Source organism: Notechis scutatus, chromosome 2 (genome assembly GCF_049901735.1).
Source record: "Notechis scutatus isolate UNSWTSFEM ecotype Mainland chromosome 2, rNotScu1.2, whole genome shotgun sequence".
NCBI classification, from domain to species: Eukaryota; Metazoa; Chordata; class Lepidosauria; order Squamata; family Elapidae; genus Notechis; species Notechis scutatus.
In genome coordinates this window covers 115,211,794-115,355,972 of record NC_142010.1, presented here as the reverse complement: position 1 = coordinate 115,355,972, position 144,179 = coordinate 115,211,794, and the positions used below count along the sequence as shown (strand labels likewise).

At 39.2% G+C, this 144,179-nt stretch overlaps 7 protein-coding genes across 14 annotated transcripts; 2 read left to right on the top strand and 5 right to left on the bottom strand.

Annotated features, from left to right (window-relative positions):
* Positions 1-23,043: 23,043 nt before the first annotated feature.
* ARHGDIA (Rho GDP dissociation inhibitor alpha) lies at positions 23,044-40,023 on the bottom strand. 2 transcript variants are annotated; one of them, XM_026667318.2, is made up of 6 exons: positions 39,930-40,023; positions 27,770-27,980; positions 26,739-26,822; positions 25,926-26,002; positions 25,731-25,794; positions 23,044-24,607 (listed from the first exon to the last, which is right to left on the bottom strand). In XM_026667318.2, exons 2-6 carry the CDS (start codon positions 27,957-27,959, stop codon positions 24,408-24,410), a joined length of 615 nt encoding a protein of 204 aa, XP_026523103.1. In that variant the 5' UTR covers positions 27,960-27,980; positions 39,930-40,023; the 3' UTR covers positions 23,044-24,407. The 2 variants fall into 2 exon arrangements, with proteins under 2 accessions (XP_026523103.1, XP_087810088.1); XM_087953962.1 differs by having other exon boundaries at positions 39,937-40,023.
* Positions 40,024-42,359: 2,336 nt separating this feature from the next.
* Positions 42,360-47,517, bottom strand: ALYREF (Aly/REF export factor). The gene is made up of 6 exons (XM_026667321.2): positions 47,241-47,517; positions 46,847-46,978; positions 45,517-45,664; positions 45,123-45,186; positions 44,020-44,191; positions 42,360-43,124 (listed from the first exon to the last, which is right to left on the bottom strand). The coding sequence occupies exons 1-6, from the start codon at positions 47,472-47,474 to the stop codon at positions 43,110-43,112; spliced, it is 765 nt and encodes a 254-aa protein (XP_026523106.1). The 5' UTR covers positions 47,475-47,517; the 3' UTR covers positions 42,360-43,109.
* Positions 47,518-47,545: 28 nt separating this feature from the next.
* ANAPC11 (anaphase promoting complex subunit 11) lies at positions 47,546-50,410 on the top strand. Of its 3 annotated transcripts, none has more exons than XM_026667323.2 (3): positions 47,546-47,665; positions 49,529-49,667; positions 49,749-50,410. In XM_026667323.2, the coding sequence occupies exons 2-3, from the start codon at positions 49,559-49,561 to the stop codon at positions 49,892-49,894; spliced, it is 255 nt and encodes an 84-aa protein (XP_026523108.1). In that variant the 5' UTR covers positions 47,546-47,665; positions 49,529-49,558; the 3' UTR covers positions 49,895-50,410. The 3 variants fall into 3 exon arrangements, with proteins under 3 accessions (XP_026523108.1, XP_087810090.1, XP_026523109.1); XM_087953964.1 differs by having other exon boundaries at positions 47,557-47,692; XM_026667324.2 differs by lacking the exon at positions 47,546-47,665 and adding an exon at positions 47,780-47,891.
* Positions 50,411-51,817: 1,407 nt separating this feature from the next.
* NPB (neuropeptide B) lies at positions 51,818-55,108 on the top strand. Its single transcript, XM_026667322.2, has 2 exons — positions 51,818-53,764; positions 54,809-55,108. The coding sequence occupies exons 1-2, from the start codon at positions 53,495-53,497 to the stop codon at positions 54,935-54,937; spliced, it is 399 nt and encodes a 132-aa protein (XP_026523107.1). The 5' UTR covers positions 51,818-53,494; the 3' UTR covers positions 54,938-55,108.
* A 16,822-nt stretch (positions 55,109-71,930) lies between these two features.
* PCYT2 (phosphate cytidylyltransferase 2, ethanolamine) lies at positions 71,931-98,611 on the bottom strand. Of its 2 annotated transcripts, none has more exons than XM_026667325.2 (13): positions 98,442-98,611; positions 92,071-92,159; positions 84,609-84,770; positions 84,128-84,194; positions 83,493-83,577; positions 82,275-82,319; positions 80,590-80,728; positions 79,635-79,717; positions 79,451-79,528; positions 77,386-77,451; positions 75,124-75,189; positions 74,202-74,290; positions 71,931-73,091 (listed from the first exon to the last, which is right to left on the bottom strand). In XM_026667325.2, the coding sequence occupies exons 1-13, from the start codon at positions 98,519-98,521 to the stop codon at positions 72,971-72,973; spliced, it is 1,170 nt and encodes a 389-aa protein (XP_026523110.1). In that variant the 5' UTR covers positions 98,522-98,611; the 3' UTR covers positions 71,931-72,970. The 2 variants fall into 2 exon arrangements, with proteins under 2 accessions (XP_026523110.1, XP_087810087.1); XM_087953961.1 differs by lacking the exon at positions 98,442-98,611 and adding an exon at positions 98,169-98,253.
* A 909-nt stretch (positions 98,612-99,520) lies between these two features.
* On the bottom strand, positions 99,521-116,406 carry SIRT7 (sirtuin 7). 2 transcript variants are annotated; one of them, XM_087953960.1, is made up of 12 exons: positions 116,356-116,406; positions 115,358-115,454; positions 114,082-114,362; positions 113,839-113,976; positions 110,452-110,556; positions 107,760-107,830; positions 107,604-107,676; positions 105,782-105,880; positions 105,462-105,698; positions 101,070-101,150; positions 100,250-100,356; positions 99,521-99,989 (listed from the first exon to the last, which is right to left on the bottom strand). In XM_087953960.1, the coding sequence occupies exons 3-12, from the start codon at positions 114,175-114,177 to the stop codon at positions 99,788-99,790; spliced, it is 1,209 nt and encodes a 402-aa protein (XP_087810086.1). In that variant the 5' UTR covers positions 114,178-114,362; positions 115,358-115,454; positions 116,356-116,406; the 3' UTR covers positions 99,521-99,787. The 2 variants fall into 2 exon arrangements, with proteins under 2 accessions (XP_087810086.1, XP_026523111.1); XM_026667326.2 differs by lacking the exons at positions 115,358-115,454; positions 116,356-116,406 and having other exon boundaries at positions 114,082-114,625.
* A 133-nt stretch (positions 116,407-116,539) lies between these two features.
* On the bottom strand, positions 116,540-130,032 carry MAFG (MAF bZIP transcription factor G). 3 transcript variants are annotated; one of them, XM_026667327.2, is made up of 3 exons: positions 129,913-130,032; positions 123,273-123,334; positions 116,540-123,192 (listed from the first exon to the last, which is right to left on the bottom strand). In XM_026667327.2, exons 2-3 carry the CDS (start codon positions 123,306-123,308, stop codon positions 122,740-122,742), a joined length of 489 nt encoding a protein of 162 aa, XP_026523112.1. In that variant the 5' UTR covers positions 123,309-123,334; positions 129,913-130,032; the 3' UTR covers positions 116,540-122,739. The 3 variants fall into 3 exon arrangements, with proteins under 3 accessions (XP_026523112.1, XP_026523113.1, XP_087810089.1); XM_026667328.2 differs by having other exon boundaries at positions 129,094-130,025; XM_087953963.1 differs by lacking the exon at positions 129,913-130,032 and adding an exon at positions 128,977-128,997.
* Between the last annotated feature and the right edge of the window lie 14,147 nt (positions 130,033-144,179).

The following is a 144,179-nucleotide window of genomic DNA, read 5'->3' as shown; positions in this document are numbered from 1 at the left end:
ATAGGAACAATATTGCTAGCCTTTTATTAAAGAAGTGATTAAAACCATTCTAAATCAAAATTGCTTGAGTCTTTAACACTGAACTAGTAAGTGAAGCATACAAAACTATAGAGAGTGAAAGTGGAAATTTTAATGGCCTTATGAACTCAGGAAATGAGTTCTACTCTATTGAAGAATCTATTTTAGTGTGCTAAAAGTTTCGAGTGATATTTTTAAAAATTTTTGCTTAACCATAAAAGAAATATGTGCTGTAGGACATCACTGCATAAATGCCCTACTAGTCTGGTTGTACCTATGGGAAGTAAAGTAACCATTTAGTTTGGTGCCTCTCAATTATTATTGGGTTTAATAATTGGAACAGAAATAAATAAAGACACTGTAATTGTCACCAAAAATGAGGATTTATTGGGGTTGGCATTTGGGTTTTACTTCTGTGATATGTACAGTATGTACCTCTCAATATTATTGGGTTAAAATTATGATGAGGATTCTTTTTCCCCAAAATACTAAGTTATATTAAGTTTTCAAGGGTTTGAAAAACTATCAAGGACAGGCACATCATTGATTTTGTAGATATTTTGTAAATAATGTTAGCTGGGTAATTAATTCCTATTGATTAACATATTTTTATTTTTGTTGCTAAAACAACAGCAGCCCTAACACCATAAAATATGTAATAATTCCAAATAGTTTCATTTTGTACTGTGGATTACATATCTATGCTTTTTAAAAGTAAAAATATTTATAAAATATATACAAATATTTTATAGTAATTAGAAAAATATATTACTTAAGATTATTGAAGTAGAATTGTATAGTTGAAACATCATTTTGTCAGGTTTGAGAATTGTTGTTCAATTAAAAAAAAGATATGTTAAGATGGGAGAAGCTATAACATATATATGGATGGCAACATAAAAGAAACAATTTAATATAAAGTATTACAAGATCAAAGGTAGGAGAATGATAGGGGTTACCCTAATGTAGAATAGAATCAAAATTAGAATTCTTTATTGGCCAAGTGTGATTAGACAAACAAGGAATCTGTTTCCAGTGCAGAAGCTCTCAGTGTATATGAAAAGCTACAGAATCACCATCATCCAAATAAGAGGTGTGAGTAAAGAAGATAATAAGGATAAATGATAATACTGCAGCCATGCTACATAGGTAATTACTGTATACATAATCAGCACTGTGAGAATAGGTGTTTAGCCAATTGATGGTATGAGGGAAAAAGTGGGTGTTATGGAGAAGTAGAAGGCTTTTGGAATTGGAAAGACATGATTTGAGATTTGGGTGGCATGGTTACTTTGGCATGATAAAATCAAAGTTAATAGAGGATTTTGATGGCAAGCAAACATAGTTACCAATGGTTTTCTTATTTACTTTTATCAAAAGATTTAAAATAGACAAAAGAGTTTATGGTACTGAACATTGTATGACTGATTTGGATAAACACAATTGCTAAAATGTATGAACTGTTACTGTATTGACATTTGAAACAAGAAGAACAAGTGAATTTATAATAAAGTGAGTTACATTTTTTGGTTATAATTATATAGATCAATATGTGATTGAAAGGACTGAAACGTACACTTTTATTTTTAAATATTTTTATAAAATCACGTACTGTTGGTATATGACATTTGAAAAATTATCTAAAATGTATAAAGGCACTTCAAATTTATGTTGGCTATGTGAACCACAAGAAAGATCATTTTATCATGTTTGGGAGAATGTATACAAAGCTGCAAAATTTTTGGTTCAAACATATGCACTGATACAGAGGATTTTAAAGATTAAGATACAATTGAGACCAGAATTTTTCTTCTTGGGATATTTAGAAAAAAAAAACATGGAACTTTATTTCGTATATGATGATTACAGCAAGATTACTGTATGCCCAAAGATAGAAAGATCTGGCAATAAGTACAATGATTAGTGAAGATGATACCAGTAGAACTGGTTGAGATAGCCAAATTGACTTTTCTGATTTAGAAAAAAGACAATATGTTTATACAACATAGAATGCATAACTTAGGGTTTTGATGATTAAACAGGATAAATTACAGAGAGTTATGATGTAACTTTACAAAAAGAAGTAAATTTATACTTACAACTACCTTTAAGAATTATCGGAAGCTACATCAAATCATTTTCTTATTTTTATATTTTACTTTCTTGCACTTTTAACTCTCTTTGATTTCTTTTTTCTTCCTTACTCTACATTAGTTTGTATTCATTTTGCCTTTATTTTTTAACTTTCACTACAGGTAGTCTTTGACTTATAATAGCTCATTTAGTGACTATTCAAAGTTACAACAGCATTGAAAAAGTGACATGACCATTTATGACACTTATGAATCCCATGGTGACATGATCAAAATTCAGTAGCTTGGTAACTGACTCATATTTTTGACTGTTGCAGTGTCATAGGGTTACGTGATCATCTTTTGCAACTTTCTGACAAGGAAAGTCAATGCAGAAGCCAGATTCACTTAACAACTATGTTACTAACTGCCGTAATTCATTTAACAACTGTGACAAGAAAGGTTGTAAAATGAGCAAAACTCAACAACTGCCTTGCTTTGCCACAGACATTTGGGCTCAAGTCAAGGACTACTTGTATTATATGTAGAGAGAATTGCTGCTTGATGTTCATTGACAAAATCGATGGAATAAGAGAAAAATATTACATTTGTAAACAGAAGCATTGCAATAAGATATATTTGCATAATATAGCACATCACTGCATTATAAGATCTGAATAACAAGTTTTTAAGGAGCTACTACATAATATCTTTGCTATTCCCATTAAAATAGTATTGTGTTAAATTTGGCAGTTCATGTACCATATTAAAAAGGCTGGAAGGATCTGGAATATTTTCACTATGATTTTTATAACTGGAGTATCAGTAACTAACCACAGGAGTATGAAAGATTTGCTGGAAGACCCTCTACTTACTAAATCTTCTGGATCTTCTCGTGTGCCTTTATAATAGCAATAGCACACTTGGACTTATATATCACTTTACAGGGCTTTACAGGCCTCTCTAAGTGGTTTATAGTGTCAACATTTTGCTCCATAGTAGTAGCTAGCAATAGAATACCTTTCCTCTCGTGTTTACTGTACTCAACATTGGCTAGTTTTAGGCATTAAGTGAAAACAATGCTTTTTCTCAGAACGCATACTTAACAGAGTGGAGATGGAGTTTTGCATCAACTGATTGCAAAATCCATTAAACGTTCTAGTAACTTGTGATTATAATAACTCTGAGCATATTTTATGAGAATTTATGAACTACTGTTCCAAATATACTGATCAAACACAAATCTTTTGCCTAGCCATATGGCCCCGTAAGCATTGAGATAAATTAATCCTGTTCACATCAGCTAAACTAAGTGAAAGTTAAATAAAGGCTCTGATGAATTGTAGAGCAAGTTTTGCTGTCAAGTGAATTAGAATTAAATGTGCTGGCTTTGAATTGCATGATAAATTCCTCCAATGCTCTAATGTTTTTCTTATATGATCCACAGATATAAGTGCAGTTTCTGGAACTGAACTATTCTGTTCCATTTTATTCTAGTCCATTTCTTATGTATACAGCAATGGTAAAAGTACAGGGGGAAACCTGTTAGGCTTGGTACTATAGTATAGAATACATCATCACAAACAGTAAAGTCACCAGATGCCCTTTCTGTAGATAACAGGCAAAAGGAATTCGGCTCAAAGTCCTTCTCAGGCTAGGCCACAACAGATCAGCTAACAGAACTTTAGCAACTACCCTTCTGATTTTGCTTTATATTGAAGTTAGGGCAAACCCTGGCTTAAAAGTTACTAATTAACAAGAAAAGTAGTGTCTGAGCCTCAAAATGTCAGTGTAACAATATGAATGAGGTTAGAGTGTAATTAAGAATATCATCACAACTGACATTTAGAAGAGAGAGGGTGGGGGGACAAGGTGTGACCCGCTAAGCAGCTGCTGGTGCTCCAGCCCTATTGACCTGGGCTTCAAGATTTCATGTTTAATTAGGAACTTGCTTCATTTGGAGCTTGTTTAGACTGCTGCTCATGATAAGATAAATGTGCAAGTTGTTTTACTGTGCTGTACTTCAATACGTTCCCCCAGTATTAGGAATATTATTCAGCTTCAAGAAGTTAATCAGAATTTTTCTTTGGAGCAGACCAATATCTATTGATCAGCAAGCATTTGCAATGCAAACATGTTCTCCTTCCAAGAATGCCACCATTTCCAGCACTGTTTTTCCTGGGTTGTGAAAATCTAAACCAGTTGTTCCTAAAACTATTACTTCCTCCTTTCTGGGTAGACGTGCTCAAACTTGTTAGGTTAGAACTTGGGAGTTGGAGAGAGAAAAACATGTCAGAAAAATCTGACTTGGCTCCCTGCAATTGGTTAAAATATCCTTCCCTTTTCTTAGGTCTGGGTTGCAACACAAAAGGAGGAAGAAAATTGGATTTCCTGGCTTAATTGCTCCTGGAATCAAGCAGATCCCATAAAAGGAAGCCCAGAATAGATCAGGTTGGCTGGTCAGCCTAGCCCTAGCTGAAGGGACATTGCTTCCTTAAACTTTCTTTGGGTAGCTCCTTCCTCACTTTTTTTTTTGCTATTTGCAAAAAAATAATAATCTTGTACTTATCCCTTTAAAGGTTAATTCCCAACAGCCTAGGTTTTTTTTTTATTCACACGTTTCCATTTCAGATTGTGTTCTGCTGTTTCAGCTTCATTTTAAGACAGGAATCATACACAAAGAGGAAGTGGAAACCAGCTGGTCATCACAAAGCTGCTTAATTACTGTCAAATAAGCTTGTCCCCTAGCAAACTGAGGTTTTCCTCAATTTTCTCATTTAGTACAGCTGGTTAGGTAAATAGAGGATCCATGGTTCATGCCAGATGTGAATGAATATATTGTTAGGCCTCCTATATCTGGGCTGCAAATGTGGGGTGTTTGCATTTGTGTGACCATGAGTTAACAGAAAAGAGGGAAGTGTTTTATGTATCTTTTTGCTGACATTTAGCTGTCATCCAGATTTTTCTAGTCAAAAAATAATAGTGTAGATATTCACACTGTGAATCCTAAGATGGAGAACAGAGACTATCCCCACACGGTAATATATAATCTATGGTTAACTGAATCATTGCTTAACTATTTTTAAATTGCCTCAGTTCATAAAACACAAATGTATTTTTATTTGCACCCCACTTTTATTATTTTTATTCTCCAACAATAACCCTATGAGGTAAGTTGGTCTGAGAGAATGACTGGCAAAAGGTATCCAACTGGCTTTCATGACTAAGGGGGGGATGACATGAACTCAAGATCTCTCTCTATATATGTTAAGTTTGGAGAATAATGGAGACCAAACATCTGACCAGTGACTTCAACTCTTTAATAATAGTAAATAGAATAGAACAGAGCAAAGCTATGGGCAGCAGTAGCCCCTTTTATAGGGTTGGCTGCTACCCTATTAACCAATACTAAGTGCATCAAGTTCAAACTAATAACCAATAAGAAGTGTCCTAAGCCTGGCCAATCAGGGGCTTGTTATGAACCAATCCTTGTTCGTTGTTTAAGGACCAATCAAATGTGCAGGCTTCCAAAACCTGCTTTGCATTTAGGCTTAGTAATTTTTATTCATTCACAACACCCCTCCCCCTTGGGTTCCGTTTGAGGGGAGCTGTAACAAAATTTTCAAGGTAGACAGGCCGTTTGGTCTGTCTGGATGATTTCCGTGGCTCCACCGGTTTTGTTCTCAAGTCCGGTTCCGGTGGAGCGTTTGGATGATCTTTATTAAGTTCCGTTTCGCTGCACGGGGATTCCGTGCTGCTTCCGTTGTTGTTGTCTCCGCCAATCAGTGTTTCTTCGGGGTTTCGCAGTTCGGTTTCCCCGTGTTCAAGTCCCATGGAAAAGTCAACTCCCTCCCGCTTCAATCCCGGTACTTCGCTGGGCCGTAGGTTTTCCGTTGGCCTGCTATCCGTCATATCGAAGTCAATTTCCTCGATATTTCCTCCCCCCTCAGTTGGTGAACCCGGGGAGCCATGGGCGCTGGGTAGTAATCTCGAACGGAGTTGGTCTATGTGGCGTTTCCACACCCTCCCATCGTCTGTTAGCAGGCGGTAAGATTTAGGCCCAGTGAGGTGGGTAACGGTTGCGGGTATCCATAAAGGGTCGCCGGAGAAGTTTTTTGCAAAGATTAAATCGCCTACCTTAAATTCCTGGCATTTGTTGCTGGAGCCGAAAGGCTTTTCGGGTGCGTATGCGGGGTGGAGCCGGTCGAGGTGCGATCGTAGTTTCCGCCCCATAAGAAGTTCGGTGGGCGTTTTGTTGGTAACGCTGTGGGGCGTGATGTGCTGCAACAATAAAATTCGATTGATTTTCTCATCGATGTTTCCGTATTCCATTTTGTGGAGGGTCTTTTTTACAAACTGTACCATGCGTTCTGCACGCCCGTTCGCCGCAGGGTGCGCGGGCGAGGTTAGCGCATGGCGGATGCCCCGGTCAGCAAGATATTGTTCAAATGGTAATGCTGTGAACTGTGGGCTGTTATCCGAGACAAGGACGTCCGGAAAACCATGTGTGGCAAATAACCTGTTTAATTTGTTGATAACTGAGTCCGTTGTAGTTGTGCTCATTCGATGGATCTCGAGCCAATTTGAATAGGCATCGACTGTAATAAGGAAAGTGTACCCTTTTGTCAATATGGATACGGGACCATGGTCCTCTCGGAGTTTCCCATTCGGTTGGGCTTGCTTTAGGTGGGGCGTTGCTGACGTCTTGGCAACGTTGACAAGTAGCGACCCAGGCCTCGATTCTTTTGTCGATTTCCGGCCACCAGGCGTAGCTCCGTGCGAGTGCTTTCATCCGCACGATGCCCGGATGTCCGTCGTGCAATACCGCTAACACAGTTCGTTGCAGTTTGCTCGGGATTACGACTCTATCGCCCCACAAAATGCAGCCCTTTTGAGAAAACAGTTCGGTTTGGCGTGCTTTAAAGGGCGCCCATTCAGGTGATATTTGTTCTATTGGCCTACCACGCTCAACCCAGCGTAGGAGGTGTTGCAGGACCGGATCTCGTTTTGTTTCGAGGGCAATGTCTCTCGCCGTTAATGGCGGCGCGTGTAGAGTCTCAATTTGCAACGTTGTGATGGTTGGGGCTGGATCTTCAACCGATTCTGGAAGCGGTGTTCTGCTCAATGCATCAGCGTGGAGAATTGATTTCCCGGCGGTGTTGCAAGGTGTAGTTGTGCGCCGCCAAGAATTCAGACCAGCGGGTCATTCTGGGGGACAATATATACGGGGTTGGTTTATTTCCCGCAATAATCCCCAGTAGTGGTTTATGATCAGTAATTATTGTAAACGCACGCCCATACACATATTCATGAAACCTTTTAACTGCCGCCACAATAGCTAAAGCTTCTTTATCCAGCTGACTATAATTTCTTTCAGCTTTAGCTAAAGTTCGTGAAAAAAATGCGATGGGAGCTTCTGCTCCGTTCGGTATCGTGGGCCAGGATTGCTCCAACCCCAAAGGTGAGCGTCACAAGTAATAGTTAACGGCAGAGTCTCGTTGTACTGCATAAGTACAGAATCAGAAGTTAGCAATTTCTTTACTTGTTGGAAGCGTTTTGTTCACGTTGTCCCCAAACCCACGTTGCTTTTTGTCTAAGAGTCTATGTAATGGTTCAGCTACGGTTGCTTTATTGGGTAAAAAGACGTTATAAAAATTGATAAGTCCAAGGAACGCCTGTAGATCTGCCTTGTTCCTTGGAGTGGGGGCCTTCTTAATTGCCTTTAATTTGTCCTCAGTGGGATGGATTCCTTGACTGTCCAGGAGGTATCCCAAAAACTCCATCCTTTCGGTACATAACTGGCATTTATTTTTTTTAACTTTGAGGCCTGTGTTTTGGAACCTTTGTAAAACTATGCGGAGTCGTTTTTCTAGAATGTCTCTGTTCGGGCGGCGATGAGCACATCGTCGAAATACGGTACGACCCCTCTTATTTCTTGTAACAGCCTTTCCATTAAGCTCTGAAAAATTCCTGGAGCGACGCTCACCCGAACTGGAGCCGGTTGCATTTAAATGCGCCCCTATGCATGATGATAGTTTGCGCCTCCGCGGTGGCCGGATCTACAGGCAATTGTTGATATGCCTGTGCTAGGTCTAGTTTAGCGAAAACTTTCCCGCCGCCCAGGGAATGGAGCAGGTGTTGCACTACCGGCACTGGATACGCACTTTGCTGAAGTGCGTGGTTTAGAGTGGCCCGGTAGTCTCCGCAAATTCTCAGTGACCCATCAGGCTTGATAGGCGTCACTATTGGGGTTTCCCATCGGGCGTGGTCGGTGGGTTCCAGCACGCCCTGTTCTATTAGCTTATCGAGTTGTTCATCGATTTTAGGTTTCAGGGCGAATGGCACCCGGCGCGGCTTAAGGCGGATGGGTGCTACCTCGGGTTCAAGTTAAATGAGATCGGGGTCCCCTTGTACTTGCCTAGTCCGTTCGCAAAAACGTCTTGGAATTCTTGCACGAGGGCTTCCTCCCAATCGTTGCTCTCGGCACGGTGGACTCCGGCTACAGTGATTCCAAGTGGTCTGAACCATTGAAGGCCTAAAAGACTAGGCCGGTCACGGTCCACGACAGTCAGTGGCAGTGCGACGGTGCGGTCCTTGAATGAGACCTGGAATCGGCGGGACCCGACAACGGGAATTCGGTTACCCTGGTAATCTTTGAGGATAACCCTTTGAGGTTTTAGGTCTTGGCGGCGAATCGTCGGAATGAGCTGTTGAAGCGTCTTCCAGGACACCATCGAGAGGGATGATCCTGAGTCCACCTCCATTACACAAGGTGTGTTTTCGATAGCGACCTCTACTCGGATTTTCCCGGCATCAAGGGATGTAGCGTGGCCTATGGTAATTGTTTGGTGGGTCTCTTCCCGCCTGGTTTCTTCCTGCCTGGTGGAAGTGGTGGACGGTTTGTTTCTGTAGGAGTGGCTTCCCCATTGGTGATTCAGTTTGTTTCGGGGTGTGCCGAAGAATTCTGAAGACTGGCATTCGGCCTGTCGGGGTTTGGAGTTTTGTTTGCTTCTGCAAACCTTTGCGATGTGACCTCTTCCCGCAAACGCGGCAGAGTGCGTCGAGGAATTTGCAGCTGGATCAGGGGTGATTCGCCCCACATCCTGCACAAGGTCGAGATGAGGGTTGTGTGAACTGGTCTCGCTCCGTTCAGAGTCGGTTGACCTCTTCCTCATCGCTTTCTGATGGGGATTCTAGGTCTTCGTGGTGAGTCGATACCGGGTGTCTTTCTGAGCGAGGCGAGGTATCTTTGGCGAGTTGACGTAGCGGTGCGTTGGTGCGGCGCATTCGGGCTGCCGACTTTTTGGTCGCCTCCGCTGCAGTGGCTTCTTTAAGGGCATCGGTGAGGCTGATGTCCCCCTTAGCCATAATTTTGCTCTGGATCGTGCCGTCTTCTAGGCCCAGAACCAGGCGGTCTCGGAGGGCTTCTTCTAAATCAGAGAATCCGCAGAGGCCTCCAAGGTTGCGGAGGTCTGCGATGTAGTTGGCAAGGCTTTCGCCTTTCCGTTGGTCCCTCTGGTAATATTCGTGTCTTCTGACTAAGGTTGGCACGGTGGGCGCGTAGTGAGCCCGTAGCAAAGGCTTGAGGATGTCCCAGTCCATCGCTTTTACTTCGGCTGGCTTGGCAAGTGATTTTGCCATTTTAAACACGGTAGGCCCGCAATGGGTTAGAAATATAGCTCTTTTTTTGCTGGTTGTAGCGTCTTTCAAATTGTTGGTCTCCAGAAACATCTGGAACCGATCCATGTATGACTCCCAGTCTTCGGTTTCTGGGTCGAATGGAGCGGGTGGTACGGCACCGCTGGTCATGTTGCCGTTGATGGTGCGTGTTCGACCACGTGCTCTGTTGGTTGCTCTGTAACTCAGTCAGCTCTTCGGTCTCCGAATCCCATCCTCGTCGCCAGTGTTAAGTTTGGAGAATAATGGAGACCAGACATCTGACCAGTGACTTCAACTCTTTAATAATAGTAAATAGAATAGAACAGAGCAAAGCTATGGGCAGCAGTAGCCCCTTTTATAGGGTTGGCTGCTACCCTATTAACCAATACTAAGTGCATCAAGTTCAAACTAATAACCAATAAGAAGTGTCCTAAGCCTGGCCAATCAGGGGCTTGTTATGAACCAATCCTTGTTCGTTGTTTAAGGACCAATCAAATGTGCAGGCTTCCAAAACCTGCTTTGCATTTAGGCTTAGTAATTTTTATTAATTCACAACAATATATATATAGAATTTCCGTAGCAAAGTAATGTGGCAACGTAACATGACTGCATTGCTTAGTGATAGCAATCCCGGAGTCCCCATTGCCTTCATTAAGTGAGGACCTCACATGATTGGGGCTTGCAAGTTCCTGCTAACTCACAAGCAAAATCAGTGGAGAATTGGACAGGAAATTGCAAGTCCTGATCACACCAAGCCATTCTTTAGGTGTCTTGCACAAGCAGGCCAATGTGGGTATGAACGCTATGGAATATATTCAGACAAGGAAAGGAGATACTGTGGCACAGCACAAGTGGGAGTTGCTTGCCTACCTGGGGCCCACATTCATTGTGCTGCTCAGGGGCTCCTCAGGAGAAAAAGTGGCAGAAGCAGGAGCAACTTATCAGAGTGATCTTTCCTGCTGGCTTCCCCACTGACTGAAAGCTGGTAGGGAAGGTTACAAATAATAATCACTTGACTGTGGGACACAGCAGCCATTGTTAGTGCAAGCTGGTTGCTAAGCACGCAAATTGCAATCACGGGCACTACCATGGCTACAACTGCAAGGGTTGTTCATAAACCCTCTTCACTGGGTGCCATTGTAATATTGAACGGTTGGGTGCACAGTATGTGCAGCTAAGTCACAAATTAACCAAACACATTAAAGCAATGTGTGAAACCAGCCATTTCCTGACCTAGAAATTTATCTACATTTCTTAGGCTTGATATGTCAAAACTAACAGGTGAAGTTTTTCCCATCCATTCCTGTTTTCCTCCTGCCAAGAAAAATACACATATAGAATAGAAAATAATATTTGTAGCTCAGGGTTGAACTGTGGAGTCCTTGGTGCTATCTGAGGGTGGTGGCTTTCTTGTAGACATTTCGTTACCCAAACTAGGTAAACAACTTCAGTGATAGTAGGGAGTGAGTTTGCTCTCATTTTTATATCTATTGGCTTGCCCTGTCAGTGCTGGTGGTAGTGCTCTTGGAAGTTCTTTGGTTGGGGTGTTTACTTTTAGCTTGTCTAACTTGTTAGCTCCTTGTTTGGAGTTTTCTTTACTTCTTAGTTATTGATCTAGTGTTAATCTTCATATTAATCTCAGCTCATCTGACTGTTGATTGCTGGTGAGGAGGTATTGTGGTCTTTTTGTTTCCTTTTTGGCTTTTTGATTGTCTCTTTTGAATGATACATAGATGTTATTTATCTCTATGTGCCGGTTGACAGCTGATTTGTTTTGAGCTTCCAAAAAAATCTCTAGCATTTTTGGACTTGCCTAATATAGTTTCCCAGTTGAAACTCTGGTTAAGTCTGTTCATGTATTGTGAAATTAGGGAATTTTTATCATGTCTTCTGATTGTTAGCTAGTGTTCATTCATAGATGAGCTCTGCTAATCTTCTACCTTCATCCTACAAAGTGGCTGTTAGTCCTTATGGTGTAGATAAGTCCTGTTTTTTTTTCCTTCTGGGGTATTTTGATTTACCTAGGATATTTTGAAGGGCTTTAGTTGGTTTGTGTGCTATGGTGATGCTGTGTGGTTGTAATAGTCTGTTAGTGATTTCTGAGACATTTTGGATGTATGGCAGTGTTACCCTTTTCACCACTTATGTATGTTGGTTGTGCTATAGGGGTCAGGCACTTTTTGGTAAAGTTGCATGAGACATTTTGGATGTCTTATATACCCATCGGTTTCCTTTTTCTGATGTTAACAACAACGTGATTCACTTAACAACTGTGATGATTTTCTTAATAACTGTGGCAAAAAGGGTAATAAAATCAGGTATGACTCGACAACTGTCTTACTTAGCAACAGAAATTCTGGTCCCAAATGTGGTCATAAATCAAGGATTACCTGTAAAGTGGTTGAATAACAGAATAACAGAGTTGGAAGGGATCTTGGAGGTCTTCTAGTCCAACCCCCTGCTCATGCAGGAGATCCTATACCATTTCTGACAAATGGTTGTCCAGTCTGTTCTTAAAAGCCTCCAGTGATGGAGCACCCACTGGAGGCAAGTTATTCCATTGGTCGATTGCTCTCACTGTTGGGAAATTTCTCCTTAATTCTAGGTTGCTTCTCTCCTTGGTTAGTTTCCATCCATCCATGTCTTGCCTTCAGGTGCTTTGGAAAATAGGTTGACCCCCTCTTCTTTGTGGCAGCCCCTCAAATTTTGGAACACTGCTATGATATCACCCCTAGTCCTTCTTTTCACTAGACTAGCCATGCCCAGTTCCTGCAACTGTTATTCATGTGTTTAATCCTTAATCATATTTGTTGCTCTTCTCTGTACTCTTTCCAAAGTCTCAACATCTTTTAATAATGGGGTGACCAAAACTGGATGCAGTACTCCAAGTGTGGTCTTACTTGTTTGTACATGCTCCAAAGTATGTACACGTACACAGCTCAGTTTAATGGGACTTACTCTCAATTAATTGTGCATGACTGCTTGATGCAGATTGATGCAACTTTGTGCTTTAACCAAAAAAAAAAAAGCACAACCAGCATTACTGCTTTGGTAAATCTCCTCTGCCATCTCTTGGTTAGACTAGGATATTGTACCAACTTGGTAATTGCAGAGAAGCATAAAGAAATTGTAGGTACAGCAGCTGAATCAAATCTGAGGTGTCTGCACAGAGCAGTTAGTTTAATGTTTTCTCTACTACCAACCCTATTTATTTTGAACTTTTGGGTCTACACTTGGGTCTACATCAGGACACCTTTCAAAAATAAATAATAAATTTTTTTTAATGAAATATAATAAAAATTATATTTCCTCATCTGGTTTTAGAGCAGGGGTGTCAAACTCGATTTCACTGAGGGCTGCATCAGGATTGTGTTTGATCTCGGGAGGACCGGGATGTGTGTGGCCAGATCAACATCACTCGTGGATACTTGTGGTGACCCAAGCGCTCTGCTAGCGAAAACGGGCTCCCAGTCTTTTGCCAGTGAAAACAGACTTGAGAGGGCTACCTGTGGTGGTCCCAAGCTCCATTTTTGTTGGCAGAGGCACCATGGGGCCGGTCCTTCATTGTTTCCAGGATAGCACTACGGGCCAGATCTAAGCACCCTGCAGGCCGGATCTAGCCCACGGACCTTGAGTTTGACACCCCTGTTTTAGAGGATAAAGCCAAAACAACCCAATACAGGCCTTAGGCCAAAACAAGTTCACACTATGAAGTGCTCTCTTACCTGCAGAACCTGTTCATCATTGTACCAGGAAGAATCGTGGAGTTGGAGGGGTCCTTTCTACATGTTAAATACAATACTGTAACAGATAGTTAATAAGGATTTGAAGATTAGTGTATTATTTCGGCTAACCTGTTGACTTTTTTCTTTTTTTATGTATATATTATAATGAGATGATGGATCAATTTCATTATCAAATAGAGATCCCCTGAGCTTGGAATATTTGTTTATTTAATATAGTATTTTTATTAAATCTGGATGGAAAAGCTTATAATTTGTAAACCAGTCATGTAAAGAGGAAAAAAATGTGTTGGTGTTCTTAGTTTTTTTTTTCTTTCTCAGCATCCAGCCACAGTAGATTCTATATGTTTAATATTAAATTTATTTGATATTTAGGGTTTTTTCCCTACATATTTCCCCAGTTGTGGGATTCAATTTTTTTACTACTGGTTCTGTGGACATGGCTTGGTGGGCGTGGCAGGGGAAGGATACTGTAAAATCTCCAGTCTGATAGATAGATGATAGATAGATAGATAGATAGATAGATAGATAGATAGATAGATAGATAGATAGATAGATAGATAATGAGAGAGAGAGACTAATCCGATTTCCTTCAGTTCTCTCAACCTGCAATATGTGAATTCTTGAATGGTCACTTCAAATTCCTCAACTGTTTATTTCTTGTCAGTTACTCCAGTTCAACTGCTTCCTAGTTTCCTCCTTCATGTTTTGAGTGATTTAAGTTTTCTGCAAGGCTTGCCAAGGGTTGGATCTCTCCCAATTGCCCCAGGGTTTGATTCCCAATTGATGTCAGGACAGTTGAAATCCCTCATTATCACGGGGGCATTTTATTCCTTGCTCTGTTTCTGATTTGTGAAGGTTGCATCGATTTCTATATCCATTGCAAGGTTTGGCAACATATAGTACAGACTCACAATAGTGTCAATGTTATTTCTTTTTCATGTAATATTCAGCCAGATGCTTTCAGCAGGGTTTTTACCCATGAGGTCATGAATTTCTGTTGAAGTGCAGTCATTTTCAATGTACTGTATAATGTGATTCCCCTCTTCCCTTACGTTCAAGTCTGTTTCTTTTAAACAAATTATATCTTTCAAGTACTATATTCCAATGATGAGCTCCATCCCACCAAGTTTCTGAAATAGCAATAAAATCAAATTTGCCCTCTTCCCATACTATGACTGTTCATTCCCTATACTCTGTGCTTTGGGGTACAAACGTCACAGCCCTTTAATAGTGCTCTTAGGTTTCCCTGCTAAATCTCCTAGAACACTCCTGATCATCTCTTCCCTTTTACCATTCCCTTTCTTCTTGTAAGGTTTATTTTCTTCAGGCTTACATTTCAATGTGGTTCTGAGAACTGATCTTCGTCTGCCTCCAGATAATCTGAGAAAAACGTCTTCCAAAGACATTTTTCAGAGTCTGGTTAAATCCACCCTGCCTATCCATTGCCAGAAGCCCTTCTTATAGATGGTGCAGACCAACATTCAGGAATCCAAAATTTCTTGACAACACACTCCCTCTATAGTTGGTTACCTCCATCATCCCTTATTCCTTTCGGCTGTGAGTCAGTTTGAAGTATGGACAAAAATGCCACCTTTACCCCTAAATCTTTTGCATTGCTGCTTAGGTCCTCGTGATCTCACGATATTATCTCTGATCACTCTCTGGCAGTGTCATCTGTTCTAACAGCAGGAGAAAGAATCAGTGGGTTTTATTGGCTAGGTTAGTCTCTCTGTCACATCCTGGATTCTAGCATCTGGAAAACAGCATACTTTTTAAAAACATAGCAGGAAGAAGGTAATTTGTTATTAACATTCTGTAGAAAGCCAGCGTGACTAACATTATTAGCATTCCTGGAAAGTCCATTTGGTCTAGTGGTTAAGGCACTAGGTTAGAAACCAGGAGGTTGTGGGTTTTAGTCCCATTTTATGTATGAAACTGTGCAGGGTGACTTTGGGCTAGTCACTCTCTTTCAGCCCACGATGTCAGGCTTGAGTGACAAACTGGTTAGTCAGTTCTTGACACAACCAATGGATCAACACTTCAATTGATCCAAAACAAAAAGCGGATCCTGCATTTGTGGAAAATTGCTAGGAAGAAAATAAAAACAATTACATAGTGCATAATCTAGCACAGATTAGCTCTTATTAAACTCTTTATCTTTTAGGTAACTTTAACAACTTGCTAAAAGAATGCAAATGACCAGCTGTCTGCAAGGAGTATAAATTCTTCAATTCCCCACCATCCAGTCAGAGCTTCTTGGATAAGAAGCAAAATGTCTTCAAAGAAAAGCCAGAAAGTCCAGTTGCCTCTTGAAAAAGCATCTTTGGGACAACCATGACCTGGATGACTGAGAATTTCTATAGATACCTTTGTTGTTTACAGTGAGATGCCAGGCCCAAAAACAAGAATGACGTGATAATTTTTCCAATATGAGTTTTTGATTATTTCATCCCTTCAGACCAAAACTTGCCAGACTGAGCACTCACTATTATCTGCATCTACAATATCTATAATATATTCTGTGAACTATTAGGTAGGAGCTGTCTTCTTCCTCTATCTCTCACACATAATATCTGGGCTAAGTTGCCTCTTATTCCTCTGGAGTCCACCCCCCTCCCCCCCGGGGATCTATCCTCACTTCATTTCATCATATGAGAACAGAAATTGTACTAATGCAGGAAAATGTGTTAGAATAAAGTTCATAAGTTACAGCAGGAATCAATAGTGGGATTCAAATGTTTTTACTACCAGTTCTGTGGGCGTGGCTTGGTGGGCGTAGCAGGGGAAGGATACTGTAAAATCTCCCGTCAGAGGTGGTATTTGCCGGTTCTGTGAACTACTCAAAATTTCCACTACCGGTTCTCCAGAACTGGTCAGAACCAGCTGAATACCACCTCTGGCAGGAATGCAACCTAGGTAGACAGGTGGGCTCCTGCAGCAGTGAGAGAAGCAACCTTCTTGTTCAACAGGTCAAAGCCTAAAAAGGTTATCTTGTATATCTTTCTACCAAGTCTTTCCTTGGAGATCATGCTTACAGTTTGGAAATGCGAGAAACTGTCCACCACAGGTGATTCTATGTCCAATAGGAGACATAATTATTATGTCTCCTATTGGGCATAGAATTACTATATTGCAGAACTTTACTTGCAGTGCTGGTGTTTGCTCTTAATTGGGGTGGAGCATTAAGGTTAGGCAAAGTCCTGAGGGTATCTTGTATACACAATTTCTCTACAGATTAGCAACAAGGAGGAGCAGTTGGCACTCTTGTGGCTTTTCTTAACCCTTTTAAGACTATGGCTGTGAGCCAAGGAATGAAGGAAATTTCAATTAGACTTTGTATTTTACCTAATGTAATACTCCTAACGATTTTCCAAATTTCTTGAGTAAATTTAGAAGATGGGAATCTGGAAAAAAAACAACCTCCCACTTGCACAATACCAAATTCTTATCCTTTAGCACCAGAATTAAACATTCAGAGAGAAATGGACAAATGTTATCAATGTATCCAAGTTGTAGCATTACGAAATTGGAAAAAATTATGCTTTTGACCAGACTATTGATAATTTGATGTAAATCTTTTTTAGATATAAACTAAACATTTTTTATATATAAACATGATTAGAACTCATGGTTTCCCAGTTTTTACCACCACATGAAAATGTGGTGGTAAAAACTGGGAAACCATGAGTTCTAGTCCTGCCTAAGATACAAAGCCCACTGGGTGACCATTGGCAAGTCGTTCTTTCATAGTCCTAGGAAGCGGGCAATGACAAATCACTTTTGAAAATCTCACTAAGAAAACTGCAGGACCTTGTCCAGGCAGTTGCCAGGAGTTAATGCTGACTCAAAGGCCACACACACACGCACAATCTTAATTTTGGGTTTCAGTCAAAAAAGTAATAATTTCTCATAGTCTTTGAGCTCTAACTCAATGCACTTTTTTTCTACTTTCTGAACATGATCTATCCTCAACCCCAGTCAATTCCATCAAAATTCTGCACAGGCTACAGTGCATAGTTCTCAAGAAATTATCTGTGAGAAATGAGGGGCTGGATGGGGGAATAATAGAAGGAATATTCAACTTAAACAGTCAAGAAGTGAGTCCATCGGTGGCTTGTTTCATAAACTGCAAGTCGGTCTAGGTGACAAGAAACCTGGGAAGAAAATATTTCAAACCTGATAAGTCTATATCATAATGAATTTGTTAATAAATGAGGACTGGAAATTCCTTTTTTCCAAGATGCTGTATTTGCCCTAATGCATTAAAATCATCTTACTGAAATCTATATACAGATAGTCCTCGATTTATAAGCATTCATTTAATGGTGGCCTGAAGTTGCAACAGCACCTAGAAAAGTGACTCTTGTGTCTGTTGTTCACATTTACAACCGATGCACCATCCCATAATCAAAATTTGGCCACTTGGCAGCCAACCTGGATTTAAGATGGTTGCATTGTCCCAAGGTCACGTGATCACCATTTGTGACTTCCCTGCTGGCTTCTGACAAGCAAAATCAATAGGGGAAGCCAAATTTGCCTTAACAACTGAATGATTCATTTAACAACTTCAGTGATTCATTTAGCATTCATGGCAAAAGAGGTTGTAAAATGGAACGTGACTCATTTAATAACTGGCTTCTTAGCAGTGGAAATTCTGGTCCCAATTGCCATAAGTTGAGGATTTGGCATTTTCTTGGATACTTAGGATTATTCAGTTTATGCTTCCAAGGCTGAAGATGGATCTAGAGATAAATCTCTTACCCAAAAACTCTTCTTGCCTCCCTTGACAGCTTCTAAAGGAAAATTTGGGAAATTCAACATCGAAAGAAAAAAGAAAAAGCTAAGATACAACAGTAATCGCAGATGTATAAAAGTTACTACAACTCAGTTTTTAAACAGTTTCATTCTTGATCAAACAGATTAATGGAGCTTTGAAGACGGTGCTATAACTGATCCAGAATGTAGCTACATGTGCACTTCAGGGCACCCAGTAGTTTGCTCATTTTACACCACTGTTGTGTAAGTTGCACTAGTTCCCACTCTCTTTCTGGTATAGTTTAAGTTTCTGGTATATATGTTTATTTTTCACCTTTAAAGCCCTGAATAGCATAGGCCCAGGTTATCTGCGGGACCACCTCTCCTTGAAGGTATCTGAAGAACCATCTCTCCCTGTCCCACCGAACTGGATATGTGTACTCCGGGTCCATTCCCTTAAATGTTATCATCTGGTAGGGTTCTTTGTAACAATCCTGGCCCTTTAGAACAGCTTCCCACCTGAGGGCTCCTACTTGGTTTTCTGGAAGGCTGAGTCTTCCTCCAAGTACCAGGCTAGGATGGAGATGAGTCAGTATATACAGAGTTGATGAGATATTATGGAGCTATGGTGGGAAGAGTGATGTTTCTTTTTAAGGGTGTACAGTAACTTTATAAATCTACATCAGGTACTGTAGTAGTATTAGGAAAGGTGTTGATTGGATGGAGATCTATTCGACAGAAACATTTAAGTTTATCAACAATGGAGGCTGAATTCTCATGTTTGTCTTTATTATGTACATATTTAGTTTGTTATAAGCAACTATTGATTGATATGGGAATTGATGTAACAGATTCTATTGTTGTTTATGAAGACAACCAATCAGCAATACAGATGGCTTCAAATCTTGCTGTTAAGACAAGATCAAAACACACAGATTTAAGATATTTAAATGTGAGACAATGTATGCAAAGTAAGATGATTAAGCTGGAATACTGTATGTCAGAAAATAACATTGCAGATCATTTTACAAAAGCCCAAGGCTCTGTAAAGCATAAGGCTTGCTGTGAGGATTATGGACTTAGAATGTAAGGTTGTATATATTATCCTACCCAAAGGGGAGAATGTTAGGAATGTAAGTCACCTAACAGTTGGGTTGGAAATATATAAACCAGGATAGACATTTAATAGTCTCTTTAAGGTAATGCTAAAATTGTAATTGGGTGTGGTTCCTCAAACGGCCATAAGATGGAGCCAGAAACCTGGTTTGGATGTCCTGTTGTTCAGGGGTCTCCAACCTTGGCAACTTTAAGACTTGTGGACTTCAACTCCCAGAGTTCCTCAGCCAACTTTGCTGGCTGAGGAACTCTGGGAGTTGAAGTCCACAAGTCTTAAAGTTGCCAAGGTTGGAGACCCCCTGCTTGTTGTTGCTAGTTGCTAGTTGGTCAATGTTCTGATGTTTGCTGTTTTTGGTACCTGAATTTTTTCCCTATTGGCTGTTGCTGATCGTCGTTATTCTTGGATTTGATGTAAGTCTGTTACTGAACTGTTTATGATACTGGACTTTGTTATTTGGATTATCCCTGGACTGAATACTGCCTTAACCGCGTATGACTTGGACTGTTTGTTGGACTTTGTTTAACTGTTTACTGGAAGTAAACCTACATTTTACTATACAATGTATCTGTATGTTGGTTGTGTGTTATTTCTCACCATTCTCACTATGTCTCCCTGTGTGCACTCATTCTCCTAACGGGGAATTACCTCAACAGTGTTGCTGCAATTTAATGACTTCCATGTCACTGACAGCAGCATGTTTGTAAATGAACAAAGGGAGGCAACTATGTGATTTATGAAAAATATATATATAGAAGAGAATAATTGTAGCTGAGGGTTGAACTGAGGGTCCTTAGTGTTCTCTGAGCTTGGTTGTTTTCTTGCAGACATTTCATTTCCAAACTAAGTAGCATCATCAATGCTAAAATGGAGTTGGATTTTGTCTCATTTTATATACCACGGAAAGTCTATAAGTCTGTCCATGTGTTGTGAAATGAGGGAGTTTTCATCATGTCTTCTGACTGCTAGTTGATGTTTCTGGACTAGCAGAACACATCCGACTTAACCATAGTTTCAACTGGAAATCTATGAGTATCTTAGATCAAGCTAAGTCCAAAAATATTAGAGAAATCCCGGAAGCCTGGCACTCAGGCAAATCAGCTGTCAATAGATATATAGAGATAAACGTCATCTCTACATCAACACCATACCATATCATTCAGGAGACAATAACAAAGCCTAAAAGCAAATAAAAAGACCACCCTCCTCACTAGTAATCAGCACTTAAATGAGGATTAATGCCAAGATAAATACTAGACCAACAATCGGGAAGCAAACAATACCTCAATCAAAAAGCTACCAACTCAGACAGACAGGCTAACAATAAACAACAACCCCATCAAGGAACCACCAAGAACACTCATGCCCACATTGACAGGTCAAACCACTGGTATGTAAAAATAAGAACAAATCACACTCTCTTTTAGCACTGATGATGTTACCTAGCTTGGTAGTGAAGTCTGCAAGCAAACAAGCAAGCTCAGAGACCACCAAGGACCCCACATGTGGAAAAACATTTGTCAGTGAAAGAAAAATAATAAACAAATGATAAAATAATAAGAGTGAAACTCTACATATTATTCCTCCAGCCTGCCTTTTTAAATATTTGCTAAGAACAAACATAATTGTTCCTATGCTGACCTATTCTTTGGCAAAAGGCAATATGTTCTGGCACCACTTCCGGCATGGCTCTTCAGCAGCCTCTGCTGGTTATCTTGAATACAAGAGATTCATCTTGTCCCAGAGAAGCCTTTATAGAAGTTAAAAAGATATTCACAAGTTCTCAGGAAATTGCATGTTGTAAACCCGAATGGCACAGGCAAGTCAATAGTTAAAAATGCCTGCCGCTGCAGCAGTGACTGAATCCAAAAGGCTAGAGGCCTTTTTTTGGTCGCAGTTTTGAATTTCTAATGTAAGGAAGGACCCTTTTGGAATGAATTCATTCCTGTGGAAATTCGCTAAATGAACTTTCGTACCAGGGGAATTACCTGTATTGTTCTACTCTTCACCTTTTCCTACAAATCCTTTCTTCAAAATTTTTCTTGCTTGACCTTAACACTGCCTGAGAAGGCTGGGAGATTTAAAAAAAAAACCCACTACTTTTGAGTTCTAGAATCTTATAAAATTCTAGAACCAAAACTTATAGTTGGGCAACTTCCTATATACTTACTCCTGTCACCTGGATGCTTCACTGAGAGCTTCTTAATTCTTTTTTGCCAGTAAAATAATGCATATGGTTTTTCCTATGCTATGTTAGAACAGGAATAAACTTTGCATTGTGGGCTTGGAAATTGAAGACTGCTTTGCATAACTGCCTCTAGAAAATAAACCATTAACAAGTTAGGCTTTATTACAAAATTTTATGGACCAATTCAGCATCTAGCCAAGGACTCTGTTCTCAAAATGGTGGCCCATGAAAAGAATCATCCTCTCCCAAGCTATTTTCTTAATATGCTAGTATTCATAGAAGACACCACTGTCAATGGGCATTAATGCTAAATATGATAATCAGATGCTATTTTACACATCCAAAGAGGCACTGGCAACTAGCTGGGCAAGCCAAATGCCTCTTAAGGTCATAGGCTAAGAATCAAGATAGACAAACTGTGCAAAATGAGAATAGTGCTATTATTTAGCAGCTTGGTTGTTTGCTTCTCCACGGCTACAGGCATTCTCTTCTATTGGAATCATTTAGGAAACTCAGAGGCAATGTGGCGTGTTGGCACACAATAAAATTGCTGCACCTCCCACCCTCTCATCAAAAACTTTACATGTTGCTTCCAAGCAGTAAGGAGACATAGGATGATTTCTTCTGAATGGAAAAATTCTACACCCCAGGAACAGCATTCCTGGGAACAAAAGGTAATGCTTTGGAAGTTTGCTCTTATCAGTCTCTCCATGCTAATTATAAACACCACAACCCACAGGTGTCTCCATGGGTACTGTACTGAACTACAGCTTTCAATCCCAACCACCCAATCGCATATGGCTCATTATGGAGTTGGGAGTCCAAAAACCTGGAGGCATCTTTCCCACTCCCACAGGTAGCTAAAAAGCCTTTCTTCCTCCATGAAACCTACTGTTCCCTTTACCGGCACTATCAGATTGGAAAACCAAACCTGGCAAATTCACAGTACAATATACATACAGAGTTGAAGTTTGACTAAATATAAGCAAGAGTGGGTTCCCTGTATATTTTGTTCACACAAGGCACACTCAACTACTTAAGATTAGTTTTTATCTCAATGTACAGCTAGTAACCAGAAGCCATTTTATAATGTTTATAAACCAGTGTAATCACCAGTTTGGTGCAATGAATGGGAAACTACAACTTAACATATCTTTTACTGATTGCTTTTAGTATTAATTTTTATTTATTTTGTAAATAAAATGTGTATTTTATATAACTGATTTCTATACAAATATTAATTTTTGTAGTGATTTGCAATTGTTTCTCAAAATGATGTAAATTTAGTTTAATATATTCAATTAATCAATGAAATAATAAATTGTAAATCAGTTGTATTGTTTAATTGCTGATTTTTTATTTCCCATCCACTCTTTTCTCATTTTCTTCTTCTATGTAATCATTTATTCTTTAAATGTTTTAAAATAAATCTGTAAGGCCATAATTTCATAGCAGGACTGCAAGGAATCGAAAAAGGACACAGGAAAACAATTAGTTTCATGATTTTATTTTACAGTCAGAAAAGGGGAAGCCAATGATTTCAAATCTGTTCATCCAGATATAAGATATATAGACAAATAAACTTAACAAAAATCTTCTCTAAGGAAGGCTTAGGGGAGAGGAGTTGGGGCAGAGAAGGAGCAGTGAAGTAATCACGCACACACTCACTTGGTCCCAGTTCTAGTACAACTTTGGGACTCACAATAGCCAGCTGAGCAAGGTGGTTGAGCTGGCACATACCCACCTGACAAGCAGAGAAGCAGATCTGCAGACCTTCTACTTCTGCCAGATTAATGGGATTTTGCTGGGGACAGTTGGACTGTTTGGGCACCATGAAGAAAAATAATCTAATCAAGGCAATAATAAATACTGACAGGCCAGGCACCTGATTTCAAAGGCAGACCAGACATATAAGGCATTTTCTGCTCTTGAATATTTGTCCACAATAACAAACTCTTTGTTCAGGTCAGTTGAGGTACAGCTCAGCTAGGAAAATGCCCTAAAAATCGGATGCTACCCTGGGACTTTAGTGCTCTGCACCCAGTTGGAGTGACAGAACAGAGAAATGGCAATGGTACTAGTAAATTTCTGCACCTGCCAACAGGTCACCTCTCCTTAAATCAGATGCAAGGGCTTCTCTGGACACAGGCAGCCCAGAAGGATATTATTCTGAGCCGCCCTTAAGCTCTTGAGAGACGTGAATTCAGGAGGCGGCTTATCTGCCTAGAAGATGCAAACTGGAATACATGAATGGGGCCAGGAAACATATAAAAAAGGATAAGAAGGTTGGGCCCCTCCCTGGAGGATGCATGTTAAGTTACAAACATTAAGGCATCATGGTTACAGGAAAAGTATCACAAATGGAAAGGCAACCCACATCCCCCAAAGAGAAAATGTAGGTCATGAACATGACTAAGCCTGGCAAGTGCCTGCCGCCCCAACTGTTTCCAGCCTGCATGGAATGATGACTTCTTGGCACCTTGCCCTTTGCTCAGAGATGGCAAGGGGGGGATGCGTTCTCCCAATCCTTTCCCCTACAGACAGAAATTTTGCTTGCTTCCCCTTTACCACCTGCCTGAAATGTATTGAAATGGGACAGCAGCAGACCTCTTGAACTCAAGGCCAGAGAGGGATAAGAAGCACTTCTGCCTCTACACTTGGGAGGCACAAGGCAGGTTTGGTCATTGTTATTGATTCTTGGGAAGAAATACATTACAGGGCATTGAGCCAAAAAGGTCGTCCTGGTGAGCTAAAAATGGGAAGGGGAGGTTGTCCAATGCCAGCACTTTGGTACAGGGAGGGGTTTCTACTGTAGCCACTGTCTGAACAACTCTTGGGACTTGGCATTGAGAGGGCTAATCTTTCCACTCCTTCTTGATAGTCAGGTTCCACTCCCAGGAAAGGTGGTCCGTCTTATCATCATCTGTAAATTTAGATCTGATGTTGTAAGTGCCCCGGGCCAGTAAGCCCTTAGGGGCTTCCTCCAGGGGGGTTAGGAACTCATATTCCTCAGCCCGTGGCCCGTAGCTTCCAACCATATAGTCAGTCTTGTCAACTGGAAAGAGAAAAACAGCTGTAAGGCACGAATGGCAAGAATTAAAAGAGTCACTGGAAGCTGGGCAGTGCGAGCTGTAGATACGAGATCACAATGCACTGACAGCTGTCATATAAACAAATGCTACCTAAAACAAGAGTGGCGCCAGAATTGAGCTTTATTTTTGTAGGTGCTCAAGTGTCCAGATTTCTTTCAAATCCAACTTTATTCTGAAGTTTTAATATCCATTTATGGATATGGCCCATCCATCATTCACACTTCTTCTGAATCTAATTCTTATTTGTAAGTCTACATCCATTGACATTTTGCTCTGCTATTGTGGATTCTTAATAAACTTTAAACAAGTGTTTCTGGTCCCAAAATGTGTCTTCGGGAGTTCCAATGTAGAAACATACCTCATAAAGCATAGCCATATCCAGACTGACTACTGATGTATTTAAGGTGCCCTTATTTTTGTCAATCAACAGAAAGTGAAAACGGAAGTGTTTTCCTTCTTTTTATAGTAACTATTCCATCATCTTGTTCTAATTGGGTGAAACAAATTTAGCTCAGAGAGAACAGCAGTATCAATGGATCCTCACACTGAAGAAAAGGTGTTAATGCATCTTTAATTGAAGGATCAATTGAAGAAAAACCAAAAGCCACCCAAAGTTAGTTGAGGGTTATATGTTCTTTTGCTATTCCACCTGTTTTTGGCTGCCATTCAAAAAAAATAATAATAATTTCTCCTCCAATAGGCAAGTACCAAGTTTCAACTCTACTTTGCAGCTCCTTTCCACCTAGGCTAGACAATACTCTTGGGAAGATACAAAGCCAGGGGTGGGATTCTACTAGTTCGGACCAGTTCAGCTGAACCCCTTGCTCCGAAAATCAGCTGCAGCGAACTGGTTCGCTGCGACTATCATGTGGGCCCACCCGTCCACCCCTGCGCTTTACCTACCTATATTGTCTCATCTGATTAGCGCGGCACAGTGGATTGCTACTTCTCAGTTGTGTTACTCGAGTGCTGTGCATGCGCACAAATCGTGCGATCACCAAACCGGTTGTTAAACCTGGAGAACCCCACCCCTGTACAAAGCTACTTCTCCTCCAGTACAGCATAAAGAATAGAGCAGACACTTACTTTTTACTCCTTTCCTGAATGTGTGTTGAATGTACTTGAGCCCTGAAACAATCTCCCTCTTTACCTACAATGAGCAGGAATATATAAAATCAATACACACTTTTGGCCAAATGCTTTCCCTCAAAATTATATGCTGAATTATTCACAGACTGACCATTCTGACAGGCATCACAATAATTCAAAAAGAGAACTTACCTGAAAAGAGATTTTTATCCGGTACTCTACACCTTCCTTCAGCACAAATGCCTGCTTCTTGAAACTCTCCAAATCACCTGAAAGGATAAAATAGGAATTATTTCTCCCAAAAGATGCAAATGTGACAAACAACCTGTGCAGTCACTTCTATGTGCGATATTAGCTTTAAAGCCTGGCTGTAATCACCATGGAAGTGAACCTTTTAAGTTCACAGGCACCAATATGAAAGACAGGAAACTAAATAGAAAGCATTGAATAGAATAGAAATCGAAACGTGCAACAAAGCAAGACATTTGTCTCGATTATATTTATTTGCAGCAACACTTTTTGTCCTCACAAAGGTGGCACTGGAAAGTTAGATGGCATCCTGATGTTCTTGTGGGAACTGCATTGGCTGCTGATTTGCTTCCAGGTGCAATTCAAGGTGCTGGTTCTAACCTTCAATGACCTACATGGCTTGGGACCAGGTTATCTGAAGGACCATTTTTTCCCAATGAAAGTGGGGAGGCAGGGAATGCTACGGGTCCCCCCTGCAAAGGTGGTCTTACTGGCAGGACCAAAAAGAAGAGCCTTAGCTTGGGCTTTACAGACTAGATAAAATGTGATTTCAAGAAGAATAGCCACTCTTATTGGCTTTTTGTACTGCAACAGACTAAGCAACTTGGGGCATTCTCATGATTTATCAATTTATTGAAACACCAGACTAAAGTTTGTTTTATACATGTTATGAAGTTATCCAGAAAATTGTACTTCATAAATATATCTGCCTTTTAAGATCTCCCAAATATTCTTTTTTTTATCCAACCCATTTACCTCTCAGATTCAACTCCAAGGGACCAGGAGCAGTTGCACAAACCAAAGTCAGTTTTGTTACCACCACATTTGGACTAGAAGGGTCTGCAATGGAAGAGAAAATATATCTCAGATAAAACATCAAACTTTCTCGGCCTTCATTGCAACAGAAGTGTATGCCTAGAAACTCTGGTCCTCTTTTAAGAGCTTTCTAGCCCACCACACTGCAACTACAAATGCTTATGCAAATCTCCCCCAGTCTGATACTTTCCAGATGTTTGAAGGCTTATTAATCATGTTTTCTTAGCCTGACAACACTGGTCTTAGGATTTCGCAATGCAACTGGTAAATGCCAGCCTTTCAGAACTTTTCCAGTCATCTGGCAAAGCATATGGAAGAGATGGAGATAAGAATGACAGAAAAACAAGGGTGCCAACTTGCAGAAAGAGCAGAGCAACAGAAAATGTCTCACTCATTTCATACTGCAGCAGAGTGACAGCCCACAGTAGAAAAACAGATTGCTGATCTTAACCGGGCACTCTGAAACCTTCCTGGAGTCATAAATGATCTCGTCCATTTGCTACGCTCTCTGAAATGGACAGGGCTTTCTCAGCCAGCAGAACGGACACGACCCACAGGGCTAACTCTTTCTTCTAAGAATTGTTGCAAGATCATATAAAATGAGGGCTTCATGCAGCCCACAAGTTTGAAACCACTAGCAAGCCAGTTTCCTTGATTGTGGCTTATTATACAACCTCAATTTCCTGAGTTCACCACAGCATATAAATTATGGTTTGCTAGGTTCACATAATTTGATGTGCTACATACCATATTGGAGTTAAGAGTAATATATGTACCCAAGGATATGAAGGAGCAAAAAAGTATCCAATACTTGGCAGAGGCCAGCTGGATTCCATATCCCCAGATGATGAGGGTAAAAAAATAGCCTTTATGGAACATTCTGGTTTCTGAGGCTGTCAAGCGTCCAAAGCTGTCCCTTTTAGTGCTGACACACATTCCTCAATGAAAGAACGTGTCTTCCAGGAACTCACCAGCAGTGATGGTAACATTTCCCAGTAGGGCTTCCTTATATTTGCGTAGACTTTCATCATCCTTGTCCAGCTCCTGAATTTCCTGGATGCTCTTTTGGGCTGGGGGCTTGTAGTTGACAGAGTGCTCATCTTCCTCATTTTCAATTGCAATCTGGGCCAGCTGCTCATGGGTAGGCTCTTGCTCAGCCATCTCTGCAACTATGTCCTATGTCTGAGGAATGTACACAGGGACATTAGTAAATACCTTGGAGGCAGCAAAAGTTTTGTTTCTCACCTGGACCAATATTGGCTTAAAAACGTTTTTAAAAACTGGCCTCGCTCTTTGGCTTAAATAGTCAAGATTCAGATTCCTTTTTGGGGAAGCAGAAAACAGTAGATTCCTACCTGAAGCACAGCCTTCAAGAGAAAGAGCATAGCATTTGCACTTTGCCCTCCAGGAATAAGACTTTCATGTAGGATACAGATTCTGCCCTTCAAAGGAAGCTCAATTAAGCAATGTCTACTGCTGTCTTCTAGCCTCCAATGTAATACAGGTAGTCCTCAACTTACAACAGTTCCTTTAGTGACTGTTCGAAATTACAACGGCACTAAAAAAAAGTGATTTCACACTTACCATTGCAGCATCCCCATCATCACACGATGAAAATTCAGATGCTGGACAACTGGTTCATATTTATGACGGTTATAGTGTCCAGGGGTCATGTGATCCCCCTTCTTGCAACCTTCTGACAAGCAAAGTCAACAGGGAAGCCAGATTCACTTAACAATAATGAAAGAATGTGTCTTCCTGTAACCCACCGGCAGTAATGGCAATGTTTCCCAGTAGCTCCCATGTCGCTAATTTAATAACTGTGGTGATTTGCTTAACAACTGGGGCAAGAAAGGTCATAAAATGGGGCAAAACAAATGTTACCTTAGCAACATAAAATTTTGGGCTCAACTGTGGTTGCAAGTAGAGAACTACCTGTAAATTTCTGGCAAATAGTATCCCATGTAATTTGATCACCCCACAAAACTGCAAAGTCACAAGCTGCCTCTTTGGGGAGGGGGGACATGCCCAATGCAGTCAATTGCAGAATGCCAAGACCAGCTTAAATAGCTCTTTCATTGGGGGGCAGTAAATAAATTTCCAAGAACTTTCTAAACAATTAATAAAAAACAATGAAGCAGAAGGCAAAAGTAACCATAGATAGTGCGTATAATCTGATCAAATTATTTCACACATTCTCAAGTCTCCTGTTAACTACATAAAACATGCAAGAGTAGCTTTCACTACTTCCTTTTGCATCTCTTTCTCAGACTCCATCTGACAAATATGCAAAGATCAGAAAAAGAAAGTTGTGCCATCATTTATTTAGCAGATACTGGAACGCAGTCAACGATTAATTTGCATTTGTGACACAACTGAACTGCCCAGATGTGAGTCTGCTTTTCCTAAAGTACACACTTATTTGTACTGCACAGTAAAGAGAGCAAGATGAGGAAGGGCGGACCCGTAAGTTGAAATGCTAAAACAATTCTTTTAAATTAGGGAGAAGCAACTTTTCCACTCTTATGAGCAAAGGTAAAATTTTGACAGCTAGTTATGTGTGATTCCACAAAATGGCTGCCATGAGGAACTTGTCTGTTCACAATATGGCTGCCAGAGCATTTATGGAAGTCCCTAAATACCAAAGTATTAGGCAACTTAGTGAAGGTACACTTCATTATCATCTTCCCCCTCCAAAATGTTATCAACTCTACTTATTTGAATCCTATTCTTCCTCAAACGGGGAGGCATACTTCAAACATAGCACAACATTGTACTTACAATATCCATTTTTATCTCTCAAGAGTGCTTAGGGAGCTTATTTGGGACCAGAAGCATTTTTGTAAGTAAAGCAGTATGCCAACTTGCATTTTTAAAAAGCAGAAAAACAGTTTGTTTGTTTTTTGAGAATGTCAAAACAGAAGGGCTCCATTCCTGTATTCATAGGAACAGGGACAGTAAACTACAAAGTCAGTGAACCAATGCATTTAAGATTTTAACATATTACAATTCTCAGCCAAAAATGTTCACACTGAGAAGTCTGAGAACAATGGGAAGAAGGCCAAAGGACACATCCTCAGGAATGCAGTTGCAAACTGATGAGGAGCAGCTCTCCAAGGTTTCAGGTGATAAACTGGAGAAGTTAAGGACTGAATGTAGGACTTCCAGTACAAAATGCATGCTATATTAGAACTACAATCCATAGATGTGCTTCTGTATGTAAAGCTCTGGTGTCTGGCACTTATCCCAGTCCTGGAAACATCAGAAAGCCAGACTAGCCACAAATCAACCGAATTGGCTTAACACAGGAACCTCATAGGAAGAGGCAGCAATCACACATATTATACTTGAATATACAATTCAGTAAGTCTCAAATGTGACAAATGAAACAATTTACATGCAGTATGTGTAAACCTTAAAAAAAGACTTTTCTGCCCTTAATCAGGTAGAGTTTGAGATAGAAATGCACTGCACTAAGGATGAATGAGGAAATTGGACTGTTTGTTTGTTTGTTTGAAATATATTTTGAATACTTCTTTGGAACAGAAATAGCAAATGCCATTCCTGAGCACAGCCTGGAACAATTTTTAGTGAAAAGAAGAAATACATGGTATTATTCAAGTACAAAGCACTGCGTCATCTATAAACGGGAAAGTGCAATTAGCCACAAAAACCCAGATCTGTAGTTTCCACTGAAGAGCGCTTGATCTTCCTGAAAGTGGGACAGGCTGGTGACACAGAATTCAATTATCTCATCTCGCCAAAATGGGGACTTGAGTCAGCAGCACCCACACTCTCATCACATACCAGTATGCTTATCTACAATTTGGCAACTGTCTCCATATCCTTTACACCTGCTTTTTTCAAGGTGGTCCCTAGATCCCAGTTTTTCACAAACACAGCAGGCATCTTTCAAGGTTATTCCAGCCATTTATTCTTGTTAGTGTTCTCTGATAGGATTACCATATTTTTGCACTATAAGACACTCCAGACCGTAAGATGCATCTAGCTTTTGGGGAAGAAAACAAGAAAAAAAAATCTGCCTCCGCCTCCTTGCAGCAAACAGCCTGGTCAGCTTCAGCACATTATCACATACTGATTTAGCACGAGCAGCTGATTGGTGGTTGGATCGGCCTCCTGGAATACCACCGATCAGCTGTTCCAGGCTGCAGGGATTGCTGTTGCCCATCGCCACCAGTGGCTTCATGCATCCCGTTTTCGGCTTCCGTGTGTCCCATTTTCGGGCCATTCTAGGTGGCAGGGATCGTTGATGATTGGTGGTAATCCCCACCGCCTGGAACGGGCCAAACGTGGGCCATGCAGTGGCCGAAAATGGGACGCGCGGAGGCAAAAAACGGGGTGCAGTGGCCAAAAACGGAGCATGCAGAGGCCATAAACGGCCAAAGGGTGGGGGCTGGTGGGTGAGCGGGACTTCAGCAACATTCACTCTATAAGACACACTGACATTTCCACCCACTTTTTTTGGGGGGGAGTGTGTCTTATAGTGCGAAAAATACAGTAGTTATGACGTGCAAACCATATGCTGGTCACCCCTTATGAGCATCAGCCATATACCACCGAGAAGAAGAAAAAATGTTAAAATAGTTTTCTATTATAATTTAGTATTAAGCAAAAATGCTGGGAAATGTTAGGCCCTCTCACCTTTTATTTACAGGATGAGAATAGAGAACGAGGAAAATGGACAAAGGGAGGGGGTTTCTCAGACAATGGAAAGGAACAGCTTCTTTCCTGTGGGAAAGGAAGCTGGTAGATTTAAAATCACACAGGAGATGCATCTCTTTAGATTAATCATCTCAGCCAAAGTAGGTGTCCATTCCAAGGAAAAACCAAACACAGTATATTCTACTCTTGAATGCTTTTTGTATCCAAGCCAAGGAAACCCCATCTATCTTAGAGCACAGTTACCTGTAAAGAGGGTACTATGTATAGCATCTTCTAACTATTATGCAGCAAACTCTCTTTGAAACAGCAACAAGAAAGACTACATGAAAAACTAGAGAAACTATGAATTTTTAGTCAGAAACTTTGACACAGTATCAAAGAAGCATCTCTGCTATCCAAAAGGCTACTCAAAATCCTCAGCCACTCAGTCCTTGTCAAGTCTTCACCTGTATGCACGGAGCCCTGAAGAAAAGCTCCAGACAGCAGTAGCATTCATAAGGTAGAACAGCCAGCTATCAAGACTAAGGGTATGAAATGATGTTGCTGAGCCTTGCATCACTGCAAGCAGCACACCCTCCCTTCAAGTCAGGAAGTTGGCTCCTATCCCAAGGGTGAGTCCACATGCCTTTAACATTACTGAAGATTTGCTACTAGTAGTACAACTCAGCTGCTTTCCTGTCTAAGCTAGGCTGTTTCTGTTCCGTTTTCAACTCTGTGAAGGGGAAAGGAAGCCTTAAGCTGGCCAAAAGATAATGTAGTTCTTACTCCACATATACTGTACTTCGATACTCAAGCTTGTACCTCAAAATTCACTAATGCTCTTTCTCCATCAACTCTTCTAAAAGCTATCAAGGATAGCCATAGATTCTTGCAGACCCACATCTTTGTGAAAATTTCATATAATTATGAAGTATATCATATTTCATGTCACCTATCTCTGAGCCCCATCCTGGGACCCATATGCAAATTATGCTTAAAAATTACTTCATGGTGAAAATCTCACAACTTTTGAGACACCCTAAGACGGGTGTCAAACTTTGCAGTCATGTCGTCACGTGATGTATCACAACTTTTCCCCCCTTCACTAAACCAGGGTGGGCATGGCCAGTGCACGACACATCCTGCCTGCGGGCCTTGAGTTTGACACCTCTGCCCTAGGATCTTAGTATAACCCTAACAACAGAAGAAAGAACTGTTAAGACATATCAACAGCATGCAGTAAGGGTCAACACAGTAGGTGAAGTGTAAAAGGAACTAATTATAAATATGCGATGCCTTCCTAGCAGCACTATCACAAAATCAGAAATTTGGGGGGGCACATTCCTTAGGCCCAAAAGCTAAGATGTGTGACAAGCTGTTTTGATGGCCAAGTTTCCCTGACTCTCAACACAGGAGAAAGAGCCATCCTATAAGGATTTACTGCTGCTTTTATTCTAGAAACATATGGATGTTTGCAGGAACCAATACTGCTTTAATAGTATCAGGAATAAGCAGAGAGGCCCAGGGTTCTGTGCACAATGGATAAAGCAAGGCACTATGACTCCTGGGGTCAAGTACTGCCTCTTAGATCATCAGATCATAGATACCATGCCCACGTTAACAGAAGAAGGCTGTGCTAGAAATAGTTTACCAGAATATCTGAACTTCCTCCTCCTCCTCCTAACAGTTTACTATGTTCAGTGGGAAAAAAAATGCCTAGAAGGAACAAAAGCCTTTTATCTGTAATTTCCAGGTGTAGCTAAATACAGATTCATTTAAATTACATTCTCAGGTGCCCTGCCCAGAAAACTCACAAGGAGAGAGATACTAAGAAACAGCCTGGAAATGACTCCACAACTATTTTAACTTTTCATCTGTTTAAAATTAGTAAAAGTAAGTAGAGAATAAAGCTGCCTCCTCTTGTAAAATTGAAGTCCCAATATCTTTAAAGTAGTACAAATTACATACTATGGCAAGAGAAAAGAACTCAAAGAGAAGTTATATTCAATTGTTCAAGGTTTTCAAGAAGCCCTAAAATCAAACAAGCTAGGGTGTTTACACAGAAAAAGTCAGATAGGAAAACACAGTAGTTTGGATATTCCAAAATATTGTTAGCCTATTCAGTAAAGGAAATCGTTGTACTGCATCCAAGAAAAGACCAAAGTATCATGATATATGTATGCAGTAGCAGTCATATGGAGCACATCCAGTTTGCAGATATGTATCTGAGGGAAGTATATATCACAATATATGATAGTATTCTTCATACATCTGATTTCTGCATGAGAACTTGAACTACAATGAAATTGAAAAAAAGAATGATATATTTATATAGATATATATTGCTATACTTTTATTAAGCCAACAAGTTATACAATACGATTTGCAAGTCTCTGAATTCCACCCCCCACCCCCCCCAAAAAAAAAAACTTGTCAAGCAACAGGGTTTAAAAAAAACTAATTTAAAATTGAAGGAAAGGAAAAAATAAATCTGACTGGCATTAAGACAACAGATGTACCAAGATACTGTCTTATATAAGCCAATTGAGATATTTATTTATCTCAGTTGGCTTATTTAAGAGGGTATCATCTTAAATAAATGCAGAAGAGGTGATACGTTGCACAAATAACCTTTCCAAACAAATGTTTATTAAAAACCAAGATATTTTAAAGAGAAAAACTTTCACAATTATCATGAATTTACAATCCTTGTTAAAATAGTATAAATGCTAAATGCCTATACAGTAGCTTCTGATACTCGGAAGCAGAAGCCTGGCTGTCTAATGCTAGAATATGAGAGGGGACAAGAAGAAGAAAAGGATGACTGTGATAGCTTCTAGGCATACTAAGAATGTGCTTCAAATACCAATATAGACGTCTTAACAGGTCTTTTAGGAACACAAATATATATTGTCCTAAATAAAGCTACAGAAGAGCCAATTGGAAATGTGTACCCTTAAAAACTTAAAATGAAGAGGTATTTCAACATTAATACAGCTGTTAAAGATATAACCCCCAGAGGGAGGATGAAACCTCACAGCTGAAGTTGAATTAAAAAAAAATTAAAAGTGGTTTCAAATGTGGATTAGGAAGTGCAAAACAGAAGAAAATTGGCCTGCAGACCAAGAATCCTTAAAAAAGGAATGTCTGTTTTAAATGAACATCACTTTATATTCTGGCAGCAATAAATATTCTTTCGTTAATTGGAAATATTTTTATAGAGGAAAAAGATAGTGTAAAATACAGTCCTTTTAACTTTTGTCCTCAACTAATGCCCAGGATCCATTCCTTGATGACTGTGGAATGGAGAAAACTTGAGCAGCTTATTTGTAGCTTGCCCTAATCAATCTTGTTTAAAAGATTTTCTACGTATTTCAGTTCTTGCAACATGCCTCAACTCTTTGGACACTTCTGAAACAGGGGTGTCAAACTCGCGGCCCAGATGTGTCACGCGCTGGCCATGCCCACCCCCGGTTTAGCGAAGGGGGGGAAGTCACGATATGTCACGAGATGACGTGATGCCATGAGTTTGACACCCCTGCTCTAAAACAAAAGGAGAAGCTAAATGGCAGCAAACTCTCAAAAACTTTCTCTTCACAGAAAACAGAAATAGACTTAATCCGATTATAACCCTGAGAGGGAAACATTCAGTGATGTAAGACTGAGGTTTTTGCTACTAGGAAAATCTGCAACAGAGCAATTAGAAGCTTCTTACACAAATGGTTCTCAACATTCAACCATTAATTCACTTGGATTCCAGTCAATGAATTGGAAATATGACGGGAGTCTTTGGTGCTCAGCTTGGTTGTTTTCTTGCAGACATTTCATTATCCAAACTGGAAACATCAAACTGGTTCCATAATCAAATGGAAACATTGTAGTAAATATTGACAAGAATAAAAACAAGTCATTTCAGGCATTTTCTTTTATTAGAAATGCTATACTGCTAATTGCAAGTATCAGGAAGTTCTCAGACAGAAAATACTGAATACTAAAAGGTTATGAGCCACCCAGAATTGCTTAGATGAGATGTGCAAATCAAATAAATACAAAATCAAATAATACAAACAACAAAAATACAATATAAATAAAACTAACAGTGGCAATAAGAGTTCTGTGGGAATAAGAGTTGCTGGAAGAAAACAAGAATCTTTACCGAAGCAGATGAAGAAAATCACAATTGGACAATTTGACAGACCAGCTGGCACAGTGGTAGTTAATGTCGATACCATCTACTATATTGAACTAATGCAATCCCTTTCTCTCAAAGTATCTGTATCACAATTATCTGCAATCTCCTACCTAAACTATGCTAGGCTATACTGTGCTTCACATCACACACGGCAGCAACTAATGTATTCCCACAACATGACAAAATAGTAACACCATCTCCTCATTAGCATTTTTTTCCGAATCAGGAGGTTTTTTAACATTGTCATTCTTTTTTAATGAAGAATAGTTAAGTCAAGAACCAGGCTTTTGCTCCATCTTATTTATTTCTGCAGTGTTTCACCAACATCAGACTGGGCAGATGTTGGTTCCTCTAAATAAAGCACAGAATGAACAGCCTTGCCTAAAGAGTATCCAAATTAACTGAGAAGGGATGAAGATATGGTTGCTGTCTGCCTAGAAGAATGCACATACATTTCTATCCTCATTACTGCCAATCAATGAGGATGAGACAAAATACTCCTTCAGGTGCTTTGTATTCAGGCCTATACAGGGAAGGGTTTTGTTTTGTTTTCATACCTAAAATGTCAAAGGATTCATATGTACTAGTGTACAAGCAGCAGAATCTCACCCACATTCGTCATTTCTGCTACTAGTAGATCTTACAACAAATTATCACCATCATGGTAGGCAATGTGTAAAAGTACCCACTTGCCATCTTAGCTCTACACGGAAACCAGAACAGACCACATGTTCCTTAAAATGATTTTTTATTTGCACCATTATATCTGATGCTAAAAGATGACATTCTTATGGCAAAAACAACAAAAACCCTGAAATATATTACTATAATTAATTTTAATTTAGTTATCATAATGCTAAAACCAAGAACAGCTATTTATTCTTCTTCTCTTTAATGAATTTTAAATAAACATTCTTTGATAAACTTCATGAATAATAATAGATGGACTTGTTCTGCATAATATTTCAGTCTTAACCTGTATATCAGTGAATTCTAACATTACAGCCAGTTTTCTGAAAAGCTTCTGATAGTATGCCAATATGGTAATAATTGATGCCTGTAGGCTGTCAAGTTTGTCAAAAGAATTACCTAAATTTATTCATGATACTAGATAAAAAGCTCAATAATAGATTCACATAGTTACTGAACAGGTAGCAACATAACTATTACTGCTCTGGGCCCAGATAAAACTAATAGTTAAAATTTATTGGTCATTAAGCTTCCAGAAGTCTTTTTTTCTCTCCCTAAAGAACTGGAAAATTATTACTATCCTTCATTATAAAACTATTTAATAATTACCCAGTTCTAATTTCTCCCCCTTCTGGTAACGGATGTTTATTTCATATGACAAACAGAATAGGTAAAAGTAATAATTGCATTTCAGTGTTTCTGTAATAATATGAATCATCATAAACTTATTTTTTTAAAGACAGTATTTATTTATCTGACTGGAAATTACTCTGAAATATATTTATTTTAATCCTAGAAACATGAAAATATATGGGCTATGATGATATATCTTGTTCATGCCAAAGTTCCCTTTTCTTAATTTGATATTTTGGTATGTGTTGACTCAAACTAGGCTTAATCGATGTAGCCTATCTTATTTTCAGACAATTTTCTTTCAAGAGACACTATGAAAACATTCAAAATCATCAACATCTTCATAACAAAATAATACAAAATAATTATGTAGGCTTTACAGAAGCTGTTCAAAAATAAAGCAAATGTGAAAGATGAATCCAGAAAAGTTACAATTATTTATTTATTTAATTTGTATTGCTGCCTTTCGGTCATGGCGACTCGAGGTGGCTTACACAATGTAAAACCATATTTAAAACAAAAAAATAAAATTAAAAACAATAAAAACAAAAAGAATTAAATAAATTAGTAAAGTACAATAGAACAAAATTTGGAAAACATTTTTTTAAAAAAAAAACAACTCCCACCCCCCTGCCCCGAAGACAGCAGATCACACTAGCCATTTGATGGGCTCCATCCCTCTCTGGGTTCCCCAGGTCCGCTGGCAAAACCAGGTCTTCAGTGCCTTTCAGAAGAGTGTTAGAGTGGAGGCCAACCTAATCTCTGGGGGAATGATATTCCAGAGACAGGGAGCCACCACGGAGAAGGCCCTTCTTCTGGGTCCCACCAGGTGTATCTCCCTCAGCGTTGGGACCCGCAACATTCCCTGCCTCCTCACTCTAATGGGTCGGGTAGAGGTGACCGGCAAGAGACGTTCCCTCAGATAACCCGGACCCAAGCCATGAAGGGCTTTAAAGGTGATAACCAGCACCTTGAATTGCACCCGGAATCAAATCGGCAACCAATGAAGCTACTGCAGGAGAGGTGACCCATGTGCACACCGGGGTCTGCACAAAACCATTCGGGCCTCTGCATTTTGCACCAACTGGAGCTTCCGGATGCTCTTCAAGGGAAGCCCCATGTAGAGCATATTGCAATAATCAAGACGGGAAGTGACCAGGGCATGAGTGACTGTGAGTAGGGACCGTTGGTCCAGGAAAGGTGTAACTGGTGCACAACCCGCAGTTGTACAAAGGCCCTCCTGGCCACGACCGCCACCTGCTCTTTGAACAGGAGTCATGAGTCCAGGAAAACCCCTAGATTATGCACAGAATCTGTTTGGGGTAGTATTAACAATATATATCGAATCCTTTACAGCTAAATGTGTTTTATCTACTTTGAGATGTTTATAATTGTAGCAGGTAGCAACATATAAATCATATAAATGCACACACACCCTAAAATAGTCAAATTATTGGCTAACATTTTTGTCCTACTAAAGTAATAGTTTTCTTAACCCAACACCGCTTCCAGACATACTTAAATAAATAGAATCCCCATCATTTTCAGTGATGATTATTAGATGGGATGGTAAATAAAGTGCAGGATCACTGTACAGTATGATTCAGTGCTACAATGGTACAGGTAGCTCTTATTTAGTAACAATAATGGATGGATTAATTACAAAGTTTTTTATTTAGGACCTTCACAGGTCTGTAAAGGAAAGGAACTCTGAAACAAGAGAAAAATCAGTGTCACAATTTCACTTAGCCACTGTTTCACTTAACAACCAAGTTATTCCAATTGTTGTTGCTAAACAAGGACTACCAGCAATTGATGCAGATAATGAAATTCTACATGTACAGTGAGCTTGTATCAGCTATGATTACCAGTAAGATAAAAGAAATCGTATAAATGACAACCAGAACTACAAATTAACTGACTATATTTAAGGGCGGCAGGCTGTGAAATTCTAATTCACCTACTTATGTAACAGTTTTGTGTAAACCCAGAAAACTGAATTTCTTGAATAAACCACAATTAAATTAATCATGGGTGAGCATTTTGAAGAAATAAACCCACAGAGATTATCCAACGGAAGTCAGAGAAAATAATCTTTAAGAGATAAAAATGGGTACAATAGTCCCTCAATATTATTGATAGTGACCCACTCCAAGCATTTAACTAACCCATGAAATGCTAGAAGAGAAGCTATAAGTCAGGGGTCCCCAACCGCCGGTCCGCGGACCGGTACCGGTCCGCGGAACAAGTCTTACCGGGCCGCTGGTTGCTGGGCGCCGCCATCTTTTGGTAAAAAAGTGCTTCCGGTGAGCTTTTCCGGGTAGAAAGCTCACCGGAAGCACTTTTTCATCAAAAAGATGGCGGCGCGCTTCGGTGAGCTTTTCCGGGTAGAAAGCCATTTCTACCCGAAAAAGCTCACCGGAAGCGCTGGCGCCGCCATCTTTTGACGAAAAAGTGCTTCCGGTGATGTCACCGGAAGCACTTTTTCGTCAAAAAGATGGCGGCGCCCAGTTGATGCCGGTACTGGGCCGCGGCGCCCAGCTGATGCCGGTACCAGGCCGCAGCGTCAAAAAGGTTGGGGATCACTGCTATAAGTGACCCAGCAGTGAGAATGAATTGAGAGAGAAAACCGCTCCAAGAAAGTTACAGAGCCAAAGTCAATATCGGGCGGAGCGGAAGCTCAGCTGTTCACAGCGCTCTCTACAAACTGAAAGCGAGGGACATTTCGGACGGCTACCGCGAGCCACCAGACAACGGCGTTTGAAGGCACGGATCATTTACAGCGCAAGCCTGGTTTGGTTAACATGCGAATCTCCTGCAGGGAAAGTCGAGCAGAGGCAACTGCGGAGGCACCCAGGAAGGCCAATGGAACACGACCGGGGGGCGGGGGCGGGCGAAAAAAAAAACCCCGCCGGACACAGGTCCAACCCTCCACCGAAGCGAATGTAACCTACTCAGCACGTGCGTTCCCTGCGCGCTCCTGTTGCTCGACTGCCGCCGCCGGTGACGAACGCCGCCCGCCACCGCCCAGATCTACTCAGCGCGCGCACCCCCGCAACTTCCGTGTTACTGATCAAGCGTCACTTCCTTTCACGAGCAAATAGTGGGCTTTCTTTCGACTTCTCTTCGGCACCTTCCTCCCGAGACATCACTTCCCTTAAATGGGCCCAGCATTGGCTCCCTCAGCAAAGGCGGGGAAAGGGAACCCAACGCGTGAGAGACCATAGAGAATGCATGCTACGGCTAGAGCTTCCTTATGACGCCTTCTTTTTGGGTAGAGAAAGGAAGTTGGGGGGTGGGGGGGTACGAGGCAGAATCGCTCTCACCTCGCCCGGTAGCCATCTTGGCGGACTTTCGATTCCTAATGTGCAGAGGGATCCTATTGTATGTGAAGAGAGCAGGTGGTCCCCAAATAAAGGTCAAGGTCCAGGCACGCCGCCTATATAAATTGACTACTTGCTGCCGGACGTTTCACACTAGTGGGAAAGCTTTATTAACTGTTGTATCTTGACGATTCTTGACGAATGTATCTTTATACACCAAAGACAAATTCCTTGTGTGTCCAATCATACTCGGCCAATAAAGAATTCTATCCTTCGCCTAACGGTTCTTCCAAGAGCTTCAAAACTAATGCTCTTGATAGCTACCCAATCTTTTCTTCGGCACGTTAGATTGAACAAAATTAGTTACCCTTTACTCGTGTGTGTGTGTGCGTGTGTACACTAATTATTTAACCCAAAGCAGCAGTCCATTCACTTCCCAGCTTTGCTTCCTAAATTTAAGCAAAGACTACCGCAGGTCATGCAAATCCTAATATAACCAGAGAGCGATTTGTTCTCCAATATTGAGACCATAAGCCTATGAATTTTATTAGGCATTATAGAAGAGGGAGGGCCACAAAGAATATAGTGGGGTGGCCGGTTTTGCTTTAGCTCATTGCCTTGCTATAATTTTTACGAAACCCCATTGCACAATATAATATATATAATATAGTAGCAATTGAACTAAGACATGAAACCCTCCTCCCAACCATCTTGGGAGATTTGTGTGCTGTTCTGTTGTTCAGTAGCCAAATCGCCAGGCTCCCGTGGCCTTCACAGTTTCCCAGAGTTTGTCCAAATTCATGTCCATACTATATAACCATCTCGTGGTATAACTGTAATTCTTACTTATAGCAACTGAGCACTGAAATTGTCTTCATTTATTATGATAGCTGGTTAAACATTTGGTAAAGAAGTGGCAAAAATTCTAGCATACAGTATTGTATTTGCTTTCCGAATGTGGGTTCTGTACTATTCACACTATTCCCTATTAACCATTGTACAATTTCTACATGTTACATATTCTATAATCTGTTCATTCAAGGGCAGCTTTTTCATAGTTTTTCCAAATATTGATATCCTATTACAAATTCCTGAAATATGTCTTTTTCACTGCCTGAGCAAAATATCCGCAGATCAATATTAAACATGACTAACAAAAAAATTGCAATAGTATTTCAAAAACAAGAACAAAGATTAAGTTAGTTATTGAGAACTATAGTTCAATAACACTGAAGGATTTTGTTTCTCTTTACATTATGCCATAGTAAATTACCCATTTCAAGTCTATGAATTAATTTTTATAGCTTTGATATACATTAGAAGAGCTCTTGCTTAACCCAATATTTCCTACTAATCTAGTGTATCTGCACAATTATGAAAAGTGTATTGCCTCAATATACAAAACTATGAATACTCTTCAAATATATGGATGTTGATGAAATTAAGTACGAATGGTAGTGTTTCCACTTTATATTAATGCATTTGTTCACTATCTTGTCCATACCCAGTCATCTTTTAAGTGTATGGTTAACTTTTATCATTATATCTGACAGTGAATGTAAGGTATTTACATCTGAACGTTTTTCCCAAATATTGTTACACTTACGTAGTGTCATCTATTACTATTTTCCAACATCTAGCACTTACATATACTTGTTTCATTGCTATGCAGAAGTATTTTTTCTGTTAAATAATATCAAGAATCTTCCTTTGGCTGTTACTACTGCATAACTTTGGTATCCTGCTATATCCACTTTTTCAAATTATTGATGCATTCTAATTTCAGCATTAGGATATTCTGATGAAGAGGCAATGTACCAATAATTAGACAGGCATTAATGTTTTTTAGAACATGAAGATTCTAGAAAAGAGGGGTCTCTTGGTTACCCCTTAGGTATCTCACCCGCCAAAGATGAACGTTTTCACATTAGTCTGATATTTACTCTATCGCACACCAGTTAAGAAGATCTAGAAATAGTCTTAATCCGTTATATAATAATTTTAAGCATAGACCATTACAAATCTCTTTAGATTTACTTGAAATAAGAATTCAATAGGGAATTACAAGTTGAAAGACTAAATCTTTACTTGGCATGTTGGTGTCACTGAATTTTCACAGCAACTATTTTACAGTAAAAATACTGAGGTGGGACCAGCACTGAACTTTGGAATCAAGTGTTAAAATACAAAACAACTTTAACAAGAAATTTACTCCCTCCCCATGACCTCCAAAGTCAGCTTTACCAGGGAACATCATCTCCCTGAAACAGTAGTCACAATGGTGGCTTTCGCACAATTGAAGAGTTAGCACATAGAAGATGGTGGGATGCAGAATTTACAAACTCCTTCTGAAGCAGAGTGGAGGAGGGAGACCTGAGAGAACAGAATCCCTCCTCATGGGAAGGGCAATCAGCACCAACTATTTAACTGGGGGTTAGCAGGCAGTCTGCTTTCCCCTATTCTTTGCTTTTGCAGCCCCAAGGCTAGGCTCCAGCTGCAATATGAAGCAGACATTTACAGCTCTAGACACATTTCTATTTTATTATTGCCAAAGTGAAAAAGCCACTTTGGCCCAACAGGCAACCAGTAAAATTTTCCCCAAAAATAACTCGGTACAAAACAGATCCGTTTCAGAATTTAAAAAAAAGAAAGAAACCTTTACATGAGTTTAAAACCTATTTCAAAACGTAAAAGTAAAACAAATTCCATTCTTGATATTAGTAGCCACCGCTATACACCCTTTCCCTCCCACTAGGGAGCATGGAATGAGATGTCTGCAGTCTTTTCCATGCACGTGACGCATCATTAGATTTAACTGGTATCCATCTAGAAAGAAAGGAAAAGACCATTACTTGACTGTAAACAATAACTAAAAACCAAAGAAAGCAACAGGCTCAACTGATTCTTTAGTGGCAGAGATAACTCTGATATTACATACTTTGCCATGAATTATTTCAAGGCAGATTCACATTCAGGAAAAGATTTTTTCACAACGATTTTCAAATTCATTTAAAGTATTTGGAAAAGCACAATCCCCAAATTCTATATTTTCACGAGAAAGGTCATTTTAAAAGATGGAGTTCTTTTTATGTATGCATAAATATCTGAACCTATCTCAATTTAAATACAGACTTGCTGAACACATTTCATACGTGTTAATTTTCAGGGATGATCCTTCAGTAGCACTGGAGATAACTTATTATCTACACGGACATGTAATAGATCATGATTTTGATTCTATGTGTTTCACTAGTGCCATGGCCTTATAGATAATAATGTATGGTTTATGCATTTATGTGCACACATAGAAATAAAATTCTAGTTCCAAATAATATTTGAACATTATAAAATTTAGTTTACCCAATCTGACCCAAACAGAATAGCAATTTAAAAAGCAAAATACGTCTACATTCATGAAAAATGTACTTTAGAATTGCTATTATAGAACTTGATTTTCTTTTGTGGTTCAACGCATGTTCCACCATGTTAATTTCAATGAGCATAAACATGATCAGATAATCATACTAGAATCATAATTAACTAGTGTTGTCAAGACTTTCACATTAGTGGTTTTCTTAACCAGGAGCGTACAAACAACTGAAAACTAACATACCAATTAATTATTTAACATAAAAATTGCTGAAAAGTTATGGGAGCTGTACATGGCAAACCACTCATCAAGACAACATTCTGCCTCAATCTTATTTAATACATTACTTACCCTAGCATTATAAGCATCCAACTGTGCATCCAATTCTTCTGCAGAGAGCTGCTGTTTGGAACTCCTACCAGCACCTCTGCCTCTGCCTCTATTGCCACGACTGCCTCGTCTGTTGCCACCGCCAAAGCCACCTGAGCCACCACGGTTTCTTGTCATACCACCTCTACTTACACTAATATCAAAAGAGATACTGAATTAGAGGTCCTTAGTCATACATAAGCAAAAATGCAAAGTACATCAGTCTAGAAGCTAATGTAAAAGCACTATAACAGAACATGATCAACAAACCACAAAAAATCACTATCTGATGTTTTTTACAAACTGGACGCCCTTTGATTACAATTACTTTAGAAAAATACAGAATTTCTCTAGCCTCTATTTTACTTAATACTGAGTATATATATTGAGTATATATATTGAGTACTTAATACACAATAGGCCTACTTTGGTTTATGACAAAAATCAATTCACAGTATGTTGGAATCTAAACTCTGAAATAGAAAATCTTTTTGCTGGATAGCAGGGTTGCAAATGAAGTATATAATAAGATCAAATACCAATTTTGGCTATTTGAGGAATTGCAATGTAACTTATTTGAAAAATGATACAAAGTGACACTACCCCCATTTTAATTTTTTTCTGGAACCATGACTAATAAATTACCAAGAAATTTGGTCAGATCATTCTTTATAAATTTATTTTTTCACTTTTTCTAAAGTTAGACAACTAATTTAAAGGAAAACAAATCAATTATACTATAACATGCAAATATATATGTATACAAAATGGTTACACAGTATATTGAGTGAGGAATAACCACATTGTAAAGTGTTTTTCCTTTATTTTTTCCCCTTACATACAAATAACTGTGGTCAACATAACATGTTAGCTACCCTAATCTGTTGTGCAAGCTCTGTTTAAGTATTATTACATCACTTTTTAAGTTAAAAATTCAACTTCAAGTTTTCTGTATGAATACAGCAGACTCCACTACTCTCTGTAATAATAATACACAGATGCCATCACAAAATCCTGAAAACTATAGGCTACAGCATAATCTATCTTAACTAAAGAAATGAACATTAAGGTAAGTTTTTTTTAACCTCTGTATTGGTCTCCTCTGTGTATCTATCTGTGATGTAACCAGCTGAATGTTCATGGGACGTCCTAAGAATAATAAAAAGAATGTACATGATTACCAATAACAACTTAAAATAAGTCTAGCAGCAAAAATGCCAATAATGTTCAGGGAAAGATGGCTTTCCCTCTTCTAGCAGACATAGATTACTATGCTGGGCACATGGAGGAAGAATGGAGTTCTGAACACTCCTCTACCAGTCCACTACTTCATTACACTGTATTCCATGTACTTGCAACTAAAGTAGTTTCTTGTCACCTAAGGAGAATGCTTATATACAAGTAGCTGGTTTATTACCCAAACCAGATCACCTCTCAACTTTGTGTAACACCCGATATGATAAGCAAGTACATACATACCATCCAAGGGAACGCAATTGTATTGCTTCATAGCCTTCAAAGCATCAGCCTTCCTCTCAAAATGAACATCTGCAGTACCTAGACTACGTCCAGAACGATCATAGTGTACTGCTGCCTTCTTCAGTGTCCCAAATTCTGCAAAAAGCTCCTGAAAAAATGGAAAGGCAAAGTCAATGTATCTGAGAATTATAAGAGGGTCTTTTAAGTTTATCCAGAGAGCCTAGAAATGTGTAATAGAGGACAGTATATCCCTATGCATGTCATGTTAAAGTGGACTTTTTTTCTGCTTCAACTGATATTTAAAGATTAATGTTTTATCATCTCCCAATCAATCTATTTTCTATACCCGCCACCTCAATCAAGTAACTCTGGGCAACAATGCTAAAACAATTAAAACCAGTACAAAATATGTACTGGCTGAGAAAATTATAAATACAATAAATCAGTGTATTTATAGCTAATGAGGCTAATAATTTTAGAACATTAAAAACTGCTCATAATATTCATGCCAAACTTTTTCCCATTTATATCTATGTTCTTCCAAAGGAGATAAAGATGGCTTATTTTCAAAATCTATTTTGTACATGTTTCAATTCTATGAGGATGGACTAAGTTGTAATGGCTGACCTTTGTGAGCCGGACAGTCTAATGACAATCTAATATGGATTTGAACCTGAACCAGCCAATATTTGAATAGTTTCTCAACCTTGCTAACTTTGAGATATGTGGAATTCAACTCCCAGAATTCCCCAGCCAGCATCAAAATTGCCAAGGTTGAGAAACACTATTCTAATCACTACAATATATCAGTCTCCTAGCATTCTCTTTGTCCTAGGATCCCATCTAGATAGCAGTAACACTACATCAATAGTTTTTCAATGAAGAACTGAAGCTTCATCTGAATTAGATTCAAGCTATATTTTCCTAGCTTCAAGATCAAGCCAACAGATCTCTTCAACAATATGAATAGGCCATCCAGGATAAAAGTTCCATTAACAGATGAAACATTTGTACTACCAGAAAGTTCAAATGTACCTGAAAGTTGGTTTGCAATAAAGCAGCACTGCATGAAAGTTTTATAACAAAATGGCACTAAAAGCATATGCTATCACTTTCAAAATATAGCATATCAATGTTGAATATTATGGCTAATATATGTTACAGGCTGATGCTAGAATCAATTCTCTGCCATAAAAAAATCCTTTCAGGAAGACTTTAGTAAGACTAAAATGTTTTTGTCTTCAATACTAGTGTAGTATTGTCAGAAAATAAATGAAAACTGTGATAAATTTACGCACTATCCAAGACTCTTTACTAAGAGCAAACATACCTGTATGTCTGCATCCGAAACCCCAAAATCCAGATTAGACACCAGGAGCTTTCCACCCGTTTCCACGCCAGCGCCAGGGCCAAAGCAACTCTCGAACAAATCATGCTGCCACTTTTCAGGGAGTTGTTTTGGCTGTGAAGAGAACGAGTTTCAATCAGTACAGCCCGATCTTTTCTATTCGGTTCAATATTTTCATTTCCTTTCGCTTTCCAAATTTTATGATCTAAAACAAAACCTAAACACACCAAGATACTGAACCAGCCCCGCAAATCCCAACAGAGAGCGTCCCTCCCTAAAGGCGCCGGAGAATCCCGTTGCACGCTGCTTCCCCGATAACTTTAAAAGCCCGCTACTCCGTCTCGACGAGGCCTACAACTCGATGGGAGAACTTTACCCGGCTGTAGGGCGCAGGCCTGTTCCTGCCGCCTCCCCGGGACAGAGCGGCTCTGTTCCGGACGGGGCCGCCTCCGCCTGCGCGTCCAGCTCCTCCTCGCCCAGCTCCTCCTCCACCTCGACTTGTAGCTCCTCTTCCCCGGCCTCGACCACCGCCGGCTCGGCCACCTCCGCCTCGCTGACTCCTGTTCAGCTTGATAATGTCGTCCAAAGACATATCCATTTTGTCGCCCATGATGGCGGCTCCCTCCGGCTCCTGGGCCTACACTTCCGGCCGCGCTATACCGGGGACCGGAAACGGATGAGGCTGGATTTAAGAAATGGAGGGGTGGAAAGAGCGTCAGCGGACAAGCTTGGTTTCCTGAAAGAAATAAAAGGCTGCCTTCCCTTGGCCAGGCTTTATAGGAGCGGGCCCTGCAAAAAGAAGTAGGGGTGGCTAGAGGGGGCGTGGGGGTAAGGTTGGGAAGAGCTGAGTTTGGGCGCGAAGGTTGGTGCGGGGGGCGGGACGACAATAAAAGGGGAGGGGCGGTGGGTGGAGCTCTCTTTTAGCCGTTGGCTATTTTGGGGGTGGGGGGGTGGGGGAGAAAGGCGGACGGCGGTCGTAGCGGCCTCTTTATTGCTCTCACCCTTTGCGAATTTACAACTTAATTAGGTAAACCCCGGAATGAGCGTGGTCGTGCGAACTCAGCTAGTGTGTCGTGTTTTGACTTACCGATGCTTTTCTCTCAAGGAAATATTATTCAGTTTTGAAATTGCCCAGAATGTTTCATTTGACTAAATAATAGGAGAAAGCAAAGACAAAAATGAATTCTGCCCCTTTCCCCGAAGGTGGGCTTTAATTAAACAATCTTGGTTATAAGTTTGCAATACTAGAGCAAATAAAGAAAATAATATATATTATAGTGAGGCGAATTTTGAAAGTTGACTTTTCTTTGCAACGAGACAAATTCTTATTAAATTTACTAAACTTCTTTCTTCAAAGTGTGCAGAACTAATTTTATGCTAATTGTATAAGAAAAAGTGTGGTCCTTTGCTTAAAGAATTTCTAATTAAAGTTCTAGGACTATATTTTAAAGTTAAAAATAATCACTCATTTACAAGATAAAAGTGGTCTAAATAGAAATTTTCTTAAATTATCATTTTACTTTGTAGATTTGTACCACATCCTACGTTTGTTTCTTTTTTAATGTTTACAGTATAGAGTTTATATTTCAATTTTATAAGAAATTACTTTTCCATTGTGACCTAATCAATTATAGCCTATAAATTTAGTTAGTGGCTTATACTGTGTTAACTTTGTACTTTTAGTTTGAATTTTAATTAGGATTTTTGAGTTTCCTTTAGTAAATGATGTCATAACTTTATAATTAACTCACCATATAGTGAAAAACTAACCTCTATTACATTTTAGATTCCATTATTATTTTTGTTCTATGGTGATATATATATTTATTCTTATATGCATTTCATGTTTCATGGGTTATACTCTTTTCTAAAATGTTTAATACAATTTTAAAGAATTTAATACTAAAGCAACTTTATTTTTTATTCACCTATGCTAGTTTCTTAATTAAACATCCAGTTTCAAACAAAAAGAGGGGTGAACGTTAAAAGCATTTTGCAAGGTAGATTTCTTATTTTAATTTTCCCTCCAGAATACTCATAGAAGGCCTGTAGGGAATCAAGCTTCAGTTGCATCTTATTTAGCAACCTTTTAAGATATTTTTTCTCCTGCACCTATAAAAGAGGTTGGTCTTCGGTATTTGAAATGTTGTTTTATGGAATCTAAGAATTGTCTCAGAAACTTCTGCTAAGTGAGAGCCAGTCTACATCTTCTAATTTGTAAATGCAATAGACAAAAGAGACAATAAAAAAGGAAACAAAAAGACCAAAACACTTCCTCATCAGCAATCAACATCCAGATAAGCAGAGATTAATACCAGATTAGTAGCCAACAATCAAACTGTTAAACAATATCCCACTAACTAGCAAGAAGAAAAAAACTCCCACCAATACTGACAGGGCAAACCACTCTAAATAGAATTGCAAACCCTGTTTCTTCTGTCTGACACTGAAAATGTTCCCTGGCTGAGTAATGAAGCTTCTGCAAGAAAATAACCAAGGAATACCAAGTTTTAACTGTAAGCAAAAGAGATGGTACAGAACCTCTTATAAGCTATGAAGCTGTGTGTAAAATATGCTATTTTTAAACATTTTTTTTATATTTAAAGGAAATGTATAAAAAGCAACAAAAGAAGTTGCAGTTAACATTTTTCCCCTCCCCTTCAGATACTATTCTGACTTAGTAGACTGAATACAATGAAGGTGAAAATCAAGAGCTGGCATGGAGTTGCTTCCTGGCTCTGGGTTGCTAATGATGAGAACTGTGGCATTTGTCGAATGGCTTTTAACGGATGCTGCCCTGACTGTAAGTATTAATCTTAATTTTTTTTGTCCACTTCAGCTGAGTATTCCTTTGATTTTGCCCTATTAACATTTGTGTTTTCAGGTAAGGTGCCTGGAGATGATTGTCCTCTTGTGTGGGGACAGTGTTCACACTGTTTCCACATGCACTGCATACTGAAGTGGCTTAATTCTCAACAAGTTCAACAGCACTGTCCAATGTGCCGCCAGGAATGGAAGTTCAAAGAGTGACTCTAGCAAGATTTCTCCCCCAGCTTCCTTTGGATCTCATGGATTCACAAAGGTTGTTGAGATTTATCCCTTTGTGTCCCCTGAATATTATACATATGTTCTGTATTGCCAGAATTACTAATATCAGTACAGAATCAAGGAGAAGAAAACTGTTATTGTATATTACGGTATTTTCTCAATGCCATCATCTTATATACAGATGTCCCAATGTATGGTACCACACCAGCTGAGCTCTCAAAGTCTATAAAATGTGAAGAAAGTGATGACTTTGTTGGTATGAAGGCAACAAGTAAGCAAACCTCCAGTTTCAATTTTAGTAGTTAATTTAAATGAAATAGGATTATTTGTGTAAGATAGGTGTAAGATAGTTGTATTTTTATTAAGACTATTTGTTTTAAATACTGTTGTAAAATATGTACTTTCAACTTCAACGTAAAACACGCAAACCTCACTTTTTGTGATGTGTATTACTGATGCCTTGCTTTAGTATACAAATAAAAATTCTTGACTTCTTGACCCTTTGTAGTTTTAGGCTCAATTTTAACTTAATAATATGGGACTGACTTGTTCAAAACAGAGAAAACAGTTCTACTAATATAAACTTCTGATTTAGATCTAAAAGTTGACAAGGAGTCCATAGCTCAAGCACTCCAGAGGGTTACTGTCATTGCCCAGAAGATCATTGGTTGCCCTCTCCCCTCTTTGGAAAAGCTTTATAGCTCCTGCTGTCTTAAGAAAGTTCAAAATATTCTCAAAGATCCATCTCATCCTGGGAACCCTTTTATTGAACTATTACCATCTGGCAGACGGTACAGAATATTAAAACCAAGCACAAATAGGCTGAAAAACAGCTTCTATCCCAGGGCAGTAGCTCTTTTGAATTCTACTGTATAGTGCAGTGTTAGTGCGATGTTGCGGGTTTTCGGTTCAATGTGTGGAGTGTGAAGGATATGTGTTTGTGTTTATTTTCATGGTCATGATGTGCACTGAAGATGGTGTTTGATTTTGTTGTACGAGGTGCAATGACAATAAACTAAAATGTAACACATTACACTGGTATGAACATGTTGCACGTTGTGCTGGCCCTGCAAGTCTATCATATTAAACCTAATTGTGGTTATGTTGCGTTCAGAAGTCTGACAGCCCTCGGATAAAAGCTATTTTTCAGCCTATTCATTCAGCTGGTCATGGTTCTATATCTCCTGCCCAATAGGAGAGTAAAGTGCCGACCAGGATGTGAATCATACCAGGGTCTTGTAAAACACAACAGATCACTACAATTAAATATAGTTTTAAAATATGTTCTTCCTCAATGTTCCCCAAATGTTGCTTCCCTGAGCAAATTTTAATTAAAACAAAAAATGTATTTTTATACCTGCCCCTATTTTATTTCTAGCTGTAAGAGATACCTAATTTTAGTTTATCTGCTTTTCTGCTTTCTATAGGAGTTACTGCCTGGCTTCATATATTTCTATCAAGCCGTGTTTTGATTAATCACTGTTTGCTAAATAAAATTTAATTAACTAGTATTCACACAACACTACGTTTAAGTGGGGGGAATCTTATCAAGGGCTACAATTTGGAGGAGGGGCAACTAAGGGCATGTAGGAGAAAATTTGAGTTCAGATAAAGGAACAGTAGGTGTGAAGTTTTCCTGAGGCACAACACTGTTATACTACACCTTTTGATGGCTAAGCATTAACAAAAAAAGTCATGTTTCTAAGTTGATGGTTTTGTTACCGAATTGTAATGACAATCTGGAGTTTTGCAGGATAGGCATATTCACCTCTGCTAAGTCACACAATGTAAGTGTGCGTGTATGGCTTTTGAAATTTCTGCAATTTGAAATAGCTGAAAACTGGCAGAGTGATTTTTATCTTCTTCAGAGAAAGAACAATACAACTTAAAATATTCCTTATACAGTTTATTATTTATTATTTTGGACTGCTGTTGGATTCATTTTGTTATACAAAAATAGAACAGTAGGCATACCGTACACCATATCATTGATACATCGGTTGTCGCACTAAAAGTAAACTGGATTAGGATTTTTTTAGATGAGCCAGATAATGTAAGAGGGCAGCAACAAATGCTATATCTTATTTGTAGAAGAGCCATGTATAGTAGCAAAAAATCAGGAATCTGGTTTTCAACTAACAATTCTTTTAAAAGTTTTTTTTAAGGCAATTTTTTTAATGGACTGTAATGATGAAGTGAGCTGCTATTTGTGAAAGATTAAGATGCTGACTTAATAATATTTATTAGCTGATGCTACCAGGGCTCCTGATTTATATTTTCCTTAGTCAGCATTTTACTATAGCTGCAAACCATCTACCATACTTGAAAGAACAAACCTTTATTCTGTTAAAATTAAAAGCATCATTCTTGCTATTGTGTTTTAGCAAGAAACAATTGTCCAGTCCTGAATCAAGGATTGCAGTATAGGTGGTCCTTGATTTATAACTGTTTAGTGATCATTCAAAGTTACAATGGCACTGAAAAAAGTGACTTAAACCCATTTTTCTCCCTTTTACAACACTTGCAGCACCCCCATGTTCATGTGATCAAAATTCAGGTGCTTCGCAACTGGCCCATATGTATGACAGTTGCAGTGTCTCATGGTCTAGTGAACAGCTTTTATGACCTTCTGACAAACAAAATCAATGGGGAAACCAGATTCACTTAACAACCATGTTACTAAATGATTGCAATGATCCACTTAACAACCGTGGCAAGAAAGTAGTAAAATGAGGCAAAACTCACTTAACAAATTTCTCATTTAGTAATATAAAGTTAGGGCTCAATTGTGGTTGTTGAGTACTACCTGTATGCAGCGAAACAATGTAGATATTTGCATTGCAGATAAATGCTATGCTGGAAAGGGCTTGCTCGGTTAACCCCTTTTTTTGTAAAAATAGCAGATTTTAAATTGTTTACGTGTGGAGATTTGAGAAAGAAAGAAAACACAAAGACTCTGGCACATTAATCTATAGATAAAACTCAGTGGTCTGAGTCAGATTTCGTTGCAATACTGCTAAAGCTAAACAGTATTAGGGAAAGATGTGAGAGGAATATTGACCGTGTTCCCACGACCGACTGGGCCATAAACTACCCAGCTAACAAATCGTCGTGTATGATGGTTTAGTACATCTACAAGTACAGAAAAGAAAACGGCCTTCCGTGACTCACGGGGTTCAGTTAGCCACGGGGGTTTGCTGCAATTTCGGTCGTTGAGGGAGCTCGCTCGCGCTTTTCCCCCCGCCACCAGTGACCCTTCACTCTGGTCTCGTCCTCTCTCGACGGAGGAGCGAGCCCAGCGCGTCGTTGTTCGAGTCCCTTTCTTCCGTCCAAAGAGCTAAAGCAAAACCCGATCGAGAAGCCCAGCTTAGAGCCAGCCGCCCCGAAAGAGCCTCCCGCCCGGCGGAGCAGGCAGCTTCCCCGCGGAGAGACCGCCAAGTCACGTGCTAGGCGCGGCGCTCGTCTCCACCGCCCGCTTCGGGGCTTCTGAGCCGCCTGGCTGGGTCTCCTGCCTCCCCGGTGTTATAAAAGGCGGCGCCCGATGGCGACCTCCCAGCCCAGCCGTCGCAAGCCTCCCGCAGCATGAGCGGACCACCAACCCTGGCGCTGCTCTGCCTCAGCCTGGCCCTGCTGCTCAGCCCGCCCGCCGGGGCGTGGTACAAGCAGGCGGCCGGTCCCAGCTACTACTCGGTGGGCAGGGCGTCGGGGCTTCTCTCTGGCATCCGCCGTTCGCCTTACATGCGCCGCTCCGACGACAACGGCGTCGCGGACGGTAGTGCCGAGAGCGGCCCTGCCGCATCATCTCTCGCCATGCCTGAGTCGCGGCAGAACTTCGGCGGGCTGCGCAACCTGGTAAGAAGTTGCCGGGCTCCGGGAACGGGGCGGAGAGTAAACTCGGGGGAGAGGAAGGAGGATGCTTAGGGGCTCCCGTCGGTGAGGAAGGGACCGTCGAGTTGCATCTTGTCTCGCGCAGTGACTCTTTTGATGCATTTACTTTATGTTCATTGGTCTATGTTATCCCTGTACTGTATTGCATTTTATTTTATGTATTATAGCTGCTCCATTCTTAATTCGTAGTTTTCCTAATTTCAACCAAAAGTGAAAACAACATGGGTAGATTTGTGAAGATTTTCAGTCATCCAGGTCAGTCAGAACTGAAGAAACTTCTTAGATGAGAAGCGAAACATCTTCAAGGAAAAACAAAGTCCAGTTCCCTTTTGGAAAACGCACCTTTGGGATAGGAAATTGGTAGCAGTGGAAATTATGAACAAGAAGCAGAGATGGCTAAATTGATTCTTTTATCCAAAGAAAAGAATATATCTATCTTTGTTTCTATTCAGAAATTGCTTCCCGGTTTTGTGCTTGCAATGAAACAAAAAATGAAATTTTGTTTTTGTTAACTAAGATAGGCTTATTGTTATAGTAATGGCTTGTACATACTATTGTGTAAAAACAAAAAGTTGTGGTTGTAATGTTATCTTCTACTGTACAGAAGTCTGTGCCTTTTCCTTTCCTTTTCTCTCTTTATATTATATCTCTTTTCTTTTCCCTCCCCTTTTCCTTAGTTTTCACTATTTTTTTGTATTTTATTCTTTGATAAACTAATTAAAAATCTTTTTTTAAAAAAAAGGAAATTATGATCAAGAAAAAATGCTAGCTGTATTAAGCATATGTACAATTATTCATATTACGCCACCATGCAAGATGTATTTCTCCAGAAGTAAATTCAGTGCCGTTCAGTGGAATGTAAATTCAGTTACAAGCTGTTTCTCCTCTCCAAGAAACTTATTACATAAGAAGGGCATACTCCCAAGAGTCCTGGACAATAGAGAGTCAGGTGGGTGACTGCTCTTTTACTTATCTTTCCTTTCTGTCTTTTTTTTTTCTTTTCTCCAGGCAGTATGTGTGAAGGAAGTGGCTCCAGAACTGCAAAGCTGCCAGCTACTGTCTGGTCTGCCCAGCATCATTCAGTGCAAAGCGGATGTCACTGTCTCTTTGGACCCCACTGACTGTACTATCCCATAGCCTTGAGCTGGTGCCCTTCCCTATAAATTCTATGGAGGCACCTGGAGGGGGACAGGCAGGCAAGAGATGGATTTAGTCTCTGTGTCAATGGCTGTTGGATTTGCGGGTGGTGAGGAATGTGGTTTTATTTTTATTTTTTCTGCATCTGTTAATAAATGTGTTTTAAAAGGCTCCAATGACCACCTGTGTCTTGTATAATTTAAAAAAAAACACAGCAGCTGAAGGAATTCAAAGCATCTGCTGGCACATTGGGTTTCAGAAAACTGATAGGGGAAGTTCATTTGGAGGCTAAAATCCTTATGTACATTTGCCCAGTTGCCGTCTGTGCAGCTTACGCAACTTCCTAGCAAACAAATTCATAACAATCTGGCTACAGTAAAGTATCATGTTCTCTTGACTATCCCCCTTTCTCTGCCAGATACAAACACTTGAATAATAATAATAATATAGACAATAAACATAGTTTTCCCCTTGTTTGCTTAATCATTCATTTGCTGATGGATGTAGGAATGTTTGTTGGAATTTGGTAAGAGCAGGAAGTCTTTTCCCTTCTTTCTAAATAAACCCATGAAATTTAAAAACAGACCGGTAATCCCCTGCCAGGATGCAGATGTAGCTTTGATTTTAAAGGAAACACTTATTTCTATAAAGACTTCTGAATATTTTTATTGACATCAGCTGCCTGATAGGAGAACCCAATCTACATTTCTAGTGCCTGCAAACTGCAATTGTTCTCCAGGCTCTCTGACATGGAGGGGCCTTTTCCACCATACTTGTGAACTGATTATTTTCAGTGGGAGAAGCAAGTCAAATAGGGCATCCTGCAGCAAAGTGAATATTCTTTAAGGAGCTTTGATTTCCATCCTTGGTCTCCTAGTTGGAGGAAGGTGGATCTCATTCCTTCTGGTCCTACAGAATTTTATACTGTTTGGCTTCTCTTTGGAGGCACAGTGACTGTGCCACTGATTGCTAAAAGGCCTGAAAATGGTGCCTTACATTAATTATAAAGATTTTCCTAGATTCCTAATAAAGGAAGCTTACAATAGAGAAAGATTTCTACCTTTTGGCCTTGTTACTGTGAAACCTGGGGACTTAGCCTCCTACATAGACCAGACAGGAAACACAACAAGATGAACTATTTATATTTTATTATAAGGCTAACTCACTGCTCACTCCAGGTTGACTCAGCCTTCCATCCTTCCGAGGTTGGTACAATGACAACCCAGATTGTTGGGGGGCAATATGCTGACTCTATAAACTGTCTAGAAAGGGCTGTAAAACACTGTGAAGTAGTATATAAGTCTAAGTGTTATTGTTATTGCTATCTTGCAGGTCTGAAAGTACACATTTGTGCTGCCTGATTAGTTAGAGCAGATCCTTTCTAAATTTCTTTCTCTGCCCATTATTCAATTGCGGGATCTTTCCTCCCTTTTATCTGACCCTTCCTTAGGCAGCATCCTCTCCCCCCAAGGTCATTCTCACAGATAATAGACACAGGACTTAAACAGCACCTACATACTATGTAAAAGAGACAATCAACAAGCCAAAAGGGGAACAAAAAAATCAAAACATCTCCCCACCAGCAATCAACACCCAGATTAACATCAAGATTACTATCAGACTTAACAGTCAAGTGAAAAATACCTTGATTTAGCCTGATGCCTGAACTATTACACCAGAATGGCTCTTGGCTTCTTTTCTAATGACTGCAAATATAAGATGACCTCTGTCCTCAAATCAATTCACTAACCCCCTCTTCTTCTTATCTCATATGGCATTTCCAGGAAGATGACTGATGCCATTAAGAAGATTGACCAGTCCCAAAGAAACTGTAATTTGGTACTTCAGGCAAAGCACTATAATCCCCAACCAGATTCAACACAATTGCCACGAGCCTTAGTTTGGCAAGACTGTGGTAACAGAGAGGTTATGTGAATTGGAGTCCAACACCAAAAGAACCAGCTCAGGGAAAGTAGACTCCATGACAGTCCAAGGAAAAATACATGAAATATTACAATTGAGATAACAAGAGCCTCCCTTGTATGAGGACCATTAAGAGACACAGAACACGTTTTGGAGGGAAATAAGGTTTGCTCTGAACCAATCTTCCATGGCTTTTATTTTGATTAAAGTATCTTGTCCTCATTGATCACTTTGTTAATAACTCATCCAGGCTTTATATGTTTTGTAATCATATCCCCAGGTTTACTTGGACTCAGCAGAAATCTCAATCATACTGTAGCTGCCTATATAGGAAATGCTTTTTGCAATTTTCACAGTTACAGGGCAACTCCGCTCTCTGTGGGACAAAAGCAGCTGCTCCAAACACATCGGGATTTGTACAGCAAATATTTAAAGTATGATTAAGTCAACCATACTTTTAAAGAGCCGTGGTGGCGCAGTGGTTATAATGCAATATTGCAGGCTAGTTCTGCTGACTGTCTGCTGCCAACAGTTTGGCAGTTTGATTCTCACTGGTTCCAAGGTTGACTTCAGCCTTCCATCCTTCTGAGGTCGGTAAAATAAAGCCCCAGATTGTTGGGGGCAATAGGCTGACATTGAAAACTGATCAGAGTGCTGTAAAGTACTGTGAGGTAGTATATAAATCTAAGTACTATTGCTAATACGAATGAGCAATTTTTCAGATGTTTGTTAAAGGTGTCTACATTACAAATGAATTTAGTGTTTCCTATATAAAGTGGAACTGCTTGCTCTTAAAATATAGTGCCCCCTGAAATTGAAGACAAATAAACTAAATTTTCTGATTTAATCAACAGTTTTTTTTTATTATTACCATATATTGAAATAAACTAGTGAGAAGGATGAGTTCTAGTGCTTAAAGAATGCTGTCATGCAGAACCAGAAATATCTACATAATGTTTAGAAATGACAGACCTGCTCAGAGGAGTGCTATTGCCCGGAATGGAGGCCAGGAAGAAGATAAGAAAACCAAAGAGCTTTTCCTCTGACTTTTCAAAAGCAACATTCAGTAGTTAACCTAGTATTGCTTTTGAATGGAATAGAGTGAATGTCTAATGAGGGGTAAAAATTAAGTGATTGCTTAAACACCTTGAAGTAACTCTAAGAAAATCTAAGTAGTAAAACCTGTGAAGGAAGCTTCTAGCCTGGAGCTAACTTTGTTTTTCTGGGGAAAGGGGATCTTTTTCTGTGTTCTAAAGCAATGATTTGTTTAATAACAAGGGAAATGCTGCACTGAGTGGTACAGAGTAAGCTTTCAGGATGCTAGAGATACACCCCATTTTTACATTCTGAAAAGAAATCAGGACCCATGTTATAACTTTGTTTATATATCATTCCATTATGCAATGATCTATTTCCCTTTGCTATCCAACTATCCACTTATAACACTTAACAAACAAAAGGATGTGTAGTATAAACAGACCGAGTAGTACTAAGATGAATATTAGTTAGGAACATGTTATTTCTATGCCTTTGGTGATTTTTCATAATGGGGGGTTCCCCAGAAGTAAAATAGTATGCCAAGAAGAGGTTAATTATGTTCCTCCTGAAAGAAAAATCCTGAATGATTCCTAGAAAACAGCAAATAGAATCATCCTTATACTAACTATATAAACTAAAATTGTATGAATGATGGTAGAGAATGAGAACACAGTCATTTTTTGACATCAGTGTGTTTATAAATCTGTGTCTGTTGACCTTGGGACTCAATATACAAAGTAGGTGGGATTTATCAATAATATACCAAGGTTCCAAGAAATAAATATAGTTATTATTTACAAAATAGTAAATCATTTATGTAATGCTGCCAAACAAAAAACAAAAAACCCCACGGGATGCAGTTACTAGAATTTGAGCTCTGTTTAAAGATCTTTTTTTTCAAGTTAGAGCAAGAGTGGACTTCAGCTGGCTGGAGAACTCTGGGAGCTGAAGTCCACCAGTCTTAAAGTTGCCAAGTTTGGGGACCCCTGTGCTATGGTGTAGGTTCTTTCTAATCCAAACCAGATCTTAATCTCTTAATGTCAGTTACCATTTATTATTAGAGATAGCTGAAACAAATTAATAAACAGCTTCACACTGTATTGGTTTTTAATTTGATATTTTTTCACTATGAAATTCATTTTGCAAGAGCTGAAACTTAACAAGGTTCACTTAATCCTTCCCCTGTGCTCATCTATCCTTGAGATTAGCCCTCTGTCTTTGAGATTAAATTCTTATGAGGACCCTCCTAGGTAGAAATCCATCTGAAACAGCAGATGTAGCTTCTTGTAACAACACTGATATAGATAATTGCATTGGGACTGCAATGTATTCCTCCTGATCTCAAAGGATCCATGCTTATAATTTTCTAGAGACTTTTCTAGAATTATATCACATTTGCTTTTATATGTTCAAGATTTGTTCCACTGCAAGAACCATATTAGAACCATTTTAATTTGTAGATATCTAGAATGTATTAATTCCAATGTGGTAATATTGAAAGCCAGAGGGAGAATCCATCAACTGATGATTTCTTTTCAACAATCCAAAGAAATCAGATTACTGCCAGAGGCTTGCCTGCATCTTAACTAATTATTTAGCAGTTTCCAGATGAGAGATTGGTGGCCAGTTGGGAATAGGAGTTGAAGTAAGAAGGTAATGGAAGAGGATCTAATAAACCTCATTCCCTCTCTCTGAGTCCTTCTGTTTATTGTAACTGAAATGCAGAGACTGATATAAAAGAGATAACAGGGTCTTATTAGGGGGAGGTGTTCTGACCTCACTCATGAAGGGAGCCCCATCTAAAGTATAATTCAGTACTTGAAATGCTCAGGTGGGTAAATTCTTTGTATCTGAGCCAATAAAACAAATTAATAAATATAACCCCCATTGTTATTTTAGTATTTGGGATTTCACCATATACTCCCATTAATTCACCCATTGATTAAAATGGATTTTAAAAATAAGAGGGACAAAAATTATTTAGGGTGTTTCCATACCACCATAGATTCCATTTACTAATGTCTCAAAAATAGTTAGTTTGACATAATGACTAAGATGCTAGCCTAGAAAATAGGAGGCCATGAGTTATATTCCTACTTTAGGCATTAAGCCAGCTGGGTGACCTTAGGCCAGTTACTCTCTCTCAACCCTACGAAGAAGGCTATAACAAACTGAAAAATCTTGCCAAGAAAACTACGAGGAGATGCCCAGGCAGTCACCTGGAATTAAGTCTCAAAAACAGCTGAAGACCTTCGATTAAATTCCATCCTATAGATCTCACAATACCAGGAACAAGCAGCAAAAGCAATTGTCCTAGCTCAAATTGAGGTTCCTGATAAAAATTCTGCATTCCATCCTAAATCCTGGCTTCATGCTTCATGCATTTGCCTGGTATGCAAATTCAAAATCCTAGGAGTTCCTATACAGGGGAGATTAAAAGGTGTTAATCTTTCTTTGAGGCAGTTGCAACTCAGAAGTCAGGAGATGTGTGAGATAAGAATTCTTTCAAATGGGAAAAGCACCTCAAAGATGTAAGTATTTGAGTATTTAAAAGAAGGATTAGTTTTGAATATACCACATATAGGTTCTCTTCTCTAACAAACTATGTGGATCTAGAGTTGATTTTGAACTGGCCCAGGATCCTTGTATGGCAAGGCCTTTAGAACTATTAGGAAGAAGACAAGCAGGGGCTGAAATTAAAAGTTTGCTCTAGCTTCTCAGAGTTTTCAACATAGGCCCGAGAGGAACATCTTCCTTTATAATTGAATCCGCTTCCAGAGTTCATAGAAATCTCTATTCCCATAACTGCCCTGCAGAGAAGATAATTTCATTTGAGAGTTAATAATGCCCACCAAGGCAACTATTCCTTCCTTGCTGCCAGTAAAAAGCAGCAGAAAAGCAGCACACCTTAGGGAAATGTATGAAAGAGAAAAAAAATGTTTCACACTTTTCCTCCTTACAACTATCTCATCCCACTGCTCAGCTGCAAATTGGTTTGGTGTTGATAATCAGCCTCTTGTTCAGCTACTTCTGACTCTTCATGTGATGGATTAGGTCAGTAATTGCTGCTTTGAGTTTTTATAGGTCATGCCACCAGACTTGAAATTCTAGACCTAGAAAACCTAGAACTACGCCACCTTCGGTCCGATCTTAGTATATAAAATCGTACATTGCAATGTCCTACCTGTCAATGAATACTTCAGCTTCAACCATAACAACACAAGAACAAACAATAGATACAAACTCAAGGTTAATCTCACCAAACTTGTTTGCAGGAAATACGACTTCAGCAACAGAGTGGTCAATGTCTGGAATAGTCTACCTGACTGTGGTTTTTTCCCCAAACCCCAAAAACTTTAACCTTAGACTGTCTACTATTGACCTCACCCCTTTCCTAAGAGGCACACCAAAGTGCCTACAGTCTCTGTCCTATTGTTTCTTTTATTTTTCTTATATGTATCCACATATTCATAACTATGTTTTTACTTATACCTATTATCTTGTAAGCAATTGACAAACCAAATAAAAGAAAAGAAATAAAGAAATAAAATGTTAGTTATTGGTGCTAGTGCCTAGCCTTCTTGTCTATTGCCTGTTTTTTTCCAAAAACACAAGACTTCTCCAGACATTTTTGCTTGTGCACTCTGTGTCCAATATATATCTATTTAAGATTTAAATTCATGATTCAAGTGAGCTGATTTTACTTCATCTAAAAGTTACTTCATCTAGATTTGTTTTTGATGTCCAAGATACTCTCTAGGATTTTCTCCAGCACCACAACTCAGAAGCACCAATTTTTCTTCATTTAGCCGACCTGATGGTCCAGTTTTTACAGCTATATGTTATGGCTAAAGAAACTATGACCTTGACAAGATATACCTTCCTTGACACTATGATGTCTTTACTTCAATATTTTGTCTCATTTGCCATAGCTCTCTTGCAAAAAATCAGGGATTTTATTTATTCCTGTGGATAGATTTTTGAGCCCAGGAAGACAAAGTTTGCTATTCTTCCACTATTGTTTCATCTGTGATGAATTCTCACTAGCAGATTACTTTAAAAAAAAATTGATCAAATGGGCTTTTGCAGTATCATCTGTCACTTTGAACAAGATATTTTTTTAAAGCCTTCCTTGCTTCCAATCACCAAAGTGGTTTTACCAGCATAGATTAAGTTTACATTTTTTGCTGTAATGTTAATTCCAACTTTTTCCAATCCAACATTTTTCATATGTTCTGCATATAAGTTAAATGAAAAGGATGTTAGTACTGTGTATAACTTTGACACATTTGTTTCCCAATTTGAACCAATTTGTTCTTCTAAGATTTCATCACTACTGCTATAAAAAAACAATAGGTACTACACATTACTGTATTCCTCCTTTGCTACAACAATAGAGCTGAGAAAATCACCATTTACAAATAGAAGAACACAGAGCCTTTTCAGTATTATCTGCTCCTCATACTTTTGTAATGAGTTTCTATGAAAAATGTGAGCATTTTTCGGGCGGGGGGAGCTGTATGTGCAGCGGTTCAGCTGAAACTTGGAAGAAAAACTGTCAATACCTGTTAATGGAGCAGCCGTTCCTACTGGAATATTAATAAATTATGTACTTTACATTTAACCTGCATATAAATATAAATGTAAAAAATACAGGTATAATACAGTTCATTTAGTGACTGTTCAAAGTTACAACAGCACTGAAAAAAGTGACTTAAGATTGTTTTTCACAATTACAACCTTTGAAGCATCCCCATGATCATGTGATCAAAATTAGATGCTTGGTAACTGACTCATATTTATGACGGTTGCAGTGCCCCAGGGTCATGTGATCCCCTTTTGTGACCTTCTGACAAGCAAAGTCAATGGGTAAGCAGGTTCACTTAGCAACCAGGTTACTAATTTATCAACTCCAGTGATTCAATTAACAACGGTGGCAAGAAAGGTTGTAAAATGGGACAAAACTCAATTGATTAACAACAGAAATGTTGGGCTCAATTGTGGTCATAGCTGAAGGACTATCTGTATAAAAATCCATATCCTCAAAACAAATAGCTAAGCCTTTCAGAATAGGTAATCCTTGTTTAGCATGACTCATGTAGTGACCATTCAGTTATGATGGTGATGAAAAAGTAACATTCCGAGAAATTCTCACATCTATGACCTTCTCAGTTCCACCTGTTCTTTTTTGGTGGTTGACCCCAGCACCTCATTTTAAAGATCACGGCCTATCATTGCTAGGAGAAATTAAACATCCAAAGAGCCCCGCCCCCCTCATTCTTTATTTATTATAGTTATCACAAAAAAAATATTTCACTAGTTTGAATAATAACATAATGCAAGGTTTATTTTACACTGACACAGTATTCAATAAAAATAACTATATTTTTTAATGAAGCAAGTTGAAAAGGCAATTAAAAACAGGTACTATAACTAGCCAGTTTAAAGCTAGTCTTTTGAGAGTCTTTTATGGAAAATTCAGAAAAACTGAGCAAAATACAAGAGAAAAAAATAACCATTTATTCAACAATAATTAGGCCCCAATTTTACATGAATGAGGAATCCAGAACAATCTGAAAACAAATATTGTTGTAGAAGTTGAGGGCTACAGGGTGAGAAACTCCAGGGACCTGATTTATTAGAAATGTTGGGGAAAGCTAGACAAGTCCTTGCTCATGTACATGAGATTATTTTGTTAATCAAAACTGCCTAAGTACTGTTATAGTAGGGACAACACAGCTGGGGGGAATTCCATTGCTAAGGAGATGGAATATTGAGGTAATCAGGTGAGTTGTTCCTAATTAAGGATGGAATCTTGGGGTTTCTCACCTTATTATGTTGCAATTTCATTCTTAGGACTGCCCTTGGGCTGTATTGGGAAGAGGTAAATTAGGTTTCTTATTCTTTGGTTTAAATTGGATTGCAAGGAGGCCTTATCTATAGGCAAGCAGTGTCACGATAGGATTAGGTAAAGAGAGGAGCTAGGTATAACCCTGGTCATATCTGAAAGAGAGGGTTGGGCTGCAGTCTCCAGTCTGTTTTTTTACATCTGTTTTCTTCATCACAGACATATAGTTCTAAGCAAGACCCAGAAATCAAAAAGCATCTAAGAAAAAAAATAAACTGCAAACCACTTCTGTACTATTGTCCAAAAAAAATCTCATAGTTCAATCCTAAATGTTTTTACCTCTTTAAAAAAAAGGCTAGGAAAACAAAGAAGTCTTGACTGGGCATGAAAATAGTCATCAAGCTGATGCTAGTCCCACTGTTTTTCTTTCAGTTACCTACTGCCATTTCATCACTGCCTGGTTACTGTTGGTTTTTAATGACTTTTGGATTCCTTGTTTTGTGCAGACTACCAGGCACACCAGGAGACCTTGGGTAGCAATAACAAGCTTGCTTTATGTGTGATTCCATTTCCATGCTAAACAACCCCCAGACCTGACCACCTGCCTTCCAGTAGAACTGCCCCAGGATTGAAGTGTGTGAAACTGCAGGGAGTAGACATTTTTATTCAGACTCTAGTGCAGCAATGAAATACTAAGGTGTACTTATCATATTCCATCAACTTTTAGAATTGCCATAAAGGCCCAGTAAATATAAAGATCAGGGATTTAGTTCCCAAAATGTCTAGGAAAGCTGGGACAAACCTACTTGCAATCCTGGTAGAAGCTACTGGGCTAAACTGATTAATGGTCAGTCTTGATAGAAGGCAGCTTTCTAAAAACGATGCAGAGTCAGACCTCTTCATCTGTCTAGCCCACAAAAGGGGGGGTCAGGAGGAGGAAAGAGACGAACAGAAGTTTACTTAATTTGGGGTCCTCTTGAAGGGATTTTGAAGAATCCTTGAACTAGAGCGATCCAAGTTCAATTATCCACCAGGATACAAAGTTCACTAGATGACCTGGGTCAATTTTCTCTCTCAACTCAGTTTATTTCACACAATTGTTGCTTCCTGGATAAATGTGAAGCAAGTTCCATATTGATACTATCTTAATATCAGAAAAAAAGATAGACTAAATTGGTAGCCATATGTAAATTGCTCCTGAACCCCACATTTTGCCGCTAAGTGTAAACAGCCATAAATGGCACTAGATTAAGCAATTTACATATCCCTGATTGCTTTTTCACTCAGTCAATCATCTCATTAATTAAGTAAAATTACATCTGCAATGCTTTCCTCAGAGATAGATGGGCAAAAAGAACTATAATTCTCAATCATTTATCCAAGAATTCAAATTATAAATGGTTAGAAAGCAGCAGGCAGCTTCAAATGACCTTGAGGACCTTTTGATTCTGAAATAGGCAGCTGTGACCATTGCTGGTTTACTGAAGATGTTGTTCTGCCTGAGATAAAGTCATGGCATCTTGTGCTGCTTCTGAGAGCAATGACCTAGTTTGTGGAGAGGAAGAGGGCAGGCCTCTATATCACCTCTAGGCCACCTGCACACACTATACCTAACTTCACATGATACAATTGGTATCAACTGACTGAACCATGGTTACTATAAGAGGTTGTGAGAATGAGCAAGTAGTGTTTAAGGGCTTATCTCAGGAAGGCAATTCAACCCAAATGTGAGGGACATGGGGGAAATGCACTTTGAAGCACTAAGGCTGCAATTCTCTTCTTACCATTTTCAAGAGTCTGATTTTGTTGTTTCCATTATTTTGCCAGCTATGTGGAGCGTGTGAATTATTCAGTTAATCCAATTTTTAGGGAATCATGGCATAATGGTAAATTAATCTCACAGACTTAATCTCACAGACATTAGGATAAAATATGATTCATTAGTTTGCATTCAAGGTGTCATGCAGATGCAGCTATAGTGTACCACTTAAGCAATCATCTCCAAGGGACTATTAAGTTTACACTCTTTTCTCATGAAAAAATGAAACACAGGACCAGACCCATATATCCAACTTACAGTACAAACTGTTTAAATTAGCTGCTTTTCATTATTGATGATATGGTGGGACTTTTAACCAGTAACCTGTTTCTTAAAGAAAGAAGAGAGGTGTCAGTTCCCACTTCTAGACTATCTCAGGTAAGTAAGAGAAGAGGAAGAAACCCTCTGATATACTTTCAGCAGAGACAATGCTCAATACAATGGAGTATCAATTTATCCCATGTGACAGTGCTCACCTTATTCAAAGAGCACTGTCAACCTGAAAACTAGAAATGTTTGTAACTAACACTGAGAATTTCAAACTGATTTAATCAAAAATAATCAAAGCAGAAGGAGCAGGATAAAAATTTCCAGATACTTTTTGTATTAACCTGCTGGGGTAGTAATTCTGTATTTGGAAGCTATCGTTTCCCATATAGTCTATTTTTAATGCATCATAGTTACCTTCCCCTGCTCTTATTCTGTATAACTCCCATTCTATCTGACAAAAATCATTTATCTGAATCATGTTTAAATCTTTCAATAGATATAACATTAGATGCACATAAAAACTGAGAGACAGGGAGACAAAGCTCATAAATTTATTCCCAACAAATCTTTCAAGATGACCATATATCATAACCGTGGTACTCCTTTTAAAGAGCCCAGGCATTGCCATTGTACTAATAATCCCATTTATTCTTAGTGCAGTACTGGAATATTTCTGGATTCTCCGTAATAAAATTTCTGCTTTGTTACAAGAACACCAACATTCTCAGTTTAATAATTAAAATAAAGAACAAGCATTATATTGTTCATTATGTTTTTCCTTGTAAAAAAGAATATAGAAATTGAGGATGTGGGTAAGGTGTGAGGAGATGAACACTGCCACCTGCTTACTCACCCTTTGCCTCTTCTAGTTGATTACATTTCTCAGGGAATCAATGTCTCATTGGAAAATAGTTTTCTCCTTGCCCAAAAGAAGCAATAAGGCCATTACTACCTGAAGGTGGCCTTCTTTGACCAAAGAGATTCATACAATTATAGTTTGATCTCAAATGTTTCAGTTCTGAAAAGGATGATTGAGGAAACAGTAAAATAGCTCCAACTTGGATATATTTTCCCTGGACTTCTGTCTGAAATATGCATTGAAATTTGTCAGATATGATTATGGAATTTGAAAAAGAAATGAGATTCAAGAGCTACATGCACTCTAAAAGCCTCAAGTTACCTCAAATTATAGTCTGAGTATAGGTAGTCAACAGTGCCATTAAAACTGGCTGAGAATTTACTCATCACCTCACTTCTTTAGAGAATCAAGCCCAGTGGCCATTTCAGACTGAGCATAAGCTGCAAGGTAGCCCCCTTGACTAATGTTTTAGTGTGGTCTCGACACTACTGAAAGTGGCGGGTTTAACAGTTGCAAAATGTGAGGTCTATCTTTTAAAACCAGCTGCTAATCATAGAGGATAGGTAGCAGGGACAGCAAATTTTATATGAATATAGTTTTCTACCAGCCTAAGAATAAGTAGATAGCAGTTTACCCCCCTTGAACTAGGGGGTAAAATCTTAAGGTTTGTTAGCAGCTTATATAATGAGGATGGAGGTTTGTTCTCCAAACTTGTGAGTTGGTTTCCGAACATTTCGTTACCAGGCTAGACATCTTCAGCAAAATTTAGGGATGTCAGAGTAGATGTTCTGCTTATAAGGGCTTCATATGGTCAGGAGGTCTTGTGATGGAAAGGTCATGTCAAGTGAGGATCACATCAGATCAGGGTCTTGTGATGGTCTTGTAAAGGTTCAGGTGTGAGTCACGTCAGGTGAGGATCATTGTGGGAGGTGAAGTGCTGGTTGGGGGGGTAGCATGGGTTGGTTGAGGGTTGATGCTATTGCTGATTGGCTGTGTGTTTGATTTGAATTCTGAGGGGCTCATAGACTGGTTTTAGGTCGATGTGCCTATTGATGGAATTGCTTGTGGAGTGCCAGGCTTCCATAAATTGGTTAGCGTGACAGGTGGTAAAGTGACCAATGATTCTTGTATTGCTCCAATTGATTTGGTGCTGTTCAGTGTCAGTGTGGGTAGAGATTAGGGATTTGGGATTGTGTTATTTGACTGCCAGCTGGTATACCTGGATTCTGGTTTTCAATTGACATTGATGTTTGTTCCGGGTAGAACTTTTGCAATTGTTATGTTTGGATTTGTAAATTACATTGTTTCTTTCATCTTTCTGTGTCTTGTATTTGGTTCTGGATAATTCCTGGCAGAGTATGGCTATGGGTTTGTGAGCTATTGCTGTTCCTAGAGGTTGGAGAAATCTAACTGTCATTTCCAACAGCCCTTTTGTGTATGGGAGGGTTAGTTTTGCCTGGTGATTGGCTGTGTGGTGTATTGTGGTTTGGGTGCTGTGTGTCAGAATACAAAGTTTTTCGGATAGCTGTTGTGAAGAAAGACATCAAGCAGCCATTTCTCTTCTGCTTTTCTTAGTGCTGTGGTGCTGCAGTGTGTCCTGGCCCTTATGGCACTCCACAATTCCATCAAGACACATCAACCTACAACCAGCCCACAAATCCCAGAATTCAAATCAACTGCATAACCAACCAGCGATGGCACCAATCCTCAATCAACCGGTGTAATCTCCGCAACCAGCACCTCACCTCCCAATGTCCCTCACCTGACACGATCTTCCCTTCACAAGACCCATCACAAGACCTTGATCTGATGTGACCCTCACCTGAGGTGAGCTCCCTATCACAAGCCCTACTGACCACATGAAGCCCTTATAACTGAACACTGACACTCACATCCTCCAAGGTCGGAGAATGAACCTCCACCCTCATTCTACACTGGAGCTAAAAATATTTGCATCTATTGCTCAGTTTATATTATTTTGTTACAAATTAATGACATTATTGGTGCTTAGATGAATGTCTCAGGTCATTTTATAAAGAAGAGAGATTGGTTTGTCATGATGTCTTTATGAATATTTGGCTGCTAATATTGAAAATAGAACTGGGTGTGCTTTTTATGTGTAATGAGAAATAGGAACAATTTTTTCCTCAACCCTTCCTAATATGTGGCTAAGGGATATTCTTAGTAACTCTCACAAACTAATACAGCAGCTTCTATGAGGGAACAAAAATTTATGAAATAGTGGTAAGTGCATATTGATCTAAGCCCTACTCATTTTATATTTGCATCTTAAATTGTAACACTGAACCCAACATCCTGCAAATTTTGATTCACACACACTCCTTGGACATTTCTGAGCTAATCTAAATCTTGTGATACAAGACTGGTAGTGCACAAAACTGAACTCTATTGGTCAAGTTTTCACCTTTTGATAAAATAATACTTAAAGGGGCTGATCTGTTTCTCAACAATTAGTGGGATAAAATAATGAATTGGAAATCTTCAGTAATCTAGATCAGTTTTCTTTAAATTTCTGCCTTCCAGGTGCACTGGATTTGACCTCCACAATTCCCAAAAAGCACAGCTTTGGAAAGATAAATTTAGATTTGTGCCTAACATAATTATGTTTTTTAAGTGATATATGGGATTATGGACAATTTTAATAAGTGGATCCCAGAACATTTCACAGACCATTGAAAGCTTGAGAATGAACTGAAGCTATTTTGTTTTCTTAACTTAAAATCGGAGCAGTTCCTGCTTAGTGAGAAATTGATTTTTTTTTTGTCTGATGATAATATTGTTTCCAGGAAGTTTGATAAGAGTAACATGTTCCTCCCATTCCTCAACTATTTTCCTGGCCCTCAAGGTACACAACACCCATATATGCTCCATTCATATTCTGAAGCTGAATGAGCCTCATTTGCCCTTCTCATCTTAGAAAATGTGAACAGAAAGTGCAATGAAGCTGCTACTTGTCAGTTCAAGGGGAAAGACATGGGACAAGTGAAATTATATTTAGGAGCTACTCTATTTCCTCTCCAGTCTCTGAAAAGAGTGCAGCATTGGGATAAGAGAGAAACCTCAAAAAAGGCACCTGCAGACTACACGAGAAGGGGCCAGAAATTCCCCATATTTCTTTGTAGTGATAATGGAAGATTATACCTAAAACTGAGCAACAGGTGCCAAGTTCCAAAGTTTATTGAGTCGGAAAGCAGTAAACAGCTTTGACATTTGAAATTCACAAAGCATTCCCATAATTTATTACCTTATGCTCTCATTCCCCAAGGCAGAAACAACCTATCAGCAATCATCAACGTAAAAAAAAAGGACTCCTGGCACTTAGAGAGCAAGGAAATGTAAAATGCAAAAGATTTTGGGCTATAAAACAGCAATAAGGTGATGTGAGTAACTCTAGCTCTGCCAGCCACTGTTCATTGCCTCTGATTGAGGTAAACTGAACTTCCAGATTCAGACCCTGACTAGCAGAAATTAAATAAGTCTGACATTTTTAATAACAATTTCAAGCACTGGCTGCCAGGGGCAACATTTCCTATGGAAATGTGCAGCCTGAGGTAGATTTAACATTTTTGTATTGCACTATTTGCATTTAATGACAAATCCTTTCAAAAATTCTCACTGTGGTAAAAGCCTCAAGGAGTCTCATATTTCAGAAAATTTAATTCATAAATGGTAACAAGCTCAAGATTAAAAACAAACAGGAGACAGAAGGACAGAGGTTTCTGGGCAGACAAACTATTTTGTTAATTTAAAGGGAAAGAAGGGTCTAAAGAAAGGCATCCAATGTTTTGGCATGCCTGGGCCACACTGAGTGAAGAGGAATTGTCCTGGACCATATATAAAATATATAACATAGTTAACGTATATATATGTATGTATAATGTATAACAAACTTCATTAATTTTTCCTATTTTTTAAATTACAATCTTGTAGAACTACATTACTTACTCTTTAGGGCCACACGTGGCCCACGGGTTGGACATGGCTGGTGTAAAGAAAGCAGCCAATGGGTAGGATATTGGTCTAGGAAAGGAGAACAGGAGCCTGGACTGGGTCAATTCTCTTGTACAGATGGACAGCAAGAGTCTGATATTAAACAGATGGCCATGTGTCTTATTTCACAAAGGAAAAAATCCATTTAAAAGCATGTCAAACTGAAGAACTGCTAGCCAACATGATAAAGAATCAAAAGAACAGGGGTTTTGAAGTTATCTATCAATAGTATCTGGAAAACAGACTAAACAAGCTCCCAAATCTCTTGTCAATTTTTTTCTTACTAAAGGAAAATGTATTTTATTCCTATTTAAATTATACTAATTATTTGCCTCTATACATTCCTATGCATAAAACAGAATACAAACCTCTTTATGCCTTCTTTTATTGCTTTTACTGGAGCTCTAAATTTTGGGGATAATTTAGTATACGAAGTTCTGCATCATCTCTCCTTCAAAATGTCAGCTGTGAAATTCTATTAATACATAGTGTTCAACACAACAAAAATAATGTTTAATTTAATTAAAGATGTTTTCATAGCAGTTAGAGGTTATCTTGGCAAACCTGCACATAAACTCAAGAATAACTGCAGAACTTGTCCTATCAAAAGATTTTAAAAGAATAACTGCAGAACTTGTCCTATCAAAAGATTTTCAAAAAGATTTTGAATTTCCCCTCAAATGTAAGGGAATGGAGAAATAGCTAAGAAGGAATTAAATGTCTCTGTTCCTGCTGTGATCAAATGTAGTCCCTCAAGCTACATTTTAGTAAAAGAAAAAAATGTTTGAAAAATAAGTTCGATATCTTATTCCATGTAGTTCACAGCAACTGCAGATATAAAGTTTTTCTCGTGCTGTTCCCACAGTAGAACAAATTTCAGTTATTTCTGAATAATCATTATTAATATAATAAAAGGTTGCCCTTGGAAACTCCTGTCTTTACTTTATATGCTAAATATTATGTACTTTGACATATATTTTACTGCTGTCTGTTAACAGTTAACATTGTATGGAGGGGTCACCTAGTGCTATGGAGAATATATGTAAAGGTAGTATAGGGATAAACGATCATGTGTTTCCTAATAACTATGTAGAAGCATCTTACACCGCAAATGAAAGAAATTCCTCAAGCGCTGATTTGCTAAATACACCTTTGGTTGGTTAAGTTACAACTGTTTTTCTTTCAGTCCTAAATTTTAGCCTTAATTTCAGACTTCAAATGTAAATGCTAGTTATTAAGATTTTATTAATATCCATGGCTGAAAATATACAAGATAAAGATTGAAAAGAGCCTGTTTAGGTGAGAATGAAGCCCATCCTCATATATAGCTCTTCTGTGTTCCCCATCATGTGTGAGAAAGAAACTTTGGACAGTAAGCTTCATCACCAAAGCATCCAACATTAGCAGTACAGTACAAAACATTTATAAACAAGGGACAATATGCTTCCCCAGGATTAATTTGTGGTCAGTTTGGAGCTTCTGAAAATTAACTTTGGCCACAGTGAATTTTCTAACAATTATGCTGTATTTTTGTGCTATGGTAGCAATTAGTATTGCAGCTCTCCTGCTTAGCTATGGACCTTAATACTTACTTATCTGTACACAAAGTAAGGAGAGCATTATCTGAAATTAGAGAAGTCCACTGAACTCCTTCCACAATTACAATATGGAAAGATTCTGAATGCACCAGATGTAACGTAGTGTATACAATTACAGTTCTTTCTTTCCAGATACCTGGGAAATACAGTGGCAAGTTTGGCTGCATCTTGTTTCCTGGAAAAGGAACAACCTCGAATGGCAGTTAGCAACCATTGCTATTTACAAAGGACTCTGGATCCAGAAAGGATGGTTTGATATGTTTGATATGTTTGATATATTTGATATATTTGAGATATATACATACATACATACATACATACATACATACATACATACATATCTGGCAGGCACAAATTAAAGGGATATTGTGAGATGTTTAAATTTCAGAAGATGATTTGAGAGAATTCCCTAGTTCCAATAAGTCAAAAATGCCAGCAGATAAAACCCATAGAAGTTTGCTAATTTTCATCAGAATTTAAACTGGTTATTGGAAAGACATTGCTTCTCAATTAACTAGACAGCAGCATCCACCTGGCTCTTCCCTTTGGACAACTGATTTACTTAAGCCAGAAAAACTGTGACCGTAGGCCTACTTCAGCAGTGTCCTATTCTCCAGGAAAGTCTGCAGGTCCAGAAGAAGAGGATTCTGCAGCACTCTTCCCCATGCTAACTTTCTTGGTTCCTTAAATCTATCTTCTGTTGGGCTGCTTCCTCCTTTCTTTTCATGACCTCCAATACAGCCAGCTCCTTGGCTTCTTTCTTCTGATTCCGAGCTTCAAATTCCAGCCTATAATAACCAAGAGATCCATAACTGTACAGAGATTTAATTTCATTTCTCTTGTTCAAATTGCTGGGCAATTTTGATGTTCTTATGTCTGCTCTGAACTGTTTCTAAAAATTTTCTTCTACAAATCAGATGTACAGTGTTCAGAAATCAGAAAAGGGTGCTTCAGATCCACGAAAGTCCTGGGTTATACAGTGGCCTCAGGAAAAGTATGGCTCTTAAAGAAACAGTGATCAATACAAAGATAATGCCCATGCTAATCCAAAGCATAATTTCCTGTTCAAAATCCAAATACTGAGCAATTAAGTAATTTACCACGTCTTCTTCCTAATTTGTGAAAGGTATTCTAGTTGCAATATTGGTTATTTTTAAAGGAAATCAGAATATAACTAAATGGTACTTCAAGCAGCCCTGGCATTCTGTAACATATAGATTAATGTAGACCTGAAACTATAGGAAAAATTTTGAGCATTCACATGATATTGTAAAAAATATATCTTCAGAACCACAGTTATCTAACTATGAATTGAAGTGGGTAATTCATGGTTTGTGGACTGCACATGACCTCGAAAACACATTTCTGCAGCCCTCAAAATTAAGCTGCCAAATTTAGTTGAAAACTATTCAGAGGTGGCTGCGTGATCTTCTAGTGCAGGGGTGTCAAATTCACGTTGTCACTGCGGTGTCACGTGACATATTGGGACTTTCCCCCCCCTTTGCTAAACTGGGTATGGGCGTGGCCAGCATGTGACACATCAGGCCCACAAGCCATGAGTTTGACAACCTTGTTCTACTATACAAGGATTACTTTAATATACTTTAATGTGTTAGGTAACTGTTTAAAGATGCCCCAAACCCATCCCAGTGCAACGACAACTAGAAAAATATAATAATTTTCACTGAAGCTCAGTACTGAGAAATCAAAATATATCCCCATACAAAACAGAATACTTCTATGTAGGTTCTTCCTTCTTTTTTCTGTAAGTTATTATTTTATGAGTAAGATAATTGGCTTAGTGCTGGGTCATAAAAAGATAGGTCCCATGAATGAAGACTTTATAGCAGCAGAATCAAAATCCTATCATACCACACATATAATTACAAGCAGCTAACCTGTTCTTAATTATTCTTTTCACTATCAGATCAGTGGTGAGATTGTTGCCACTGTCTATCATCCGGAAAATACTACGCCTCTTGGGTTCCTGCAGATACAGAGAATAGAATGAATGGATGAATTAATGAATGAGTAATGAAAACAAAATATTTTACAGCAGAAATGAAGGGCAGGGGTCTCATTTAACATAGGCCATGGGGCTACAACTGACAGAGCAATGTTGTACATCAGTGGGTTTAGGAGGACTCTCTTGGATTTGGGTTGCATGTGTCTTATTTTTTCTTTCTTTCTTTCACTAACTACTTTAAATACTTTAGTGTAATAAGATTGGGACTGGGTTAGGGACTTCTGTCCTCACTGTGAGTTGTGTTGAGGGGGAGGCGTGCATGAAGGGAGGCTCAGCCAATCTCATTGTAAACATGTTGTACTCTGACAATAACGGTAACAATAATTTATAGGACTTGTGTCATGCTATCTCAACATGGAGGAAATTATGTCATCATTTTCAGGAACAGTGATAAGACATGATTCCAGAAAGCCTCATCCAAATCAAGAATGTTTAAGAGCTAAACATAATCTTAGTTTTTTGGTGCCACTCCTGCTTTTCAGCCATTGTCCGGAAGACAGCATTAATTCTTATCAAATAGGCTGAAAAAGTTCCACAAATGTATACATGGCAGTGCAGAAAGAAAAAGTCAATAAAACAATTAGAATTGGAGAAAGAAAGGAATTCTGCAGTTTAGCACTGCAATGAGACAATTCACAATTGGCCACAATTAGTTAAATAGACTATAAGCTATATTCTTACTGGTCATCTGACCACAGAGTTGTTTAAAAATGCTGAAAGAAATTTATTTCCCTGTCATATATTGTGAACATAGGCCCAGATAAGGGAAAATAATAGGTTTCCATCATTCTTACCTGATATGGATCTGATCCATCCTTGTCAGGTACCACCTCGGTCATCCCATGGCACACAAGATCCACCTACACAAAAAGAAAACTGTTAGCATCTTCTTTAGTCTTTCTTTGTCTGGAGGCTGATTTATCACAATATAGCAGGCACAACTCACCTATATGATACAGGCAATATGTCCCTCATTGAAGCCACTATATATTGGCAAATGCTCTAACGTGTGTAACTTCCCAACTGTCTTCCAGATGCTGTAGCCTCACCTCATATCTACTTCAAGCTATGTTCAAGTTATCAATAACCCTGTACACTATACAACCCATGACTCATTGGGTCATTGTTTCAGAGCTATTTCCTCACCTAAACAGAGAAACAGAATGACCATGGATGGGCAAAAACTATGGGAACAGGAGTGATTTCCAACCTCCTGCCCCATTGACTTTCCTAGCAGGAGGCTGGCAGGGAGTGCCGGAAATGGCAATCATGTGATTGCTGTTGACTGCAGCAGCACTGAAGCCATCATAAATTAAACCAACTAGCAGTACCTGAACACACTTGTAAGTGGATAATAAGCTTCCTAACAGACAGGAAGCAGCAGGTGAAGCTAGGCGGAATCACATCTGATACCTGTACAATTAGCACAGGGCCCCCCCCAAGGCTGTGTGCTATCTCCACTTCTCTTCTCCCTGTATACCAATGACTGCATCTCAAATGATCCATCTGTTAAAATACTGAAGTTTGCTGATGACACAACAGTGATTGGTCTCATTCGAGACAATGATGAATCTGTATACAGACAGGAGGTTATACAACGCCTCGTGGTGTAACCGGAACAATCTGGAACTGAACACACTCAAAACCATAGAAATAGTGGTAGACTTTAGAAGAAACCCTCCTATACTACCACCTCTTACAATACTAGACAACACAGTATCAACAGTAGAGACCTTCAAATTTCTAGGTTCTACTATATCACATGACCTAAAATGGACACCTAACATCAAAAACATCGTCAAAAAAGCACAACAAAGAATGTTCTTTCTGCGCCAACTCAGAAAGCTCAAACTTCCCAAGGAGCTGCTGATCCAGTTCTACAGAGGAACTATTGAGTCTGTCATCTGCACCTCTGTAACTTCTGGTTTGGTTCTGCAACCCAACAGGACAGACACAGACTTCAGAGGATAATTAGGACTGCAGAAAAAACAATTACTACCCACCTGCCTTCAATTGAGGACCTGTATACTGCACGAGTCCAAAAAAGGGCTGTGAAAATATTTACAGACCCCTCACATCTCGGACATAAACTGTTTCAACTTCTACCCTCAAAACGACACTATAGAGCACTGCATACCAGAACAACTAGACACAAGAACGGTTTTTCCCCAAAATCCATCACTCTGCTAAACAAATAATTCCCTCAACATTGTTCAAATATTACAAAGTCTGCACTACTATTACTGTTAATCTTCTCATCACTCCTTATCACCCATCCCCTCCCACTTGTGACTGTAGGACTGTAACTTTGTTGCTTGTATCCTTATGATTTATATTGACTGTTTCCTAGTATGATTTGATTGTTGATTGTACCTTATGACTATCATTAAGTGTCGTACGTTATGATTCTTGATTCTTAACGAATGTACCTTTTCTTTAGGTATACTGAGAGTATTTATACCAAGACAAATTCCTTGTGTGTCCAATCATACTTGGCCAATAAAGAATTCTATTCTATTCTATTCTATTCTATTCTATTCTATTCTATTCTATTCTATTCTATTCTATTCTATTCTATTCTATTCCATTCCATTCCATTCCATTCCATTCCATTCTCCATTCTATTATATTCCTTATTCTATTCTATTCCTTATTCTATTCTATTCTATTCTATTCTATTCTATTCTATTCTATTCTGTTCTGTTCTGTTCTGTTCTGTTCTGTTCTGTTCTTTTCTATCATAATTTTTGCTAAATTTCAATCCCATGGGAGTCATGGTTCCCAGGTGCATTCTGTAAGCCTATTTAAGGTATGTTGATTCAAAACTGTTGCCCTATGATGCATCATTTTGCCCTATTTTTCATGAACCAGACTTAAGAATTTTAGTTATATATGTGTGTGTGTGTGTGTGTGTGTGTGTGGAGAGAGAGAGAGAGAGAGAGAGAGAGAGAAAGAAAAAGAGAAAGAAAGAAAGAAAGAAAGAAAGAAAGAAAGAAAGAAAGAAAGAAAGAAAGAAAGAAAGAAAAAGAAAGAAAGAAGAAAGAAGACATCCTCACCTTGAAATGATCGAGCAGATCAGCAGTGACTGAATAGGGAGCTCCAATCACGACTTCAGAAACATACTAAAGACAAGGGGGAAAAAAGCCAGCCATAACTACACGGTCCCACACATCTATTAATTATTGTTTTAATTAGTGAATTTTAAAAAGTAAGGTTTTAGGAGACAAATGGAGCATTGAAAGATTCCATAGATAATGAGACTTACATTTGTGGCATGTGCTAATAGGGCTATAGTTCAGAGACATAGTAATTGAAATCTCTATCTTCTAAATCAGGAGTCCCTGACCTTTCCAGCTCTGTGGACCTCTGGTGGCGGAGGGGAGAGGGAATGGTTTTGTGCAAGTGAGCTGTTTGCACAAATGCAGCTTCGTGTTGTTTGCGTGGCCTGATTCCCAACAGGCTGCGTCACAGACCAGGGGTTGGGGACCCTTGTTCTACAAGTTCCACCGGAAAAGAATAGGCTCTCTTTTATAAAATGTCTAGAAAGAGCCAGTTTGGTGTAGTGGTTAAGGTATTGGCCTAGAAACCATCTGACTCTGAGTTATAATCCTGCCTTAGGCATGAAAAATCGACTGAGCAACATTGGGCAGTCACTCTTTCCCAGCCCAACCCCGCCACCCCTCATAGGGTTGTTGAAGTGGGGAAAATAGGAGGAGGATGGTGTTTTAAATATATTCACTGCTTTGAGTTATTTATAAAGTAATAAAGGATAGAAGTCTAAAAACAAACAAATAGTGACTCAGGGAAACCCCCAACGACAAAATATAGACTTTTAAGAAAATCAGGACACTGATTTCCGCATGAAAAACCAGCTGGGTATATTTGGGCTAGTCACGGTCATTCAGCCCATCTCACAAGGTTGCTGTTGTGGGAAAAATAGGAAGAGCTGAGCTGTATATGGAAAAAAGGTGGGATAAAAATCTTTTAAAAATGCTTAGGAAGCTCCTGACAAAGATACTGGCAGTCCTCAACTTGGAAGAGTGCATTGAGTGACCGTTCAAAGTTACAAAGGCACTGAAAAAAGTGACATGACCAATTTTTCACATGACTGTTACAGCATTCCCAAAGTCACATGATCAAAATCCAGACGTTTGGCAACTGACTCATATTTATGATGTCTGCAATGACCCAGGATCACCTTTTGAGACAAACAAAGTCAATGAGGAAGCCAGATTCACTTAACGGTGTTATTAACTTAACAAGTGCAGTGATTCACTTAACAAATGTGGCAAGAGAGGTCGTAAAATGGGGTAAAAGTCACTTAACAACTCTCTCACTTAGCAACAGAAATTTTGGGCTCAATTGTGGTCGTAAGTCAAGGATTATTTGTATATGCACCATTCTATTCCCCATTGTCCTATTTAAGTATTAGCTACTTAAATATCATGAACCCCACCATATCATTATTTCATTATTTGTTTTTAAAAAATTAGTGAATTTGGAAAAGTCTGAAGAACATACAGGTAGTCCTCAACTTACAACCACAATTGAGCCCAAAATTTCTGTTGCTAAATGAGAAATTTGTTCAGTGAGTTTGCCCCATTTTATGACCTTTCTTGCCACAATTGTAAAGTGAATCGCCAAAGCTGATAAGTTAGGAACGTGATTGTTATGGCTTCCCCATTCATTCTGATTTTCAAAAGGTTGCAAAAGGTGATAACAAGACCTTGGGACACAGAAATGATCATAAGTATGAGTCAGTTGCCCAGCATCTGAATTTTGATCACATGATCATGGGGATGCTACTAAGGTCATAAATGTGACAAACTGTCATAAGTCACTTTTTTCAGTGCCATTGTAACTTTGAACAGTCACTAAATGAACTGTTGTAAGTAGAGGACTACCAGTGATTTCTTTTTTCTTTTTTTTGAGAAACATTCAGTTTTTAAAAATATATTTGTTTTTACTCTACAGTTATTCCATGGAATTTAAGACAATATTCTTGGGTCACTAGATGATCAACCAAGCCAGACCTGTTTCACTGCAGGATGGTTGGCTTTATTTGCTTTAGTTTCACTTTATGTCCTAATTAGAAGAGAATGATTCTAGCCAAATACTCACTCTGCAGGCCAAAACACTGAGAGTTCGTTCATGCACATTCATTATGGGATAATTCTTGCCCTTATAGAGATTCACTTCCTGTAATTAAATTATAGCAATTACCATCAGATACTACATTCATCTCCACAGTAGATAAAAATGAGTAAATAGTTTTCCAACCAAGCCATACAGAACTGATACTCACTTGGTCAAAGTGCAGCCCAACAATTATATAAGGACGCTCTGTTATTTGGTGCACTCTCTCCAGAAAATCCACATGACCTACATCTAATGTATACATTAAGAAAGCAAAGCTCGGGCACTAAATGAAGCTAACAAGACATAAGTTATGTTCTTTCCTTTTCACAAACTTTCTATTTCTTTTCCTAGTAGCTCACAATAGTTGTAGATTACAAAACTTACAATAACTAGTCAAGGCTCATGCCCAGAAAAAGTTCTGGAATTGATTGCAGGAACTATTGGCAAATGCTTGTTGTACTGCAACCTTTAGCATCTGCAGCCTGGGTTTTTTTTTAAAGATATGCTTATATTTATAATTAATGGATATTCATCCAACATGCTCTAAAGATTGAGGGGTAAGACACAAAATAGTGGCTGAGTAAAGTAACTATTACAAAATAGTTAAGTCAGAGAGAGAGAGAGAGAGAGAGCCAGATTTATTCTGGGGGTTGGGTGGGCAGGGGAGATGAGGCAAATTCTGCTTAAGAGGATATTATTTGGGATCAGTTTTCCCACCGGAGGGCATAATACAGCTTGAAAAAAGGAGCATTCCATTTTCTTGAAGTAGGCTACAGAATATGTGTCACTTTTTCACATTACTTTCCTAGATTAAAATAAAATCCCTTATCATACAAGGTTTTTAGACAGATAATGAACATGCCTCTGTTATAATTCTTTTGAAGTTTGGACATATCACTAAGAATTCTCAGCTAAAAGTACACTTTACTATTAGATAAAGCTACATTTGCCTAAGTTCCTAACTGGAAGAACTTGATTTAGTATTTCTAAATCAAAACAACCTGAAGAACTGGTTAAGATATGAAGTATAGGCGGTTCCAAAAACAGGTATCAGGACTTTCTAATTTGCTGCAAGAAACTCTTAATTCCAATCTACCCCAAAGAAAAAAAATCTAGGATACGGAAGAGATCAAAGGCTCCTGCCACATAGATTATGGTATCTCCAGGTTGAGGCTCCTTGCCAGATGCAAATTGGATGATCTTCTGAGATGTTTGCAGAAACTGAGAAACTCCAGTCCAGGGACTATGACCTTTAGGGCACTGGAGAAAAAAAAGAAAATCTTTTAATATTTTTGCAGCTATTGGAGTTAGTTCTCTTCCAATATAATATAATAAGTGCTAGAAACTGTTTAGAGTGGAAAGGAAGATTAGCTCCACCAGGTGGCATTCTTTGGGACTGCTTCTACAACTCAGTAGAATGACTTCATGGAATGTATGCAGATTACAACTCTAGTGGCAAAGAGCAATTTAATTGTAGTAAGACATATAAATCTATACAAGTCTTCAAGGCATAATAGTAATTTCTTACATAGGGTAGCAGTTCTGTATCATAAAGAAGAAGCCAAATATAAAAGATTTTCCATGTACATCCAGATGTCCTATATAGATATTCCTTGAGACCTTTGCAAAGCTTGAAAGTAGTTACAATGGCCCCCCAAATAAACTATTACAAAACTGCTCTGAAATCCATGCTTACAAGTCTGTCCTTTTATAAGAGTCTCTAAATAAAAATGGGAAATAAAGTGATTTTTGTTTTATTCATATCTTTCACATATTGGTATCATTAAAATATTTCTATAGATTAGCAGAGGAGCAAAGGACAAAACAAGTGTTGCATCACTGCTGCATAAACTCCACTCCTTTTCAGACTGAACTTTTTTGCATGAAAGAGAGGAGGAGGAAGAGGAGGAGAGAAGGAGAAGAAGATCACAAAATAGAATGACTTGCAAATAGAATTGCAATGATTGTGGCAAAAGAAAGTCGGGGGGGGGGGGGGGGGGGGGGGCGGGGGGGGGGCGGGGGGGGGGGGGGGGGGGCCCGGGCGGGGGGGGGGGGGGGGGGGGGGGGGGGGGGGGGGGGGGGGGGGGGGGGGGGGGGGGGGGGGGGGGGGGGGGGGGGGGGGGGGGGGGGGGGGGGGGGGGGGGGGGGGGGGGGGGGGGGGGGGGGGGGGGGGGGGGGGGGGGGGGGGGGGGGGGGGGGGGGGGGGGGGGGGGGGGGGGGGGGGGGGGGGGGGGGGGGGGGCGTCGGGGTCTTTTTTTTTTTTTTTTTTTTGGGGGGGGGGGGGGTTGGGGGGGGGGGGGGTTGGTTTGGTTTTTTGGCGCCCGGGGGGGGGGGCCTTTTTGGGGGGGGGGGCGTGGGAAACATAGTACCAATTACATCTTGGGTGCAATCCTAAAACATCTGGAACCTCACTTAAACACCATAATTATTCACAAAATCGCAACCAGTTAAATGCAAAAGGCAGCTTTACTTAGAACAGCTTATATCCTGTGATAATATCCTTAATATAATCAGATAACAACATCTGCATTTCCCAGATCCTTGGGAAGGACTTGATGGATGGATAAAAATGCCAAATCCAGCCTAAACATCTGGCTGACTGTGCAATCAACCATAATAATAATCAATCTCTTTACAATTAAAAAAATGGGGAAACTGAAATAGTTTAAATGAATAAATCATCAATTTCAGATAACTCCAATCATTCTAAATTTGGAATAATTCCACTGGATTATTATATTTGATTACGCATAAACTGCATGGAGTGGAGGCACATTTGTGATGTGCCTCTGTTGTCAATTCTTACCTTTCCTAGGTTATCTGCATGCTTCCGATAATCTGTATCTTCAACCTAAAAGATAAAAGAAACATATTAATGGTAAAGAAATTTCAGTGGCCCATCCAACAAATGAAAAGAACATTTGGAATAAATTAGATACAGCAGGCCTGCCATTCCTAAATTTTGCTCAATCCCCCCGCCCCCTTGAGATCAGTGCTGATTCCTGCTGACTACATGGACAACTCCATGAAGTTTTCTTGGCAGCATTTTTAGAAGTGGGTTGCCACTGCCTTCTTTCTTAGTGCTGAGAGATAGACACCCAGCTGGCTTCTGTATTTTAGGCAGGACTAGAACTTAAGTCACCCAGGTTCTACACTAAACTGGTTCTCATTAAACATTTTATACCCATGTAAAGAAAATCCCTCAACTGAAAAAGGTACAGTTATGCAAAGCTTTAAAAGCATGCTTTCTTCTAATCACACCTTGAACTGTACAAGACAATGTGTACTTTGTCCCCATGCCTAAAAGAAAACAAAACTGCCATGTTACTTTTATTCATATCATTCCAAGCACCTTTAGGGGTACCGGAACTGCCGAATGAAGCCTGAGGAGACACAGAGTGAATTATGATGCTTCTGTACTTTAATGAGGTGAAATGTATTGACCTCATAGCATGAAATGCCTGGCTGTGTAAAGGACAGATATTTTATATACTTCTAGAAACCAGCTCAGCAATAGTTCAGAAGCACAGTATGGTCTTCCAGCTTCAACCACAGAAACAAACAGACTAAATATATTCTTAGCTCAATTGCCCATTTAGTAAACTGCCATAATTTAAGCACTATTTTATAAGTATACATAAATGCAACTGACCTAAATTAAATCCATTTGCCAAGTAAGGCAACCTCATTTCCTCTTTCCAAACCCCACACTTAACTGATGATCCACATAATAACATTTCAACAGCAAGTTATTTTCTTTCCTTCTTGGCAGCACATCTGACGCGCACTGCATCAACTTCAAATAGACTTCCCTAAACATACATTTTTACTTTGTTTTGGCATCTGCTGCCTGTATCAAACAACAATAATCATGGAATCATATTAAAGAATAATCAGAGAGCTTATAAACTTCCCCAAAATTGATTTGAGAAACTCTAAAGTATTACTACCCTCTGATCGAAAACTAGATCAGTAGTTCAGAGTACTGACCATCTTGGAATTCGCCAAGCCATTTTTCACTTACAATGTTGCTGTGATGGGCCTTGGTCATAAGCAACATCCGGCCAACCAGATCTGTAGTAGACACTCCCTGGGTGCGTTTACATTCCCTGAAACAAGACAAGATTCAAGATGGGAATTTTGCTATTCACTATTCACAATGTTAGCAAAATCCTTCTCTCTAAATCAGCTTTGCTGGCTGAGGAATTCTGGGAGTTGAAGTCCACAAGTCTTAAAGTTGCCAAGGTTGGACACCCCTGCTCTAAATCTTTTTGTTTGTCTGAGGGTATTTTGGCAGACTCGTTTTTTCCTATTTTTTAAAAAAAAATGTTTTGAGTTTTTAACAAGAAAATAACCTTCTTAATTGTTAATGATACAGAACACTAAACAGTAACCCACTATTTCCCATGTTTCCCTCCTTAACTCTTTCTGTTACTAATAATTTCCATGGTTTTTGGAATAAAGGATTTGTAATCTTCACTTATTCATCTGACATATTCATAGCTGAATAAGAGCTAAGGACAAAACCAGATCAATATAATATTAATCTAATATAATATTCAACTCTTATAGAGGAGAAGCAAGCTATGGGTGCAATGAAAAAAAAATTAACAGAGCATTTCAGGATCTCTGAGCAGAATAACATAAATAGGGATTTACCTATATCTCCCAGCTTTCTTCACCTCCTCATAAGTATCCTTGCCATCTGCAGTAAGTGTGATGTCATCTATTTAAAAAAACCACTGCTGATAAATTGGAGGAGCTGCTTAGGTATCTAATCAGCAAATTCCTATAATATGCATTTTAATTAAAGTAAACAGATATGCAAGCTGAGGTAAGAAAGATTTTTACTAGTTATCTTAGTCTTGAAGATAATCACTACAATCAAGTAATTACAAGCCGTTTTGATCTCCATTATATTTCTGTTCTCAAAAGCAAGACACATTGCACTATTAATCAACCCATACTTGTATAGCTTTATTACATTATACCAGTTGCACAAAAATGAGGATGATGCTGTATATCAACAAAGATAGCAAAATAAATTTACTATTTATTTTAACCAGTAAAGCCGACTTCTAGTAGCTAGGTAGGTATATAGTGGGAGAGATAAGTGGGTACATCAAGCTCCGTTACTCACCCCCATGTACACAGAAGTCACAGTTGTATTTATCCAGAGTTTCAAGTGTTGTGACATAAGGAGCTCCCTGTACAATCTCATCTACCCACTTGATGGCGTTCACTATTTTGTATCTTTCTTCCTGAGTAAAGACAGGGGGGCCTTTATGTTTGGATATTTCATCTATGATTTGGTATAAAAAGGGAGAGAAAAAGAGATGATTATCAGGCCTGTGTATACATCCCATGCCAGTATTGATTTTCCAAAAACTTCTACAGAAGGAAAAATATTTTAAAAATCTGGATAGCCCCAGGAAGCAATCTCTGACTCTACAGTACTACAAGATGGTAAAGACTGAAGCAGGATTGTTCTTCTCCTGATTAGGCAATTGCCAACTGTTTATAATAATTTAGTTTATTTTTTTTATAAAATACTATTTTATGAGACACATATACATTCATGCTTGTTTAGCTATATTGCTCATTCAGCAAGAAGCTTGCGTAGGGTACAGTATCAATTTTATTGACAATGAATATTCCAAGTACAGAACTTAAATAATGATTATTTTGGGCAAAATAATTTAGCTTACTATTAAGATTACCATCTAAAAATACAAAACCTTCCAAACACATTGTGAATGCCAATGTATATGCCAAACTGTAAATCCATATTTCATTGAGGAGTCATTATTTCCCGACACACAGATGCAGAAATATCCTAGCCTTTCCCTATATTCTGGGGATTGAAATTCTGAATTCTTTTAAAGCAAAAAGGAAGAACTAGAGGAGGAAAAAAGCTATATAGACCAAGACTTGGGAAGCTGGGATTCTGTCTAACTCCGCAGCAGCCTCAGAATTAATATGTTGAACTACTCAGGAAGCAAAGAGTCAATTCAAGGGGAATGTAAAATAAAATAAAGAGAACAACTAATGACAGAGGGACATAATTGTCAATGGTTTTCTTATTCATAGTTATCAGATTTAAAATACATAAATAATTAGTGAACAATATTTGAAATGGAATTGTATATACATGATGGATATCTTCATTTAGCAATTGCCAAAATGTATACATTTTTAATAAAATTTGCAATAGAAGAAAGTCAAAGAATTTAGGATAAAGAAGGCTACAATTTTGGTTTTAATATACAGATCTAACAATGAGAAAATATGTGGTTTAAAGGACTGAAATTTTCCTTGTTACAATTTTAGAAATTTTATTAAATGATGTACTGTTGGTATATGGCACCAGAAAAAATTATCCAGAATGTATAAATATTCTTCAAATTTATGTTAGAAATGTTAACAATTTTTTTTATCATGCTTGATGAATGTGTAAAAAAGCTAGAAAACCTTGGGCTCAAATACACACAGTGATTCAAAGGATTTCAAAGACTGAACTTTTTGTCTCGGGACTGATGGATAAATAGTTAGAAAAGAGCCAAGAAACACTGTTTTGCAGTGAGATTACGGTATTATTATTATTTGAAAGATCTGGCAAATACCTGTAAATGGAGGAAATAGTTGATGAAGATGTTAGAACTTGCTGAAAGGGATAAGTTGACTTGTTCGATTAGAAAAAATACAATATCTACATTTATTGGTGAATGGAAATCCCTTATGGACTTTTTGCCAAAAGTAAAAGGAAATAAATAACATGTTTTAGGCTTTGACGATTAGACAGGATAGATTATTGAAAGAAAAGAGTCATGATGTAACTTTAGAGAGAAGTTAATATATAATTGTACTGTAGCTGGTGTGAAAAAGATTGGAAGCCATTTTCATATGTTTCTTGATATCTTTTTTCCTGCATGTATATGTGTAGGTATATGCATATGCATATTTGTTTCAGGAAAAGAAACACAGGTAAAAATATTTAGCTAGGAATGTTGCATTGTTTAATCTTTCCATGATGTGTTAAAGTGTCCTGGTTTTTAATTTTATTTTGTACAAGTTTGTTAATTATATGTATTTCAGCCTTTATTCATTTCCTCAATTTATGCATGAGACAATAATTTTAGAATCTTTTCTGATCATTGATTAATCTGAAGCTTTCAGCAATATGTAATTGTGGTAAAATGCTTATTTGTAGCAGACTAATAAATCCTGTGGTCTGCTGGGAGTAATTATAACTCTTATGTAAATGTTCTTTTTAATAAGACTATTTTTCCATAATCTGAGTAGCTTTATAACCAATCTCGTTCATTATTAAACTCTGGCATTTTGGGACATTTAAAATTGAATAGCTTATAGCTATTATATCTTTTCTTTCTTTAATAAAGTTTGATTTTGTTTATATCTTATAAGATCGGTCTATCTCCTAAGGGTGAGAGAGCAAGGGGTGAATTCTCTTGTTAGATATTTTTGAGCTACATGGCAAGGAGGTGCAATATTAAAATTATTCATTTTTTTGCATTTAATTTTTTTCCATGTTTCACTCATTAGAAAGAGAGCACATGTTGTCAGAGCAGTATGTCTCTCATACACTGAAATAAGAGTTGAATGCTGGTGAGGTGACTCTAGAAAGTAGGCTGTGGCACTGCGAATTACCAAGTTTCCACCTGAAAGCTTCCATAGGACCAAGATGTGAAGACTCATACAGCTTCAGGGGAAAAAGTGCTAAGAACTCCAGCATCTGTTTCTACAGGGTCAACTGTTTTGCTATCTATTATTTAAATTTAACAATATTAAGAATGAACTGAGATTAGAGGATTATTAAGAAATAATGTTCTTAGGGCATTAAACTAAATAATTCGAAGAGAGATGAATCACACTGAACTAAAATTAATCCAATGTTTAACCATGTTCTTCTAAAATATAATGTAGTTTATTCTGATTTGGTTCTGTGTATTGGGTACGCTCTACAATGCTCCACAATTTGAAAAGTATAGTTGATGGCAATCTTTTGCAGATTCACAGAATACCCCAAAAGTCATGCCACTAAAATTTGGTGGCACATTAAAAACAATCAGCAATGTAATTTTTCACATTGGAAAATAGTTTTAACATATCAATTTCACTTAAAAAATCCAAACTGCCAAAAATGTTTAAAAAGAAAAAGGATTGAAAATTACTAACCCTAACCCTCTGATGATGTCACCATGTCAGTATCATGGTCCATGCATGACCCTCAGCAGCTGAAAAGAAAAATGAAAATGAAAGTATGGCTCTTGGATTCAAACAGGATGACTATTCCTGCTTCAAAGTTAGTGCAATGTGTGAACCCAATCAACTCAATAAACAATAGGTAAAATTCATAGCTTAGCAAGATATATGAATCCAGCCATTTCCTACAATAAGAATCGGTTTGGAGCATTCATTGAGTATGAATGTTGCTTTAAATACATTTAAGGCAGGGAAAACATATCTCTCCCTCCATCCCCATATTTTTATCTACCTTTGTTCTTTTTTCTGTGTCGTCATGTTTCAGTTGGGAGTTAATGAAGCCTTTATTTCAGTTTTAGCTCTAGACAATTCCCCCCCTTTCCTATCTGATTTTAAAGAATGTAATTGGACATACTTCAGTAAAATATTGGGATGAAAAGAATGGACTGAACTTGAAAGCTATTATTTGGTCTTCTTACAATTCTGTTCTAGTGATTGTATTATATGAGTTTGCTATTTAGTTTTTTTTTTTTTTCAGCTCATAAGGTAGGTCCTGCTGGAAAGAAAATTAAAGTTTGATTCCAACTCTCATGAAAAACTAACATTGTGGGATTATGCCTATTTAAAAATTCTGGAAGATTTTTTGTGTGTGTGTGGGAGAACTTGGGCTGACAATGATATTATTAGCAAGCAATAAGTAGACAACTTCAAAACCCTTGAAGTTTTACAAAATGAATTTATTATTTATTTATTATTTAGCATGTGATGATAACATGACAAATTACAAAAGGAATGTAACCTACCTAATACAGCCAAATAGTAATGCCGGTAGTTCTTGGTTAACTATGGTAATTGGGACCAGAATTACCATTAAATGATGCAGTAAAGCATGATGACACATGACAACACCGCCTAGTGATGGCAATTCCAGCATTCCCAGTTGCCATAATGAAGTGAATCACTACAGGTCATTAAGTGAGGACATGATGTGGTCACCATCTGTAAGCTCCCGCTGCTTCCCCATTGATTTTGTTTGTCAGAAGCTGGCAAGGAAGATTGTAGATGGAGGCCATGAGACTGTGGGATGCTGCAATATCATAATTTTGAGCCAGGTGCCAAGCACCCAGACCTCAGTCATGTGCAGGGACACTGCACTGGTCAAAGCTCCAAGGAGCAATCATAAGTACTACTCATTCACAGTCATCTCAAGTCTGAATGGTCATTGAACAGGTGGTTGTTACATGAGGAGCAGCTGTATACACCAACACTTTTGGTTTCATTGTTTGATCTTGATTCTAACATTTCAATATATATTGGAAAAAACATTTATAGAGATGTATTTATTTTAACAATTTATTATTAGCAAGTGTTAATAAAAATAAATTTGAATAATATACAAGAAATATGGCTGAGAGTTACAATAATTTTAAGTATGTTATACACAATTTAAAAACTAATTTAATTCAGCAAAAATATTTTTTCAGGCTCATAGGACTCCCCAAAGGTTGCTAAAAAAGCTTGGCTTTTATCCATTTTATGCTGGAGATGCAATACCTTTGAAGGAATTTTAATGCATTCATTGTGCTCATGTCCACTATAGGTAGTCCTGAACTTACAACCATAATGTCCACTGCTAAGCAAGGAAATTGTTAAATGAGTTTTGCCCCATTTTACGACGCTTTTAAGTGAATCACTGCAGTTGCTAAGTAAATCACTGTGCTGTTAAGTGAATCCAGTTTCCCCAATTGATTTTGCTTGTCAAAGGCTGCTGGGAAGATTACAAATGGTGGCTACATGAACCCAGGACAGTGCAACTGTCATAAATACATGCCAGTTGCCAAGCACTTGAAATCTGATCACGCGATCATGGGGATGCTATAACGATGATAAGTGTGAAAAATGGACATAAGTAATTTTTCAGTGCCATTGTATCTTCAAATGGCAACTAAATGAATGGTTGTAAGTCAGAGACTACCTTGTCTTTGACAAGGTTAATTAGTTAAATACTAATACTATGCTGAACCAAGTTCTAGGCAGGAAATTAATGTTAAAAAATGTCAGCGAGTTAAAATATATTCCGAGAAACTAGAATTTAACAATTTATGAAGACCTCTGGATAAATTGTATTTAGAAGGCTACAAAGGTAATGATGTTTGTGTACCAAAAATTTTATTTCAGGAAAATATGTCAAACTCAACCCTTGAACTAATTTTGTTTCAACCAAGACAAGTTCAGACCAGATGATATAATGTGTTCTACCCTGTTTCTCCAACAATACGGCCTCCCCCAATAGGAAGTCCCAGCATGTTTTATAGGCATGAAATGAAATTAAGCCCCTCCCCCAAAATTAAGGCCTATATTAAAACATGCGAAATGGGGGGGAATGGTGGGGGCGCTTGCCATTAGAAAGTACTTTTGTTGCACACCCGGATATGGTGCTGCCTGCATTGACCCCGATATGAAGTGCCCCACCAACGCCGAGGTCAACATCCAAGCTGTCGCTGCCCGCCTGCCCAAACATGCAAGGGGGGGGGGGAATTAAGTCACCCCAAAAAAGACGGCCTAGCCATTTTTTCGGGGCTCAAAAAAAAATAAGACCCGGCCTTATTATATGAGAAACACGGTATATATAATTTAAATTTTAATGATTTGTCCCAACACATGATTAAGACTCTTGAGTATAAAAGAAGCAGAACCTCATAATTTTGGACTCCCTTTTACTGTGCTTTTAACTTTTGATTTCTTCTATATATTTTGCTTTTTTTCAGTTTCCTTTTTTCCTTCACTTAGTTCATTAATCTTTTCCTTTTATGTAGGAAAGATTTCCTACAATAGTGTTACACAGCATTATAATTTATTTGTAAGTTTGTTATCTCATACTATCAACTGTAACATCATTATAAGATCTAATAAGAAAGTAAAGAAAACAAATATTAAGAACACGAAAGAACAACTTTGGCAGACCAAGGATTGCACATAATCTTTGACTGACCTACCATGACCAATTCCTGAAAAGTGGACAAAAAGATAGAAAAAAATTAAGAACAAAATTTAAATTAATTTAAACTAGTTATTATGACTAGTCTTGGTGTGTTTACTATTTTTTCTTTCCACCATATTAAAAATATAATTAATCTCAAAATGTTGGAAAGATCTTTGGGGAAGTCCCCAAGATTTTGTGAAGACTGTAGGTTTTACACCATCAACTTATCTCCAATTGAAGTTTGACCATGCCACTTGAATTCTTGTAATATAGGCCAAGATCTAAATAAAATCTTAGAACTGATGAAGTCTTGTAGATCAGTGATCCCCAACCTTTCTTATGCCGCGGCCCGGTATCCCCAACCTTTTTATGGCGCAGCCCGGTACCGGCATTAGCTGGGCGCCACCATCTTTTTGATGAAAAAGTGCTTCCGGTGAGCTTTTCCGGTGAAAGCTCACCGGAAGCACTTTTTCATCAAAAAGATGGCGGCGCCTTCAAACCAGCGGGTAGGACTTGTTCCACGGACCGGTACGTCCGCGGACCGTGGTTGGGGACCCATGCTCTATGACCAGTGATCCCCAACCTTTTACGCCGCGGCCCGGTATCCCTAACCTTTTTATGGCGCGGCCCGGTACCGACATCAGCTGGGCGCCGCCATCTTGTTTTGATGAAAAAGTGCTTCCGGTGAGCTTTCTACCCGGAAAAGCTCACCGGAAGCACTTTTTCATCAAAACAAGATGGCGGCGCCCAGCAAGCCAGCGGCCCGGTAGGACTTGTTCCACAGACCGGTACCGGTCCGTGGACCGGTGGTTGGGGACCCCTGTTGTAGATCACAGATGACAATATCAGGTTAGATTAATAGATATGTTGGTCGAAAGGATTTTTTTTTCTTCCTAGATTTTTCCAAAAGTGCATGGTTTGTTTGTTTTGATGAACTGAATGCTGATTCATTAATTGCGATATGACCAACCAGCTTGTTGCCTAAGCTTCATATCATGGGATAAAAGAGAGTGACTGACTCAAAGCCACCCACCTGGTTTCTATGCCTGGTGTCTTAACCACTACACCAAACTGCCTGAAGTGACTATAAGAGCCAATTAGATCTAACGGGTAGCGCACCTGGCTAGAAGCCAGGAGACTGTGAGTTCTAGTCCCATCTTAGTCATGAAAGCTGTCTGGATGACTTTGGGCCAGGTCCTCTCTCAGCCCAAGTCACATCAAAAGATTGTTATTGTGAGGAAAATAGGAGGAGGAAGGAGTATAGTGTGCATCCACCTCCTTGAGTTATTTATAAAAATAATAAAGGCGGGATAAGCAAACAAACAAATCATAATTTTAGAAAGTATTCAGAGGCATCAGACTTCTAAAAAGAAAAATAGTTATGCAGTTTCCTTACCATCTGTGTGGACACCCACAATCAGATAATCCCCCATTGCACGAGCCTGTCGCAACTGGTTGGAATGTCCATAATGTACCATATCATAGCTACAAAGAAACAAACAAAACCGAAAGTAACAAAGGAACTTCTGTAAGGCATGTTAATGCTTATTTTCACAAGACTCCACCATTAGCATGCATAGAACATTACAGTCCCCCAAAAACAAAGAGTTTTCTCACTGTACCATCAATATTGCTTTATAGTGGTGTCTACAGAATTGAAAGCTTTCAGCATCTGCCCCTTTTGTAAAGCTCATACAAAAAGAGTGGAACTTGCATCACAATGGTGAAGCTCTTTCATCATTCCCTTCCTTTGCTCTCCTTACTACTCACAAGCAGCAAATTATAAATTTATTTCTGATTATGTTACTGGAAATTGATCCATTATTACTGTTTTTTCTGTTATTTTCATTCCTCTGCACCCCAAATTTTGACTTCAGGCATCTTTAGCATCTATAATAATATATTCTAGATTTCTAATAAATGGAAAGTATGCATATTATCAATAAATTTACCCGTGTTTTCCCCAAAAAAGACCGTCTTTTATCTATCTATCTATCTATCTATCTATCTATCTATCTATCTATCTATCTATCTATCTATCTATCTATCTATCTATCTATCTATCTATCTATCTATCTATCTATCTATCTATCTATCTATCTATCTATCTATCAATCAATCTATCTATCTATCTATCATCTATCTATCTATCTATCTATCTATCTATCTATCTATCTATCTATCTATCTATCTATCTATCTATCTCTACCCTGTTTCTCCAACAATACGGCCTCCCCCAATAGGAAGTCCCAGCATGTTTTATAGGCATGAAATGAAATTAAGCCCCTCCCCCCAAATTAAGGCATATATTAAAACATGCAAAATGGGGGGGAATGGTGGGAGGGCTTGCTGTTAGGAAGTACTTTTGTTGCACACCCGGATATGGTGTTGCCTGCGTTGACCTCGATACGAAGTGCCCCACCAATGCCGAGGTCAACATCCAAGCTGTCGCTGCCCGCCCGCCTGAAAATGCAAGGGGGGGGGAATTAAGTCACCCCCAAAAAGACGGCCTCGCCATTTTTTCAGGGCTCAAAAAAAAATAAGACCCGGCCTTATTATATGAGAAACATGGTATCTATCTGCCACCAGAAAAGGCACCAGGTCTTACTTTGGAGGCATGTCATCCACTGACTAACCTCACTTGCACATGTCACCCCCGGCCTCCTTTTCGCTATCAGAGGCCATCAGGAACTTCTTCTTCTGTGGCTGGCAAGGCTTTCCTGAAGGCCTCTGCAGCCAATAACAGAGCTCCAGATTAATCTGGAGCTTTGTTATCAGCTACAGAGGCCTTCGGGAAAACTCTGCCACCCTTGCCGGCTGCAAAATAAATGGGCCGGTGAGGCAGGTGTCGGGGTGTGCAAGGCCTGGCTACAACTGTCCAAAGGTAAGTAGTAGGGTAGCTCCACCCCCCCATCCCCACCCTAGCTTAATTTTTACCTGTGCACTTGAGTGGTCGGGATCTTAATTAGGGCTTATTTTGGGGATAGTGCTTATATTGAGCGCACATGGAAAAAATCAAGCTAGGACTTACTTTCAGGGTAGGAAGTATTTTCGGGGAAAGAGGGTAGATATACTTTTACATTATTCCCAAAGAGCCATAAGTAAAAAGTCCGAATATACTTAGAATTTGAAGTTTGCTGACTTGAAAGGAAAATTAAAATTGTGATATATGCAGACATTCTCATTATCTCTGCTGCATCAATAATATTGAACTGAAGCATTACAGGCATTAGAGAGAGGGTGCATGTATTCACTCTCCTTATTCAGAGAAAAATGGAGATGAGTAAAGAAAGAATAGAGTGAATGGGAAACGGGCCTCACTGGAAAAAATATCTTTAAATCTAATCAATTTCTCAGCTATCAGAAATTCTGAGAAAAGATAATGAAGAAAAAAACCTCCTTCTAAGGTGTTCACAAAATACTTACTATCTTTATGTATTTATGTATTACTATCTTTATGTATTTATAAAAAATAGAATGCATTTGTATAATGTAATATACTATATATATATAATATATAATATAATATATATTTCTTAAAGAACTTTTTAAACTCAATATACATTAGACTCATTCCTTGTAATGGTATGTTCATAACACTCTGGCAATTCTAGCTTGATTTGGCTATTGCCTCTTATTAAGCTTTTTGAATATACATATTATTCAGTTTTTGCCTCTCTTCTGTTTTCCACCTGCCAGTGGATGTGAGTGTCTTAGCTAAAGATGGAAATTTGGCTGGGTATTTCCAAACTGAGAAAATAAAATTGATCCCAACAATTTTTGGGAGATTGCTAGCATAAGTTAAATCAGAGCTGCTTCAGATAGAATCCAATGTACATATCCATAGTCTATTAGTCCCAAATTCCATTTAAGCTTGACTGGTGAAAATGCATCTTGAATCTTGTCACATTTATAACCCCTTTCCTTTTTTCTGTTGTTTTTAACATTCCCCTAATGAAAGAAACTAGATGGTTTGCACACTTTTTTGGTTAGCTTAAAATTCAGCTCAAATAAAATTGAGTTTCCACAATTACATTTCTCATTTAGTACAGCTTCTCTGGTTGATTAGAAAGAGTAAACAATGAAGGCATTCTACAAATAAATGTGCCTAAATAAACACAGGATATTTTATTTTGCTAAGATAATGAATTATTTTTTCCCAAGCTAAAAACAAAAGTGTGTTAAGTGGAAAGATGGATTACACATTAATAAAATAAGAATACAGTTTCAGGAGAACTTGAATCCTTCAGGTTTAATTTAGCTGTAACCCAGATGTTAGCAAATGCCAAGCAATTTCTAATGGGGCCCATACCTATCATATGACAATTTAGAAGAGCCTTAGTGCCAGTGTTCCCAGGGATTATTTTCCAGGAGTCATATGACTTTAAATGCAGTTTCCATGACAACTTCTGGAAGAGTTCCAGGTCCATTTGTCCCCTTCCTCTGTCACTCTGGAATATGGCTGATATTAGCAGAATTTGCAATTTTAAAATCCTCCAGGACAAGTATTACAGGATGTTAGATTCACTCGCACATGTTTATAATAAATACATTTCCTATGATGACCTCATTGCCAAATATATATATTTTCCTTCCTCTTCCTTATATCATGAAGCTGTTGATTATTTCCTATTGTTTGATTCCATTTTGTTCATTGTGTGTCATTTTCCCAACTAGTTTCCTTTCTAACTTATTTTACCAAAACTAAAACGTCCCTTAGACATTTGTTTAGCTCAGTAATTTTTTGCTACAGATTTTAATTTCATCTGAAAACTCCATAGGATACTTCACTGAAACCTGGGTAAACTGCTTGAATATCCTTAGATTTACCATTAAGATTTCAACTTGTTAGTAGATCCAATATATTACCTTTTTTTTCAAATGGCACTCGACTCTTGATTGGTTATAATTTTAAATATTTCTTTTATGGTGTTTTCAGGCAATAAATTCTGAATGGTTTAACTTATTCATTTAAAAAAAACACCAGGAAATATTCATGCTGCTGCTGTTAAGAAACTCTATGGCTGTTGATAGAGTTAATCAGTTATTATTTCAGGCATTCCAATAGTAATTATCTGCACAAGTCCAACTGCAATAGATTGCTGTGTCTCAATTTAAGTGAATCCTCGCAACAATTGGCAAACACTCATGTTGTTTTCATGACAACAATGCAGAAGTTGTTTACTAGGATTTTTTTTAAATTGACTTTCCAGTCTAATTTACAGTCCTGAGAATAACTTGAGTCTGTTTAGCATTCTCAAGTTCAGCCAACATTGGATAGGTGCTGCCACCATTATGCTACCGTTTCCACAAAAATATGACCTACCCTGAGAGTAAGTCCTAGCTTGATTTTTACATGTGTGCCCAATATAAGCCCTACCCCCAAAATAAGCCCTAATTAAGATCCTGTCACTCTAGAGTGCACCGGTAAAAATTAAGTGGGGATGGGGAGGTGGAGCTGCCTACTACTTACCTTTGGACAGTTGTATCCAGCCTCGCACACCCCAACACCTGCCTTGCCAGCCCATTTCTTCTGCAGTCAGCAATGCTTTCCTGAAGGCCTCTGTAGCTGATATCAAAACTCCGGATTGATCTGGAGCTCTGTTATTGGCTGCAGAGGCCTTCAGGAAAGCCTTGCCAGCCGCAGAAGAAGAAGTTCCTGATGGCCTCTGGTAGCGAAAAGGAGGCCAGGGGTGACGCGCACAAGTGAGGTTAGTCAGTGGATGACATACCTTGAAAATAAGACCTGGTAACTTTTTTGGTGGCAAAAAAAAAAGACAGGGTCTTATTTTCAGGGAAACACATGGCTGTTTGGTTGATTCAGACTGAAATCTGAATCTGTTAGTTAGAATTAACAAGATCAGGGCATTCCTAAGTAAACATTTTAGGGAATATTGAATACTTTTCCACCAAGAGGTTTATAAAGATGCCAAGAAGTCTACATTGCTAGGGTTTTATTATAAACTATTACAAAGAAAAAATCCTGCATAAATTACCATAACTACAAAAAGTGATAGTAATGAATAGGAGTAAATTTGTTTATTCCACTTAATTTTTTTTGTAGTAAGAGTATATATAAAAATATTAAAATTGTTAAAATTTCAGAGATAACAATTACGGTGGAAGCAGTTCTAGAATCCAATGTAATTATGAAGATAAAATTGATTGGATGAACTTAATAAAAAAAACTATTTATCTACTAAACTTTAGGCAACTACAGAGTATGGTAATTCCATGAGGTATTCTCCACGTTGAATTATCATTTCAGTATAATGGAACGTGCACCACTTTATATGGCACTACACTGGTAAAACTGCTGAATTATCTGATCATAAAGCAGACTACAAATTTGATCATTAATTGAAGACTATAACGAATAGTTTGTTTAAACACTTGCTGTACAAAAGCAAATAATTCTATTCAAACAGTATTTAACCAAGCTAGATGTTGTCTATTGATTTAGTATTTAAATATCAATTGGGAAGACAACAGAACTAAAAGAATCATTTTGAAACTGGCTCACAGTCTTCATGTTGGAAAGATAGCCATAGAAATGGCAATAATACTAAAATGTTGAATTCCAACAGACATGCACTTGACTTTATGTATGTTGACAGAAAAGAACAAGAAATGCAGGCTACTTCTACAAAGTTCTGGGAGACCAATATTCTTGCAATGGTTTACCATTATTATACCAGCCCTACCCATTTACAAATACAATTTAGGCCAATTTGACAGGTGGCAATAAAAGTTAATCTAGGCCCGTGATAAAAATCATGAGTAGGTAAACAGCAAATACTGTTTTGTGGCTAAGCACCATAGCTTCCCAGAATGTTTAATAATCTCAAAGGATGTCTTTGTGGGCAACTCGTGTTTATAAGCCTATCTAAACTCCAAAGTCCTTTTGAGGTAGTACCGGGAAGAGTACACCCAGTCCTTCCAGATGGGTTAATTCGTTTATTAAAAAGCTGACCGTTTCAGAGACAAGGCAGTCCGAAGATAAAGAGAAATCCCACAAGAACAGATTCATCACAGCTACCAACCTACCGTACTATTGGAACTGCTGCCAAATGCTGGGCTGTGGGATTGGCAGCGCTAAAGTCAGCTCATCTCAAAAACTCGGTGGATGCAAATGGCCTGCATATTCATGTCTACTGCTTGTGCACACATGCCCATCAGGCACATTACAGATTCTGTCTTTAATGAGAACAAGCATTTCTCCCCCCCGCCGCCGCCCCATCACCAAATGAAGCGGTGCCAAAAGACTCCACCAAAAATGCTGAAGAGGTCCAGTGGCGCTTGCCAAAAGATGCCATTTCAGATAAGCTGCAGCAAACACTTCCATGCTTCAACACAGAATATACCATATACCCCCACCCCCACCCCGTCAATCATAGCATTACAGTAAATTTAGCTCTGGTGGAATCTCCAGAGTTAAGCGCGCTAAGTTTGACCCCAGATGAACCCTGGCAGGGAAAAACAAAAACAAAAAACCTCCGGGTGCGTAAGCGGGAAGGAAATACTCCCGCCCTAGGATCCCGGGATCAGCACAGGAGGAGCCAGGCACTGACGGGGCCCACTGAGAAATCTCCAAGGGGAGCCGTTCAACCGAAGCGGAAGCGCGAGGGGCGTTGCCATGGGGACCCGTTTCGGCGCGGCCGCTGCTCGACGCCGTGGAGAAGAGACGCCTAGGTAGCGGTTGCCATAGAAATGCCGAGGCAGGCATCCCAACTACAAGGTCCATCTCTCCGGTGGAAGGTCACTCACCATCCGTCGCACCAGACGCGCACAGGCCGGGCGGTGGCGCTGAAAGAGGAGGCGCCTCCGGCAGCTCCGTTCCGCAGCATCTCGAGCAAGAGAGTGCCGGATAGTCGGCTGCCGTCCCGACTCCGCCGCTGTCACTTAGTCCAGGACCGCCCCCCCGTCACGTGACCAGGGAGGAGCCGGAGCTGCCGAAAGCACCGCCGCGCTCCCCGGAGGCCCCGCCCCTTTCGAAAAGCCGCTCGGATTGAAACTGGGCGGGTGCACAGCGTGTGCCCAAGCGATCGGCCCGATCTCCTGAGGAAGATTAGCCGCCCTTTTTTGCTTTCTAGGCCGCAACTTATGGGAGGATGGGGAATTTACCTCAACACTGTTTCATTCTTCTTATTGCATGTGGCTTTTTGAAGACGCATCACTTTTTTTTTTTGCGGAATTACCACCTTAAGCACAATTATTACCCCTAGCAACCATTCTGTTTCAACGATAGTTGAAACCTTTCCAGGGTGCATAAGACATTCTAAAATGTGAAGAAGTCAGTAGGCATGCAGATCTACAAAGGCACATTTCCAACGGATGTGCTATTATTTCCATTTCTATTTTAGGAATAGTTCTGCTTGGAGGCAGCATTTAATATAGAAATCGCTGAGTACCATACTGGTAGTCCTTGATTTACAACACTTCATTTAGTGACCATTCAAAGTTACGACAGTGAAAAGAGTGACTTATGACCGTTTTTCACTCTTAAAACCATTGCACAGCATCCCCATGGTCACATGATCAAAATTTGGATGCTTGTCAACTGGTTCATATTTATGACAGTTGCAGTGGGAGTCATGTGATCAGCTTTTGCAACCTTCTGACAAAGTCATTGGGGAGTCCAGATTCACTTAACTATGTTACTAACTTAACAAGTGCAGTGGTTCGCTTAACAACTGTGGCAAGAAAATTGATAAAATGGGGTAAAATAGGGCAAAACTCACTTAACTGTTTCACTTAACAACATAAATTTTGGGCTCAATTATGGTTGCAAACCTCTACATACCTCTGCACCAAAACCAAAAGAGCCATATTCAAACAACTGCCAGTAGCCATTCATAATAATTTTATTAATAATTGTTAATTGGCAGCCCTGAGTATTAAAAGCCAACCTCTCCTTAGATGGCAGAAACCCAAGCTAAGCTTTGGTCCTTGTCAGCTAATTATAAAAAAATCTCTATGAAAATAGCAGCTGTGTTTTTTTCCAGTTAGCCCAGCAATCCTGATGAATTCTAGTGCAGATGTCATTTCTTGCCCTGATTTTAGCAACTATAGTTGGTCCTCAAAATCTTTTTTTTAAAAAAAAAAATCTGTTATCAAGAGTTCTTTTTCCTCTTTGTGCCTTTTGCACAGCCTCTGCCAAACCAGCCACCAGAAGGAGGATCTGGATGCATCTGCTGTTCCTCTCCCAGTTGTACTTCATGAAGACTTGTTGGTGGAGCCACGGGTTTTCTGCTATGACTGCTTTCTTCTGCAGGTTGCAAAGGAACAGCCAGAGAAAAGATGGGGTCTTTCATTCTACAGACAAACATAATAATATGTAATGTTAATTTACACAACTACTTGTGAATAATGCCTTGGATCAAAGGCATTCATTTTGAACTATTAAGGCAAATATATTTAACCATAGAAGAATTTGGATCACACCATCTTCCTTACAACTTTGGGTGACAAATTCTGCCTCCAGATAAATCAAAAGTAAGTTATATTATCAAGGGCATTTGACATCTCATGACACTGACCAAGTCTGACACTGAATAAGTTTGGTTGTCACTGACCTATCATAGGAAGGAATGGGAAGTCCCAACTCATCCATCAACAACTTCATCACATCATCACATCTTCCATGAAGTTTTAGAACTGCGAGATCATCCTTTGGTGTCCACTGCAAATACAATGGATTGAGGTTGGATTCGTTCCCTCAAAGACAAACAGTCTGTGAGTGACATAACACTGCTACTCATCAGATTCAGACAGACATAAGTTTTATTTTTTATTGCAGGATTGGTAAAACATAATAGAAATGACATACTAATAGTCAGTTAGGAAACAAATACTTTCTCTTTAATTTGATCTAATCTAATAAAATTATCTTTCAAAGCGTAAGTCATAATACAATGGGAAGATTTTTGGAATACTTGAGAAAGAGACATAATTAGTTCACATTCCAACCATCACCACATTATCATTGGATAGAAATAGAAAAGCCAACCTAACATTTAAGGGGAAACAAGTATCTGAAGGTTATCAAGCTAGGACATACATTTCTGAGTATAGCTGAATGTCATTCAGATTATATTCACAGTATGTTACGAGTCATGGAAATGTTAACCTAAGGAAACACAAAACTAGGCAAACAATTGCTCCACATAGCTATATAGTTATACCATCTATTTTAATTGACAAACCTCTAAAGGCCCACACATGCCTTCTGCTTAAGAACAATTTATTTGTTCTTGGTATACAGTAGTAGGAACAGTCTACGACCTTCTGCATACATTGTTCTCCTTATCAAAAGTGTATAAAAGCAAATGATGTAAGCACATGCATCTGTATATTATGCTCCACCTCATAATATACTAAACTCACTAAACTCACCTGAAGATTTACAATATAGAGTTTAGGGCGGTGTCTGGGGGGTTTACTCATGCACCATAAATGTGGATACTTTTTCAAAACCTGTTGGAAAAAGGACAACAACATAGCATCTGTTACTGCTAAAAGGTGAAAGTATCTCCTAGTTTTCATATATCATGGTGTAGGACACCATGATATGTCATTTATATACAGAGACTTCCTCCAATACATATTTGCAGATTTCCCAGAAAGCAAAAAGGAAAGTGCAATGAGAACAACCATATGTTTATAGACCTTCCAGTATTATTCCAGGATTCTGGATTACCAAGACATCTGCAGGGCTTTTTTTAAAAAATTACTTCTGAACTAAGTAACATGCATAGGTATAGTATTCCAAGAACAGGTGGACAACATACAATCTTACATTAGCACCCAAATGTTACTATCTGAAATTCACTGGGAAAATTTTAAAGTCAGAATACTTGAAAAAAATGTTCTTACTAATCCAGTTCCTACCATTACACTATAGCTAACAATATAAAAGGGTGGGAATGGTTTGGGGCCCGGTGGCGGGAGGACAGGTGTTGACCTCGCGTTGTGGGGGCCTCGTGGGGGTGGTGAGATTCCGGGGCAACAAAAGACTTTGCCCATTCCCTTCATTTTTTACTTTTTTGGGGAGGGGCTTATCATTTCATGCCTATAAACAGTGGTTCCTGTTGGGGGGGGTTGGGAATAAGTCTGTATAAGTTTATTTTAAAACTTATCTGATAATGTTTAACAGAAATTACTGATAGGAAAATATCAACCTGAGTTAATGGAAAACTAAAATGTTGCCCAAGGCATCAGGAACTCTTCTCTTTAAATATGATATACCAAGGTGCATCATGTTTAAAGGTGAGACAGAAACTGAGAGAAAGAGCAGAGCAGTTACCTTGTGTCCTACTTAACAAGTGGCAGTTGTTGAGATTCTTATGAAGAACTTTGGATTCATATTTAACATATCAGAATTCTGGAGATACAGTCCCCACATATCTTGAGAAAATTATCTTGGTAAAGTATTGGGTTGGAGGAAAGTGATCTTAGGGTGACTCAGTATAGTTTTTATATTCTTAAACACAAAAATATTCTCAAGGTCCGTAACTTATAAATCAAACCTTATGTGTTAAAATTTCTAAACATGTACTTTAGCTTTGAAAAAAGTAATGAATTAATGACCATTTGGGCATTTATTGAAGTAGGCCTTATTTACTTTAAGAGGAATTTTAACTATAGCGTAGGCAATTCTTAAACCCTTTCTGGTCTTGTACTGAACTATACAGTCTGCTCAAAATGTTTCAAGAACAGCATATTTCTTTGGCGCTGTTGGCTATTTTCTTAGTGAAAAAGGGAGCAAATGATCTCAGAATAGTATTGTACTAATACAAGAAAAAACCCAGACCTGTTCTTTTCTACAGGATTTAATCAAATCTTTCTCAATATTCCCAAGGGAACAATTTGAGAATCCTCTTCTTGATTTCAGTTTTAACAGTGCCTGTTGCATGACATTTTATTTCAATAAATAGCAAACCAACAGTTAAAGCTTATCATTTTACTTGGAAACTACAGGTAGTCTTCAACCTACCACAACTGAGCCCAACATTTATGTTGCTAAACAAGACATTTGTTCAGTAAATGTTGCCCCATTTCAGAGGTGCTATTCAACCGATTTGCACTTATTCGGGCGAACTGGTAGCGGTTATTTGGCATGGGTTGCCAAACCGGTGGCAATCCCTGGCTGGCCATGCCCCCAACCCAATCGCCCGGTTGCTCACTTGCAATCGCTCTCCTAGCTTTCCGTTCCCCACGTCCTCTTTCTCCCCGGGGGGAAGGGGGGGGGAAAGGAAGAAAGGCATGGAGGCTGCAAGTATCGCTTTCCCTGTGTGAGTTAAAGTGTTGGGAGTGAGAAAGAGTGCAGTCTGACAGAGGGGGTGGGGTGAATCGCCTTGGAGCACTTTTGCAATGTAAAAGAAATGTATTTTGGAAGCAGGTCTTTTAAAAACTTCTCCAAGGATTCCCTATGGATGCTGCAAGTATCGCTTTCCCCTTGTGAGTTAAAGTGCTGGAGTGAGGAGGAGTGCGGTCTGACAGAGGGGGTGGGGGAATCCACTCAATCCTTAGGGAAATTTAAAGGAGCTGCTTCCAAAATGCTTGTCTGTTAAGTGCTTTGTGTGTGTGTGTGTGAGTGTGTGTGAGTGTGTGTGTGTGTGTGTGTGTGAGAGAGAGAGAGAGAGAGAGAGAGAAAGAAAGAAAGAAAGAAAGAAAGAAAGAAAGAAAGAAAGAAAGAAAGAAAGAAAGAAAGAAAGAAAGAAAGAAAGAAAGAAAGAAAGAGAAAGAGGAAGGTAGAGAAAGAAAGAAAAAATAGGAAGAGAGATAAAACTCTGTGCTATTATTTTTAATTTTTCCATTATTTATGTGTTAATATTTTACACTGTCCCTACACCTAGAGTGATTTTTCTGCCTTTCTTTTGCCCAGGGCTACCACATATTTTTCAGGGTTTACATGCATTCAATGTCAATAGTCCAGAGCATAAAATACAGATGTGTTTAACAAGAGTTGAAAGGGACCTTGGAGGTCTTCTAGTCCAACCCCCAGCTCAGGCAAGAAAACTGAGGATGCCAAACTCTGAGTAGAAATCCTGAGAAATGTGTCAGAATAATACTTAGAAGGGACCTCGGGGGGAACCCTATACCATTTCAGAGAAATGGCTGTCCAGTCTTTTCTTAAAAACTTCCAGTGATTGAGCACCCAGAACTTCTGGAGACAGGCAGTTACACTGGTTAAGTGTTCTGTCAGGAAATTTCTCCTTAGTTTTAGGTTGCTTCTCTCTGTTCAGTTTCCATCCATTGCTTCTTGTTTGCATTCTGCTTCTTTGGAAAATACATTGTCCCCCTTTCTTTGTGGCAGCCCCTTAAAAGCCTGTTGCCTTTCACACTCTTGAGTAAAGCATGTGAGCCATTTTCTCCTTTCAGTGGTCCATGAAAGTACATCTATAGTATGCAGATAATGAAGTCAAAAAAGGTGAACAACATTTTTACAGAACTATAGATAAGTTGAGACTGGGTGACAAGGAATGGCTGGGAGGGGAGGGGCCAGGTGAGGCACCCCTTGATGTGAGTGACATTGAGTTAGCCACGCCCACCCAGTCACATGACCAAGCACGCGCACCCAGTCACATGATCACTAAGCCACACCCACCCAGTCACATGACAAGCCATGCCCACCAAACAAGCCACGCCCACAGAACCAGTAGTAAAAAAAATTGAATTCCACCACTGCCCCATTTGGTGACCTTTCTTGCCATGGGTGTTAAGTGAATAAGTTGTTAAGTTAGTAACACAACTGTTAAGTGAACCTGGCTTTCCCACTGGCTTTGCTGGTCAGAAGGTGGCAAAAGGGAATCACATGACTCCAGGACACTGCAACTGTCATGAATATGAGTCAGTTGCCAAGCATCTAAATTTTGATCATGTATGGGGATGCTGCAATGATCGTAAGTGTGAAAAATCATAAGTCACTTTTACACTTTTCTGTCGTAACTCTGAACTCACTAAAAGAATTGTAAATTGAGGACTACCTATACTTAATTACTATTTGTTTTTTTAATTTTAGGGGGAAATACTATCTTCTCCTTTTCAGATATAATTTTAGGAGCTTAATTTCTTGCCCAGTCCAGCTGTTTCCCAAACCTGTATTCATTAATGTTCAGCATATCTACAGAAATATAGATCACTGAGAAAAATAAAAAGCTTGGCACATGATTTGATTGCTGCTATACTAAAAAGAATCTGTAAGGTTATACTGAAGGGATAATAGGAAAGCAACTTCAGGCAGTTCTTGACTTACAGAAGTTCATTTAGTGACCATTCAAAGTTACAACGGCACTTATCACTGTTTTTAACACACTGATTACCGTCGCAGTATCTCCATGGTCCTGTGATCACAATTCAGATGCTTGGCAGTTGGTTCAAATTTATGACAGTTTCAGTGTCCCACGTCACGTGATCACCTTTTTGACCTTCTGACAAGCAAAGTCAATGGGGAAGCCAGATCCACTTAACAACTGTGGACTTAATTAGTGTTTCACTTAACAACTGTGACAAGAGAGGTTGTAAAATGGGGCAAGACTCACTTAACAATTGCCTTGCTTAGCAATAGAAACGTTGAGCTCAGTTGTGGTCATAAGTCGAGGATTACCTGTATGTGGTTTCAACAATTTCTATTTTTGCAAGCTAAATCTTGAAAACTAGAAACTAAAATCTCAATTAGTTCATCATTAATTTTCAGTATTTTCTCAAAAGCTTCCTATACATAGTAAAAAAGAATACATCTTAAACCATAACACTTTTACAAAAAAGATATTTCTTTAATTTTACCTTCAAGCTAGACCCCAAGCAAAGTATGACATCAGCCTTGCTAGCAGCTTCTGTTGCTGCCTCCCAGTTCAAGGGTTGCTGTAAAATACCCTTCTCTCCAAAGTGTACAATTGTATCTCTCAGCTGTGCTCCACATTTATGGCATAATCTCCCAGTCTGGTGCCTATGCAAGGCTGTGCGCTCTGTCACATCAAATATTCGTACATATTCACGATTGGGTGTGCAAGATGTGCAAACCTAGTTTGTGATGGAATCATAAAGTTCATTAGCATTTTTCTTCTATGACAATGCACCAAATCTCACTCTCTCCAAGCACTCACCTCTATATACATGTTTCCATGCAGCTCAGACAGGGCTTCTCGAGGGAGGCCACTGCGCAAGTGAAGCCCATCACAGTTCTGAGACACTACATGCTTTACCTAAAAAGAATAAGAAAATGGGGTGAAACTGGAAATAGTATCATAGACAGTAAGAAAAGATGTTTTCTTCTTTTCCTTTGTCCTTGCTCAATCACGTTCAAAAAACAGTAACAAAATCCTTATATTGTACAAAAGTCTATCTTCTTTTTCTCACTACAGTAGTCCTTGACTTATGAAAGCAATTAGAACTGAATGTTTCACTGCTAAGCAGTACAGTTGTAAACTGTGGCCACATCAGCGGTTCCTGCAGTCCTGGTTGTCATCATTAACTGAATCTCACTGACATTAGGCAGGGCAGCTTCCTGCCAGCTTTTCATGACCCACAGGGAAGCCAGCAGAAAGTTGCAAGTCCCAGGCCCGCAGGCAGGTAAGTGGTTGCTCCCAGGTGGGGAGGGACCAAGGGGACACAGGCATGCAGGGGAGGATGTGCGGGAGATGCAGCACAGGATGTGAAGGAGAATCAGGGACAGTGCACAAAGGGGTTCATGAAAGGAGCTGTGTGAGGGGGTTGCACAAGTGCAGAGGAGTGGGAAAGGCTGCCCCGGGTAGGAAGACTTACCTCAATGACTTGCAACTTTGAATTTCAAAAAAATGCAATCCTAACCTCAAATGGTTGCTGAATGAATGGGTCAAGGACAAGCCTTTACTTGTTGATTGGCAGCAGGCAATTAAATTGTTTTGAACTCCCTAACTTTCAGATTGGAAGTAGTTTACAGACACTGAAATATACGGTTACTCAATGGCTAATCAATCCTCCCTGATCAAGTTTGAGCATCATGGTCTTAAAAACTATTTCAGGTCTGAGACAGAGAAATGGAAGATTTAATGACTATGCTATTTGAATACCCAGTGTAAGAATACGAGATGCAGAATGTTGTTTCCTAAAGAATGCCAAAGATCAGAAACTAATTTTCTGAAAACAGATAAAGCTATTAGCATGTCTCAAAGAGAGTATGTATTACAAGCTAGGCAAGCACTGCTAGGCCATGGACTGCCCTCCAAAAGGCTGAGTTTTAAATTCTATGGTTACCAAGTGTAATGTACTTCTCTTCCACATCTTGAAAGTTTCCACTTCACTTCCATTCAAGTTTAAAAAGCATTTCAAAATTGTGTGTATGAAGTATATAAAAAAATTAAAGTGTAGCTTATTACAGTGTTAACAGAAATTGCTTTGGCACTGAGATTCTGAGCTAAGCATTCAGAATCTTTAAGCACTGAGATTCCTGTGCAAGAAAAAATATGAGGAAAAATCTGTCAGGAGAAGATTGATATAAAAATAAGAATCAAAGAAGAAAGCCAATAGCAGAAAGAGAAGGCGTGTAGTAAGTAGTGGAAGCAGAAGTGAGATGAAGCAGGGAAAGAAAGCAAGAAAAGCCAATAAAAGAGAGGTGTAAGGGTGCTGGAAATGCCAGCCCCTCTGCATGTCAGTTTGCACATTTATGATTCAGACCAGTGTTTCTCAACCTCAGTAATTTTAAGATGTATGGATTTCAACACCAGCAAGCACTACAAGCTGGGGAATTCTGGGAGCTGAAGTCCATACATCTTAAAATTGCCCAGGTTAAAAAGCAGATTTAGACAGTGACATCAACATATTCTGTACATCTTTTACAAAAGCATCTAGAAACAATGACAAATATTGAAGATACAACATGCAGTAAATCTAAGAGTCGCTGTAAGAATATGGTCTTAGAAGCGCAGGACTGAAAATCAAAGAACTTACCAGTTTGTTGTTGTGCAAACAAGCAATGCTCATGTGGGTGAGTGTGGGCTCTGCTTCACTCAGATCGGTCGCCCTGATACATGGGGAAAAAAAGAAGCATGAAAAGCAAGAACCAGGATTCCAATGTAACACAAGAAATGCTTTTGAACCGATTACCTGATACTTCTCCCTTTTTGCAGCATTGTCCACACCCCATTTGGGCCTCTGTAGTCAGGAATTGAAGCTGCCTGTAAGGAGTCACAAAGAAGAAGAAACACTACTGGTTGAAATGTGTCTGAATATTAGTAACTCGGGTTGGTAGGCTGATGGTTTGAGCTCCGAGCTTGGCAATTTGATTGCAAACGTTTCATCACCATTCGAGGAGACATCGTCAGTGTGTTTTGAACTGTCACACAGTTCAAAACACACTGATGATGTCTCCTCAAATGGTGACAAAGTGTTTGCAACCAAATTGCCAAGCTCAGAGTTCAAATCATCAGCCTAAATAAACACTACTGGTTTCATTTCAAGAATACGTTGTCTCTACCTTTTAGCCATGAAATTACTGGATTGTTGGGGGGAAAAAACCAGGGTCACTTTTTGTGAATTAGGTGGCTCTACAAATTCGATTAATAAAATAAAAATCCAAAAGCACCTGCTAAATTACTTGTTTGTGCCAAACATGCTTCTATCACCCCCAAAGATCAAAGCCATTCATACGGTACTCACTCTATCCAGCAGCTCAAACTGTATCCCTTAATGAACAAAATAACAGGCAATTTCCAATTTATTCTAAAATTACAGCTACGTATATAACATGCTGCTTTGGCCCAGCAGGGTCTGGGACTTTTGCGTTGTGCCTGCAAAACACTTTGCCAAATAAACTATTTAGATATAGCCATGAAGTGACAATGAGTTGAGCTTGGTTCGAAGGACATTTTACATGGGAAGGGTGTAGTTTATCTTTCTCTTCACATCTTTTTTTTTTTTTTGCATAAAATAGTTACGCAAAATACTAGGATTTATCAGCCAGCCAGGGATGTCACTTCCACAGTATTTAGCTGTCTGTCACATTTCTTTTCTTTCCCAAAGCACAAAAAGTGTGAACGATTCACATATTGTACACCTCTCCAGCATTCTTTCTCACAGATAACTACTTCCAGAGATATATTTGCATTCTAAACAAGAGTTGGCTCTTGGAGATAAACAGTTTGATTTTTTTTCTGACAATTTAAATGAAGATTGGTATACAGAATCCTGACTTGCCCTTTGCCTCCACCAGTCTTTAAGGATACCAAAAGAGATTACACCCCCTGGTGATCAATGCCCTGCTTTACTTTTCTTTTTCTTTTTTTCTTTTTGCACGCAGGTTTTGCATGCGGGCGGCTGTAGGTTAAGGATGGGGAGCCCCGGGTGGGTTATCAGGTTTTACGGTGCTTCCAACATGTGCGAACGGTGGGAGAGCGGAGAAGAGAGCGAGCGAGCGCCCGCTGTGAAATCCTGCAGTCAAAGCAACACTGGGGGAGGCAGGGTATAAATTTACCAGGTTAATGTAGCAATGGTGATTAATGCCCAGAACATTGTTTGCGGGTATTGGGGTGTGTGTGTGTGTGTGTGGTGGTGGTGAGGAGAGGTTGTCCTTTGAATGCGGAAAAGTAGATGTGACCTTGTGTAGGAAAATAAAGAGATCCTTTTAGCGTGTTTGGCTTCTTTGCCTCCCCTCGTTCGTTTTGACGTGGAGATAATGGCCTTCGGGCGGAGGGGAAGAAAACGGTAGCTGGATCATTTCAAATTTCACTTACTCTCCTGCCTCACTTCAATATGTCTGAGCGACTCCAGATACTGGAAGACTTTTTGAATGAAAGTGTTACCTCCATTTTTTTTTTTTAAAGAGGGCCACTTGGGGAAAAAAAAAGATTCTAAGGAATTCCTTGTTTCTTGATTAAAGAGAAGGCATTGAATATACTGTTCCTTGGCAGCCTTTTCAGCGTCCGGGTTTTTGGTGTGTGTGTATGTGTGAGAGAGAGAGAGACAGAGAGAGAGAGAGAGATCAGCTGTATTGAGAAGAGAACGTTTCCTGTGTTCTCATTTTATTTACAACATATTTTACGCTTAATGGTAAGCAATGAAAAATATTTTAAAACTCATTTCTAAACTCCATAGCTATTTGCATATTCTTGGTTCAAAATTGGATTAGCTCATTTCAAAATTGTCCAAAGCAGAAAAAGTCGTCAAAAAAAAAAAAAAAGTGCAAAAGTGGAAGGTGTGTGAAGAGGGGTAGTCTTATAATGGCGAGTATATAACAAACTCTATATTTTGAGTGGAAATGTTGGGGGGTCGTCTTATACGCCCAGTCGTCTTATACGCCGGCAAATACGGTATACAGAATCCTACTTGTTTCTACCAGTCTTTAAGGATACCAAAAGAGATTACACTGGTGATCAATGCCCTGCTTTGGAATGCTACCTATGATGAGTACTATGAACACACACTTTTCTTTGATTTATAACACAATCTAAACTTTTTGAACTTTTTAGGAGAGGGATTGCAGAAAAAGTAGCATTTTTTCCAAAGAGATTGGGAAGAAAAATGAAAAGCTTTTCTGACCCACCCCCCATTTTTCCCAACTTTTACAATGCTAGTATCAATATAAATATAAAAGTCATAACTTAAAATGCCAAAATGCTCTCAAGTTGTGTTTCTACGCAAGGTAATGAAGCCAATTATTTCAACTTGTGTTGTGTGACTTAGGAGGTTTAAGAATTTTCAAATATCAAAACAATGCTGCTCTTATATGATAAGCAAGTTAGGTAATTATAAGAATCTTTTGTTGCTGATGATTTTAGAAGGGACATTGATACAACCTTACCGTACTTATGCCAGCTCCCGTATATACAATAAGATGTTTAGCTCCTTGGACAACAGCAGATAGCTTGCTGACTTTTCTCTTCAATTCGTCAGGCTCATCACACACCTAAAAAAAGGAGTAAAAATCTCATATTTTCCAAAATGATAAAATCCACACATCTTTCCTTGCTTTTGTCCATTCCTTACAAAAGAAAAAGAACTTTAGCTCATCTAGTTGTGTTTCCTGTCTGGTTTACCAGAGAAGGCCAGTATCAATCTTGCAATCCAAAAGCACGAACTTCCTGCCCTCCACTTTTATCTGCTTGTTCTATTAGGATGGGTCTTTCTTAGTTTCCTTCTCTGATAAGTGACTGAGGGCTCCTGCCCCTCTTATCTGATTGTTTCCCAGGCAGGATCTCATATCCTCTTTTTTCGAGATCTCCCATGCATTCCATTACCACAAGTAATTTAATTGGAAAGCTTTTAAACATCATTTATATTCTTTCATGATGATGAAATGTGGATAAAAGCAGTGACTGAATTTTACAATATCAAGTAGCCAAATTAGAAATTATATACTCTTCTGAATAAACACTGACTCTCCTACCATGTACTTATAAATCTACTTGATGCTTCAGTGAAACATGCCGGAATTGTTCATTAATATATTTATCTCTATTATCTCTGCCTTTAATTATTACCTTTCTTAATAGTAAAAGAATAAGAATTTTCTTAAAGTAGAAGAAAACTAATTACCCCAAAAAAGAGATACAGATAAACTAACAAGTTCCTTTTCTGTGAATTTGGCAGAAATCTCATCTAGTTTTGTCTGTCAGCAAAGAAAACCACAAAATTCTCAACAAGCAAAACCAGTTCAATAGTTAATTAGGTTGCTTAAAGCCCATCAAGGGTAACCAACTTAATTGGTTAAGGAAGGGTAGATCCAGATCTGCCTTTCCAGAAACAAAAGGCCTTCAGTTCACAATTGGAAATGAAATCACATGAAAATTTCTCCTGAAGAAACTATAGAAGTAACTTCCATTGTTTGTTTAATTTACAGTCAGTTTTCTTCTGCCACTTATCCTCATGAATAGCTTTTAAATGCTAACCAAAATTTCAGAAAGACATTCAGGGAAATGGAGCAAATTGCATTTTCTTCAACATGAGCACAAGCATCACACTGAGATCCATTCAGAGGTGTTTATGCTAAACATTTATAGGTTAATCTACATTTGAAGCTTTTTATATACCCATATCTAAATTAATTAATTAATTATTTAAAAGCCAAACATCAAAAAATTGTAATAATGGAAAAGGTGTCCAAGCAGACCCTTAACAAAAGTAATCAGAAGTTTTTAAAATGCAGAAAATCAGTTGAATGAGAAAAATTTTCTCACAAATTCTGGACAATATAAAAAGCCGTGCATATTTATTTACAAAGAAAATTAGATAAACATTTCTACTGTCTAAATTCAACTGAATAGGTACTAGTGAAATATATTACTACTTTCCAGCAGTAGTACTTTATATGAAAAATATAGATAAGTGCTGTTAGTTATCTTACCTCCCCAAACACACAAGTCTTACAGATGTGACAGATTTATTGTGCCATATGTTTTTTTTCCTGTAATTAAAATACTTTCCAGCCATTCTTGAATATACTACTGTATTCTACTTAAATTCTGATTCTTGTAACCTTTAGCTGGATGAAACAATGCACTATAGGGCAAAACGTTTTCAACCAAGGTATCTTAAGTGGGCTAACTTACAGAATGCATCTAAAATCAAGGACCTGTGAATTGAAATGTGACTCCTGTGCAGGGGTGGGATACTACAGGGTTAACTACCTGTTGGGAATTTATGAGCTTCCCTGCCCCCCCCCTTAACTGTCATTAGAAGCAGCCTTTGAAACAGCCCTCATTCCTTGTTTTTTTAACTGCAGCTGTGCATCAGTTCGGCAGCTGAAGTTGAAAAATCAGGAAATAAAGATCAGGTAAGAGCCCAGGTGGGCAGGTGAGCAAAAACATCATCAGACATAGAACCGGTTCTATGTCTGCTGCTCTTCAGAGCTACCGCTTCTACAGAGGTGGACAGAACCGGTAGAAACCCACCCCTGCTCCCGTGGATTGAAATTTGACAAATTTTATAACATATTTTATGATATAAAATGATAATAAAAGTTTATGATATAGATATATAAAATGATTTTGTACTATGTCACATTTCCTGTGCTAATGTTTGACTGTGCTATACAGTTCAGCATGGGCTAGTTTCAAGGCAGATACATTTCTCAATGTATCCTGGCTTTTTCAGTGAAGGCTGTACTTTAGAAGCCATTACAAGCTCTGTCACTGCTGAAACCATGGGGTCCTTGGTGCTCTGTGCTTGGTGGTTTTCTTGCAGATGTTTTATTACTGAACTAGGTAATATCATCAGTGCTAACACTAATGATGAGCACTGATAGCCCTGATGATGTTACCTAGCTTAGTTAATGAAACATCTACAAGAAAACCACCAAGCACAGAGAGCACAAAGGACCCCACCGTTTAATCTTGAGCTATAAAAATTCTCACCATTGGACGTATTGAGGAATCTGGTAAGGAAATATCTGTGAAAGGATAACCCAGGGGTCATCAATTGGTTTATGAAAAACTATTCTTAATGAAATTTATTGCCCCATTGCCAATCCCTATCCTGCATATAAAGACCAGAATTGTGCAGGCAAGTTTTCCTCATGACACTGTATGAAGTGGAAATTTGATTTTAAAGAAGCAGAATCAAAATTCTGCTTTTTCAAAGTCAAATTTGACACCCATGAACTCTTGACACTAGAAAAGACTTCTGAGAATAACGTGGACAGCCCAGAAAACAAACAAAAGGATCATCAAGTAATTCAATCCAGAATTTTAATTTGAGGCATAAATGCCCAGGATGAAATTACCATACTTTGAACACATTATGCAAAGATCTACTTTCTACTGAACCCTATAATGCTGAGAAAGGTAGGTGGATGGGGAATGAAGAGGTTAACCAGCCACAAGTCAGGTGCCTTGGTGATGGATGAACCATTGGACCAGCTAAAGCACTGTATAAGGATCAGACCCTTCTGGAGAAAATCTATTTATGGACACCCACTTGAGAGCATATAATCAATTGTGCCTATATTTCCAGGCATTGCCAATCACCTAACTTTTACTTTTTTCACCCAAAGCACAGCTAATTTTCCACACCTTTGAAGCTGATTTCAGATCTGGCAAAAAGGATTTAACTCCTACCTAGTTAAGCCACCATCAATCAAACTTCTCAACTGAGGATACAAACAAAAATAAATCGCAGGCGGAAAAAGTCCCTGGGGCTCACGAGAGCAAGCCCTGGCGTCCATCAAAGGGCACGGCATAGACGTACCCACCTCCTCTAGCCGGCGCCGCAGCCTCTCGCGCTTCTTGCGAAGCCGCTCCAGATCCCGCACCATCTCTTGACATCCAGACAGAAGCATCGCCTCGTCGGCGCTCCGGTCGGCCGCCGGTTTGCGCAGGATTCGGGACACCTGGTCGAACGAGGGAAAGAGAGAGGAAGGGAAAGGGGGCGTGTTGCCCAAGCCGGCGCCTCGAGAAGCGCCGCCCCGCCTTGATTTCTGGCCACCCGGCACTACCTGCCTCCGTTGCTCCCGCTGCTCTTCTTGACGGAGGAATTCTACGCGAGCCGCCGCTTTCCGCTCCGAGCGACTCAAACTTCGACCGGCCGCCATCCCCTGGCTAGTTTCCGGGTTTTTAATCGGCCGGAGAGGAGGGTTCGGCCACTTCCGCTTCCGGCAATGGACGACGCTCGGCGGCGACTGCTTGTTGCCCTGGGGACGCCTAATGAAGCTCGCTGCTGTTGCCAGGCTCTTCGTTAGGTCACAGGCTCTACCAGCTACTTCCGGTTGGACTTCTCCTATGAAGACAAGACTGCCGTCTCTATTACTCCATAGAGAATAGGGTCGAATTCCTGCTCTCTGTTTGCTTGGGAAAGTGCGCTCTCTTTCGGATTGGATGTTTAAAAACGATGCTGCTGTGTACGATACTTGCGCTGCTCCGGCCCCGCCTTCTCCGACCCCCCCCGTGGTGGCTGCGTGTGAAATTCTATCGGTTTTTTTTCCGCCTCAAAGCAAATTCCATTATGTGCAATCCAATCCTTTCAAGCGCAAAGTCTTCTGTGACGATGCTTATTTTGGTTAGCTTATTCCCGTAACCAGGAACTATAGTCTACTGCTGAACGTTGCATAGGAATATAACGGGAAATGGATTGCTCAACGGCATTTAACTCACTAACTTGGAGGATGCGAATTAAACATTTTGTTGGTCTTATTTGAGTAAGAAAAAATGGAATAGTTTTTTTCCCTTTCCAAATCCAACGGCCAAAGCCAACCATATCACCTTATTTAATGTATTAAAAAATACAAGGGGAAATTTGGCAGAGTGAAGAAAGGCTTCATATTAGGGAAAAGTTTAAAAATACTGTTCTCTTGGGCCTCCAAGGTTCTGCATAAACTTTCATCAACCACTCCATTTTTAGTGTTGTGAACTATTATGCAAAAGCTTGTAATTTAATGTTTAAAGGACCTGGACATTTTGCTTCTTTTATCGCTGCATACTGCCATTCTCTTGGATTTGTTACATGAAAGCTAAAGCTCTTGCAGCAACAAGTTAACCTACTATTGATTGTATTAGGCAAAAAAAGTGCACATTTTTTGAAGTAAGCTTGCCAATGGCCATGTTTGCACAACTTACTGAACCACAAAGTAGTCAACTGCATTTTAGCTTTACCATAGCACTTTGCTTTAGGGTGTTGGTTTGGGTTGTATTCAATGTCACGTGAATCCAGCAAATTGGGTTGAATGAACCATGCCTAAATAGGTCATGTAAATGCACCCATTTTTAAATGCTTACTACCATTTGCTCTTTTGTTAGAGGTATGTGCTTCCCATACTAGAGATCCAGATAATATCCAGATTCCTTTTTCTTCATCATGTTAGGCTAATGTGATCTGTAGAGAACAAAACATTTTTACTACCAGAAATGGACAGAGGTTTTTATAATTTTGTTTTTACATTGCTTCAGATGCCCTTATGATGCATTATTTTTGACATAAAATAGTTCAGTGCTATTTGCCACACTATCTTAGACTAGACCTTGTCTAGTTAAGCGTTGAAAGAGAAATCTGAAACTTCGGCACAGAAACATTTCTTATATTTGTTTTTGTAATTATAGGTTTCTTTCAAACAACAAAGTTGAAGAGAACCATCAACAATGCTAGATATAGGCATTGCTAAGAAATACACAATTAAGAAAAATTAGATCACTACCTATAATTATGCTTATCAAGGATTTAAGAATAAAGTGTTCACTTTATTCTTAAATCCTATATTAGCCCAACTCCAGCACATACCACAGTATCCTGAATAATAGTGTTGTTTTAATATGAGTGAATTTTTTAAAAGATGCTATATAAAATCTAAACTGGCTGCCTTATCTGGGCTGCAGAAATCTAGGTAATTAGATGGCAGCAAATAGCTATCTCTTTGTTGTTGTTTAGTGGTCATCTGGATTATTACAACCCAGATGTGTCAGTCCTAGTTAAAGAGCACAAGCCCAGAGATTTGCATATTTATATGCATTATTTCAAGCTTTAAAAATTTTAAAGTACAGAAATAATCCAAAGACAGGGAGATTTATGTCAAGGACAGTAACCTGATTTCGCTAGAAAGCAATATGTGGTTTTCCGTACTACAGCAGATAAAGACCAATGAATATCCTATTTGAATAAGTATATTTATCCACCACAAAATATTGAATATAACTTATTCATTCTTGGAGGAAAGGGATGTTGAATAAAAATACAACCCTGAAGCAAATAATCTGGACGGTTTATAATAAAACAATCTCACCAATGTTTTGAGCTGGAAAGAATTCCTGGGAAACTTCCAAATCCAAACAGGAGACTAACTTGACTTTTCAAGCAGCAAGGAGCAGATTAGGTACACAATGCATGCAAACAGTTCAAAGTTCTTGTCAGCAACAGAGAACAAGTTTAGCAACCCAAACCTGCTCAGTGATATCATAGGGGCCAGCCTCTTTAAAGATGTTTATTGGTCATATACAAAATAAAGAATGCTTCATATCAACATACACTATATACATAAATAAATTAACAACACCTCCACTGGGGCTGTGGCAACAAATCCCCAACAGTTATCTACAGATTGAAAAAGGACAATAATTTAGCAATAAATACTGATTAATTACTTGGGTTTCGACTGTTGTACAGGAGAGACCCAGAACATGACAGTATGCTTTTACACCCCTAACATATAGAATTCATCTCCAGTTGTATCAGCTTTGGAGACTGAATTTCTTATTATCAAAATGTTCCTCCCCAACCTTTTAAACAAATATTTTAAAGCAGTAGTGAAGTCATTTCCATTAATATTTTTAAGGACTATCTTCAACATTTAGAGAGTGGGGAGGAGCAGTCCATCAGTTCAGTTCAATTAAGTACACCAAGTATAATTTAGTTTCTCCATAATATTCCAGTTTGACAAAGGATGTAATAAATTCAGAGCAAACCGCAGGTGAGGACAAGGACAAGTCGCACTTGAAATGGCACGGGAATCCCAAACACCTTTGCATAGCCAGATAGTGACGTATCTTTATTGGGAATCAGGAGACTATTCACTCAACTGTGCAGTGCCTCTCATTCCTGCAAGCGTCAGCTGCAAGCATCTAGAGCTCACATATACTGTATATCAGACCTGGAAGGGGGAAAAGTCCTCACTACTTGGAAGAACCTCCCTGAAGCTCACAGCTAGACCATTGTGTGATCCTTTCGGTATAGGGAGGAGCAATCCTTTGTATGAGCAGTCACAGCTGTTCACCTGTTATATTACAGGAAACAGCAGCAGTGCTATTAAACCAGAAAGGAAGATTCCTGCATGTTAATTATTTTACTAACAAAATACAGTTTGAGAGATCAGAAAGAGGTGAAAGGCAAGTTGTCAGAAAGTGCTTCTATCTTCACTGGCACAGAAGACAAGGGGTACCACTGGAACACACTACTAGTCCAAGTGAAAGTAATATATAGATATGCCAGCTCTGCTTACTGCTAGATTATAGTGAAATGCTACCTATCCTACTTCACTGGGATGTGCCAGTGTACAGCAGATGCGAAAACTTGATCAATGACACAAGGAACAACAAATGTTTAATGTCTTCTATGCACAGTACGTCATTCCCTCCTGCTCCTGCATCGATTTCATCCAGGAACATATTCCACAAGGACCTAACATCTGAGTAGCCTATACCCATTGCTAACCATCACATTCCTCAGTTCTTAACCTGCAGTTTTTCTTGCTTTTTTCTGGAAAGAAAAAGTTGTTTCATTATCCAAAATATCACTTTTACATAATTCACCACGACATAAAACAACCCTACCTTTCCCACCCACCCAAAGCCAGCCACATGAGGGCGGAATTCTACTTCACAGAGCTGTTCTGCATCCAGGTAGAAAGCGACACTCCCCACCTGTTGCATCAAGCAAAATGCCCCATTCAAAACAAAACAACAAAACGAAAACACACTTCACAGCAGGAAAACCAAACAGTCACCTATAAAACAAGAACCATCACACTGTGAATGCTATATACCAGAAAACAAATTGAGGGGCAAGAGCTTGAAAGGGGAATCTAGGACAGAAAAAACAAACTCATGAACACTAGGAGACAGACTGAGAGTGAAGGAAGCTGGGAGGTATGAAGGGTTCCCTTGTCTTCTCCCCCACCTCCAGTTGGAAGATTTACCACTGAGTTCTGGAGCCAGATTGTTCAATAAATATCCACTTACTTATAAGAATGTCTTGCAACCCACTCAGATGAAGATACCATCTCACTGATCTAGCGTGGAAAAGGGCAAAAGGTGCATCTTTAGAGGAAAAGACTGAGTCTTGTGGCACATTAAAGACAAGCAAATATATTATGGCATAGATTTATGTGGACAAGTCAACTTCAATAGATGAAGTATTATCCCAAATTGGCCAATTAATACTATAAATAGGTTGTTTATGGAAAAAATTTACTGTAGGAAGAATAGTCAAAATCTAACTGCAAGAAATATAGATTGCACTTCAAATATATTTAATGTTTTAGTGACCACTAAAAGACTAATGCAGATAATATACCTTGTAATGTTTGTTACCAACTGTGCAGAAAATGGAAACTATAGTATTAATGTATGTGTGCGTGTATACGATTTAATAAAATTATTAGCCTGTACTTTTTTATATTTAAAATGTGTCTAGATAGTTGTATTTATACACATATATCAGAGCCAATTTAATATCATCTCATGGATCTGATGAAGTAAGTTCTAATCCACAAAAGATGATGTAATAGTTTTTAAAGTGCCAGAACACTATTAGTTTTGCTACAAAAAAAACAACCTAGCCACTCTTGCAAAATCCTTGAGGACAGACTTTCTTTATCAGAGGCTTCTCATGGCATCCAGAATCTCCATCGTAAAACAAGCAACCCAGGAAGAAGCATCAAAAGAAATTTATTTAGCCAATTCTAAGGAGTAAAGACTGCCAATCCAGAAATGTCTAGGACAGAGGTGTCAAACTCAAGGGCTGTGGGTCAGATGAGTCATGTGCTGGCCATGCCCATTCCTGGTTTAGCTAAGAGGAAAAAAGCTGTAATATATCACATGATGCCACTGTGACGTTGTGAGTTTGACACCCCTGGTCTAGGATGATATAGGATGAACTGAAGGGATCTGAAACTATTCATCTGGCTGAAAACAAATTCCTATTTCAGAAATGCACTCCAACACAGAACTGTATTTTAACAGCATGGAACTATCACCAATGTCTTCACCTTGCTTTCCTTGGGGCAATGTGCAAATATGGCACAGAGAAGCATGCCAAACGATAGAGAGGCAAATTCTTGAATTAAAACAGCAGGCAGCTCAGATATAAGAGTTGTTTCCTCATACATACATCCAGGTGACATAAATGCCTTTCATGCAACTCTCAAAGAAAGCTATGACAAGGAGACCTAAAAGTTCAATCCAGAACCCACCTCTTGTTTATAAATTTGATGGTGAGAAAGTCCCAATTACACATTTTTATTTGCCTGTTTGACATGAAAGCATAAACATTGCTTATTTTGATTACAATTGTTTGGTTTTCACAGAATTTGGACTTCTTTGGCAAGGACTAGAAAGTGGAAGGCAACGAATGGAAGAAATTTTCTACAGCTTAGGATGGAGAGAAAGATGCAAGGAGGTAGAGTGATATGGAACAATTAGACATAGGAAATTTCTGGCTCTATTAATTCAGCACAGATCTGCATTGGTTTCTAAGACTTTCAAATTAGCAGTGATAAAACATATTCCAAGAGGAATTATCAGTTTTTAGTAACCTCAACACAGTTCAGAGCAATTTATTTCACACAGGTATAGTTTTTAAGATCCAAAACCTAAATGACTTAGTAAGACAATGTTTAGTAATAACTGTATGCAGCAACCTGTGGATCCATTCCTTTTAAATCTAAAATAAAAAGTAACAACCAATGTGGCAATGGTGATTTCTGGGTAGAATCTGGAGCCAGGGGAAGTGCATGTTCACATTAAAATATGGTACCTTATTTTTCTCTTTCTCTGAAGTTTGCTGTTCTTAGTGCCTATGTATCCCCCAGCCGTACTTTGCACATATGCCAAGAATAGCACAAAAAACAACAATTAAAAACACCTCCAATCTACTGTGTCAAAAGAGCAGCTGAGATACTGTAAAGAACTAGTGCCCCTTCCTCTATTTCAGGTGAATAGTCTGCAGAGGACAATGGTCTTACAGTGAGAAAAAAGGGAGTTCCAGCAGATATTTTGAAGGTAAGTCCTCATTAAAAGCCTTTTTCCCTCCAGCATACTCTAGGCAACAAAACTTTGCCAGTTAATAGATATCAGAAATATCATTTGTCAAGGAATGGATTCTCAGCTGATTTTTGTGAATAGTTGTTTCTGGACAGGAACTTGCCTTAGAGCTCATTTGAATGTATTAACCCTGCTTTAAAAGTTATTAAAGCTTCTTTTTCTTTCTAACCAGGAGGCCAGCATGTAGTTGGAAGTTTTTGAAAAGCCACAAGAGGTTTTTGAGCCCAGTCTCAGCTGTGGAAATTTCCAGAATTCACTACCTGTGTTATTAAAACAGGTTCTAGTATCTGTTAACTAGAAAATGGCCAAATATGGTGATCTCGATTGTTCTGAATAGGCTAGTACTCAATGCTTACCAGATGTCAGTAATTGTGCTCATTCTGATCGCAATTTTCTGGGCAAAAGGTCAATTGCCCACCTAGATACAAACTCACATGTTCCGCTTGGTAAAACACCCATCATTCCCTCCCTGTAGGCCAATTACAAGGCAAGCAATAGAGAAGATAAAGCAACTTTCTTTGTAATGATTAGCTCTTTCAGAGAAACTAGATTAGGTTTCCCATAAGACTATGTAGCCAGAAGATAAAACAATGAATTTGAACTTCCCTGTGTCATGTTGACCATCACATGCTCTTTAGACCTTGTTGAGTTTCTGGCTAAGATCCCTAAGTAATGCTCAACATGCTAAAACATAGAAGGAAACAGGCAAAAGATAACAAAATCTCTGTAGTATTACCAGCAAAAGTATCCTGCCATAATAGTGGATCTTCACAAATGCTACATACAGTCCAACCCTAGAAAAGATATTTTGTGGACCCTTTGTATGATATGTTGTAAATTGTTTCATATTCCTACATTAACAGGAGTGATCCCTTCCAACACATTACTGTTGCAATTCTGGATTCAACCTTTAGGAACATCCAGCCCCCCTTGTGGCAATTGCAATGGCAATTGCAATACAAGTGACATTATGTAATGCAACACTGTCTGCCAGCTATCATTAAGCAGTTTTGTTAACCTCTTAAAAGAACAGATTCTTTTCAGGCTTCAGATTCAGGTAATTTTTCTCAGGAGACAGAACCTTTGAGAAGGTCTACTGGCCCAAGAAAACCTGCACTCAGCCCTGGGAAAGCTGAACGAACAAATGCTCACAGGACACCCACACAGCAAAGTGGCCACCGGCACCATCACGTCACAGCGCCACAAAAGACCCCAGAGCACAGACAACTAAATACAACAGGAATACAAAAGAAGCAGATGGGGAATTCAAGAATAAGTCACTTTTGGTACAATTGCAAAAAGATATCAAACAGGACTAGCCTCTTTTTTGTTTTTGTTTTTCCTATGTTATTTATAAATTAATGTCTAATAACTCTTTATAAAAACCAACCTCAGAGCCACAAAGACTTAACGAGAAACTTTTAAAATTTGCATTTTCTGTCTCCAAGAATATGACAATCATATATTCTCACCTTCTCAGGCTAAAAGGAGACTGTTAAATAGAAGTGCTTCACCAAATTGTAGATTTGAAACTTAGATCATTTAATAACTCTTTAAATGAATGCTTCTCTTTTAAATAAAGGGTATTTAAACTACATTAACTAGTTGTGTAAACCATCACACTAGAGACACTGGATACTCTCCAAACACAGAAAACAACTAGTGATTTTGGTCTTGTTCAGTGCAACACACATTAGGCGCAAAACTGGCCTGTAGTCACTGCAATGTAACCCACTTCCTCTGGTAGGTAGATACAACAGTGTTCATTCCTGGCTACTTTCCTTCCTCTGCAGCACAGACACCAGGAAATAGCTATTTCCCCACTTCCCTCTCCTTCAGGAAAAGTCCTAAGGAATCCCATCTTCAAACCTCAAACGTGCAACAAGATGGTAATATAAAAATGGTCACACAAACTACTCCCCCCCATACCAAGCAATTTACAAGCAGCAGACTGGACAGCTGACTCAACCCTGGAAGAACAGTATTGGAAGTCATCACTGACAGTAGGTCTTCCAACTCTCTATGACCTCTTCCCTCCCCTTTGGGTTATTCCTACCCAAGAATGGATTCCATGCTGCTGAAAATCTCTTTGGCAAGAGTACCGAGGTCCTTCAGCTTCCGTTTTCAGAACACACTAGGTGGACGGTTCTGTTCACAATGGAAAGGTTGTGTTACCATCAGTCACACCACCAACCAGAACAAGCTAAAAACAAAGCAACTGCAGTGACAAGCAGGCCAGCCGTGTGCCTGTGTGGGCTAGGCCATCTGGGAGAGGGTTGTGCTTTGGGGATTCCGGATGAGCTTTGTGCCTAACTGCCCTGCACAGACAAGCCCAGGCAGTGCTCGTTTCACTAAGACCGGGCGTCCGTTTTGGATTTAACTATTGTGATAACGCTGGTGGTGGCAACTTTGCCGGGAACAAGGGGCCCCATGCTGGAAGCAAGAGGACCCCGGGCAGGGGTGACAGGGCTCCGGGCAACGGTCCGGGCGAAGTTCTGCAGTGCCTCGTACTTGGAACGCAGGGCATCAAGTTCCATTTTCATGCTGGCGTTCTCTGAAGCCAGCTTCTCCACTTCCTGCTGAAGTTCTGCCTTCTGTTTCTCCAGCTCTTCCTTCTGTGTTACCCTCTTGACCCGGCAACTGGCAGCATAGCCTCTGTTCTTCAGGGTCCGCCGGCGTTGCTTGAGTTGGATTATCTCTTCCTTGGATAAGCCCCGCAGATGCTGGTTCAACTCCCGTACAGACATGGTCACCAGCTCTTCATCTGTCAAGCTGGTCCCATTCTCCCCTGGCTCCCGCTTCACCTGCAGAGACCGTAGAAACATGCTTTAGTGGGATTCTGGTTGCATGCATGGCCAGCTAACCCCAAGCCTTGCCTTATTACCTTCAAGGCTTTGTTTCCTTTGTTGGGGGTCGTCATAACACGCAAGCCTTCACAATCAGATTCTGTAAGATAGAAAATGGGTAGATGTTACCAAAGTCAAGTTCTACATCATTCAAAAGCAGCTATATATATCCGGACTAGGCAGGAAAGGAAGCACCAAATACAGGTGTTCGCTACACAGCATGAACCAACAGTGGGATTTACATGAGCTGTTGACAAACTCTGCCCAGTCTCTGCCAACCCCACAGCTTTCTATAAATCTTAAGAGCAAATGCCCACGAAAAGGGAGATTTGGAAGTTTGGGAGGAGCTGGAGTAGGATGAAACCACATTTAAAAATAGCCTGGCAGCCAGGGTCCTGCATGGCTGTGCTGAGCTAGTCATGCTGACTCAGCATATTAGCAGCCTTGCTCACAGTGCACGCCTTATACTAGAGTACAGCCTCGCAAGAGAGCTGCAGTCTAAGAGAGTTGCCAAGGAATTACCCTTATAGGCTTCTCTTGACGGGGTTCAAAGCAACACTATATCCCCATAGTTGTAAAGGAGAATATTTAAGAATACTCCCTATTTAAAAAAAAGATGTAAATTAATTAATCCATTCTGCCTGAATCGTTTCTTTATCTAAAAAACAGAAGAGCAAGACTAGAGGATGGAAGGAAAGGACAGGCAAGGGAATAATGGGAAACATGCAGAACCTTAGAGAATTACCTGTCTCCAGGTTACTATATATACTATATACTATAATTGAATAGTCATTACTGAACACAAATCTACTCTTGTGGATCTGATAGCCTGTCTTCTTTTGACTAGCTTTTCCCATGCATGTTAATAGAAGAACAGTGGTAGGTACACAAAGTTGGAGGGGAAAACAAATTCATCTGGGTGGGATTCTGACTAGCAATACAGAAATTAAACATTTCCATTTATTTCCCTGTCCAGTTGCTTCCTTTCACATAGCCATTTTACTAACAGGACTAAAAATAACTTGATACAGCAATTTTTTTTAGAGATGCAGATAAAAATCATCCCCATTCTTATGAAATCACCTATTCACTTATTGCAGGGGTGTCAAACTGGCGACACTTGGGCAGGTGCGTCACATGCCCACCCCAGCTCCGCGAATGGGAAAAACATTGAGGAGCATCACATGACGGCAATGTGACGCGGTGAATTTGACACTCATGATGACTTATATTCATGTTGCATTGTTCTAAATTTCCAGGTAATTCATTGTTTAGGAAATAAACTTACTGTTTATTTCAAAAATTCTTCCAAAAGTAGAAAATTTAAAGAAGTTTTAAAATTATGAGAATGAGGCTTCCTCATTTATGCTTTTAACATATATCATATAGGGCTTGGATGGAGGCAACTGAAATTATAATATCAATATTCAGAAGAAAGAAAGTTCTCTGAGATAACACAGACATTTGCTAGCAACATTACATTACCTGAATACACACTGATCTGTATTAATAATTTACATTACTGAAACCACTCCTTAAATTCACAAGAGCTCTTAGACACACATACATAGAAAGAAATCTTGTCACTCACTGTGGCTGTCTTGAGTAAACCAAAACTACCCACCAGTTTCCTAAACAGAGGAAATAAAATACCTCTATTTTGTTCTCAACATTCAACCTGCAACGATGTGTAAGAATAGCTACTTTCTCTTAAAGAAGGCCTCGTAGCTCCCCCAAACCATTGAAGCAGATGTTGTAAATTACTTTTACTACCTTTAATTACTCCTCTGGAACAGCTCAGAAGCCTCAATAATTGCTCCCTACACCCCTAAAAAAAGATGCTTTTTAAGGAAGAAAAAAAATGGCCAGAGGTATCTCAAGCATAGAAAAGTCACCATGCATAAGGATTTTTATGTTTATCTTTCACTCGTGTGCCTCCACACATGGCTGCACCTGGCTAACCATATCTGTGCTCATAGCTATGCAGGGTCTGGGCTCATGTGGGAGACCATCACAGCATTTCAGGGCTCTGGGGCTAGACACCAAGCCAAAAGACATCTCAGGCAATAATAAACCACCTCCATAGCAAAACTGCATGGATGCGGATTACCTTTTACTCACCCAAGCATATCATCAGTATTTACATAATAAATGCCTCTTCCACACCGACTAGGTTCTTGTTTGCTGAATGTATAAAACATCAGTTCACATTTATAGCAAAGAACCAAGACAAGCTAGTGTCAGCAAAAGCAAAAAATGGTCCCCCAGCAGCACCCCAGAAGGGATGGCTTCAGCGCTTTCCAAGATCACTAATAAGCCAGCCAAACAACTCAGATACTCCTACAGCACTGAAAATTGCTGACAAGTCAAATTCTTGTGCCCAAAAGACATGGCTAAAGTCACTGATTACAGCTCTAACATACTTAATATAGTGGGCCACAACTGTCTTAATGGGACCCCGCTGCCTTATTTTTGCTTCTGCAGCTAAGAAACTTATTAATTGTACAGTAAGGCACGTACTGTACAGCTTACTGTGCTTTACCATCAAAAAGTTTTAGACCCACAATTTGGGAATCAGTACCTCAAGTATGTGGGTAACATAGACAGTAACAAGTAGTCATGTTTTCTGATTAGAAAAAAATTACAAGAGGAATAATGTTTCCATTACTGTAATACTGCTTGAAATATTGTTTAAGTAAACACTAGGGCAGACACAACTATCGCATATGCACCAATTTGTTTATTTTTTTTAAAATTTTCCAGCTTTATTTAAAAGCCACATGCAGCCATAGGCACCAGGAACAAAACTGTAAACAAAGCAAGGGGAAGTCATCTATTCATTGTCAAGTCTAGCCTACACTTCTTTCCTATGTAAGTTTTATCTAGACATGTTAGTGTTAAGTATCATTACTAACACTAATGAGAGGAATATGAACACAAGCAACACAACAAAACTGCATAACCAAAAATGGATTTGGTATCATGCTGTAAATCCAGTACAGATCAGAACCTTAAGAATCACTATGCTAGCATTAGTGACAATCAATACAAAATCCCAAGGCAATGTTGCCTAGTAGGAAAGTATACACAAGATTAACTGCCTGGATAATTTAGTGAGGCTCTTCATAGGGAAAGGACTGCACTTTAGTAGATATCAGGATTAATACTTAGGAAAACAATTAACATGGTGGGAAGTGAGAAGATTGCACAGAAGGACTGAAAATTGACCGGAGCTGATCTTCACTGTTAAAAGTGATTGGCAGAGATTGCTGTGTAGCAAAGATGAAATATTAGGTTCAGTAGCTCTGAGAGTCAAACACAATTTTTTTTTTTCATTTGTCCTAAACTTCTAAAGATTAAGAATCTTTTAATACAAGGAGTATAACATTAGTTATCAATGTCAGATATCATATAGATTCAATCATAGAAAGATTCATTTCCATTCATTATTCATAAAAAAAGAAAAACAGCAAGGAAAGTGATGATTAAGTGGAAAAAAAAACCCTATGAAAATTTTCACATTCTGCATTATCCCTGAATTAGGATATATATATATATATATACAAGGTCTTTTTACAGCCCTACACAGAAGCTGCACTTGTGAATAACTTGCAAGGAGGACAGCCAGAGAGAATTGGCATCCAGACAAACTTGGTCTAACTCCCTAGACTGCTTGCTGATTTCTCAGCTTTTTGACAGCTTCCTGAAGAAAGATCACACTGAAAAGTGCCAAGTGCGACGGCTGTAAAGGAAAGTGCAACCTCAACACATTTTGCCAGAAGTCCAAAAGGCCTGCACTCAGCACAAGTGCCGCCAATTCTTTGCTTACAACAGAGCTGACAGCAGAGTGCATGATTCAACACAGGCCCCATTCTCAACATTCCTGGTTCAGTGCGCTATGCCATCAAATGAGTGTAAACACAATGACATCACCCATTCCAGCAGTAAAGGCAGCACTATCACAGAAAGGAAAAAAACTTTTAAGAGATGAAAAAGAAAACAGGCGACAGGGAAGAATCAGAAGCTGGAGGGTATACCCATGTAGGAGGTTTTTCCACATGTGTAGTGTAAAAAGAAATGTTGACACTATCTTGTTCTCATCTACACATATATGGCTCTGCTGTTCATACATTTACAGAAACCTGTCTACAAATAACTTCCCAATTAGCTTCCTAAACTTACATTGACATTTTAGCTAGTGCTCTTAAACTGGGCAAAAGAATGTAGAAGAAAATGCTTGTCCTTTAAAATATCCAGAAAAATGCCACCACTAGGGAATATTGCCTCATTCAAATCAACACAACTTGCCTCAGGCAAAGTCTCCCAAATGTACCTAATGTTTCAACTTGCTTTCTACCACTGTACCTCTTACTCAGCAGAATGGAAATCAAATTCTACTTTTCCTACATACGTATCTAGAAGACTGTCAGCCTCATACCATTCCTATAATTGAAACTCATTTTTATATCAAAAACAAAGCTCCCTTCATACTTCTGTTTCTGAATAAATCAGAGTTTGATTTCTGTGAGCCACAAGTCACACAAGGAATTGCAATTCTGTAAATAGTCAATGCTCATTGAGTTAGTCAAATAATTTCAGCACTTATGTCTTCTGGCCTATTTATCTCCAATTTGAGATAATGAAGAAATAGTGAGAGGCATTTCAGTTTTAAAATTATGTCCACCTAATTATCTTTGCTCTATATCATATATGACTGGCTTATAATATCCTAACTATTCATTTTTCTCAAAATAGATGTATCAGAAAAAAATTAATTTTATTTTAGAATCACAAGAAAAAAAATCTGGGTTGAAAAGATATCAGACTAAAGTAGCTAGCACTTTTACCTGCAGTACATTTATGGATAATTAGTATGCCTTCACTGTTCAAATTTATTTATATTCCCATTAATACCTAAGCATTATCAGACTGACAGAGGACAAACTGCCCTCTGTGGGTGAGAATGGAAGAGCTCCGCTGTGAGAATTTCCCAGAAGGGACTCAACAGAGAACCGATGCACTTGTTGCACATCTGTGCTTTGGTATACAAATGAGCCACCCAGAGCTGCATTTCTATGTCCTTTGCATTTATGCAAAACAATATGCCAAGATTTGTTTTCCAGAACTCTTAAAAACACTGCCTTAGAGACAATATGAACTACAACAGAAGGAGCGTTCCCATAAAGCTATGGTTTTCGGGACCTGCAATTTTACTATTCAAAACAAGAGAACTGGTATCTGTCTGCACAGAGTATAAGGACACCCCAACAGCTCTCTCATTCATTCCCGAAAGGATTCCCAATGGCTCCATAAACCATTTTTCCCAAGTTCATATTCACACTCTCTCCTATCTTCTTGTTCACTACAAACGCACACAGCACTACAGTAATGCTAAGGATCAGCAACTGTCACAAGGACTTATAGACAAATAGCTGAAAGGAAGGGGATCTGAGGTCAAGTCCGACTACCCGCAAAATGATGAATCAGCAGATTATCTGTTTGGGTTCCCCTTTTTTCTTTTGCCGCTTAGCCCCCATTCCTTGTGTGTGTGTGTGTGCAGCATATACTTATGGGTGACCTCATGTTGATGAGTCAGCAGTGTCTGGACTCTGCACACTGAAGGCTGCTCCAACAGGGTAATTCACTCCACCCCATCCGTCCACTCTGTGAAACACCCCCCCCCCAGCCCGCCGCTCCTCAGCCCCACCCCAAAAACATTCGGCCCTTTCCGTTCCCAGACACCTGATGAGTCAGCACGGCAAGCCCTTTTCACACTCGCAGACATGGCTGCACGTCCTCGGAGACACACACACACACACACACACACACAGACTTTCGGTGTGCGGGGGAAAAGCTTACCTCCCTCCCCGGCTACTTTCCCAGATGGTGAGAGCGCACTCAACGCTTAGGTAGTCCAAGAACAAGCGGGGAAGGACCCCGACTTCTTCTTCTTCTTCTTCTTTTTCTTCTTCTTCCCACCCCACCTCCGGAGAAGGAAAACTCAAACCATCACGGCGACCCCGGGAAAGAGAGAAGAGCCGGGCAGCGACGGCATTTCTCTCTCCCGCGACCTGCCGCCGCGGGCAACAAGGACGGCCACCCACGCCGCAGAGAGACCCCCCCTCCAGAAGGAAACGGGCAGGGAGGGGGAGGGCGAGGGAAACCCACCCACCTGTCAGCCGCGGAAAAAAGGAAAGCGGCGAGCGGAGGGAGAGACGAAGCGCGGCGGGTGAAATACGCTCCCCGCCAGGCTCACCTCGCCCTCTCAGCCTCGCCACCCTGACACGCGCACCCTCCGCCGAGCCCGCCAGAACATTCCCGGGTGGGAACAGCCGCGGAGGGTGGGGGGAGAGAGAAAGAGAGAGCCGCGATCGCGCTCCCGGCAGCCCGAGTCCAGAGCAGGAGGCGCTTTTTCCAAAAATAAACACCGCGGGAAGGAATGCAACTCCAGAAGCCGATCGTCCGGGAAAGGAGCAGTCTTCCCTAATGGAACCCTAACACTCCTCACAACACACACACATACGCAGCAATTCCCTTCTCCTCCTTCTCCTCCTCCCTTTCCTTTCTTTCTTCCTCCCGCTCTTGCTGGGGAGGGGGGGGGGTCACTAGCCTTCCTCCCCACCCCCCACCCTTCCAAGGGGGACCCGGGGCCCTGGGCAGCCCCGTGCAAGCTCTCACCCTCCGCTCGGTGCCTCCGGAGGGGGGGTCCGGGGCGGGAGGGGGAGGCCGCCACGCACACAGGGACTGAGGAGCCCGGGGTCCGCCGCTACCGCCGCTCACGGACGCGTCACGTGATGTTTGGGTCACGTGCCTCCATTCATGAAGCCGTTTCGGTGCAGCCGCCCCGAGCCTTAAAGGGGGAGGCGCCCCCAAAAAAGGTTCCCTCCGCCCGGCTCTTCTCTTTCCCACCCTCCGCCCACCCCTCAGAACAATAACAGCAGGCGGGAGCGCGGCTGGGAAGCTTGGTGGGAAAAACAAGTGGCTCACGTGCCAGGAGGGCGCGCGCACCCATCCGCCCGCCCGCGCGCGCGCGCGCGGTGTTGGGGCGGGTCCAGAACGTCGAGGTTGAACCAGAAGGGCCGAAGTGGCGCGAGACGGAGCCGCGTTCCACGCGTAGCGCCCCCACTCAACCATTGTGAAGCGTTTGGTACCAGACAGCGAGTGGGGAGGCTGTGATTCGATCATCCTCGACTAGCCGGGCTGTACAACTCAAAAGAGTTTCCTAATTTTTTTTCGGAGGGGAAGTGGGCTACCCAACAGCTGTTTCCTGAAAGAAGCCAGTTTTGCGAAAAGATAGATGGAAGAAACAGAAAGTGACCCTGGTGGGTCGGTAGTTAAAAAAATAAAGTCCAGATAGGTATCCCTCACCTTTCCCTTTTCCAGAGACTGAAAGAAGAATATTTGGAAACTTTGATTTAAAAAACAAAACAAAACTATAAATAAGCGTATTTTTAGACGTAAAAATAAACCAGTTGGATGAAAGGAATTACACGACACTAAATTCAAATATTGCAATATCCCTGCTGAAGAATAAATATATATTTTTTAAAAAGCGGCACCAGAGCTTTCCTCTTTGAGATTGATTACCCCGCAGCGGGAACAAAAATTTTGCATAGGCGCCGAGGCACTGCTGTCTAAGGGTAGTCTGCATATTCTATAGTAGAGATGGACACGTGAGTTGCCAGTATTTCTCAACTACACTCCTCATCCTAGCGCTTTCCCGCAGATGCAGGGTCCACTATTTCTCAACTAGATCCTTGGAAAAGGGGGGAAAGGAGGGGAGGGCAGAGACAAGTGCTGGTTGTTTACCAAGTCATTAGGAAGAGATATCCAATGGGGTACTTTGGTGCCAAAAGAGTCCCCTAAGGTTCCAGAGTGCAAGTCTTGTAGCTGATGCCTCCAAATTTGCAAGACATAGGCCATTTCTTCATTAGTGTTTTATAGCATTTTATAGCAACATCAGCCAATGTTGTGGCAATATAAAGCTTCATTACTGTTATTAGCACAGCAAAGTTTGAATGAGGCTATAAATGACTTTAGAGAAAATGGCCTCATAATATCTTTTTAGACAGTGTATGGAATGCCAGACAGTTTTTATTATCTAACCAATAATAGTAAAATATGGTACCTGATCCACAATTTCATTGTAAATAAACTGCCTAAACCAACACTAAATTTTTCTAGTCGAAGACTTGCTTACTAGAAAGTTTTCAAACCTTTTCATTCATAATATTTTCCTCAATAGTGCTTTCTTCATTTTGAGCAAATAAATCAATCATTTAATAGTTCTGCAGCTATCCCCCCTTATCAGAACCCTGTAGATCCAGGCTTGTGGGAAGCAAGAGAGAGAAAATGTAAGCCTGCAGCTATGTTTGTGTGTTTTGTCTTTTTAGTCTGTAGGTATTTACCGAAACTGTCAAGATGCTTTTGCTTCCTATTCCACTGGCCAATTCATAACATATGTCATATAGATTCAGTCACATACAGACTTTGGACAAGTATATTATTCCCAGAAACTGGCTTGGGACTAGGCATCTCTAAGAATAGCCTTTGCCATTTATCTGCATCCCTCCAAAGAGTCAGGTATGCTCAAGCAACTGAAATTCTAATAGCTCTTAATTTCTCTTTATTAATAAAACAAAAACTGTATTATGTGGGTGAAATGCCTATAGCTACCCGCTAACCACCCAGGAAATTGAACTTGTCATAGCTGAATCACTAATTTACCTAGTTTATACATCATATGAGAATTGCTGTGAGATGCAAGTTATAAGTCTCATTTTTCATTTCATCAACAATGAGCCAGTATTTCTTGATGCCCACCTTCTGGTGCTGTCCCTCCTCTTTAAGGAGTACCTCCCTCCCCTTCCCACATTTGTGTTAAGTCTTTGCTGTGTCTACACTTTCTCAAAACTGCGGAAATTGTAAGGAGCAGTGAGGTCTGGGCTAAAAATGCTGATGCAGGAAAGTTGCACTCACAGCTGTTTCTTGCTTAGGTGCCTGGGAACAGGAATACTGCAGCACATTTCAAAGCTAGAGATAAGACAAAGTATAAACTATTGTATCTAGTAAAAAATAACAAATGACACTGGATCAGACTGATTTCATCTTCCAAAGCTGCCGTGGGAAAGCTTGTTTCCTTTGAGTTTCACACATATACTGTAAAAAACACTCTCTTGCAAAAGTCAGTGGAAGCCAAATTTAAGTAGAGCCAGAACAAAACTATGGTGATACAATGCTGCAATTTGATACGACCTTTATCCTTCAAAATTGTGTCTGTATAAATATAGTAAGCTGTTAATGGTTAGTATAGCAAAGTCAGGGGAACAGTAAGCAATTATGGCTATTCAGGTTTTAAAAGCCTGAAGGAACTGATTGTCAGATATAAAAAAGGTGATGTCTGAATGTATGAAACTCTGGCCCTTGTTAAACAGAGCAACTATAGAACTGTAGCTATGAAATGGGCTCCAACACAAATTGTTACCATCTAGATTTGTCAAGATTACCAATGACTGTCAACTATGGAGAAACAGAGTCTGATACAGAGTACAGTAATTAGGGGCAAACCACAGACCTGTACTCTTGTTGGAACTATGAAGCCTACCTAGGTTGCTAATTTAACTTCCATTGTGAGGAAAAAGTTCACATAAATAGCATTTCTGAGTTACCAATGGTTCTAGTATTAAATACTAGCTTCTACTGTTAATATCTAATATAGCCAGTTTCTCTGATATAACACATTTTTAATATCTTGCAAAGTATTAATAGATTGTAATTTTCTAGATAATTCATTTTTATGGCCTGTCTTAAATGTTTTGGATACACACACACCACATATGATAATTTATTGAAGTGGACACCAACATGTCTGCAACTCTCTTAATGTTTGCTTAGTATCCTACCTCATCTTTCAAAATTATTTCATTTACAACCATACAATGGGTTGATAGTTGCTGCATAGCAAAGTACCATCACTCATCACCATCTTTATTTCCAAATATGTAGTTGTATCTATATAAACATTGTAGAAATTCTTAGAGGATAGGAGTATGGACAGATAGTGCTTCATGTGGAAATGTGCCCACATCCTCCAGGGCTGGGGGTGAAGGCAGGAGCATAAAAGATAATAGATAATAGAAAGCATTGGAAATGGGAGCAGAACAAGTACACCAGTTTGCCTTTTGAAAAAAGTGGGTTTGGGAATATTTTGACAATGTCATCCCTCAACAACTGTATTATGTCCATGTCCCATTTCATAATTATAAATGTATGTTAGCTCAAACTATGAACCATTCCCGATACATAGGTTTGCTCAGTCTTTATCATGCTCTAGTCATGAACACGTTCTGAATACACAACCCCTGAAAAATTGGTTTTTTGTCTCTTGTCATTCTGCATTGTTTTTCATTTTTTTTTTGTTTTCTACATAATGGTGAAGGACAATATTTAAATGGATTGTAGATTAAAAGCCTCTTGAAAAATGCTAATAACCTTTATGTGATTAAAAAACAAAACCAGAATCTGTATTATAATTGAAACTTACCACTAAAGGTCACATTAGATACACAGGTATCTTTGTCTGCTTTCCTTGTAGTTTGTATTTTATATCAAAAGCAGCCATCAGATGAAATAACAGGTGGGAATTGGTGTAGAGTTGTAATTGCAGGAATGTTCCAATCTCAGATGGCAAACCTCAGATAAATAATGTTTCCAAGCAAATACAACTCAGGTAAACAAAGTCACTAATCTAAAGGAGGATTAGAGAGAGGAAGTAAACATATGTTAGACTTTAACTAGAGATAATTAATTGTATGGATTACTGTGCTAAACAATAACAAAAGTTAAGGAGTAACCAAAGTTAACCAGTGATGGAGGATAACTAAAAATGTGTATAAATGCAAGACTAGACTCCAATAAAGATCATCATGATTCAGTTGTTCATGATCAAACAACTCAACTGCCTCGTCATTACAACAAGTGGTGCATGAACAGGGACCCTCTTACTTCGTCTGGCAAGGATTTGGTGCACCTTCAACCCTTTGTGGTTTCTTCAACCTTTTGGTTTCTGTAAGTATGGGGTCTTCACTTTCTGAGGAACAAAGGAAGCATGTAGATGAATTAGGCTATTTGTTGAAGAAAAATAATACCGAGGTACCACAGAGAAATCTCTTAAGGCTGGTCCAGGAGATTGCACCTCAGTGCCTATGGTACCCAGAAAAGGGGTCTTTAAAATTAACTGATTGGGAACGTATTGGGAAAACATTGCATACTGATCCTCGAGCAAAAATAGAAGTTTTGCATGTGTGGCATTTATGTAGGCATGCAATTGAAAAATTTGATCACAATGAACTTTCTCTTTTAACACCTCCACCTTCACGTCATACTAATGCTGTCAGTTGTCCCCCTTCTTCACCTGAATATATGTCTTCAATTCCCTCAGCTCCTGCAGATACAGGGCAAAAGCCTCCTGACTCTATTGTTCAGTCTTCTTTTCAGAAAATGGTAGAGACTTGTAAAAGGGATGCCTCTGTCTCAGGAACAGAACTTGCAGAATTACTGTCTGTTTGTCCAGTACAATATCGTCCTGGTCAGGGGCCACAGCTTGGACTGCAAGTAGCAGAATGGGAGGGTCTGCCTTATCAGATCTTAAGAGAGTTTAAAAAGGCAGTTACAGACTATGGGATTAGTGGTAATTTTACAAGAGGACTTGTAGAAGGAATAAAAAATGGTTATACAATGATCCCTGAAGATTGGAAGCAAATATTTCGCATGATTTTAACATCCATGCAATATGTGGTTTGGGACAGTGAATATATGAGACATGCTCAAGCTGCTGCTTTAGGAGGGGGAGGAGCATATACAGTTGAGCAGCTATTTGGTTCTGGACCATTTGGTACAATTCCTACTCAAGTTGTTCTTCCTCCAGCTACATTAACTATTGTTTCTGAATGTGCCTTTCGTGCTTTTCTTAAGGTACCCGAAGCTGGAGAACCTAGAGCAAATTTTTCAAACATTCGACAGAATGCCAATGAGCTTTATGCTGACTTTGTTGAGCGTCTGTCCAAAGCAATTAGACAGCAGTTTTATCATCAGGAAGCTGCTGGTGAACTTCTTTGCCAGTTAGCTATTGAAAATGCTAATGCAGATTGTAAAAGAGCTTTACAGCCGTTAAAGGCTACTGCTCATTACACTCTGGCAGATATGCTGCGAGTCTGCCAGGATATTGGATCACAAACTTATAAAATGCATATGTTAGCAGCTGCTATTCAGAAAGGACAGCGACCAATTGGTAACTGTTTTAAGTGTAAGAAGCCTGGCCACTTTCAGAAGGACTGTCGTTCTACACCTTCTATGCCTCAGAATCGTCCTTCTAAGAAGTGCCCTATTTGCAAAAAGGGATTTCATTGGGCCAATCAATGTCAGTTTCGGTCGGGAAACTTGCCAATGGGTGTGGCACCCACCCAGAATCCAAAGCGTGCCTTTCCCATCACTCTGACTCCTCCAGCAGTTTCTCTCACTCCTCCCCAGCCACAGCCGGTAGCGCTGGGATCGATTTAATCACTCAAGGGGAAATTGAGTTTAAATTTCCCATGGAAGTTAAAATAGTTCCATCTCAATTTAAAGGTCCTCTTCTTTCGGGATTAGTTGGCTTAATTTTGCCTCGTTCTTCTGCACACAAAAAGGGTTATTTTGTTGTGCCTGGGGCAATAGATTCAGATTACACTGGTATCCTCATGATTCAGATTTGGGTGAATCTTCCTCAAGTTCTTCCTTGTAATTCTTCTGTTGCTCAATTGCTTCTTCTTCCATATGAAAATCCATCTCCTGGTATAGGTAATCGTGGGGATGCAGGATTTGGATCAACTTCTTTATCTGTAGGCTTACTTCATCAGCTGAACTCCTCTTGTTCTTTGTTAACGCTTTTCCTTAATAAACAACCATTTCAAGGGTTATTGGATACTGGAGCCGATGTTACTGTCATCTCCTCTTTACAGTGGCCAGTACAGTGGCCAAAAACGACAGTTTCTTCATTGTGGGGAATAGGAGGTTCTACAGCTGCTTGGCAGAGTGTTCAATAAATTAATGTTACAACATCTGCTGGTAAGTCCTTTTTCCTACAACCATACATTCCAGATATTCATACTAATATTTGGGGCCGTGATATCCTTTCTCTTCTTAATGCCCATTTGATTCTTGATGATGGCTCTTCCTCTTAAATGGCTCTGTTCTACGCCGGTTTGGGTGGAACAATGGCCATTATCAAGGGAAAAACTCGCTGCTTTACAACAATTGGTTCAAGAACAATTGGCTGCTAGTCATATAGAACCTTCTACTAGTCCTTGGAATACTCCTGTTTTTGTTATATGATTTCAGAATCATATCAGATAGCCTTTTCTCAATATGTGGGAAACTTCTTGTATTCTTTACCCAAGGATCCTAGAATAGTGGTTACTACTACTTTAAATCCAGCCTTTTCTTCCATTTTTGTGTGAAATCCTATTTCTAAAGCTCTTACAGTCTTTACTGATGGATCACCTACAAGGGGTGTGGTTGTCTGGCAGATTCAACAACAATGGTATTCTAAATTTACTGCCACGCAGATTTCAGCTCAACGTGCTGAGCTGGCTGCTGTGATTTTGGCTTTACGATTGTTCAATGTCCAACCCATTATCTACTTCACACTCCTGGCTATTTTCTACATCCCCTATGCAATTGAATTCTGTCCGTTGGCGTTACTTGAAAGTTAGTCAATTTACAAGGGGTCTGTGTTTCTGTTGTCACGCTAAACACACTTGGCTTCATAATTGGTCTGATTATGATGCTGCTCAGCACATATTTAAAAAGCTAGGGAATTATAGTTATTGTTCTGACTACTATTGGTTGTCAGGTACCTTTAATTCTTCTTTGCATGGAATTAATATAGCTCCTGATATGTATCCTGACAATATTCCTATTTTTAATGCCTCTGATCAATCTAATACAGGATCGATATGCGCTGGTTGGCAGCTTAAGGATCCTAATATGTGGTTATTTTTTTATAAATATGCCACTAATGTTCATCCTCAGAATTTTTCAATGTGCAACTATAAGTTATTTTACTCTACCTGTTCAAATAGGTACTCTCCCATTAACTCAACAGTGGCGTTCCTCTCTGGGGCCTACATGTAATGATGAAGTCATTATTGACACACAATTGTCTTCTGATTCTACATTTGGCCATGCATTGGCAGGGGCCGTTACAGGAGTCCTTACTCTAGGCTCTTATCCTGGCATAATTGCTCAAGAAAACAGACGATCTATTCTTGGTCTCACCTGCAGACTTGAAAAATCCATCAATGCTACCACTGCTATTATTCGTGATTTGCAGCATGAAATAGAAGACTTAAATCAAGATGTCTTACAGCAGCGTTTTGCCATAGACTATCTTTTAGCCCATCAGGGAGGGTTCTGTACGTTAATTGGACACCGTGGATGTGCTGTGCATTTTCATTCTTTGAATAAAACTATTGAGAATGAGCTTGCCAATTTACAATCATACATTCAAAATAATATCCATGCTCATTACTCACCTTTTGCGTGTCTAACCAATTGGCTCCCTGATTGGTCTTGGCTCAGACAGTTTTTCTTTTATGCTATAATTATTATTATTGTACTAATTGCAATCTGTTGTTTTATTCAATGTATTCCAAATTTATTTGCATTGTTTCATCCTGCTTCCCCCTCTCTTAATCCTCTACAATTGCGATACATTCATAAATCTTTGAATCCTCCATTTAAAATAAAAAACGAGGATATGTAGAGTTGTAATTGCAGGAATGTTCCAATCTCGGATGGCAAACCTCAGATAAAGAATGTTTCCAAGCAAATACAACTCAGGTAAACAAAGTCACTAATCTAAAGGAGGATTAGAGAGAGGAAGTAAACATATGTTAGACTTTAACTAGAGATAATTAATTGTACGGATTACTGTGCTAAACAATAACAAAAGTTAAGCAGTAACCAAAGTTAACCAGTGATGGAGGATAACTAAAAATGTGTATAAATGCAAGACTAGACTCCAATAAAGATCATCATGATTCAGTTGTTCATGATCAAACAACTCGACTGCCTCGTCATTACAACAAATTGGAGAGATCAGAGACTAGTAAACCCTTTAATTCCAAGCTGTTTCTTTTTTTTCCTGGAAGAACAGGTAACCCTGTCATAATAAAATTTCTCCAATCAGAAAAGGAAAAAGTAAAGAAATTCAACTCCTGTTGGACTTCTCTTTCATTTAAAAAATTAAGAGTCAAGGACTGTCTATTTCTATAGTTTTGTCCTAAAGCATTCCTATAAATGGTAATATTAGTTGTTGAACCTGTTTTTTCTAAATACAGGGTGAAAAAGAAATGTCTTAATTTATTTTAATTATAATCTCAATTCTTCATCAAGGGATAATGTTTCCTTATCAATCTTATTTATCAAATTTTAAATTATGAAGACACATCTATTGCCTTTTTTAATAATATAATTAAATGTTACATAAATACTTCAATCAGAAAGCCAATGCCTGAAATTGATGTACATTTTGTGATTTATCATATATGGGCATAATGTAAATTAGCTCTCTAATAGGAAATTAAGTTTACTCTATAGCAGTGATGGCTAACCTTTTCGTCATCACGTGCAGAAAGTGCATGCGCATGCATATGCATCTGTGTCTGCACCCATAATGCAATGTGTGCACGACCCCCACCACCACCCATGTGCATGCACGAGTGCCCCCCCACCCCCCTGCACATGCACAGCAGATACCCAACAATCAGCTGGCTGGCAGGGGACGTGCACAGTGGATTTATTCTTGGTGACAGCTAGCATGCCAGCAGAAATGGCTCTGCGTGCCACTTTTGGCACGCGTGCCATATGTTCGCCATCACGGCTCTATAGGAAATATAGTAATGCTGTATCAACTTGACCTACTTGATCCTTTTTGAAACAAAAAAAAATCTTACATACTATTGGATATATTTTACCACTTTTTCTTAAAAAAAATTTTCCCAAACCAGTTTACAAAATATTAAATATATAACATGTTTAAAACAATATTAGAAACATATAAAGCAAGCAGGATACCAACAATGGAAAGTATCTACAGATCACTTACATATGTATCTATAATTGGAATAGAACATAGCTAGAATGGGACAGGTCAGAATTTCTGTCTCTTAGAGCTTGCAATCTATAAAACCACAGAAAGGGCAATAGGAAGTAAAATAGACATGTACACTGCAGGCAAAAAAATAATTAGAAAGAATGATACAAAGCATCACATGTTCCTAATGCAAAATCTCTAACTATGACATGGAGTTCAATTAATACTCAGTCTTGTATTCATTACAATAAAGTGCATTCTCCAGAGAAACAAATACTGTAGCAGCTCAATACATTTTTGTCAAGGCAAACTACTCCAACATGAATAGATTTTATTTGCAAACCACTCTTCATAATTTCTCTTTTGAAAGCCATACCTAAAAAAATGTGTATGGGAAGAATTTACTGGCCTGTCAAAAGGGTAAATGCTCTGAGCTTTTGGTTAGGAGCTGAATGCCATTCTGGAGAATACACACTCTGCCAAAAAATGTGAATGGAACACAGAAAATATTGAGTCCCTTAATTAAGGTTTACCTAAATAATTTGCTCATAGGCTGCATTCGGTGAATATATGCCTTGTTACCAATTCTATTTACTGCAGTCTCTCATATGGTTGTGCAGAGAGCTGGATTCAAAGGATTAAAAGTTACAGTATGATGCTTACATGGAGCCCCTGTGTCTTTTCCAAGGTTTATATGACTGCCCTCTACTGGCATACCATCCCAAAATAAGATGTTAACTCTAAGACAGCATCCCCCAACCTTCTGGGCACCAGGGACCGATTCTGTGGAGAGAGATTTTTCCGCAGACTTGGAGGGGTCCGGTTTCTGGCATACTGCAAATCAAGGGGTTGGGGGACCCATGGTCTAAGACAAACCTGGCAGGTAAAATGTCCAAATCATATTTTGCCCTCAAATCCAGATAATTGCACAGTCCTATTATTTTTATTATTTACTATTTCAAAAATATTAATTTAAAGAAAAAATGAGCAATATTATTTTCCATTCTTTCTCTTATTGGAGACAAAGGCCATACACATACCGATACCTCAAATTTTCTTTAGTTATATAAAAGGATAGATGCACACACTTCACTTTTCTTTGCATCAATATTTTCTTTCCTTTTCATGCACTATGTACTATGAGAATGGTAGTCCATATCTGGAAGCCCTTAGGATGAAAACTACTTTACTCATGTTTTATGTGCATAAAATTATTGTGTACATTTTACAGCCATGCAAATCACATGAAAATTGTTCTATAACCAAAGTAGCCAACAGCTACTGTTAGAAAATATTCTGTTCTCATTCTGCTCCATGTGCAAGAGTCTCATATCAATTTATACTTCAGAATGAGGACATGAAAATTCAGCAAGAAGTCCTAAGTCAGGAGAAAGTTTTTGCAGTTTCAGATAATATAAATAAATAAATCTTTTGAAAAACTTGTACAGGCTTCAGGCCCCTGTCTTTTGTTGTCAGCATTATTCAAGGTTGCAAGGTTAAGAGCTCTAAAATCACAGTTGATAAAAATTGCTCCCTAGTTTTATTTAGCAATGACAAATTTTGGAAACAAAGCTTTAGCAAAAATACACAATTCTTTCTTTTTCCATTCTCTCACCCCAACTTTTATTCCAAGATCATCTATAACAATCTGATCAATAAGTAGATCTTAGTCTTATAATCATTTCATTTGGCAATTATTTTTATGTAGTTTAGTGAGGGTAAAAGTCTACCGTAAAAAGAGATTTCTGTACTACTGACCGTTAATGTTCTGTTTATCTGCCATGCTTCTAGAAGAGTTTAAGAAACTATAGTAGGAATATGAATTGCTATCCCAGTTCCATTACTGAGAGAGGGTAATCAGATAAACCCTAAATATAGGAATTCATTATTATTATTATTTTTCAATGATCAGAAAAATTATATAAAACCTAGAAATTAACATAAAACATTCCTCTAGTGAAAAAACTCTGATAGGAAACAGTTTTGTTTTCCATTTATGATAGTTATGCAATGTTAGCAGTTACTGGAATTTTATTAAGCCCTAATAGAGCACTTAATGTGTACTACATATAAGTTTTTCTGTTTCTCATTGTATGGTTATAGAAGTTACAAATAATTAAGTGCATATAGCATGGTTCAGCAAGCATTTTGGACCAGTAAACATAAGTGAAGATTTGAGAATCTGCTATGCCCATTCTCTCTAAAGGACTGCTGTGAGGGAGAGGTTGGCCCAGAGGTGGTATTCAGTAGGTTCTGACCAGTTCTGGAGAACTGGTAGCGGAAATTTTGAGTAGTTTGGAGAACCAGAAAATACCACCTCTGACTAGAGATTTTACAGTATCCCTCCTCTGCCACGCCCACCAAGCCACGCCCACATTACTGGTAGTAAAAAAAATTGAATCCCACCACTGGGTTGGCTATTCAAAAAAGCCATCTATGGTGTGGATGTCCTATTAAAATTATATATTTGAAGGGCAAACTGTGAACTTGTTCCATCCCATCCTCTCTATCAGTGATGGCTAACCTTTTCCACATCACGTGCTGAAAATGCAATGCGCGCATGACCCCCCCGCCCCCTACGCATGCACGCTTGAACCCCTGCATGTGCATTGTGCACCTCTGCACATGTGCATGCAACCTCCCCGTGCCATGCATCTCTGCACATATGTACGCAGCAGATACCTGACAATCAGCTGGCTGGGAGGGGGCACATGTACATGCACAATGAGGGTCTTCCAGGTGACCTCTCATGTGCCGGCAGAAATGGCTCTGCATGCCACACTTCTGGCACGTGTGCCATAGGTTTGCCATCACGGCTCTATATACTTCCAAAGAGAACACTAGGCTACAGCCCATACTTGGGATATATTTTCTAAGAATAATTTACAGGCACACTGGTACCCACAAATATCACATTGCCTACCTCTGCTATAGCAGAGTGAACTTTGAACCCAAGACTAAGAACATCAACACTAAATGAAGAGAGTTATTTCCAAATCAATTTTTCTAGAGGAATTTTACCAAACAAGTGCTGTGCATTGTAACTTCTTCAGAGTTAGAAAGAACACGAAAACCAACTAGAAAATGTAATATTTAAAAAAGACACCTAAAATATATAGATTCAACACAATGTGAGATGTTGAGCTGCATGCAAAAGTTTAAGCATTCTAGGTCAAACTGTATATTTCGATCGAATCCCTACATGAACAAAACCTGGAACAACTTCTGTGTAATATGAAGTTAAGCACCTCTGTGTTGTATATCCTCTCTTCATTTAGCAACCAACTTCTATTGCAGTGACCAGTTAAGCAAAAAGGTCAATAAGTGAATGAATATGTGACTAAGAGTCTGTTCTGCCCTGGCCCATAGAAATTACAGACACATAGGTTTTATATCTTTACTTCAAAAATGGTTTGAAATGGAGCTCTAATGGCAAAATGTTTGAACAAGGCAGCTAAGGAGTTGAGGAACATGATGGTGAGGTAAGCAGAATTGTCCCTAACAGATCTGTAGATGCACGCCTTGCCTTATAAGTAGTGTGACCCAGATTTGTTCCTTTGACATGGCAGGTTTCTTTCTGGCCAATAGTCTTGCTGAGTGCCTTTCTTCATCCCTCCTCTCCTTGCAGCAGGCCCTTGCATTGGAGGAAGGTATTAACTCTTCGTCTTCTGATGCCAGTGATAGCTGCCTTCCTTGTTAGATAACTTTTGCATCTGAATCTCCTCAGATTGAGGATCCTCTTCAAGCATGAATAGGCCATGACACAATTCTCTCCACCCCTCCTGCAAACTGAGGCCTGGGCTTCTGTGGTTACTGTCAATGAAATAGGTGTGTGAGATGGAAAGCATGAACATCATTGACATCTTCCAAGGAATGCTCCTCTGGTCCATAACATTTCCAGTCCACCGAGACAGTCCCAAAAATGCTAGGAAGTTAGAATGTGAGCCACCTCATCTTGATGTTCTGCTTCAATTACAAAGGGTGGTGGATCCAGTGTGGAGAAGCAAGGAGAGTTGGCAGGTGCCATAGGAACCAGAAAGGAATGATGCAATACAGGGTGAAGGTGGAAACTGGAAGATAACTTGAGCTAAAAAGCAAATGGGTTGATGGTAGCTTTTTCTGGGAATGGTCACAGGAAGCAGTTATTGAACTTGTTTGGTGGGTGACTGGTTGCAAGGTGCTTAGAGAAGACTCATTCTAAGTCCCCCATAACTATTGATGGGCCTGCCTGATGATGACAATTAATGAAGTATTTATAATCATCTTTGGATTTCTGCAATGGAGAATGTGATTAATTGCATGTAGTTCCTGCAAGAGCTGATCCAAGGCTGGAACAAAAGAAGCTGGTGAGGTCAGCAGAAAAAAATGGGGGATGGGTGCCATAGTTAGCCAAGAATGGAGGTATATTGTGTATTATTATAAGCAAATTTAGTCTGTACTAGGAGATCTGCCCAGTTGTCTTGCTGGTAGTTAATAAAACATCTGAGATGTTGCTTCAGAATCCCATTCACCTATTCTGTCTGACACTAGATGATACTTGGAAGATTTGGAGCCCTAGACTTTTGAAAAACTTACCAAAACTTAGCAATGAATTGTGGGCCACAGTCTGAAACCAAGTGCTCTGTTAACCATGTATAACCATGATAACGCTATGAAAATAGCCAAGTGGTGTCTTTGGCTGTAGGCAGACCTGGAGAAGCTATGCAGTGAGTCATCTTAGTTAAAGTGTTTGTCACTGCTAAGATTGTCATGTTACCTTTTGACTTTGATATAAAATTCTAGGACACAGTGGCCCATGGATGTGTTGGGTCAT

Excerpts from the sequence above, each read along its gene's own strand:
- ANAPC11 (XM_026667323.2), top strand. The coding sequence starts at position 49,559 with ATGAAGGTGAAAATCAAGAGCTGGCATGGAGTTGCTTCCTGGCTCTGG. Across the intron at positions 49,668-49,748 it reads TAACGGATGCTGCCCTGACT|GTAAGGTGCCTGGAGATGAT; the intron begins GTAAGTATTAAT and ends TTGTGTTTTCAG.
- ARHGDIA (XM_026667318.2), bottom strand. The coding sequence starts at position 27,959 with ATGGCTGAGCAAGAGCCTACCCATGAGCAGCTGGCCCAGATTGCAATT. Across the intron at positions 26,003-26,738 it reads CTTGGAGTTGAATCTGAGAG|GTGATTTGGAGAGTTTCAAG; the intron begins GTAAATGGGTTG and ends TTATCCTTTCAG. Across the intron at positions 25,795-25,925 it reads GGATAAAAATCTCTTTTCAG|GTAAAGAGGGAGATTGTTTC; the intron begins GTAAGTTCTCTT and ends TGCTCATTGTAG.
- NPB (XM_026667322.2), top strand. The coding sequence starts at position 53,495 with ATGAGCGGACCACCAACCCTGGCGCTGCTCTGCCTCAGCCTGGCCCTG. Across the intron at positions 53,765-54,808 it reads TCGGCGGGCTGCGCAACCTG|GCAGTATGTGTGAAGGAAGT; the intron begins GTAAGAAGTTGC and ends TCTTTTCTCCAG.
- SIRT7 (XM_087953960.1), bottom strand. The coding sequence starts at position 114,177 with ATGGCGGCCGGTCGAAGTTTGAGTCGCTCGGAGCGGAAAGCGGCGGCT. Across the intron at positions 101,151-105,461 it reads GCTTGGGGTCTAGCTTGAAG|GTTTTGAAAAAGTATCCACA; the intron begins GTAAAATTAAAG and ends TTTTTCCAACAG. Across the intron at positions 100,357-101,069 it reads TCTATATTGTAAATCTTCAG|TGGACACCAAAGGATGATCT; the intron begins GTGAGTTTAGTG and ends TTGTATTTGCAG.
- ALYREF (XM_026667321.2), bottom strand. The coding sequence starts at position 47,474 with ATGGGCGACAAAATGGATATGTCTTTGGACGACATTATCAAGCTGAAC. Across the intron at positions 46,979-47,240 it reads GGCCTGCGCCCTACAGCCGG|CCAAAACAACTCCCTGAAAA; the intron begins GTAAAGTTCTCC and ends TTCTCTTCACAG. Across the intron at positions 45,187-45,516 it reads CAATTGCGTTCCCTTGGATG|GACGTCCCATGAACATTCAG; the intron begins GTATGTATGTAC and ends TATTATTCTTAG.
- MAFG (XM_026667327.2), bottom strand. The coding sequence starts at position 123,308 with ATGACGACCCCCAACAAAGGAAACAAAGCCTTGAAG. Across the intron at positions 123,193-123,272 it reads AAGGAAACAAAGCCTTGAAG|GTGAAGCGGGAGCCAGGGGA; the intron begins GTAATAAGGCAA and ends CGGTCTCTGCAG.
- PCYT2 (XM_026667325.2), bottom strand. The coding sequence starts at position 98,521 with ATGCTGCGGAACGGAGCTGCCGGAGGCGCCTCCTCTTTCAGCGCCACC. Across the intron at positions 82,320-83,492 it reads AGGCCCATCACAGCAACATT|GTTGAAGATACAGATTATCG; the intron begins GTAAGTGAAAAA and ends TTTATCTTTTAG. Across the intron at positions 77,452-79,450 it reads TCAGTGTTTTGGCCTGCAGA|TATGTTTCTGAAGTCGTGAT; the intron begins GTGAGTATTTGG and ends CCTTGTCTTTAG.